The sequence below is a fragment of the Gordionus sp. m RMFG-2023 genome, chromosome 2 (genome assembly GCF_954871325.1).
Source record: "Gordionus sp. m RMFG-2023 chromosome 2, tfGorSpeb1-WG-v2, whole genome shotgun sequence".
NCBI lineage: Eukaryota > Metazoa > Nematomorpha > Gordioida > Chordodea > Parachordodidae > Gordionus > Gordionus sp. m RMFG-2023.
This window is the reverse complement of record NC_088776.1, coordinates 27789513-27910402: the sequence shown is the minus strand read 5'-3', so window position 1 is coordinate 27910402 and position 120890 is coordinate 27789513. Positions and strand designations below refer to the sequence as shown.

The window sequence follows — 120890 nt, the reverse complement described above, 5'->3', positions numbered from 1 at the left end:
GTAACGAATAAATATTGATTCTAATATTGGATATGTATGCTGCATATTATTTTCAAATTATGGAGCGTGAAGATTTATGCTTATTTCAATTTCTCTTTACAGACCCTAACTGTAGAATTTATATCTCAATATGTAATAATTTCATATATGCAATTAATAGGATTTTATTTATGGAATATATATTATGTGTGTAATAGTGCGCACAAATTGAACATTGTAACGCAGCTTTTCAAAACGCAAACAATGCATTTTAAATGCATTCGTTTAAATTGAGAACTTCCATTTTTCATTTTAAATTATTTTTTAAAAGACAAAGTTGCTTGCGCTTTTCAAAACTTTTTAAATTTTGAAGTGATAAAATTCTTGTAAATTGTAAGAATAATTATTTTTAAATGATAATAATATTTTTCTGACATGGAACGATGAAATTACCAAAAGGTTTGTAGAATGCTGGACTATCATATTGTTATGGAACATTTATCAGTTATTGGTTCCTGGTAAAAATATAAAGAATATTAAATATAATTAGCTTGGCATTGGAATTCCCTGGTTTTGATAACAGTCCTCTTTATCTCAAGAAGAGATTGAGAAACTTTAAGGATCAGCTGAATAAGGAGAAAATAGGATTCATGTTATTTATTTTATTAGTAAGTTAATAATAACTACTTGGAAAATAAAATATAGGGCTGTGCCAATCCTCAAATTCTGTTCTAAAAATACTACAAAGCCTATCCAATACCCAAAATTTATATTGATTTTATTTACCATCTATATTTGAATAAATCCCACAAAATATTTAACTATTCATAAAAAATTATAAGTGTTTTGTTTTCTTTATTCTCAAAAAGTTAATTTCCTCATTAAAAATATTTGAAATGTTAATTTTCATGTGGAACTCTCAACAACAAAAAAACCTAAAGTACTGAATAAATTTAATAGGTTATTAAATTTTGGAAGAAAAGCCATCTGGCATGCAGTAAAGCGAATTTTTATCTATAATTTATTTATATTTTATTTATACTTTTTATTGATAGCCTTGTATAGGATTAAATCTTAGGTTTAGACAACCAAGTGCTGTTTAAAACTGAGATTTTAAAATTTCTACACGATCTGAAGACAAATGGTACCTTACCAACACCTACAAATGAATCTGGATTGACATATTTAATAGCATTATATAAATTATTTATTTATTATAAAAATATAATATGTATTTTATATTAATTTTTATATTGACATTATATTCTTTTAATAAAATTTTTATATTTATATTTGTCTCTATTTTCATATTTAATATAAGTTAAATGATTTATCAATTTATTTTTTTTAACATTCAAATTATATTAGTGTCCAAATTAACATTTAAATTAAGGGATATATAAATTAAATTTTTCTTAATATTCAATTAATTTAGTTATATCATTTAATTACTATGGTTGATATTTAAAATTTATTTATAGAAGCAACAGATAAATCTTATTTAGGTATAGTTGTTTATAAAATAATTAAATTATATGTATTAAATTTTATGAAAATTTCAATTGTATCATGTTGTAAGAGAAAAGAATTAATATTATTTTAAGTTTGAGGCTCATTCCCAAGCTTTAAAATAGCTCAATGGGCTACATCTAGAAATGTATCCAAATCATATGCAATAGAAATTAAGGGATTTATCAATTATTGTCTAAAAATTAAATATGTAACATAATTTAAAATAAAATATTTTCCTAAATAAATTTAATACAATATAAATATAAAAATTTTTAAATTTGTTTCTTTGATTCCATTGTGGTAGAATTATTTTCCATGCTATACAAGAAAGGTTTTGTAGTAATTTTTTGTTTTAATGTTTTAAATTTAAATGCATCTATTGAAAAAATAAAACATAACGCATCAATTTAAACATGGCTGCGTTTACGCTTTTTTGTTTGAAACGCTGCGTTGCGACGTTCAATTTGTACTCACTATAATGAGTATTATTTTAAGTGCGCATCTTAAAATTAAGTATGTGGTTATAGTACCATAATAATTTTTATTCTTATTAAAAATATAATAGGTGCAATATAATGTTTGACCCATTGTTTTAAATCCAAATATAAGGAATAACAGAAACCAAGTAAAATAAAAATTAAGCCATTAAAAAGGAACCGCACGAACAGGTAAAAGTGGGCTGAAGACCACCAACGGGGTATGGGGCTAAACCCTTCAGACCTTTGGGAAAAATTGTTAACTATGGCCCACACCACTCCTCTCCCATGTTAGTAATTAACTGGTGGTAATCATAATTAATTAGATTTTAGTATAATTAGGTTATAATTGTATTTATAATTTTTTATAAAAAACAATAATGCAATCACTAATTCATATATTTTTTTAAATTTATAATGATTTATTTATTTTCCTGTTTATATCATTTTTAACATTTCATTTTCCTTTTTTGATCCTATATAACAATTTTTTTCTCCTTATATTTTTATTAATTTTTATTTCTCTTTGGCAATTGAATTTTTTTTATTAATATTTTTTGCATAGTAAATATTTTTGAATTAAATGAATCGTTTGGATAATGGCTAATGGTTAGAATTAATAAATTTGAACTATAATATCAAACGATATGTAAATAAATAAAATATATATTTTTTTGTTTTTGAAATCTAATATTTATACAAGCATTCAATACTTCTGAGGAAGTAAATAATTTTTTTTATTTATTCTTTGCTATGAAAATTAAACTTAAAAAATAGGTAAATGTTATAATCTATAGAATTTTAGTCTTTTTTAACATTTATTCCATTTGATGTGAATAGCTTTTAAAAAGAAATTTTTGTTTTAAAAAATAAAATAATGAAGATATAGTAAGGAAGATAACATGAATAGTGCAATAAAACCTCTAATAATTGACGTAAAAGGGGATAGTATTAAAAATATAGCATATTTTAAAGTAAACTATAAAAATGTTTTTTTAGCGATGAACAAATTTTTCTTGATACAGGCTAAATTTTTAATGAACTGTGTTTTCCAAACATCCAATAAACCTTCCTTATTATCAAAAACATCTTCGATCAAATTAACACTAGAAGAGGTGTCCGAAGCATTAATTCATTTTTATTAGACTCAGCAAGGGGATTGGATGGTATCAGGTCAGTCTATCTCCGTGATCTTATAAATATAAACAATCTCTGATCCTATAATTCTCTATTCTATAGAGCCAGACTAATCGTTTTACAAAAGCTAGATCAAGACATCCGCCCAATTGCAATAGGGGGAGTCATAAGAAGGATTATCACAAAAATTATATGCAAACTATAAAAAACACCTTTATCATAATTGCTGTCTCCTAATCAATTATGGATTGTCATTAAAGAGGGATGCGAAACAGCTAGCGACGCGGCAGTATTACTTTGGATATCCATGCTTCAGAACATGCATTCGTCAAACTTGACATAAAAAATGCCTTTAATACTTTTAATCGTAATTTTTTAATTATTTGAACTATATTCAGTCAAGTTATTGTACCCCTACCATGTTACGATATGGCAATGAAATTATTCTTTCACCACAAGGAATACAGCAAATGGATCTACTCGGCACGCCTTTATTGCTTAGCTATAAACAACATCCAAAATATAAAAACCAATTGTAATCTCGATTTCTGTAGATATTAGAGATCTGCAAATTACGGCTCTGGACGGGTCTATTTTTTTAAAAAATTCCGGGTTGGGATGAGCCTAATATTTTTTTTAAAAAATCGACCCGGGCCTGGTCGGCTTTTAATTTTTAAATATGATATAATATTTTGTCAAATACAATCGATATATTTTAAAAACTCTTGCAAGAAAGAAGGCGCTAATATTTTTTATTTGTAGAATATACTTTTTCAGTCAAAAATATTAAATTTTTATATTTAAATAAATTAATGCTCGGGTCGACAAATAATTTATATTTCGGGTCGGGCTTTTCGGGATAAATAAAATAAATTCTTTCAGGATCAAGATAAATATTTTGAAAAATTAGACCCGATGCTGATCACTAGTAGATATCATCTTTTTAATTTTTCAACAATTAAATTTGTGCTTATAAATTATGAAAAATGTGAAATATACTCAACTACAAATTTTTTATCCTAATTATTAATTTTTACTCGTGTTATTAAAGAAAAAATCTTTATTCTCGGGTCACCAATAGGAAGATCTTCAGGTATCTGAATATTTTAACACAATCTGATTAATCTTTATTCAAAAGAAAATATTCTTAGGTATATTTACCTTCACATCAGGCATTTTATTTAATTTATAAAATTCTTAATATTCCCAAAATACAATTCTGCTTCAGATCATCTGGCGCTTATTTATTTCCATCTATAAATGAACAAAAATTTAAATCGATATTGAAGAATATAGTTAATCTTAAATTTCACCAAAATAGTTATGTGCAAACCATTCTACTAACAAAATCTTGCGGACTTGGCTTACGATCACAATTACCCCTTGCCTTAGTTTCTTTTATTTCATCATTATTAAAAAATAAAAACCTAATACTAAAATTAATTAAATCTTTTGAGGACATCATGTTAAACAATGTTTTGTTATGCTAGTCTATCCTTTAGCGCAATTTATCCACTTTCTAATTTACAAAAGGATTGGGATGCTGCAGGTCGATTATTTTATTCCGAGAAATTGTAAACAGCAGAGTAATAACCTTCGTTCATTGGAAATGGATAAATCAGGCACGAATGGCTAGAAGCTTATCCAAGCATGTTAAATCTTTTGACAAACAAGAAGTTTAGATATATTTTGGCTATCAGGCTTGGATTAGACCTTACAACTATAAAAGATGTTGGGTGTGGCTCCTACACTTTCTGAGAGATGGAAACAGAATACCTCCCTAAAAAATATACCGTCCCTCTCTGAAAAAACAGTGAATTATTTTTTGACACCCTTTTGGCAGTACATGAGGTTGTGGGAATGGTTAATAAATATATATATAAAATTGATAAATTAGGGTAAGCAGAAAATTTTTCAAGTAAACGATTAAAATAAACAAATGATTTTTCCAGTCTGCATAAGTCTCAGAATCATCAGAAGAAGAAGCTAAATAATGTATTAATTTTAGGAGCTGGCTATCATCATATAAAGCTATTGTAAAATTTTTTTTATATAATACCTTGAGGGCATCTGAAGATTCTGCCACTTTTACCATGGCCAGTGTTATTGCTTTTAGAATAGAAAAATTGATTTTATTTTATCATTTTGTTTTTTGATAAAATATAGTTGATAACAAGCTAGGCTTGTACAAAATTGTAAACCATTTCGAAGGATATAGGGTTTGCAATTAATTTGAATAGTACAAATTTCTTTTATCAATTGGCATAATTGAACATTATCAATGACAATAGCATCAAATAAAAGCAGCCTTTGAGATCTCAGCTCTAATCAAAGATCCTTTCACTCATGTTTAAAGCATCATCATAGCTTTACCCAACTAAGAATTTAAGGGGTAGATTCAATTCATGGAACTAAGTTTGTATATTTTATTTTAATATCAAACCAGTTGTGTTACCATTTTCAATACATCTTTACTATTTCGAAACATCATATGCACCATCACCTATAATTAAAAACATATTAAATGCAATCTTTTTTTAAATTTTTTTATAACCACATTTTTCATGGTTTCAATGAGAATATTTATATTATACGACAATAGATTAAAATATACTCCCTTATTTTTTCTTTATATGTTGAATATACAATAGGACAGGTTTCGAATCTGGAATTAGTTTATTTGAAATTGAAATTAGAATTGAGCATTAATGAATAATTTATTTCAAATAACTTTCAAAAAATAATAATGATAATAATTTTAATCTCTATATATATAGTATTTTTAAAGTAAAGTAATTAAAATAAGGAAAATAAGTTTTATAGCCTATAACAAAAATAAAATTGAGTCATTTATATAATATTATTCGTAACAGTTTAATAATGTCTCTAAAAGCTACTATTTCAAAGATTTTCATTATATCAGTAAAGTTTTGTCCACTATATCTTTTTCTATTATGGTCTGTCCATTTATTATCTCTAAGCATGTTTTGGTTAATATTGCGCATATTTTGAAATTCGAAAAATAATTTTATAAGACAATCTTTTGATTATGGATAGGTGAGGTAAAACAAAAATGAAATAAAATTAAAAAAATAAAAAATAGTTTTAACAATAAGTGCATTCAAATTTTAAGAAACAGTTGCTTCTAACGACCCTCCCCCACCCCCCGCTGTAGTGGCCACTTGTGGGATAATGGTCTATTCTAAAGCTAGATCCACCAATGTCTCATGAACAGATGCAAATATATAAGGCACGAAAGAATTAATAAAATACTCCAAGATCATTGTTCAAAGCCGATGTTCCTTCACATCTCGAACCACGGGATACTTCTGTTATTAATAACTCGCGGCCTGAAGGACATATCCTTGGGATAAGGAAACACATGCTTCACATTTATTGACATTTTCGCCATTAAATAATAATAGATATAACGGAAAAAAGGAAATCCCATAAATATTCATATCTAGCCGGCAACAATATTTTTATACCCATTGTGTTTTCAACAAACTGCTCATTTGGGAAAGAGGCGAAATTCCTAATAAAGCTAATTAGCCAAAAGAGCCATAAAACAACAATCTCAAGAGCCCTTTTGATTAAACAAAACTCAGCTTTGAAGTATTGAGCTACAATTTTAAATTATTTAAAGATCATGGCCATTATCAGAGGAGGATGACTATTTTTAACTAAAAATTGTTTTTCTTTTCTAAATATCTTATCCTATATGCGGTTTACATGTTATTCTATTTACTTTATATCAGGGTTTCGAACCGTTTAGTATAATGGTTCGGTTCGTTCCGGTTTTTAGTTTAAAATTTATAAAGGTTTTGTTGCATTTCGGTTTTTTAAAAAAAAATCATATCGGTTCGGTTTATAATTTATAACGGTTCTTTTCGGTTTGTTCCGGTTCTTATAAATTTAATTTTAAAAAAAATTAATCATTAACCATGTATATATTAATTTTAGAGAAATTTTTTTTTAGTTTATAATTTCTTATTTAATTTATCCATGATAATCTAATAGATATTTTTATTAAATTTAGGAAATATAAATTAGACAAATTAGTTTTTTTTTATTTCATAAATAAATAAGATAAAAACAAACATGCGTAAATACAATAATGAATAAAATAATATGTATACTATACTATTTAGGTTTAAAAAGAGAATTCGAACGGATAACTAAAATATTTTCTAATATTTCAGGATTTAATTTAGTTCTCTGCGCAGAGAGTATAAAATTAAGGCTTGAAAATGCTCTTTCTACGGAGACCTGCGTAGATGGAACTGCTAGCACAGTTATAGCTAACTTATAAAGTTCTGGCATACTATTCTTTACATTTTCCCAATAATTCAAAAGAATCTTTTTCTAATCTCTCTATATTATCAAATGACCGAATTATATATTCTATTTCTATACATTTATTATAATTTTCGATGCCCTGAGAATTATTCTTATTAAGACTTTCATGCGACTTAATCTTCAAAATCATCATCTAATATCCTTCGAATACGAACACGTAGGCATAGTATTTAGAATTTCAATATTCTGATTATTTAGATTTTGTATCAAGTTCCAAGTTTTACAAAGATGTTTTCTGGCGATCTCTCTTTCTTCAAAAGTTAAAAATACAATATCTAGGGTCGAAATAAATAGCAGAGCAAAAAACTTCATTTTTGAAATTTATTTCTCGTGCTTTCATCGTAGAAACTAAAAGTCTGGCAAATGAAGTGTCTACTTTACTCGTTTGCATGAGACATTTGATCCACGCAGCATAAAAATCGCCCATTGTCAATTGTTCACTTTGTAAATATTTTGTCAAAACATAAGCGGGATATAAAGCTTTTAATATGTCACTAATTATTTTCCATTCATTCTCTGATAAACATTTTTCGCGATCGCTTTGGAGCGATATTTCTTGTCAAAAGCTTTTTAACTCTAGTAATCTCTCCAACATTAAATAGATAGAGTTCCATCTTGTGCAACAATCTATTAGTGGTATTTTCAAATTTAATTTTTGAGAGAATAGCCATTGTTGTCTGATTTCTTATTTTTTTGCAGATGTTTCTTGCTTTATTTATAATGACAATTTCATTTGAATTTTTAATGCAATCATTAATTGCTAATTGAAATGTATGTGAAGCACATCTAATACCTATTAATATGGATCTGGCATTTGATGCAAGATTAATATTTTCAATATTAAAAGGTTCTTTATTTTCATCATGAATTATATCATTATTATTTAAATCATCATTATCTATATCATTATTATTTAAATCATCATTAATTAAATAATCGTTAAGGTCATCATCTTCTTCATCGTGTAGTATTTATAGCTTAATTAACTTAATCATATTTGCTGCATTATCGGTGGTTATTGTGTAAATCTGCTCAATTTTTATTTCATATTCTTTTAGAACATCTAGAATAATTTTTTTAAGATATTCTGATGTGTGTCGTTCTTTAATCACTTTCATGCATAGAGTCCTTAATTTTATTTTTCCGTTATTTATAAATTGAATTATGATCCCCAATATGGGCCTATCATATCTAGCTGCTATATCTAATTTTAACGAAATAAGTTTTTGATATACTTCCCTTTTTATATTTTCCGAAAAATCTAACGCCATTTTTTTAATATTATTGAGTATATTTTCCGAATTGATAGTTAAATTTCCACCCAATCCTATAATTATTGGATCTATAATATTTCGAAATGCTTTGTCGTCAATTGATTTTATTGGCCTACCGAACTGTTATTAGCTCGGTGCAGGAGCGGATTAAAGTTTCTCTATTTATATTGATTTGTATTGTAGTAGTGTTGGACTTAAAAGCATCTTGGATTTTATTATACTGGTTTGCAGTTTTCGTTATTTGAATTTTTTTAATAGTCAAATTTTCTTTATTTTTTCTTAATAATTTGAATTCCCTATTGTGGAATCTTTCTATATGTCGTTCAAGATTTGCAGCATGGTCCCCAGTTAAGACCTTACCACAATCTTCTATTTTAAAAATAGATTGATTTTTTATCATATCTAATTTAAAATAGGAACGCACATGATTTGACTTTTCCCGAACCATTTAATAGATAACTAAAAAGCTATATGATGATAGATGAAAATCTTTTATTATATAAATAGAATAAATAAAAAAGCTTAATAGAAACAATTTTACCTTCATTTTTATTTTTTTAAATAACTTGGATTATAGAATTTAAATGACAAAAAATAAAATGGTCAGCAATAAATATTTTAATGATATAATAATTTTTTATTTATAAAAATCATATTTTTTTTAAAATTCAGAATTCTAATATTTATTATTAAAATAGTATGTCAGTTAGCATTTACCATTATCATATATGCAAAATAAAAAAAAATATGATTAAAGAATAGCATTTGTAATGAATATTTTTCTAAATCTGTATTTTTAAATAATAAAAATCTTACTTATAAAAATAAATGTAAAAGGTACTTGATTTCTATTAGATGTTATTTATTAATAATAGAATTATATAATTTTTTCCTAATTATTAGCAGGTATTGTTCTAAAAGCTTATTAATATCTTATATATAAATTTGTTAATTTAGCCAAGAATAATTATGTCTGATTTTAAGATATCTTATCTAATTAACAGATAAATTGTCTAATTTCTTATAAATTAAGTATTTAAAGAAAAAACAACAAACCTGGTATTATTTGATATATAATGTTGATAATATAAAAATATTTAATTTGATATATAATGTTGATAATATAGAAATATTTAATTTGAAAAGAAATCACCATTTTAAAAAATGCCCCCAAGGAAAATTAAAATTTTAAATTTAGGTTAATAATTTAAAATTAATTATTTTTAAAAGCGTTTTGAACCGGTTAAATATTTATAACGGTTCGGTTCGCTCTTTTAATATTTTCTTCATAACGGTTCGGTTAAGGTTACGGTTCAGAAAATCATAACGGTTCATTCTGGTTTTGCGGTTCGGTTCGAACCCCTGATGGGGAGCGATGAAAGAGATCACGCGCGAAATATATTAGTGTGAAAAACATAAATAGTGTTAATAAATAATTAAGGGAGCGGTGAATTTAAAGTAATCACGCGCGATTTAGTTATCTAGTGCGGGAAATTAGATTGTACGATAAATATCAATATGTGAAATAGTGTAGGAAGAAAATATACATGTTGAATGTATATGTGTTTAATTGAGCTATTTTAACTATTAATGTTAATTACATTCATTATATTTTTAAAAATTAGCATCTAAAAAAAGGAGCGCGCTACAAGGTTAGCAATACCATACTTTTTACATATCTTCTAGATCCAAAAGAAATTGGAAATCAGATTGCCAGTATTCAAATAACAGTTATAAAGATATTTTCCTAAAGATAAAATTAGAGCAGATAATTTTGAGCAATGATATTACAATATAGATCAAAAACTGGATAGGTTTTAGCTTAAGCTTATGGGAGGTAGCGCAACACGTTGACGGTGTAACTTGGTGTAAATGTAATGGGAATAGTGTGCTCCTCCTTCAAAATTTGACAGTTTGTTTATTAAATGTTCCAACATCAGCGAATAGTGTGTGATGGGGAATATCCACGGTAAATACCGCAATCGCCTAACCGATGACCAAGTTAACAAACTGGTTTATATATATTTCACTGAAATGTTCACGATAGCTTGATTTCCTATTATTTGTATTGTTAAATTTTATTTAAATAATTGTGAAAATAAAAAAATTTGAAATAAAATATTGTTATAGATATAAAACTTTCTAAAAAACATAAAAAAGGAAAAATATTTGTTTTTTCTCTTTGTCTTATTATCCTTTAAATAAAAATCCTTAAGAAAATTAAATCAAGCTGATTTTTTAAATTTTTACTAAGTTTTATATATTATAATAACCATAGACTTATATTAACATAGACTGCTCAACACTCAAATGGATAATGTATTTAAAACAAATGATTTTAGAGCCATTCTAAAAATAGCAGGTCAGCATTATCATATGCTTATAAATTTCATCAAAATACGATAAAAAATGGTACATAAATAGAAATATTTAATACAATCATTGCCACATATACTTACATATTATATGAGATCAATATTCTTAAATTTCATCAAAATACGATTAAAAAAATGGCACATAAATAGAAATATTTAATACAATAATTGTCATATATACTTACATATTATATGAGATCAATTCTTCATCATTAATATTGTAAATGGTTTATAATAATTCTAGGAATACTCTTAATTTATCTTAATAAATTAATTATTATTTTAAGTCAATGTCTTTTTGTTCATCAAATTTTATAGCAAGAGGTCCAAGGAATAAATTATAAGTAAATTTATTCAATTTTTAAAAAAAAATTGGAATAAACAAAGTTATATTAATAGTTTTTGTTAATATTTCTGATTTTTTCAATATTTATAAATCTAATTATACACATTATCATCATAATTATATATAATAATTTAAACACAAAAATATGAGAAAATTTAAATTTAAGATTATATAATAAAATATTTTTAGCACATTGAGCTTGAGACCATTTTTAGGAGGAATACATGCAATAATATTTAGCCACTTATATATTTTTTTATTATACAAACATAATGTTAATATTACTTCTTTTTTTCTAATTTTACATTTATTCTTGATAACTGTTGTATAAAATAGGATGTGGCTTAATGAATCAAAATGATTATTTGAATTAATAGATAGTAGAGGAAGGCGAACGTCCATAAAATTAAATCTACTTTATAATATTGTATAAATAATCATTTATTCCACTTAGTTACTTTTATACTATACATAAGGTTGGCAAGTCGTTTAATTGACCGGAAGAATATTTGACTGAAAGAAATGGTCAATACTCTAAAAAATCAAAACAAAATAAATTAAAAATATGTTTAAAAAAAGAAAAAGAGATATAAATACATGTGATCACAATGCTGCTTATTGCCCACAATATCAAGGTGAGCATCTTAGAATTTAATAAAGTGTATGATAGAGGAATCTGGCATTTTACAAGGTGGTGATGATCAAAATATTTCAAGTGATTTCATAAATTTCAGAAGTAAAAATGGCATGTTTAATAACATAACATCAGATTCCTGCCTCTAGTGTAATAAACATTACCATGCATATTAAGATAAATAGCATGATTCTGAATGTGTTCTCAAATATATACAAAAAAATGATGGGATAAAAATAACAAAAGGGATTAGTCAAAAGTGGTTACATGTCAATACCGCAAAATTTTTAGCGCGAACTGCATTATTGCGAATGGATCATAGCAAAATCATTATCGCGAATGCATTACAGCGAATGTATGACCGCGAATGGATTATCGCGAATGTATTTGATGACAGCGCGAATAAATTTTCGCTAATACATTATAGCGAGTGTATTAGCGCGATTATTGTCGCGAATGCATCATAGCGAAAACAGTATAGCGAATGCATTATAGCGAATGCATTAGCGCTAATGAGTGTTAGCGAATGTATTATAGCGAAAGCATTATCGCGAATGCATTGCAGAAAAAGCTTTACCGCGAATGCATTATAGCGAATGTATTATCGCGAATGTATTACCGCGAAAGCATTATCGCGAATGCATTATAGCGAATGAATTAATGCAAATGCATTATCTTAAATGAATTACATCAGTTGCAATATCGAGAATGGAGTTTGATGAAAATAGACAGACTTGGTTGAACCTGGAAATTAATTTTTTTGAAAATAGGGCTAAGGCTTTTAATTTTTTTAACTCAAAATATATTAAAAAAATTCTAAGCAATAAATAGATTTTTTAGGATTAGGGTAAGGAAATTATTTTTATATTAATTTATTGTTTAAATATGCGTTTAGTTATATTTTCCAATTAAATTTGGGACAGGAAGACCTAAAATTTAAAATAAATAAAGATTTTTGATGGAACTTCTGCTGAAATAAATTAAATTTGCAAGGTGCTAAGGAAAGTCTTATTTAAAACATTGAGCCAAACATATAATTAGCCCTCGAAAATCATTTATATTTTAATTAGTGAGGGATTAGTATTGTGAGCATTTTTTGATAATAAATATGTAGAAAGTGTTTTCTTATTGCTTAATCAAAAAGACAAAGCCAAAGTTTATCACAAGACATGAAACAATATTCAGCATCATAGGTAGATTGTAGAATTGAATGGCTACACATCTTAGAACTTAATTCATTTAATCTCTGATGATGAAATTACGATTATTGTAACTCAGGAATTGAGAAAACAATAAAATAATGATTTCCTATTGATTCTTGTTAAGTTCTTGATTCCTGATGGGTCTTTTTTCTAGTTATGCGATTAAAAACAAAAATTTTATAAATGGATATAGAAACATATTAAAAAGTTTTAAAAGCAAGCATAGACGGATATTATATTAGAACTTATTATCTATGATTCCACTTTCTACAGTCGAAAGCAAGGCCCTTTAAAAAAAATATATTAGCAAAGTAAGATATCTTTCTTAAGAAGCGTAGGTCATGAAAACCCTTATGTTATGCTGGGAATTAGAAATATTGCTTTAATCGGGAATTTTTTTTATTAAGAAGATACCCACTCCCCAAGGTATAATTATTTTCAAACCTATGATGATTTCTACAGAAACTGATCCAGCCAGCCCTGGTGCCTACCCTATGAATATTATATAGTATTCTAGTGATCTTTTAACTAAACTTAATTTTGGTTTGATGGGTATTATTTTATTTTTTGTTATTATATACATTTAAAATCATTGATTGTTAATTTAAAAATCTGATTTTGACAGAAAAACACCAATAAGTGTAGAATTTTGAGTAATTTGTTAATTTTAGAAAATTCAAAAACGGTTTTATAAAAAAAAACTAAGATTAAAAGGTTAGTTAATTAATCGTAAGTAAAAATTTAAACTGAACTCTTTTAAACTAAATATTTTTTATTCAATTCGATCGTAAAAAAATTAATTGCGAAAATAATTAATCCAATAAAAAAAATTAATTATCAAATAATGATCCAATTCACAAAAATGTATATTTTTTAATATAAAAAAAACAAATACCCATGTATGTCATTGCGATATATTATCAGATATATATTTTAAAAAAATCGCATATGCTTTAAATATAAAAAAATAACGGCGAACTTTTCTTAATAAAAACAAAACTCAAAACGAAAAATATATCTTGTTTTGTTAATCGAAGAAAAATATATTCCCATAATTTATATCATAAAGCACATAAGGGATTTTTAACAAAATAAAATAAAAATGATTTTTTTTGATTGACATTTTAATTATTAAAATTAATATCAATAATAACTATTACAAAGGACAGGTTTAGCATAAAAATAGGCGAAAAATAATTAGACAAAAATTAGGCACCTGCTAAGAAGCTCGGCTAATTGTCCTTTATTAATATATCGTTACATAATAATTATATAATAATAATTTTAATAAATATGAATATATAATAATTAAGGCTAGGCTTATTTTTGCATAACCTTGACGTGCTATTAGCCGAGTTCCCAGTGCCTACTTTTTGTCTAATTAGTGCCAGGCGATCTTTTGGCTAAGTCTAATTAGGTTTAACCAATTTTTAGGCTAATAACGCTACTTATAAATTTCTGGCAATCTTATGACAATTTTGACATTTTTATATGAATTATTTAGATGCAAATGATGTATTATATCAATAAAACATAGTCCATAAAAAATAGAAGAATAATAATTATAATCATCTATGTAAGAGACTTAATAAACCAATGGAATCTACAAGCCCCGGATTTGGGGCTTGTTGGGGAAAAATTTAACTTTTATTAGAATCAATAAAATATTAAAAATATTTATTAATGTATAACTTTAAGTAAATGTTTGTTGGGCTATCTCATAGTATTTTATAAATTCAAATACAACAATTATTTTCAGGCTTATGATGATTTTGACAAAAACGCCGAATAGCCCTAGTCCCTACTATTGGAAGAAAGTTGATCATGAGATCAAAAATTTAGATCATTTACCGGTTACTAAAAAACGTTGTTTTTAAATCTTTATAACTCTGAAACGCGTAATCTTCTTTTTATGAAATCTATTTTATTGTGTATCTTAATAATCTCAAAATATTTTAAATTTTAATATAGTCAGGACACTTATCTTTTTAAAAATTTCTCCTAAATCATAAACTATAACATAAAAATATTTCGGTATTATCAAAGAAATCTCATTATTAAACGCCAATAACAATATTAGCATATACGGTAATTTTGTAAATTAATTATTTTATCCAGAGAAGATCTAATAATGATAAAATTATGCGTAGAGAAGAAAAATTGGAAAGAAGTTTAATTCCTGAATTTTCTAGAAGAAAGTGAAATATTAGTCCAGTTCAACAGCTTTAAAGAGACCTCAAGATACGGGTTCCATATATCAAACTATCAAGTAATAGGCTACAACCTTTAACCTTTTGAATCTTACAAACTTGAAAAAAAAATTGGTAAAATATGGCCCTTGATATCAAATTGGTGTTTATTGTCAGGTTCATGCAAGAAAAAAAAGAATAGATTAAATACATAAATTTTTATTATTTTAATAATTTTATGGATCTCAAAATATGCTTTGTGTTTTTCCATTATAATTTATAATTACGAAAAAAAATTTAAAAAAAGACGAGCGTCCGGCTATAGATCAATATAATAGGAACACGTCTAGCCTATTTTAAAATAAATAAAAATAAATGAGGGTCTTAAATTATTTTTTGTCTAATATTAGTATTTCAAATTATTTAAAAAATGATTTAATCTAATTATTAAAAATAATTGAGGATACGAAACTTCATAAATAGCAAGTGACGTGTTTTAGAGTTATAAAAATTTAAAAAACGCTAGAATAAATATAGAAACATCAATTAGGCTGGTTTCCTCATTTTTTGAAAAAGGTCTCAACTTGCTAAATGAGTTACAATATAATTAGTTAGTTTAAAGAATTTCTTTAGAAAAATAGAGATCGGGAAAAATATTATCAGCTATGAATTTCCAAAAGGTGATTTATGGTTCCCAATATATTTAAAAATAAAAACATAATAAAGATGAATTATTTATTAAGGAGTAAGTGGATAAGTAGTAAAGAATTTTAATACTCTATAAAAATTATATCGATCATTTGTCAAATATAAATCAGTATTGCATACGTGATAATTAATTCATGATAATGAATTCGCTGTAATGCATTCGCGATAATGCATTTGCTATAATGCATTCGAGATATTGCATTCGCGATATGTAATGCATTTGCGATAGTAATTTCGGGGTATTGCATTCGCTATAATGCATTTGTGATAATATCTTCGCTCTAATACATTCGCTAGGATGCAATCGCGACACTGTTTTCGCTATGATGCAATCGCGATACTGTTTTCGCGATGATGCATTCGAGATAATGCATTCGCGCTAATACATTCACTATAATGCATTAGCAAAAATACATTCGCGATAATGTCTTCGCTCTAATGCATTCGCGATAATGCATTTCGCGGAAAATGTTTCGCGGTATTGACGTGATACGATAGTATATTCCTATATATTTCTTGAAAATATTAAAAATATGGTTATATAAAAAATTAAAAAGAAATTATATCTAAATATTTTAAAATTTAATCGGTATTGCTATAAGATTAGATACCATAACTATTTTGATTTTATTGATAAATGATAATACATAACAAATAAGTATATGAAAAATAATTTGGTAAATATTGGAAATTTATTATATTTTTCTAAAAAAATAATTATTATTTTAAACATAAACATAATGAAAAATAAGTATTTATTGCAAAAAAAATTATCTTTGTCACAACTTTCTTCATGCGCCAAATTTATTATTATTGCATAATAAAATTACTAATCACATAGAAAATAAATCGAATACATTAATAATAATAATAAAATATTTTAAGACATATTAATAAATGTAAAATTATAAAAACTAGTGCAACAGAGTTTAATATTTAATAATTTATTTGGGATTAGTTATCATTAAAATAAATTTACTTTATTATATAAATAATTGAAATCTAATTGATTTTATCCATATATAAAAATTTTAAATTGCTTAAGTGATACAGTTTAAGAACTGATAATTCATATAAGAGTAAATCAAGGTATGGGGGGGGGAATTCACCCCCCCCCCTTCCCTGAAATTTTTATTGATAATAAATGCTTGAAATTTAAAAAACAACTATTTTTATGTCTTTAATTTATTATAAATAATAATTGATCTACATTATTTTATTATTTTTATATTTTTTTAAATAAAATATATGATGTTTTTTCTGCAGCACTGGAATTTTATATATCAATCAAGGAAAAAGGTTCAGCAGATGCTGAGAATCTTTTGCAGGCTATTATTAAGCCACAATTTTTAATATCAATTCAATGTGTTTATTTTTTATTTAATTATAATATGATTTAAGCATGATGCTACATAAAATTGATTTAAATATATGGGAGGTTATGAATAGAGCAAAGGATATTATTGAAATATTAAAAAATATCAAAGAATGTGGATGAAAAATTTCTATAAATATTTGCGAAAGTAAAGGAGGTTGCTAATATGTTCGGGATTGAAATGTTAAAACCTAGAGCAGTTTCTAGACAATGCAACTTTACGATTGAGGATTTTTATAAAATAAACATTTTTATTCCTCTTATTGATATATTTTTATTTCATTTAAAGGAAAGATTTATTAGTCATAATTTTATTTTAAAACCTTTTATTTTCTTTTTCCGGTTGTGTCTAAACTGTTGATTAAACTTGAAACACTAGAGGATATTAAGAAAATTTCAGGTTTTACGCTAATGATTTAGTATTTTCATATGATAAGTTACTTTGTGATGTCAGATTTTGGTAAATCTTGACAAAATATATTCTTTGAGACTAAAAATTCTCTGCAGGCCCTTTTCATGTGTTATTGCACTCTAGATTCCCTGCCTAATATTAAAACATTATTAATTATTTTATCTACCTTACCAATTAGTACCTGCACTAATGAAAGGTCTTTTTCAACTTAAAAAGGTTAAAAACTTATTTAAGAAATACTACCAGTGAAAAAAGTTCAAATGAATTAGCCCTATTAAATATTTATAAGGAGATTATTTTAGATAAAAACTTGATTCTAATTAGCAAAATCTCAGAGAAAAGTAGACCTCTATTTATAAATTCAAATCAAAAAATTGCAATATGATTATAGTAGTTTTAATCAGAGACCTTCTTGGGTCGGGCCAGGCCCACAATGGGTCGGGTATGGGCCTAATATTATATTTTCTAGCGGGCCTGGATTTGAAATTTTTTTTTAATGGGCTGGGCTTGGGCCTAAAACTTTTAAATTTCAATTATTTAAAATAGTTGCTAAATTAGAGAAATATTGCCTTTTTTTCTTCTAATAATAATAAATTTCAGTATTGTAAACAAAATAATTGCTTAAATATATTTAAATATTGTTTATTTTCATTAAATAAAAATAAAAATTTTTGGATATGGGCTTGGGCCGGGTTTGGGAAATTTTTCTGACTTATCATGGGTTTGGGAATTGTTTCAGAAAATTATTTTTAAAAATAGATTATATATATAAATTTTGATTGATTATGATTAATTGCTTTTTAGCAAAGCAGTATTTGCTCATACCGCCTTAAAAATTGAATATTATTTTTATTATGATAAATAAAATTAATGTTATTTTTACTAAGTTAAAAAAAAATTAATATTATCTTTAATTGGAAATACATACAGGAAGTAAATTTAGAATTGTTTTTTTTAAAAAAATAAAAGAAAAAAAATCATGCCCATACCATATATTGTTGATGCAATTTTTTTATTTAATTTGGAATTTTTATAAATTTTAAAATGATAAAAACAATCATTTTAAAAATAAAGAAGTGTTTCTGTTGACATCTTCAAACAATGATAATTTTAAGTTGGAAATAGAAAAATGAAATGAAATAAAATTACCATCCCCATATAACAGTGAAATCAGCCTCATTAAACAATAAAGGGGGATAGACAAAGTAAAATTTTATTTTAATTTAACACATATTAAAATTAGTTTTCGGGGCAAATGAAAAAAATTTATTCGGGATTGGGCCGAGATTTATTAAGTTCCAATTTTGAGCAATAAGTTCAAGGCTGAGCCAATTTTTTTGACTTGAGCTCCAAGGTCGAACCAATTTTTTAGCTCACGCTCCAGGTTGAGCCGATTTTTTTGGCTTACGCTCAAAAACTGAGGCAATTATTTCGGCTCGCGAGGCTGAGCTATCTATAAACTCGTCTAAGTCTTAAGGAGTCGGCTTGAGTGGAGCGATTTTGCATCACTAGAAGCTGTGATACAAAATTTTGAAAAAAACTCATTATCCGTTATTTGCGAAATTGTGCTCTTTTTAAAAAGAATTGATGCGAATATAAAATTAGTCAGACTTTAACAAATTATTAGGGCTAACGATTTACCTAGCTAAGTTCTTCATTAGAATATGAATTTGATAATATTTATGCAATATAATAGAGTACAAAATACAAATAGTTTGTAATAAATGACTGAATTAAGTAATATTAATATAGTTAGTAGCATTGTTAAAAGCTTTTATTTTGCTGATTTTTAAATTGGCGAAATCGAGCTTTTTAATTTTTAACAAAATTATGCATACAATATAAAATAAGATGGTTCCTAAAATAATCCAATATTAACGGCCCGAGGCCACTGCCCCGCCCAGTCAATTTACCACAAAAATGATTCTAAAACCTGTTGGGTCTGATCTATAACTCAATGGCCTTTACTCAGATTTGAGGTAGTATTTGGGGCTAAACCTTTCTGGGTTATTGGCCAAGCCAAACCCAGCAATTTAACAACACTACTTAGAAGAATATGGATAAAAACTTTTGGAAACATCTGAAATAAATGTGTGAATTTGATAAATATGGATCATAGCGATATCATAAAAAAACTAACAAAAAATTGTGAATCAAACATAGATCAATTATAAAACCACACTTAAAAGATAATAATCCAGATATAATAGCAATAGAGCTACAGAAACAGAAATGGATAAATAACAAGATTATAGAGCCGTTACAAAAAATACGATGGGCCAGTTCAATCACTCGTTTGCAAATGTGATGGCACACTAAGGCTATGTGCCGAATTTAAAGACACGATAAATCCTGCTTTAGAAGATTTTAAATATCTAATACCATAGAGATAAGATTCTTGGTGATATGAAAGATGTTATATCTTATATTGATGAATTGCTTATACTTGAAGATGACGATTCTAAATAATATAAAAAAAGTAGATGGCTCGTAGATTATCTGCCACCATATAAAAAGGTGGAGATCGTCAAAATTCGTGAATCATTTTTATGTGTTTTTTTATTGATAAATTTACTCTATACATTACAAAAAATATAATTTATTTTATTATATTTTTTTTAATGAAAAAGATTAAATGACAATTAAAGAGAGATAAAGCTGCTAGTAATTTAGAGCGCTTTGTCCTCTATTGTAGAAGGTTCAAAGGAACTACGCTAGGTAGAGTCAAACCCGTTTAATTGCTAAAACTTGGGACCAAAATATTTAAAAATTTCGCGATTATCCAACTTTTCGCAATTATACGATTAAAAATCAATTTATGTTTTTTATAAAAATAATTATCATCTATATTTTAAGCAAATAAACTATTAAACTTGGTAATAAATACAATTTTGATTAATGTTACAATAATATATTAAACATAAATTTTAAAATTTGTCTAGTGTGTATTTGATTTTTCCCACGTAAATATCAAGAATTTTTAAATACTAGGATTATTCGATATTCAAACAATAATTTTTATAAATACTATATTTCAATAAATTATTTTATACATTTATGTAGACCTATAATACATGTAAAGCCAACTTATTTATATATTTTTGTTTATCATTGATTAAATTTAATATATTAAGATACAATAAATATATTCAATTCATCTTCTTTAATCTTTGTTGATTTTTTTAAAATATCTTGTGGTAATTAAGAAAACATAAATATTAAAAAACAGGCCCTTGAAAATTTAAATTTATTAAAAGTGTTTTGTTTTAATTTTCATAATATTTGATTTGAAATTATTTACTGTATACATAACATGATTATAAAATAAGAATAATTTTTTGCTACTTACAAAATTTTTTTGTGATAAAAATTCTCATGGTTAATTATTTTTAATATATTCTCTAGCTATCTTGGTGAACCCTGTTCCCAGTGGTGTACCCAAAATTTATCCATAGGAATGGAGTGGGTTTTAAAAAAAATTTTAAGAGAGGGGAGGGGGCTTCGCCTCCAAAATTTTCTTCCTTCGGCCTTTGACCAGGTCCCTAAAAAATATTATATAATATAAATTTTTCAGTACTTATCTTTATATCATCTTTGTTAAGGTTGGCTGAACAAGTGGAAATACTTATTCAAAATTTACCAATATTTTTTGCTTTATTAGTGTTTTACCACTTGAGTAACCAGCATAAATGAAAAAATATTAATAACAAAATTTTGGCCAAATTTAGTGCATTACATTATTCTGAAAATTTTATCAAATAGTGTTCAATTGTAAATTAATCCAATCCATTCGGTGTAGAAAGAAACTAAATTCGCCCCCCCCCCTCTCCCAATAAAAATAATTTCCCATTTTTTATGATCACTCAATATATCTTATTCTATATAATTATTTTAATTAAATTTTTGCATATAACAAAATATTACGGAGAATTTCATTATAGATTTTATTTATTATTAAAATAATTTAGTATAAATATCATTCCTTTATTTAACTATGTATTAATTTTAATGATAACATACAATAAAATAAATTTTAAAATGTATAAATATACAGATTATTATATTATAAAATTTTGTAAATAACTGTATTTTTAAAAAGAATATAATTACAATAAAATATAAGTAATTCTTGTTTCACATAACGATATTTAAAAATATATAATTTAACAATTATAAATAATACAAATAATTATATTATCAAAATATAATTTAACAATTGTAAATAATACAAATAATTGTATTATCAAAATATATGCTTAGCTATCTATAATATGATGAAAGATCTTAAATCTGATTTTGATCTCGACCTAAACCTATGGTACCTTGATGATGGCACCCTTTGCGGTAATCCACATTAAATTAGCAAAGCCCTTAATTACATCGAAAGAGAAGGCTATAAAATAGGTTTAGAATTAAATAAAACTAAAACTGAAATTTGTTTTCTCAACCCCGAGATTCCCTAAGACTTATTTAAAGAATACACTATTATCGAAAAAGATGATATCAAACTATTGGGCTCCCCATTACTTAATAATAATATATCCGAAAAAATTATCGATAAAACTTTTTCTGAGATGCAAAACCAGGAAAAGTTTATCAACCACATTCCATCGCACCAGCTTTTTTACTTATTAAAAAAGTGTTTATATCTTCCCAAAATCTCACATCTCCAGCGTCTACATGACAGGATTTTCACTGGATGCAAACCCCCTTCAAAAACCTTTACTTACCCCCTAAAAGATTCAGGCCGCCTTCGGTGGCGGTGTCTCTTTATCACTATTTTCACCTATTTATTTATTGATACTCTTTCAAAGAATTTATAAAGTATAACATCTATCTCTACTGCCAACTATCGATATTTTGTGAATATAAAGAATTTATTTTTTAGATAATAAATTCAATTAAAACCTCCATTATTTACAATGAATTAATTATTATGGCATTATGAGCTTGCTGAAATATCTAAACCTTTTAAATTACATTTAAAAAGATAGTTTATTTGGAAAATAATGTGTATGATTGTTTGCAATATATAGATTTGGTCGATGAATTGTATTATAATAATACTATAATAAAAGTATTAATTTTTACAGCAATAAATTTTGTCCTATTTCATCTCAAAATTTAATAGATAACCCCCAAAAAAATTTATCCTACCCCCATCAAAGCAGCTTACCCCCAACCCCTTCAAAAAATAGCATGCAAAATGTTCCTACCACTCCCGCTCATGTAGACGCTGCACATCTTTTCCACTCATCCTCCTAATTCACCTCTTCAAAATTTTTCATTCAACACAATATTCGCTTAAAGTTCTTTATAGAAAGGATCCTCAACCTTTTATTATCAAACTTTAATTGGCACCTAGCCCAATTACCCGTTAAACTAGGTGGTATCGACTTGATCCCCTTAGAACTACTTTCCCTTTCTCTATTTATATCAAATCGCCTATCCCTCAATTCTGCAATCTCTTCATTAATAACTCCCCATGATGATCTTCTTGCAGCTTAGGGGAAAAGAAAGCGAAAGAATTTATAACTTCATCAATATTTAAATGTTTAAAAAAAAATTTTCCCATTGATAATATGGTTAAATTATTGAGAAATGGATCTTTCATGGTACTACGAAGTCTTTTTTTAATTAATTTAATTTTACTCATGACTCTTTCGGCAGTACATGAGGTTGTAGGAATGGTTAATAAATATTTATATAAAATTGTTAAATTAGAGAAAGCAGAAAATTTAAAAGTAGACGATAAGGTAAAATAAATGAATAGTTTTTCCAATCTGAATCGTAAGTCCCTGAATTATCATCATCATCAGAAGAAGTTAAATAATGTATTGGTAAAAATATTTAATTAAATAAATTTACAATTCTCAGAATCTGACAAATCTTTAGATTCTTGAACCTCTAGGTCATGAGTAATAATTACATTCCCCATTTTGGCCATCTTATAAATATTTCTAAACTTCAACATTTCTTCGAAAATTTAACCTGAATTTAAATAGTAAAATTCACAGTTATCCTCGATATCTTCTGTAATAATTGATTTTTCCGCCATTCCCTTTGGCGTAAAAAAATGATGTTTGATTAAAAATTTCATCGAATCATCATTAAATCTTTCATTAAACTGCATAATAACCAAATCAAATAAGAATTTATTGATCTACTTTATCAAATCTCTGCTCTGTGTTTGCCTATAAAAAAATATAGCAGAATAAGAATTTCTTGTTCTACTTTATCAAATCTCTGCTCTATGTCTGCCTATAAAAAAATATAGCAGAGATAAAAAATAAGAGTAATTAAATGACTTCATGTTCACCAATTTCATGATCATTATCAGAATCATCAGATATTATATTTTCTTCTAACACATTGCCCACCATGTCTTTTTCTAATGTGATCTATCCATTTATCATCTCTTATATTATGCGATTTGCAATTTTTAATTAGGCATTTGTATTTTTTTTGGTTAATATTTTTAGGCATATTTTAAAATTGGGAAAATAATTCTTGACAAGAAATCTCGGATAAAAACCTAATTTACTAAACATCGACCAAAATTTCCATCAATATATATTAAATTAAATATTAAGTGGGGGGGGGGGGGTCTTATTATTACATTTATAAACCAGAAATCACTTGATCATGTAAGGATGTAACAAAGTAAAAGAATTAAATAAAAAAGACAATTTTTAAAATTTTTTAAAAAAGTACCCCCACTCAAAATTTTTGAAGCAGCTGCTTCGGATCCCCCCCCCGTTGTAGGGACCACTGGTCTACATATATTTATTTATAAACTTTATCACGAAAAATTTTTAACATGGCAAACGAAAATCGCGAATCTTTATTTCTTTAACAAAAACTACAATTGGAAATTTTTAAACACAATTATACTTGCTTTTTTTAGGTACATTTTCATTATTAAATTAAGCTCTTTTTAGAGCCTTCGATACTATTAATATATATTTTTATTTAGTCATTTTATAAATTTTTATATAGTTGTTTAAATATTTTAGTGTTTTATCATTTCTTTTTAAAATTATATCAATATTAATATTATCAAAATTTACATGTTATTTATTTATAATATTCAAAATTTCTAAAAATTATAAATTAAATTACAAAATTATAAATAAAACGGAACAAAAAATACCAAATGCTCTATTAATTTATATATAAATAAATTATTCATTAACGATTAAAATAATATAAAATATATTCTAATCATCATGTGAGATGAGGCTGCCAATGAAGCTGATATAATTGGCCCTGTGAATTGCTATTGCGAGTCTTTGTCTTAAGAAGAAGCCTTCACGAGGTTCATCTGTTAGTTTGCGGATTAGCGATCCAAGTTCCTTGAAGAAAGAAAGAGCACGATTCCCAAAGGTAGTCAAGGTAGTGGAAATGATGGGAATGAATAAGTGATCTTGGGATATCTCTGAATATTTTGCAATTTTTAGAAGCTACTTGTTTTCCAGAATGTTAAGGGATTGATTGGAAGGAGGCAATGCATCAATACAAGAGTAATCCCAGACCAAGAATTGACCTCGCTTCTAGGGAATTTGAGAGATAAAATAAAATTTTTAAAATAACTCTTATTGCAAATGCAATACTTTTATTAAAAATAGTATAATGTAAATAATTAAGTTTTGCATATAAAAAAGTTATGACTAAGAACATATTATAATCATATTGAAATTTTATGATTTGAATTTATAAAGAGAGATCTATTTTTCTCTGAGATTTGGCTAATTATCTAGAATCAATTTTTTATCTGGAATAATCTCCTTAAAAACATTTAATATGGGTAATCCATTTACACGGTTTTTTACCGGTGTTATTTCTTAAATAAGTTTTTAAACTTTTCAAAGTTGAAAAAGACTTTTCATTAGTGCAGATACTAGTCGATAATAAAGCTAAAATAAAAATAACAATGTTTTGATATTAGGCAGGTAATCTAAAGTGCAATTACACACGGAAAAGGCATGCAAAGCATTTTTGGTTTCAATGCTCTTTTCTGACCAGATTTTTATAAATTCGATCACAAAGTAACTTATAAATAAATATCGGTTAATGATAGATAAACATATAGCATATTTCTAAATACCAACCTAATTTGCTAAATACCGACCAAAATTTATTAATATATAATAAGACCCTTTTATTAAATATTAAAACGGAATCACGTGGTGGTGTTTGGTATCCTATATATAACCCCCCCCCCAGGGCGGAACCACCAAGTTGGATTAAGAAAAACAACATGAACTTCGCAGGGATTCAAATCCAGAACCATCGGATTGGTAGGAGACGCTTTTGCCTACTAGACCACCTTTCCCAAAATCATGATTTTTCAAATATATTATATAAATAAATTTGGTAGTACCTATCCAAACAAAAATAAAAAAATAAAAATATGATAGGTACTGCCTTAAGGCAGTATCTTTCATTAATCATAAATCATCAGAGTAAAACGCTAAGATTTTCTTAATATCCTCTCGCGTTTCAAGTGTAATCAACAATTCAGACACATCCGACAAAAGAAAATAAAAGCTTGCTGTTTACCTATCTCAAATTAAACGATTTTTCTTTTAATTTAAAATTTTTAAAACTATCTTTGTTTAGCAATATAAATTATATTATTACATTTATAATTATTTATCAAAAAAATCTTTCGAAATATGCAGATCATATTTTTTCTCCATCCTCTGTTTACCTATGCCAGAAAATATTTACAATATATCTTTATAGCCCTCCCCCCTTTCCTGTTATTTATTATTTTAGTTCATATAATTTTTAATTTAAACCATGTGATCATTTAAAATCGAAAATTCTTATTTGTTTTTTTAAATATATTTCTTGATATCGTATATATTATTTTATTTCCGTTTTATAAATAAAATTATAATCCAAACTCCTCCCCTCCTTGTCAACGCCACTGCCTGTTCTCTTGGTATATCCTGTGCCTATTCAATAAAGGTATATCCATAAATAGCTTTATTTTTTTAGATTAAATTATCAGATATCTCTTGATTCCCTTCACCATTTCAGAGATTTCATTACCTTCTACAAGATAAATTAATCTTTTTAAAATATATTAACAGGTCATTCATGCCTGAATGAAAGTTTATTAATGTTTTGTTTTAACAGAATATTTTATTTGAACTTATTTTTATTATACATTGACCCGGTAATTTTATTCACCCCAGAACAGCCGCCCATGCCGATGATCTCATTTTTTATATGGCGGGGGTGCGGCGTGTATAATTTTTAGAATGCTGTTTAATTATATTTATATATTAAATTATAATATTTAATTTTAAATATTAACATTAATAAAATTAACATATGAATTGTATTCTATTGTTATATATGATAGAGTATATCATTTACGTTCATTCATACACAGGGTTGCCAGGTCAAAATTTTCAAATTGCAAGAGTAATTTGGTATTATGCGGGAGAAATATGAAAATTGCGGTGGAAATATAAAAATTGCTAATAAAAATTTTTTTTTGAATTGACTTAATTATCCGCCTATTATTTTTTATAATTAGTTTATATAAATACAAAGTCGGTAACTATTTTTCAAAAAAAATAACATCTTGATATATTAAAATATATTAATTTATAAAAAAAAACCAACGATCTTTTTTAAATATAAAAGGTAAACAAAAATTTTATAAAAAAAACGATTCTAATTTTACAATTAAAAATATATTTTATGCAAATATCCCCCAAAACGACCGCAATTGGAAATCTACCATGTGTGTGTAACATTATAGGGATAGGCGCTTAATTATCACCTATCATGTTTAAATAATAATAATGTTCTCCAAAAATAAGAAATAATTCAGATGCAACTACAGTTGCGGCAATTGTAATCACTTATCTTGTAGTACAACATTCACAGAGATACTTATCATCACAATGTTGGTAATATAAATTAAAACTATACTTGTAGAACAAAAATGAGCAAGGCTATCACCAATGTTTTAGGACCTAAATCCAGGAGGTCAATTCTTGACGATTTGAAAAATGGGTATACATATGCATCTAATAAGGGAAATATTTTTCCTCCGCTATTTCTACAAAATTAAGGTCGTTTCAATAAAACTATTAAATCTTTTCCCCTCAAATAGTGAAAAATCCAAAGACATAGCTAACCATATAATGGTAAATATAGCAGATTCGAGATTATCAATAAATTGCATGTCAGCTTTCTGATCTGATAATGCCTCAGTAAATTTGGTAAAAACATAGTGTATTTACAGATTTGAGTCAGCATAATGTTGGTTGCGATATGTTCTTAATACCCGCCATCGATAGAATTTTATAAACTTATAAAAAATATTTCTTAAATAAAGATTATAAAAGCTGTCCTAATATTTTGAAAATTTTTTTCAATAATGAATGGCAGATGTATATTTAGGAATGATTTCACATGTAGGAAATCTACAACATGCGTTAAAGTGTAGTTGCAATCAGAAGAATCTTAACAAAGATTCACAAAATTATGCTGCAGATATGTTCATCTTTACAGTTAAAAAATGACAATAAATTTAATGGCGCCATTGCTAAGACTTAATTATATTTTATTTGAGATTAAATAATAGAACTAAATGTTTACCGTCGTTATTGAGATATTTATAAAATTCCTGGCATGACATATTATATATTGTTTAACCATTAGCTCGGCCTCTAATGTTGTTAAAGCAATCCGATTTCTCTCCTTTTTCCAGGCAGTCCTCATCAGGCTAAAAATGCGCTTGGATGAAGCATTAGAATGAGATAAGGAGAAGACATACTCGCATATTTTTTCCAAGCATGGGGATTTATCGTTATTACGAAAAAATTCTACCCATTTCTCCTCTGCTTTTAGACCATTTAACTTTAAGTACTTTTGCGAATCATAAAAAATAGAGAGAATTACAATCTCCTCAAACAAGAAATCAATGTCTTTCGGTATTTTTAATTTATTTATTAAATTATAAAAACAATCAATTGATGGTTTCTGTTCCAAGGTCATAATATTTATACATTTGTAAATAGAGTTATTAAAATCAAATTTTGATTGTTAATACTAAAATTGTCTTAATAAAAATATCTGCTTCATTTAAAAATGTGTTAATTAGAGTATTATTTGAACATTTTAATATAATATTTTTAGCACTAGCGCCTAAAATTTATTATCTATTTTCAACTGTAGAGATGAACAGAGCTTTAGTATGATTTTGTGAATCTTTTTTAATAAAGAATATTCTGATTGCAACTGAATATTAATTTCATGAAGTAGATTTCCTACATGTGAAACGAATCCCAAATATGCTTCTGCCATTTCATACTCGAAAAAATTTTTCAAAATTTTAGGACACCTTTTAAATATTTATTTAAGAAGTATTTTTTTAAGGGTTTGTAAAATTTTAAAATTCTATCGATGGCAGGTATTAATGACAACCACCTGATAGGTATATATCGCCACAACTCACATTATTCCAAGTCAGACCACTTCACCAACTCTTTTAATTCAATAACTCTTTTAGTTGATGAACTAAATTCGTTAAAACATTTCATCACAATTATTTCGACATCCATAGATACTACATTTATTGCCTTCTTGCAAGAATTATGTAGTATATGTCATATACAGCCAATTGGTATTAATTCATTATTGTGCTGCCTCAATTAGGTAACTTTGGTTTTTGCCAAAATTTACAGAGGCAATATCAGCGCAGAAAGCTGACATGCAAATCATTGATAACCCTAAATCAGTTCTATTTACCATTATGTGGCTAGCTACATCGTTGTATTTTTCACTATCCGAGGAAAAAATTTTAACAGTTTTATTGAAATTTTCTTAATCTTGTTGAAATAGCGAAGGATCGAGGGAAATGTTTTAATATTTCCCTTATTAGGTGCATCTGTTAGAATTGCATATGGATGCCCATCTTTCAAATCGTCTAGAATTGACCTCTAGGATTCAGGTACTAAAACACTTGTGATACCCTTGCTCATTTTTGTTCTGCCACAAGTAAGGTTTGCACATATTGGAGTGGTTAAATAACATAAGAAAAAGATTCGACCCACATTGTGATGATATAGCTCTGTGAATGTTGAACTACATGATAGATGTATACGATTTCCTCAAATGTAGTTGCATCTGTATTATTTATTATTTTTGAAAATATTATTGTATTGCAATCGATGTTGATATACTCCCCTGTACTGACTTATATGAATGAAATGATGTTGATTAATTATTGGATAAAAATAAAACAGGATAGAAAGCAATTTAAAAACTAGACATGTTTTTCGAATAAATATTTAAAATTATTTTAAAAATAATCAATTAATGTCTCTCAAAATTATTATTTATATATTAAAAATGTTAAAATACTAAAAAAAAAATTGCGGGAAAAATTAAAAAATTGCGGGAGATTTCCAATTGCTGTAGTTTTGCGAAAGATAAATGTCTGCGTGTAAACTAAAAAATTGCGGGAGTCTCCCGCTGATAGGGGGAGACATGGCAACCCTGTTCATACATCGTATTTCATTCCAACAAACAATACATATTAACTATTTTTATGACTTGCACGTTTGAAACCATCCTAGATACAATTATATAATAACAACTCTCTCTATACTAATCATAAATCAAGTTTTGTTTGAAGGTACTTTTGGAAATCTTATTTTGAAGAATGAAAATATGAAAAGCATAATGCCTTTTTACATTTATTGTGAACCTTGCTTATAATTAGGAAAAAAAAGATGAGGAAGATTCGGATAAACATAATCCATTTTCACAAGTAATTTATTTTAATTTTAGATTTATATTTACATATAATTTATATTTTAGTTATGAAATAAATGTTTTAGTAAAAAGTATAAGTAACCTTTCTGGGCACTTAGTTAATGTTCATAAAATATCAGAAAAAATTAATAATAATAAATCCATTCAAAGTCTAAAAATGTTTTTAAAGCCAACACCAAGATGTAGCAACAATGTAAAAGATAAAAAAAAATGGCTAATAGTTTAGTATTGTTATTATTATTCATTTTAAATTTTTAACTGGTTTGTTAAATTAATTTTATTTAGCTTTATTTTGAAATTTGTTTATTGTCAGCTTTATTTTGAGATCTTTTTAATGCATAAATTTTATATATAATTTATTAAATTAATTATGTAAAACTTTATTTTGAAAGCTCAAAACTTAATCAAATTTCTTATTTATTTCATTCCAGCTCTAATTATTTTGGTGTTTTTAAATATCTTTTTAATGTATAAAATAATATGAACCCTAATCGGACGAAATTATGTCTTAATGTGCTGCTTAGACTTAATGCCATTTAATTGAACAATAAAGGGATGACAAATTTTCCAAAGGTTTAAAATAAATAAAATGATTATTAAAAAATAAATTGTCTAAAATAATATAAATATAAGATAATTGATTCCTCATCAGAATTGCCTAATAGGACAACCATTAGTCGTGGTGCGCAAGATGATGTTCAATTATCTATGAAGGCACATGTTTTAAATATGATTGATTCTAGAACAAAATTCTGTTCTATCACTTTTGATTTATGGACCGAACATCTCAAGAGTTGATTTAAAATATTATACCCTGGTAACTAGAAATGTAACTCAAAAGGATACTGGGGAAACCATATTATCTGAGATGGATAATATTGAAGAGGAGTTCCATGTAAAAGTCAAAATAATACAAATGGTAACTGAAGCTGGGCTCAATGTCAAAGAGGTGTCAGATTGGGGGATTATGAGCATAATTTATGCTTAGGGCATAGACTTCGTAATTTAGTTACATTTATTGGCATAAAGTTACCAGAATTAATATTCTCATCAAAAAAATTAGAGAAATTATTTCAGCTTTCAGATATTGAATAGCTGATTTGGAATATGAAATTGAGGATGAGCATCGTAAATGTCTGCAGTTGATTTATGAGACAGGTCATATCTTGGATATTGATGATTCTGATCCATACCTTGATGACCAATTTGATATTTCTGATGAATCCGGATAATAAAAATGGCATTGCATCAAACAATCTAATTAGTACAAATTACAATTAAATTGTCCTACCCGCTGGCACAGCATATATATTATGCTAGAAAGTGTTCGCAGTGTAAACAAAATTTCTATAAATAATGTTCTAAATAAAATAGGAAAACAATCTTTAAAACTCTTTATTAATGTTAAATTCATTCCGAAAGTAGGTGGAATTTCTTTCTTCTTAAAGGGGATCGACAATAAACTTAGGGTTATTATTTCGCAATGAAATAGAAACCCATTTACAAAGCAATAGATCTGATTGCTCAGATATTATTTGCTTAAAGGAAAATATGAAAATAAAGCTTGACCATAGGTTTCCCATTACTGAACTTCAAGTTATTTTATATTTTTATTATTAATACTAAATTTTAAACATTAGATAAACGATTATACTTGATCCCAGATATTCAAAATCTTAAAATTGTTTCAGAATATTTAAATTCGAATTCTACATCATTGCAATTTTTAATAAGACATTTAAAACTTTTAGAGCATGATAGAAATGCACAGAATGAGATTCAAGTTGAAAAAATAATGGGCGAACATTCATTTCTTATATAGCTAAAATAGCTCGTAAACATTCCCTTCCAAACAACCATCATCAACATTAGCAATAGAGACCAAGAATGACATATTTTGCTCAGCCAGCACTACCAAAAGGGAATGCACTAACATTTTTGGAAAAAAACGACTGGAACTTCCTATGCTTGTTAATTTAGCTAGGGTTCGTTGTATACCTGCAACCAGTAAACCTAGCGAAAGAATTTTATCCATTGCTGGATTAATACTCAATGCAAAAAGGACTTCTTAATAGTTAAAAATTAATAGAATAGCTATGATGAATTTTATTTTACAATATTTGGTCTTTATTTTCAAATCAGTTTGCGATAAAATCACCACGAATCTTGGTAAAATATTATTTATTCATAAAAATTATGCTAAATCTGAATTCTGATTTATTATATTTCATACTTTATATTTTACTTGCATTCCAAATTTATATTTTAATTTGTTTTAATAAAAATTAATAGAATATTACTAATATGTGGACTCTGAACTGAGTAATGCCCTTGGTCTATTTCTGATAATGAGAAAATACATAAATTTAAATCGGAGTGAGACAGGAAATAATTTAAGAAATGAATTAAACTATGTTAACAATGTGTTAGAAAAGAGCGCCCAAATAAATTATAAAAAAATTGTAATACTTTGATTTATAAAAAATTTTTTTTGATAAATGTCGCACCACCTCTGCCGACAATTTAGTAGGCATCGGCAAAATCGGCGCGCCGCCGAACGTCGATGAAAAAATTAAAAAATAACGCCGCCATCGATTGAGACATCGGCGCACAGGTCTAATTGTAATACATGCATCACAATTATTATAAAATAATATAAATATTTTGTGATAAGAGTTTGGGTAGATTCTGGTAGTGTTGTTAAACGGCTCGTTTTGAGCCGATTTTTAAAAACGGCTAACTCAATATTTCGTTCAGAATAGTAATACGTAAGCCTGAAGATTTTGTTTGTAGAAGGAACAATGGTTTGGACATCTATTAGCGAAATCTCGAGGCTTAGACAATATTTTTCTGGCTAAAATATTGAATTAGCCGTTTTTAAAAATCGGCTCAAAACGAGCCGTTTAACAACACTAGATTCTGGAGTAAATAATTCTTTTTCTACTATTATCTCAAGTTTTCCTAGTGAACCTTGGCGCCTTAGATGATCATGAGCATATTCAAGAAAGTATAATAACCATTATTAGCCTGATTATTTGTAATTAAATTATCAGATATCTCTAGATTCCCTTCATCATTCTCAGAGCTTTCATTATCTTCCATAAAAATATGTTTAATTACAATTTATGAAGTAATTGGACCTTCCAATTCTAATATTATTTTATTACAAATGTCCTGATCATCAAATATACCATGAACATCATCATTGTGCAAAGCATATTCTACTAATTTGGGATCAAGATCTTATTTGTCAGTTAGTACCATATCATCCTCCGATTTCCAATCAAATGCCATAGACTTTAAAAATAATTAACTTCAATAAATATGATTATGTTACCTGTCACCTTACCCCATACAAATAATAGAAACTTAAATTTACCATCATGGAATGTTTGGCTAAAAAGCATAGCCTTTTCTAACATCATTGACCTATTTAAATTGCAATTTTTAACCAATAAAGCTGCTACTGTCTTTGAGTAACAACTCATCTTAACTTTTTTAGTTGCAAGGGGTTCTTAGAAATTGTGAACATAATCTTGCTTTATTAACTTCCAATCCGTAAACTGCTGAAACATGACATTGGCAACTTAACGCTAATTGTGTTTTTGAAGTAGTGCTCAATTTTTCAATGATTTTCCCATTTTGCTTGAAGGTTAGCCTTTAGAATAATGTTTTATTCTAAAAATAATTAAAAATAATTATATATAATATTTAATAAAATTACCATTTTTGTATTAAAAAAGTTAAAGATGCAGTTAATGATAAAAAAAAATCATAAATAATTTTTTTCGATAAAATTTTTTCACTTACCCGATTAAATTAACGTTATTGACATATAAATGGGACCTGAAAATTTTCGCAATTATCTAACGCAATAAACCGATTCACAATTATAAATGTAATTTAATATTAAAACAAGTAATTTTTATCAAAATTGCAGGGGTTCGCTTTAAAAATGTTTGCACTTAAGCGATATGCATTTAAACGGTTTTGATTATATTTCGCATTTACATCTAACTGAAATGGAATAAGTTAAGTTGGGTGGAAAAATTAAAAATGAGGACGTTTATCCATAAATATATACATATTACAAATACGTAATAATAATTTATCATCTTAGGTCTAATTTTCTTTTAGAATTTGATAATTTATTAATTATTTCAGAATTAACTGGTGTTAATTTTCGGTGAATATTTAAAATCGCTAATCCATTTTGCGAATTAGTATTTCGCAAATATGTTTTTGACCTTCGTAAATTCTAGATCTTTCATTAGTACATGTCATAACATAACATATAGGGAGATATGCTTAAATTTGAAATAATTTTGTTATATTTGGATAGTTTATTGATGTGTATTTACAAAATTTGATTACATTTAGTAATGCCCATTTATAAGCTTGCATGCCAATATTTAAATTCACTAATTACTTCCAATTCGGTCATTTTTCCTTTCAAATTATTGCTTAATATATATGCATACATTTTTTGGGGACAGAGAGTGGGGAAGGTGCTAATGAGGATATTTTTTATTAGCTCAAAATGATATTTACAAAAAGTGGCATATTTCTGAAGGGAGGTGAGGATCCCATCTCATAACGTCTATAGATTGAGATAAAAATAAAGTTGGGCAAAGAGAAAGCCTAGAGAATTGCTCATATATTTAATTACTATAAAAGGTAGGACAAGGGTGGATATTAAAAGTCTATTAAATAAGTAGATTCGGTTGGTATTATAGGTATAAATAATTTGAAAGTATAGTTGTCTTGTTGACAATCCAAAACATATATATGATTAATATAATTTATAACTTTTGTCCCTCGCATCACTTCTGGTTTTCATAAAGTTAATCTTATTTTTCCAATACATTGGGAAAACCAAGCTCAATATCGAGAGTATTTAAAGTTCGAAGTAATCAAATCAATATAGAAATATATCCAAATAAAGTTTTTAAAAAATAAAATACTGAATAATCCTTTATGATAAAAACGTATAAATTTTACAGTTTAGTTAAACTAACAAAATAAAATTGATTTTCGCTAAATGTAATAATAAAACTAGATTATTAATTTTAAAACGAATTCATGTTATAAATTATAATATAATATTTAATACAGATAATTACCAAATTTTATATACAATAATTAGCATAAATCATTAGTAAAATATTTAATCAAAATATCAAATGTGTTAAATAATTATAAAATATTTTAATAATAGATTTAAAAAAATTTTTTATATTCTAAGTAGTCGCATTAAGTTCTAAATAAAGTCTAAGTGATAATTTGATGTTGACCATTCATATAAAATTGAATAATGATTTTTATTAATTATTATCATTTTGTTATCATTGAATCCAAAATATTCTATGTATGACCACAATGATCAAGTAATTACGAAACCTTAATATTTTTTTTTAGTTTGATAAGCTAGTTAAATAAGAAAACAATTTGTTTATTGAATATTATAGATTTTTTTATAAAAAGATATGTTGATATCAATAATAATGAATGTTTAATAACAGATTCAAATAAATAATCAGAAATGATTGTACATCATATTTAATATTATTGATTTGTACTGACCAAATCTAAATTATTCTAGCAGTACCCATCTGGGCCTGATACTTCCATTTAAGTTTTTATAAACTTATATTTAGAATAAAGTCAACCACAGATAAAAATATTAAAAAAATCATTACTTAATATACAATACCTAAAACTCAACTGTCAGAACATAGATTTTAAAGGAATATAATAAGTGAATCCTGATATGTTTAGGGTTAGGAATATTTAGTTATTTTTAGATTTTAAGCAAAATATTTAAATCAAATCTTACAATATAAATAAAAATAATTTTGGAAAATAACCACTGAGGCATAGTTATTAATTGTACAGAACTTACAATTTAATTATATTAAACATTGTTTTCTTTTGGTATAAACCATTGTTAAATTAGCAATATTGAATTGGCTAAATAAATTATGCCAGGAATTTATGTTAATATTTGCTCATTTATAATAATTTTATTATAATATTATTCTAAATAAAAGCTAGAGATCTGAACAACCTTGCCCAACAAATGGGGCTGAGAAAATTTTTAAAAAATATAACATGCTGTGCCAAGAAATTTGTACATAAAATTTTTTTGTACAAGGCTAGGCTGGATAATTTCTACATAAAAATCAGACAGGGCCTCACAAATATTTCATTTTTCTTGGATTTTTAAAACCAGCCTAGATATTAAAAATTTTATATTATTTTGTGAATTTTATTTTGATTAATACTATTTTAAAATAAATTACAATAAACTTGTTTTTGCTTTTTAAGAGCTGTCTAAATATCAAATTTATAAATAATATAGTAAATTCACAAAAAATTAAACAAGTTATTATGATATGATCCAATTACAATACACAATACAGATATCAAGCCCAATTATTTTATAATAGAAAGAAATAGATAGTCATAGAAGAGAGATATAAAAGCCTTAATTGACAAAGTTAGATATAGATATTAAAATGTATTGCCTGCAAAATTTTTATAAAAAATTGAAGGGTGGGGTCAGATTTATTGTAAAATGTTAATGAGCTAGGCCAGACTTAAATTAATGAAAATCTAAATGGGATAAGATCTGCAGATCTCTAATCCGAGTATATGTTTTTATTTAAAAATTTAATTTAAAATTAACAATATTTAATTTGTAATAATGCCCATTACTAAAATGTGATTAATTTGCTTACAAATTGACATTTTAAATGCTGTGTTGCATGCAAATAATGCATTTCAAATTGTATTGTGCAAATTGATCAAATTACTGCTTGTTGTTATAAACCATTTAAAAAAACACAAGGTGGTTTGCTTTTTTCTATATATTTTTTATTCATTCATTTTACACCTTAGTCTACTCAGTTTATTTCCCAAGAAAGATGACAGAACCTTGATACCCAAATATTAATAATAAGGGTGAGGGCACTAAAAATCAATTTCTAGTTGAATTATATGTATGATACAAAATGCAAAAATAATTCATGACTTTTTTTCATAAAATATGATATTTTAAAATTGAGATAGTTAAAAAATAATGATGCTACAAATAAAATTTATGTCATTTTGTAAATTGATTAAAAGCCTTTTATTAAATAGGATTAAAATAATTATTTTCCAGCTATTTACGTTATAAATTTTAAACCTGAAAGCTACAGGTGTTTAGTTTTCTAAATTTCTTTTATTTTAATATTTTATTATTTACTTATATCTATTTGCAAAAAGAATTTAAACTTGAGACATCCAAGGGTTTATTAGATTTAAAAATGATTTTTTTCCCCTATAAATCATTTTTTGTTAAAATGATTTTTTCTATTTTTAAACATAAATAATAAGATTTTCCAGCATTAATATTATGATAAAATTATTTAGCTGCGATTATTATAATTTTTTTCTTGTAAAAAATTTTAATTTTCGAAAAATTATGTTAATTTTGCTAATATGATAGGAAACTTAAAATTCGATAACGATATATTCTTATTTTCTGATTTTCATCAAATTTAGTTTTTATGACGCCTTGATAATTTCGTTTTCAATAAATAATAAGTACGCCCAGTCGTCTTTGATGGGCTCACTGTTAGAATATTATATTTTTGATATGAAAAGGAGATATGGTGTCGCTGCATAAACAATAGAATTTACTTGTCCTTTAGAATGGAAAAGATTATTTTCATTTTATTTCTATTTACATCCACTTTTGCACAAATTCTCAATTGTTTTCTGGTCACATATCTTCTAATATCATCGATTAACAGATCCTCACATCGATTTACTATTTTTCACTATAAACGTCAGCGAATTCTAATATATTTTAGTATTGTAGTTAAATAGATTGGAAACACTGCGTGAATTTTACATGTCCCAAGCAGTGTTGTTTTAAACGGCTCATTTTGAGTCGATTTTTAAAAACGGCTAATTCAGTATTAGCCTTAAAATTTTTCTCATAGGTGGTGGTACAAAGGTTTGAACATCTATTAACGAAATCTCGAGGCTTAGACAATATATCTTGGCTAAAATATTGAGTTAGCCATTTTTAAAAATCGGCTCATATCGAGCCGTTTAACAACACTAGTCCCAGGTATTAAGATAAATTTACTAAATTAGCCTTGTCTCTTCTGCCTGATACTCTGGTATGGTGGCACAAGATAAATTTATACTCTTTATAAGCTCTTCAGCCTATTTATAAAATTGTACAGATATATTATTTGATCTAAATAAGATCTTTGTAAGCCTTCCTTGGCAACTAACCTATTCTGGATAGTTAATTATTATTTTTGAAATAACTTTTGATATTTTCGTTATTTTTTTTAGTTCATCAGTAAGTTTTTTTCTTAAATAAGATGTTTCAATTTTATTTAAAATAATATTACTTGTATCTATTGATGTGGATGCTATGGTGATATTAATTATTTTATATCCGTTGTCAGAATTTATATTTTTTAAATTTTTTTGTGATAGACACTTCTGGCATTGATCAGAAATATAGTATTTTCCGCCTCAATATTTGGAATTAAGTTATTCATGTCAGAACTTTTAGCATTATAATTAAAGTGTTTAGATTTTTTAAAAGGATTTGAGCATTAAAAAATATAAATAATATCGAAATATTTGTAAAATATAAATTAAAATAACAGGCGGGTGCATGCAAATTGGCTTTTATCTTTTAACAATTAATTATTTTCCCGCAGGAGCTTTTTAGGAAATTTAATCATTATAAAAATAATTAATCTTTACAAATTATAAATAGTAATAATAATAACTAAGCAAAGGCGACTTAAATAATATTTTTCAAGATATTAATGCTGGAAAATCTTATTATTTATGTTTAATAATGAAATTTTTTAAAAAATTATAATTTTAACGGAGCGCCATCTATTTTTGGAAAAATATTTATTTATTTTAAAATAGTAATATAAAACCATGGTGTCCTAAGTTTAAAATTTTTAGATATAATGTACCTGAATAATAAAATATTAAATTCAAATAAATTCGGAAAGCGAAACACCTGGGGTTTTGGTTCTAAATTTATAACTTAAATAAAAACCACAAGATTATTATTTTATAAAATTCCTTAATATTTAATGAAAGGCCTTTAATAGAGTTATAAGTGACATCAATTTTTATTTTTAGCATCATTATTTTTTAAATTATCTCAATTTCAAAAAAATGGTATTTTTGAAAAAGGTCATTTTTGTCACTTTTGACCATTAATATCGCAATTAGAATTTGGTTGCTAAAATTTTGGATTCGATGCTCAAATGATGTTCCCACATTATGCAAAATTTTATCAAAATAAAAAAGGTCGGGCCGAAATCGATTTGGTATGTACTCATCGATATTTGATTCACATCTTTGATAATAATAATTAGAAGGAATTAAAAGTAATATATAGGTCATTACATGTTAAATCAATCACGATTTTTCGGACCCCTTGGGATTGTCTAATTATAAAAACTAAAACATATTTAAAACAGTGATCCAATCTTAGAATCCTTCGCTTTTTAGATATCAAGGGCCTATATATGAAAAATGATATATTGTTATGCTTGTCGATTGTCTTTTTAATTAAAGATTTATTAAAAACTAGGAAATTATTAATATAGTAATTATAATTTTGATCTGCATCGGGCCTTATTCAAACCCGGACCGATCATAAACCAATTTTTTTTATCCTGAAAAGCCCAATTTGAAATAAAATTATTTGTCCCAACAACTCCGCTCGAATTTATTTAAACTTATGAATTACGGACAGAAATTTTCTGGACAAAAAGATCCGGACAATAGTACTCTGGTCAAAAAGAGACTGGAAAAAATACCCACGGACAAAAAGACACAGAAAAAACCTAATCGCATAAAGAGATAAACATTTTTAAAATAAATTTTTTTTAAAGTATTTAAACAAATTTCTAAAATTGTAATATTTTTCTCCGTTGTCTATTTGTCCATACATATATTTCCCCAGAACATTTCTTTTCGTGATTCTAAATATATAAGTTAGTTATTCTTACTTCTAGCTAGGAATAAAATAGACCTTTTTTAATTTTTTTAAATTATTATATTATTAATATTTGATTGCGAATTTTTTATCTTCGCGATCATTTTTAACAGTAAAAATAAAGTCAATCAAGCATTTGTGAATATTCTTTCATTGAAATATATATAAAGCAGTTATGCGATTCAGAATGTATTCCCCATCACAGAAAACAGCATCGCTCACTGGTCGCTGGAAATGTTGGAATATTTAAACGAGTTGTCAAATTTTGAGGCGAATATTAGTTTTATAAACCGATATGTAAATCTCAATAAAATATAGATTTAATATTATTATGATGATTTAAAGTTAATCAAATATCGTTCATAAATTGAAATTTAATCTCCTTCGCGATTGCGACAATTTATCGATATTGTTCGATATAGTGATTAAATCTATGTATATCGAGTAGAACTAGTTCATTCAATCGACTTTCTGATATCGTACTTCTGGTGTATGTTTTTATTCTCCGATCTATGCCTGTACAAATCGGTATGGTTGCAAATATACAATAATTTTAATGTATTTAAAAAAAAAACTATTATATATTTTAAAGTATGTAATGCTTTCTTGGCGTTTCCTGGAAGAGTCTACTAAAATAAATCTTTCATACCAAAATTCAAATTCATTAATACCCTCTGAATAAATATTTTGAATATTAAAATTCAATATATCTTCAGAAGGATTTATAGGTAATAAAATGTGTAAATTGGAAAAAGCCATTTGATGAATTACAAATCGCTCATTGTTTGACTCAAAAATATATTCAAAGGTGGAATAAAAACGGATATTTTATAACAATCTTCAATTGCTTCAAAAAATATCTATTTTGAAATTTCTAATGAATTTTGTAAATGCTGATAATCAATCTATAGATGTATTTTTGAAGATGAAACATTTTTAAAATAAAGTATCTTATATATAGTGTTTCTAAAATCCAGATAATAAAAAATAATTTTCTTTTTGTATTCAAGCTTTTTAAAAAATAATGACAACACTGTTTTAAAATGAAAATAAGTTATATTTACTGAAACTTTTAAGAAGCAAGATTTTATCCGAGAGATTATTTTCTAAAAATTTACAATATCACACTATTGCGCACATCGCATTTAAATACATATACTTAATAAATTTGTCGATAAAATATTTTAAGCGATATTCCGAAAAAGAAATTATAGAGGAAACACTATAAATTAATACAAATGTGAATTAAATTTTAACATAGGCGTATCCAGGATTTTGCTAAGGGGGTGGGAGCATTACTTGATGGAGTTTTCCCCATAAATTTTATTGGAGATCTTTAGGTCCATTTGTAAATTTTGTTATAAAACGTTTAAGGCATTCTTGTGTTAGAACACAAGTTTTTAATATGAACATGAATTGAAGAAGCCAATAATTTTTAACATGTATAGTTAATCCAAATCATTCTACAATTACATAAATAAACTAAAACGTAAAAATATAAAATCAAACTAAAAATTTTTATAAAAATTCCTTTTTTTTCTCTCTTTATTATTATATTTTACTATTGATTAGTTCTATAAACATTAGTTTAAAAAAGGAACGCGTTACCGTTACTCGTTACATCTGAAAAAAGAAACTCATTACCGTTACTCGTTACCTTTTTATGAACGCGCATTACTGACTATTTAAAAAAGTAAAGGGTTACTCGTTACTTAAAAAATTATATATTATATACCAAAAAATATTAATTTTTTTCCTACAATATATAATATAAATAAAACTGTAATTATATATCATATATAAGATAACATCATTTTGTAAAATTTTTTTATTTATTTTTATCAACAATTGATTTTCAAAATTTTGATCATAGAAGCAAGAGCTCTTAGTACTCAACGTTTGACGCAGAGGATGTGAGAGTTGTATTATATTTAATAAATAGAAATTTTAATTCGGGGAATTTATTAAAAATATTTAAAGAATTATATTTATTTTGAAAAAAGCTTAATAGATCATCTTCACAAGGATCTTCATTCATTTCCTCATCAATTTTTTTAATCTTTATCAGCAAATATTCTGGTATGTGTGTTGGATAAAGGAATTATGTATGCTCTTTCTTTATCAGGATCTTTTCTCAAACTTGAAATAAGTTCTAGCATTCTTCCTTTGTTGACTTCTAATTTTATCCAGGGCCAATCCAATTTAAATAGCGTATACTTCTAATTTTATCCAGGGCAAATCCAATTTAAATAGCGTATATTCATCTTTATAAATCTTTTGAAAATAAAAGATAATTAAAATATAAATTGTAAGCAATATTTGAACTTATACCTTTTATCTATTCCTCCCAGGATTGAATTAATAAGCGGCTTAAAAAACTTAAAATTATTTAAAGCCATTTTTTAAAGTTTCAATATTATAATAGTTATGGTGGGAATCCCAAATGCATTTTTCCTCGCTCTCTAAAATTGAAAGAACCATAGCAATTAGTTCCATAACCTATAAAATCATATATATATATTATCTAGTTAATATCCATCCATGAACGACTTGTCGTTATCTGAAAATCTCTCTAATTCAGATTTATAACAAGATTTGTCTAATTTTTGGCAATTCTCTCTAATAAGACTATGTATTAATTTCACGGAGTATAAAATTAGTTCCATCTTACCCGTTTAATCAGATATCTTCCCATGTTTTCCTTAAAAATGTCTGCATAGTTTGAAGATTGCCCATGTTTATCCCACAATAGCTTATACTTAGAAAATTTAATTTTTGAGGTTTTAAAATGGACATCGTTACCTGCCTTTTCAATGTCAAAACTTGCAATAAGATTTAAACTATGTGCTGAACAGGAATTATGCTTAGGTAAGTATACTATACTATCATTAGTATTTTGATTTTTTTGTAATCAAATAATGGCAGAGAAACTGTTTTAACATTCGATTCCTCTCCTTGTTCATATACTCTAATAAATTTTTAATGAATTATTTACTTGAAAGCTTTTATATAATTTCTAGCATTGTCGGTAATACATTTGGTCACTTTATTTTGTATCTTATATGTGGTAAAAATTTCAAAGATTTTTGCTAGATAGACAAATGTGTGTTTTTGGGTTAGCTATTACAAGCTAAGCTGGCTTAAACCCTCTCAAGAGTGTCCGGGTTTAGCAGTGTATCGTCATCCCTTAATAATGACTTTTTTAAAAGATAATATCAATCTATAAAATATATATTTTATATACCGATGATTAGCTGACCAAGAATCCACAGTTATACAGACAATTTTTAGGATACACTTTATATTTACTAATTTCTTTGCCATGGTGTCATATTGTTGTTAATTTTTAATACGAGGGTAGGCCTATAGACATCACATTTTTAGTTGGCTGCAATTTTTTGATAATATTAAAAAATGCAGTGCTTTCTACAATTGAAAATGGGTTTTAATTCTTCAATTTCAGAATTAAAAACTAATTCACCAACAGCTGATTGTGTTATTTTTATCTTTGATGTAGATGGATTCTGCAACTCAATGAGTGAGTTGATTGGCTTCAATATTTTTATTTTATTACGATTCATATGTTCATTAATTTCTTTCATTTTTAAGGAATGTATATTTTTAATTAAAATATTATTAATTCCTGAATTTCTTGTTAAAAATAACTTTTTTAATAATTGAAGATAGATCTTTTAAAAATTTAATTGCACTTTTTAATTCCTCGCTAAGCATATTGTCAAGGAAAACATTGAAAATTGAAATTATGATTGCCAAAGATAATTTTTTAACTTTTTCAGAATTATCATTTAATAAGGAATCATGAAAAATATCTAGGTTCATTTCTCTAAAACAATGTTGCTTCGTTTTATTTTATTTAAACCAATAGCAATACTAAAACAAGAAATAGAAGATATTGTTTAAACCCAATATAATATTTTAAAACCAATACCAATATTTTGTTAATCTTGGGTTTTTAATGTTGGTTTCCACATCTGAAGAAGTAAATTTTATGGAAATAATATTCTTAAAATAAATTATAAAATAGAATAATAATATTATTATTAACATTTATTTTGAATGTTGATTGAATATTAATTAGATTAACATTTGACTGAAAATTTAACGAGAATTTAAAATAAAAGATATGAATTAAAAACTCGGCTTAAATTATTTATGTTAAAAAATAAATTAAAGTAATTTTATAGTACAATAAAATATGATTTTCTTTTTTTTAAATTTTTTTTAAGAAAAAATTTTTTGACGTTACTACTATCTATACTACTAAAATTTACATGCCATCAAAAATTATTTTATATAATTGTCCTTTAATTTGCTTACAATTTAAACATTTCTTTTTCCATTAACCTTACAAATTTTATATTCAAATTAACTGTTTCTTTAAGATTATAATTCATTCAATACATATATTCGACACTTGTCTTCATCAGTACTTGTAGGAAGTCTATAGAGTTTTGCAACTTTGTTAAATAAGTTTTGATCACGTTTAGATAACGATCGGTTTGAAAAATATTTATATTATAATGCTATTTTAATAAAGATTCTCGTTATTTTTTTTAATGATTTTTAATCAAATCTTCCAAATTTTTTATTTTATTATAAAAAGAATTGTAATTATAATTACTCTAGAAAATCACGATTACATGTAATTATATTAATTACCATTTTTAGAAATGGAATTAGTATTTATAAATATTTATAAGTAATTTTAATTAGGAATTATTTACAATTTTTGACTATTTATGCCCATCTACATATAAGTCATAATTTTTAAATGAATCGTATAGATGTGATGGTTTATTTCCAAATTTTAAACATCCAATATTGTTCTAACGACCACCTGATCGACCAAAAAAACGAGATTTTCGGACGACCATCTTTAAAATGAACGAAACTTGGCATATTAGTTATTTATGTTGTAAATGTTAATAAAATCAAATTTTTAGAGTGCTAGCTCAATCATATCCAAAGATATACGCCTTCAAAGTCGAAAATCGCTGCGTGATTTTATTAAATCATGTTTTTTTAAAAAATACTTAGTTACAAATTTTATATCATTTTATAGCCCTTAATATTTTACATTGGAAAATATCAAAAAAATTAAAAGATTTCAAGTGTTTTCTTATTTCCGGTAAAAATAAAAAATTAAAATTTTAAGGAAGGGATTTTTTGGGGTGATGATATTCTCTAAAAAATTTTGTAGACATATCATTTCACTTGTTTTTTATATACTATTGTTATTTTTTTTGATGAATCAATTCAGAAAAAAGCCAAGTAAAATATATTACTACTCTGACGTAACAGCTGCGCAATGTAAAAATTTTTTTTTTCTAAATCTGTGTTATTGAATCAAATTTTGGTGTAGCAGCTGAATGACATTTTTTAACTACATCCCATGGAAAAGATCCATATGACGGCCTTGGCAGAACATTAAGAGATTATCAGCACGTTCAAGCCTTCAGCGCACCAGTTTTGGACATTTTTTTACACCAGTTGATTTATATCAGTTTGCAAAATAAAACATGCCGTTAGTAAATTTTACATATATAACCAAACAATATAATTTAGAATAGATTAAACTACTTGAAAGATTCAATTTAGCCTGCCCCATTCTAGGAACTTGGGTAAGGAAACTTAAATAAAAGTATTTATATGAAGAGGACTTTCAAATTAGCAATATCTCAAATCCGATAATTTCTCTTTTGCTGATATTAAAGAATTCTTAACATGTGTTTATGACGATTTTAGGTGATTAGCCACAGTACAATGAAATTACTGAGGAAATATATATTTCCTTTTTTCACCCATGAACCCATTACCTTCCTTCTTTTACCCCATAATTGAGGAAAAGATATAATTTCCCATTAATCAATTAATAACGATTATAGATCCCATAACACTGACAGGACGTACCTACAAATTATCGCTTTAGCATAAAATGGGATAAAAAACCTGTGGTTTTTTATAATTGTTTGTATATAAGATTTTAAAATTGTTTATTTAAAAAATATATCATCCTAATAACCATATCCACATGGGCTGCTTCCTTACTTATTGTACCAGGATATGACATTGGTTATATTTAATCGATTTATTTAATTTAATACCAATATAATACATATTTTTATTAAATATATTTTAATAAAAATCATTTTAATAAACGCCATCTATATTATCTTTTTTTATTTATATAAATAATAAAAAATTTAATAAAATTAAAAAAACAAAGATGTAATAAACAATTTTAGAGAATATCAACACTCAAAAAAATCCTTTCCTAATAATGTTAATTTTTTATTTTTACCGGAAAACACTGGAATTTTAAAATTTTTTTTCGATATTCTCCAACTTAAAATTTTAAGGGCTATAAAATGATATATAATTTGTAACTCTATCTTAAGTATTTTTTAAAATAACAAGATTTAATGAAATCACGCACTTCGCGATTTTTGACTTTGAAGGCATATATCTTTGGATCTGCTTGAGCTAGCAATCTAAAATTTTGATTTTATTAACATTTACAACATAAATAACTAACATGCCAAGTTTCATTCATTTTTGAGATGGTTGGCCGAATCACTGGTCAATTTATCATGGAATTACCAACCTGCTTAATCTAACAAAAGAAAAGGTTAATATTAAACACAACATGGTTTGATTTTATATTTTAAATTAGTTAGTAAATATAGGAATAAATATAAGGGATATGGTTAAAAGTTTTAATCAATTAAATAAATAATAATCCATACTAAATAAAAATACGTACTTTTGGTTATAAATGGGCAAGAAATCTACTCAATTGTTAATAAGGAAAAAATTGAAGATAGTAGGAAAAAACTGATCTTCTTTCCACCAAATTTTGCTTTTATTTAGCTGTTTTACAAATTTAGACAAATCTGGAAGTGGAGATCATGAGGGAAGAGTTATTGAAGATTGCGGAACTAGCTATTAATCCACTATTTGATGAATAATTCACTCTTTTTTCTACGAGTGAGACGGGGAACACGTTAATTTTAGGCAATTCATAAGAGTTGCGGCCTGTTTCAGACCAATATCAAAGAACATACCTACCCTTATAATAAAGGAAAAATTCAGTTTAACTATTACGACTACTTAGACAAAGTTACAAAATATGGAAGAAAAACTCAGCCACCATTCAAATGATGGTAGGCGAAAATATTATCTTCTAGCAAATCAGTAGAATAGCTTTAGCGGAAGTTAGAATTTTCAAGAATATAGTGAAACACTCGAGAGATGAACAAAGGGTAAGTATTCGTTTTTGGGATAAACCCAGACAATTATATGCGTTAGATGCTATGTAATAATTGAAAAATCTACATATTCATTATTCTTGTAATATGAACGAATATTATGTATCTAATTAAATCTCTTTTAGTTCATGTTTATACCTGCATTATCTAAAAAGGATTCTGTATTAATATAAAAAAATTAGGATTTTATATATTTCTGAAAATTGTTTATAAAAAATATATTTATCCAATTATAATTATTATTTTTTATAATCATAATCAATGGAAAATATAAAAGTTAATTTTTAATGAGTTTAAATTTTATAAAAAATTGAAATTTTGAATGCTTAATGTTGATAAGTTCCCCTTTGAGCTATATTTAAATTTATTTGTTTATATTTGACTTTGATAAGGGTTATTAGAGCGTGACGAAATTATAATATTAATTGCAATAATTTGCATTTTTCGTCATTCCCTTTTTAGTGGTTTTGTTATGTGTTGTATTTCCTATCCTCTTTTATTTAACTTTTTTTTCAACCCATTCGGGACTTTCTAATTTATTTTAATTCACATACTAGTTAATTATTTTTAAATATACAATTTTTAACCTACATTCCTGTATATGAATATGGATAATGTAAAAAAAATTATCATGTTAATATTTTAAATTAAAATGATTTGCAAACTAATCAATTCTATTTTCTATTTAATACATTACATTATAAAATTCTGATTATGACAACCCTAAGAATGGGAAAAACGCCAGTGTCTATACCCCTCATAACTTTTATCTCATGTGGTCACATTAAAAATGAAGGAAATATCTATATGATAACGTAACAGTTCTACCCCCCCCCCCCCTCCCCTTTAGATTTTTGGTGAGGGATCTGCGGCATTGTATAAAATAGAACCTTGCCGATCCACAAATATCGATCCGATATTTTCCGGTTTTACTAAAAAACCGATCCGATATTTATATTGATTTTTATTTGCTATATATTTTTGTATCAATGTCATAAATATCAATATTTAAAAAAAATTCAACTAATTTTTACAAATGATTAAATTTAATTTTTTATTCTCCAAGAGTTAATAATCTCATTTAAAATATTTGCAATATTTATGGATGAATGTAGTGTTGTTAAATTTAATCAGCTCCACTATTCTAAATTATATTAAAATTTTAACCAAAATATTATTACCTAAGCCTCTAACTTTAGTCAATTGAAGTTCAAACCTTTCTGATATCTATGAGCAAAATGAATAAGCTTGAGTAATTTACTTTTGGTCAAAATCTTGAATTAACAGTTTTTAAAATTGGTCAGATCGAGCCGTATAGCAACACTATCTGAATGACTCGTTAGATATTTTAAAATCTTTTTCTTGTTGCAGATGTTATAACACAAATGGTAAATAAATATCGGAATTAGATCGGTTTATTAGTAAAATCAGATAAGATCGGTAAAAAATATGTGGATCAGCAAAGCCCGAATAAAAATTATTGATTTAATTGCACTGAAAGCATATAAAAATGTTAATATATATAGAATAGAAGTGGTATCACTGACTATGATTTTGTTTTTTCCAAAAAAGGGATTAAGGGGTATAATCAAACAAATTTAATATCAATGTGTAACTCAATCCTTAATTTTTAAAATAAAATTTGAATCAAACTATCTATAATAGTTTTTTAGATACAAGGTTATCTGAAAGTTGTTTATCTGGTTAGTTAAGGTCAAGATTGTATATCGTAAGACCGGAACCGGGTGATTTTTTTGAGAACCATAGTCCAAACCTGTCTTTTTATTTTTACCGCCCGGACCGGTATTTTATGAATATTCAAGTTTGCTTCACTATTCAATTAACATAATTTTTTACCTCATTTTGTTTATTTTATGTTATTTTTCTTGAGGAGTTATTTTAGTTTTTGAGAATTTTAGTTCATTTTTATTTTACAATATGATTAAAATTTTTAGTTGATTAGCTAAGTCTGTCAAAGAAGTATTTTACTTATGGTCACAATAAACAAGAATTAAATTAGAAAAAAACAAAAATATTTTTTGGACCTGTCTATTATTTAGGACATAGGTCTGGATCGATCTTTTAAATACTGTGGTCCGGTTCGAGTGCATTAGTTTTTACCGTGATCACTATATCTGGCCGCCATATTATTATAAAAGTGAAATATTACAATATAAAATACTTGTAAAAGGATTTATGCTAATATTTCTTAACATTTAAACACTAATTGAATTAAAAGAAACAACTCAATTTATTATCAGACTCATCTATTTATAAATAATATTTTATAAATTAACCACACATCTATAGGTCCGTGAAGTTGGCCCCACACTTTTTGATTTTCAATTTTATCAGTTGGACTGATTTGTACCGTTTTCAGTTCGATTTGTACCATCACCGTTTTTGAGATATTCAAAGAACAAAATGGGGGGCCAACTTCACGACAGCCCCCCAACTTTTGAACTTAAAAATAAAAAGTGCATAGGTCGATAGAGAATGATTTGTACCGTTTTCAGTTCGATTTGTACAATCACCGTTTTCCAGCTATTGACCTTTAAAAATATGGCGCCAAAAATAAAAAACACTCCAAATTAATTTTTTTAACGTACAACGATAGAGAATTTTTTTTCTCTTTATAATCTTGCCTCAAATTAAGCTTTATCTTCATTATTTATTTCGGAAATCAAATTTCAAACCTTATATTATAGCGTGAGGTTAGCCCCCCCTCCCCCGATATTCAAAATTTGAGATTTTCCAAATTTTTAAAACGGGATTGATTTGCACCGTTTCAAACTCGATTTGTACTATTACCGTTTTCCAGCTATTGACCGTTAAAGATATGGCGCCAAAAATAAAAAACACTCAAAATTTATTTTTTAAAAAAATTTTTTGACGTACAACGGTAGAGAATTTTTTCTCTTCCTAATGATGCCTCTATTTAAGCTTTATCTTCATTATTTATTTCGGAAATCAAATTTTAAACCTTATATTATAGCGTGAAGTTAGCCCCCCCCCCACGATATTCAAAATTTGAGATTTTTCAAATTTTTAAAACGGGATTGATTTGTACCTTTTCAAACTCGATTTGTACTATTACCGTTTTCCAGCTATTGACCGTTAAAAATATGGCGCCAAAAATAAAAAACACTCAAATTTTATTTTTTTTTAAAATTTCTTAACGTACAACGATAGATAATTTTTTATAAAAACTGAACCGGCTTAACCTTTTTTAATAATTTTACTCCTTCAATCGGTTCGGTTACGGTTCAGATATATATAACGGTTTATAATGGTTAACGGTTCGTTATGGTTTACAATTTTATCGTATTAATCCCCACGTTAAAAATATATCAACATGTATACTAATTGAAAAATATTACAACATGTTAATGACTTTGTTATTAGATTTGTTTGTAAAAATATTGGCGCCATATCTTTAACGGTCAATAGCTGGAAAACGGTAATAGTACAAATCGAGTTTGAAACGGTACAAATCAATCCCGTTTTAGAAATTTGAAAAATCTCAAATTTTGAATATCGGGGGGGGGGGCTAACCTCACGCTATAATATAAGGTTTAAAATTTGATTTCCGAAATAAATAATGAAGATAAAGCTTAAATAGAGGCATCATTAGGAAGAGAAAAAAATTCTCTACCGTTGTACGTCAAAAAATTTTTTTAAAAAAATAAATTTTGAGTGTTTTTTATTTTTGGCCCCATATCTTTAATGGTCAATAGCTGGAAAACGGTAATAGTACAAATCGAGTTTGAAACGGTACAAATCAATCCCGTTTTAAAAATTTAAAAAATCTCAAATTTTGAATATCGGGGGGGGGCTAACTTCACGCTATAATATAAGGTTTAAAATTTGATTTCCGAAATAAATAATGAAGATAAAGCTTAATTTGAGGCATCATTAGGAAGAGAAAAAAATTCTCTATCGTTGTACGTTAAAAAAAAATTTAGAGTGTTTTTTATTTTTGGCGCCATATTTTTAACGATCAATCGCTGGATACGGTGATGGTACAAATCGAACTGAAAACAGTGCAAATCATTCTTTATCGACCTATGCACTTTTTATTTTTAAATTCAAAAGTTGGGGGGCTGTCGTGAAGTTGGCCCCCCATTTTGTTCTTTGAATATCTCAAAAACGGTGATGGTACAAATCGAACTGAAAACGGTACAAATCATACCAACTGATAAACCATTGAAAATCAAAAATTGTGGGGCCAACTTCAGGGACCTCACATCTTTTTAATATTTTATAAATTATTACAATTTGATCATTAATCAATTTAAAAATTTATGATGTTTATTAACTTAATTAAACATAATTGTTAGATATTATAAATGCACAATAACAAATGAGAAAATGATTATATATTTATAATCAGGGACTGGGAGTGAACCAGAATGAACCGCTAAACCTTTATAAATATCGGAACCTCAACAAAACCGATGTAAATTTTTTGAAGGAATAAAAACAACCTTTATAAAAAGTTAAACCAGTTTGAACCGGTTTCAGAAAAAATAAAATAAATAATTTTACATTTTATTACATTCTTTTCCTTGTAGTGTATTACATATTTTACCATATCTGCCTCGTTATTTATAATTATTAAATGATCAAAATATTTGTTTAATATCAATATGAAGTATGTATTAATTTTTTCACTATAACTTAAATTGATTCACTATCTTTTAACTGCTTCATATAGTATTAGAACATTCCTATTTTCTCTATTTTAGTATGAATATCTAAATAAACAATTTGTAGATTTTTGATTTACTTGCATTTATTTTATAATACAGGTGTAATATCACCACCTACCATGAGTAGTTTGATAGAATAAATTTAAAAATGACCAAATATATAATGTTAATTTTATACATTATTTATAGAATTTTGGCATTTGATGTTTTAAAGCATTAGTAATGATAGCCTTTATTATGAAAAATAGATTTTGTGTTGCCTTTAAATACAAGTTTGCAAATTGTTCAAATCTGTTTTTTATATTATTTTTTAGGTGGAGAGATTGTAAATTCCTAAACCAATAATGGCTTTACAAATTGATGATGAATTCTAAAGTTTATCAATATCATAATTTTACAATACTTGTCTGCTTTGACTTCATATTTTTTTTGTATTTATTTCTTATAGTATTATAGCCATATTCCTATTTTCTATATTTTAGTATGGAAAATATCTAAATAACCAATTTTTGATTTAGTTGTATTTAATTAATCTAAAAAATCATCAGTTTTTATACATTATTATAAAATTCCATTTTATTTATATTAAATAAAACTTGTAAGCTCTCATTTTTTGTGTGAATAATACTAAATGCCGAAAGATAATAATATAATATCAGTAATTTAAATAATTGATTTTTTCACCAAGCAAAAAAATGTAAAATGTAATTTTTGAAAGAGGTACTAAAAACAATTTTTTTTAATGGATTGCTCTATTCAATAAATGAACTTAGGTAAGGTACGTATCATAAACAGGATTGTAGATTTCCCGGGAAACTATAATTGAGGGAGATTTGGGGGAAAACGGGAAATTTCCTTTAGAAAATTATTCTACAGGTCAATATTGATTTTTTCATGTTTTATTGAAAATATATTTCAATTATTTAATTTGTTATCTTCGTTTGAAGATGAAAACGATTCCAGATCTTAAAATCGAGAAATTTGTTTCGCAACATCTATATACAAAAATGTTCCCTTTGGTATTAAATGAAAAATAATCTTCATTTTATAATTAGGATAATTTTAAAAGTTATTAGATATTAAATTATTTCATGCTGAAAAAGGAACCGTAAAGGGTATATTTTTTCCTGGCCACATTTTTTTAAAAACACTTGCCGTAAAAAAGAATTTTATTAGGGGTGTACCGATACCACTTATTGGAGGTCCGATCCGATATTCCCGATATTAATTTGATATAGGCCGATTACCGATCCGATATCTCATCTAATTTTGTATTCTGTAAAGATACCAGTGGTCTTAATTTTTAATATAATATACTTTTTATTAGTATAAAATCTATAATTTAACTATACCATAACATGTCATTATATATATTATAATGATCAGTTATAGTTATTCAATTCAATTGCAATTCTAAAAGTATATAAAATATTTTTATTGAAAAATCACTTATTTATATAATAAGTAATAACATTAATCTATTTACATAATAAGTAATAAACAAATATATTATGAAATTTGAAATAAATATTTAAATTAATATATCCAAGATTTCTTTTTGAAATACAAAAATTTCCAATTTATCAGAGGTCAGTCTGCGGTGATGGTGACTATATCACTAGCTTCACTAAAAACAGATTATGAAGAGATTATTGCTCACTTTTATAAACAGAATGCAAAAAAATAACCATATGGCAGAATGTTTATTAACTATTTATTACTATTAAAAAAATATACATAAAAATGGATTTCGATTTTATTTATAAAAATAAATTTTTAGATATAACTTTTTTTTAAAATTTTATAATATTTTATTTTTGTTAAAAACGCCATTTTGTATCGGATCGGAGCGAAATATCAGCCCGATCCGATATAAAATATCGGTGCATCCCTAATTTTTATACACCCGGGTTCTGCCGAAAATTTTTAGAAACACGGGCCATACAATTAACCCTCTGCAGGTCTGATATAAATATTTAAACAATAAATTGACATTTAAAATTTATATAATGGTATAAACATATTCAAATAATATATAAATATTACTAAATAAATTTAGAGAAAGTATTCCTAAAACATATGAATATTGGATATTTCCAATTCAATTTTTCGTTTAAAATATAAGGTATGAATTGGTTCGTTTGATAGGATTTTAATTTATGTCCTATAGATTTTAAAAACAATCAAATTTGGCAAAATCTCCGAATATACTTGAAATAAGTTGTGTAAATATGAATTATGAAGGAAATTTTGAGTATTTATTTATTTTCAGGCTCATTTGAGTCAATAATGAATATTTAATTTGGAAGTACGGTTACGCACGAATGGTTTCCCTCTTTGCCAAGGAGTCTTAGTGATACCATATGAACTTAAGTTATTAAGTAAAGGATCAGCAGGTTCGATATTAATTTGAAAGTCAGCCCTACCCAGAGATTTAGCTATTGATGTATTGATTGTTATATGCCACAAAACACAACCTATATAATTAGAACAAGAAATATAATGTCCTACCTTTACTATACTAGTATGGAACATCTAGCACACTGGTGTGGTATTATAATATAACATCCTAGGCTAATATTCAATAAGGAATTCATTTTAGTTATATAATTAATCTCATCAATTGCATTGCCCTTATCATGTCATCTACTAATATTGTTCTATTATTATTTTTTTAATCCTTCAATCTTTATTTTTTTCTCTAAATTTAATGGTGGAAATTTAGCTTTTACTATATTATTATATATTATCAAATTTCCGAAGCTAAGTTGGATATAAATTTAATGTAGATTCAGATATTTTTTTGGGAATATATAACACGATTAAAATAATTAATCCTTTTAATAAAGATTCAAGTCCCTTATCTATAGTTTCAAACGTGAGATTAATATCTATATAGATGTTGGTATTGGTATCTTGTCTTTTTAAATTATTATAAATCAATTTTCTCACTTATTATATTTAATTAAAAACTCAAGTAATGTTACTGCCATCGCTGCGGAGACTTTTAGCAGCCCATGGCGAAAGTGAATTTGGCATTCCTTTAAAAAACCCCAATTTACCTAGACTTTGGAAAATCATAAAAAATGAACATTGTTATTTTAAAAATGGTTTAATAATAGTAAGCAGCTGCGAATATGAAATATAAATAGGTAATATTTATTTTAAACATGTTTGAAAAAAACAAATTCGTTCACGTTTGTCGTTCATTAACAAAAATTGAATATGGTATCGTTCAACGTTCATTTAAACGCATTATTTTGTAAACGCTTATATTCACATCTAAAAATTATATTTAATTTTTAGATTAAAAATAATTTCAATATGCATAATGTTAGGAGAAATGTTCCATGAATGGCCATGTTTTTGTTTTTTAAAAAAAGGTATTAAGATTTGGGTTTAATCAAACAAATTTTATATCAATGTGTAGCCTATATTAATCTTTAAAATAAAATTTGAATCAAAGCTCTATCTATAATAGTTTATGAGCTAGATGAGGTTATGTGAAAGTTATTTTTCTGGCCAGTCAATACATTATTTATAAATAAATGATTTTATTTTAGATATAACTTTTTAAAAAAAATTTATAACATTTTATTTTTGTTAAAGACGCCATTTTATACCAGATCGGATCGGAAAATTTTATAATATGCCGATAACCGATATTTTTAAATGTGCAAAATATCGGCCCAATCCGTTAAAAAATATCGGTACATCCCTATATGAAATAATACAATATGAAATACTTGTAAAATACCTATGTTAATATTTCTACATTTTTTAGTTATATAAAAAATTAATTATACTCTAATTTAATTAGTTTTAATATCTCAAATTATCATAATTTATTTAATGATAATATTATAAATTAATATCTTAATTATTATTTTGCTAAACATACTTAAGTTTGTTTATCATTTGAAATTTTATCAAATGTTGTTTTGTACTAGCTTTTCATTTCAAATATGAATTTGCGAATTGTGGCCAATCAATACATGACCAGACAATAAAAGGTGTTTAATTTATCATGGAAGGATTTACCCTTATACAACACACTATTTATGCAGTAAAGTAAAGTATTTCTAATTTATTTAAATTATAAATACTTTCAAATGATAAGAAACAATGGCAGCCCTTAAGACTAATTCTGGTGGCTATGCGGGTATCCCCCCCTGTGTGCATGGGCCTGATCATGATTTTTCAAAAAAATAGTCGCTATCTAACAACTTTGTTACTACTAATGAAATAATAATCAATGGATTCGATTTGGGATTGATACTAGTACATGAATGCCTTTTTTAAATAAATAGGTTTTTCAAACATCTCAAATTTTTTGGGTTCTAACACCTTTACTACATCTCCATTATTTAATGCCTTTGCTAATTTCTTACTTTTAACATATGTTTATAATTTTGATAACTCTTTTTTTAAACTTGATAATTAATTTTTATTCTTTTTCAAAAAATTAACCTTTTTCAGATTGTGATATAACACTAATACGTTTTTAGTTTTTATAATTAGTTCGTTCATCCAAGCATAAACGAATTTCGGATTTAAATTTGACGAATTAATTTTGTTTTTAATTAATTTTTTTAACTCAGCTTATTATTGCCCATTTGAGTTTTTAATATCGGTTCTAACGGAGCGATTTTGCTTCCTAATTAGAAGAAAATAAATTAATGAAAAGAAAGAAGACTAAGAAAATTTATTTACAAAGATACATTCATAAATTTTTTCCCAGATAAGAAAATAGTTTTTCTTTGTAAAACCCATTGTTAAAGCATTCAAAAAAGCAACATTACACATTCGAAGGCAAGGAAATGGCTTAATCAATAAAGGGGTTTAAATCAGTTAAAAATCAAGCATAGCTTTAGAAGTTTGTCTGATAATTTGGAAACCTGCATAGATTTGCTTGAATATACAGAAAATGATCTCATTAAAGAAAATAATTATACATAATTTATTAAAGATGTTATTGTAATGTTTAAAAGTATATTTTACCATAATACAAATTCCACTTTTATATAAATTGTTACGTGCATAAATATTATTATCATCCTCAAGTCTAGATCGGCGATAAGTATAAATTCTCAACACTAGCACTTGAGGGTAATGGGATATTTAATTTTATAAATAAATTTTTTAATGATCAAACATAATCATTTACATATTTAATGAATTAAAAATGAATTTAATGGGTTTTCAATATCTGTCTCACGTTATTATTACCTCGATATCCATTTGATTCTAATTTTAATATTTTATACTAGTTGATTTGGGTATACAAATTTCGAAAATATAAATTTAAAAATTAAATGATAAGATTTAAAATTATAATTCATAAAGAAATTATATATTAATTTTCGTGTTTAAATATTTATAAAACTTAAAGCCTATTAAAAATAATAGAGCGCTATTAACTATAGCCACCAAAAAAGTAGCACGGTGCTTGTAGTGCGCTACTTTAAAAACTGCTGACTGGTACTTTTAATTCCTCGATCAAATATAGAACCACAAAAAGAAGTGAAGTTAGCCAAGTTTTTGGAAAAATCTAAAACTATACCAAACCATTAAGTAGGGTTTATTAGAACATTTTATTGTAATATTCTGTTTGTTAGATGATTTAAAGGGGATAAGAATTATTGGTAAAAAATAAAATATTGTCAAAATTAGGATCATACCAGAACGGATAATATAGAAGTTATAACTATCTGGTTTGCGAAAATATTTAGTGTCTTACTTATTACTTCTTTAAACAATTTGTAAACCACAAATAAAACCAAATACAAACTATAATATCACACCTTAAGCGAAAAGTCATCCAAAGATATGAAAACTTTATCTCTGATATTATGTCAATTATTAGTGCTTCAACCCGTTGGTAGATAGTTTAAAGAGAAACATTATTGGCAGAATAAAAATAAATTTCCAAGATTGGTATCATGTTAGACAGAAAATTATAGAAGAAATAAACAATATACCTATTAATTCATCAATAAATAAATCTAGTTACAAGTGAAATTAAATATGGAATTTTAAAATTACGATTCATATACCCATTATGTCTAAATGCATTAAAATTTTTCCCCTATTCAGAAATCAATTACGCCTAAGTACATTAAAGTTTTTACCCGATTCAAAATATTTTTGAATCTTGTGATTCTATGTTATGACCTTTATAGATGTTGCTTGTTCTTTTCTTTTTTTTAATAGATATTTAACAATATAAATTACATTATTAAATTTATAATTAATTGTTTTTTTTGGGAAAAAAATTCGGGAGTTGGGGTCCCGTCCGTCTACCACACTAATTTTAGTACATATTATTATACAAAGTAAAGTTTTAATTTGAAAAATTTTAGCTGAGAATCATGTAAAATTACTAATCATAAATATATCGAAAATAAATTGCTGTTAAATTTAATCTTTATATAGATAGATTAAGGTTTTAAACTTAATCCTGTGATTTTTTTTCTCTTATCTATAAGGTTTAATTTTCTTTTTTAATACCCTTGTTTGTTTTTAATGTTAGAATTGGCTTGATGGTAATGTGGGTTCATTCCCATTTGTAGTATTAAAAATATTGATCAGACTAATACATTTTCTTGAGAATCACGAATTTTAAAATTTGCTGCTTATAGCTAATATTGTTTTATATAGATAAATTTGCCTTTGTATTTATCAGAGACCTATTTGCACAGCCCCGGCCGGATCTTTTTTAAAAAAAAATTCGGCTTTGCCCTCCTCGTTTTACATTCTCTGCCCAGCCCTGATTTTTTCTATAATTTTTTAAAATATATTTTATTTATTGTTAAATTTAAAGATAATAATGACGATTTAAATATTAGGCCCGACCCCGGTATTTAAAAGAAAATTTTTAGACCCGGCCCAGGTATATTTAAAAAAAATTAAAATACGACCCCGCACATATACCCGGGCTTAAAGCCGGTGCAGGTTTATTTATCCTTAAAATATAATAATATTTGTGGAAAATTTTAACTTGTATTTTGAGCATATCATATTACTGTAACGTGCATTTTTTGGGCTTGAATTTTCATATTTTTCTGTCTTAACATCAATGCTAAACTCGTATGTTTTCATATAAAATATTATACGAATAACATATGAATCCGAAAATTAGTTATTAATTTTAGTTTATCGATAACTTTTCACCTTTTTAATTTTGATAAAATTTTGCAACTGAATTAGAAATCATCGAATCCAAAAATTAGCCTCCTAGTACTAATAGTTCCTGGAATATCAATCGTCAAAGATGCCCAAAATGACCCTTTTTCCAAAAATTGGATTTTTTAAAATTAATATAAGTTAACAAAATAATGATAATAAAAATTATATGGTCATTTTGTAACTATTAAAGGCCTTTTTAGTGAATATTAAGGATTTTTTAAAATAACAACATTGCGGTATTTATTTACGTTATAAGTTTTGAACATGAAAACTCCAGGTGTTTCACTTTCCGAATTACTTTGAATTTTATTTATCTATTTAAAAAAAAATTAAACTTGGGACAACCATAGGTTTATATTGCGATTTTGAAATAAATAAATATTCTTCAAATATAGATGGCGTTCCTTAATAAAATAAAGCACTTTTGTTTAAATTATTATTTTTTAAAAAAATTTTTCATTATTAAATAAATATTAAGATTTTCCAGCATTCATATAATAATTTTAAGTATTCGTTGACAGGTTTACTTATTATTACTATTGATAATTTGTAAAAATTATTTGTTTTTTTAATAAATTATTAAATTTCCTAAAACGATAGTTACTAATCTGATATCTCCTTCAGGGATATATAATAATTGTTGAAAGATAAAAGCCAGTTTTCATGTACCTTCTCTGCTATTAATTAATTTTTGATTTGTAAATATTTTTTTTTTATTGAATCATTTTTTATTTGATAAATAAAAATATATATTAAAATTTACATATAAATTTATGTTAAAAAGTATTTAAAAAGAACAAATATATAAAATTTAAAAAAAAAGTATAAAAAAAATTTAAAAGGAGGCTTAGTGAATATTTCTGGCCAAGAATTTTTAAACATAAATAATTGGACCGAATTATTGTGATTGTGATAGCAATGTTTTGTTGGAGTTTATAAAAAGGAAGAGATATATGTGAATTTTCTTTAAGAATTTAGCATTATGGAAAAAACCCATTAGATAAGAATATTTTTGACATTTTAATGACTCAGCCCTGAGGTACATTATTATAAGGAGCGAAAGTGTCTATGCAAGTGAAATCCCAGACCAAAGGTTCTGATACAAATAGGGCTATATTGCCGTCATGGCTTTTTTGTATATGCTGAATGTGGGTTCAAGAATGCACGGGAGATTTGCCTTATTGAGAAATGTAGCAATAAGTGTTTATTTTGTTATGTCGAAATTTTCATATGAATTTACAATGGAGCGCATGGCGTCCAAAATAGTCTGCGACCTTATTATATTTGTTGCAAGTGTATAGGTTTAAAAATGGTATGCCCAGGCCCAAATTGATGCCTATCATTATTAATTGAAATTATGTTTTTTACGGATTTTGTATATAATATGAAAGAAACAAGGACAATAATTATCGCAGATCTAAGTCCTAGAGTCCCGATTTGCAAGGAAGAGTTGCCTAAAGCTATGAGTTAGAATCGAATTTAATATTTAGTAACTTTTGCATCATTCTTAAAACGTTTTGTTCGTATTCTTTAAAAGAATTTCAAACACGAAAACATCTGAGACTTTTAAACAATATTGAATTTGCCGAATTGAAAGGGCATTTTTGAAGATAAAATAGCAGTTTTTTTAAAAGTGGTAGTTTGAAGAATAATGATTGCTGGTGCTTATTTAAAAATTTGAAACTACTTCTGGCCCCTAATTTAATGAAATCTCGCAGGGGTGTTTGTCGAAAATAATATAATAAGGAGTTAGTAGTGGGTGGATGAATTTCCCATTTTTTGATATTTAAGGATAAATTGAGTAGATCAAAATGTTTTTATATAAAGACATTACTAAATTGATGAACTGGTCCTCGGAATCGTACAATCGTATAGGTACCAAACGTGCAGATTGAGTTTGTACGAAAGAGCGATGTCACTAATAATCTCCCTGCTGAAAGCCCTCCGCCGATTTAACAATGAAATCGTGAACTTAAGTAAGAAGGCGATGTCATAGCTGAAATGGATATAATTATGATATAAGTAGGTATCAATCACATTATTCTTCCTATTAACTGAATTAAGAGCATTAGATATTTCAAGTTTTACAATAAATTCCTCTGGTTTGAGGTTCAAAATTAATCGATTGCATGGAGTTGCGGCTTCACAGCCTAATTTTACTCCGAACTCAACTTGGTACGGCGCCAAACATGAAGCTATGGCTGATTTAAAACTATTACAAATAATTTTTGAAATAGCTGGACGGTCGAAAATTCCAATGGCTATTGGACGTACTTGGTTTTCAGATTTTTCAAGTACAATCCAAATATTACTTAAGATTATGTGGCTTCCATTGATAATTAGATTTAAAAAAATTGCTAATAAATTGAGTAAGTATTTAAAATGTCTAAATCCAAGAGGTCGATAATAAATGATGGACCGAGGTAATCAAGGCCTGGAACTGAATCTCTTAGGAAAGATTTAATATAGTTGAACTTGTAATTATTATGGGCAGTATTGGGTGGGGATATTTTGGGTTTGGATGTTTTCCTGAAAGTTAATTTCTCGTTCTTACGTTGTCATTTGCCAAAGAGTTTTCATTTGCAAGAGCTTGGAGGGCTTCTTTGAGATTGATATTATTGATTTTATTAATATTAGTTTGTGTGAGAGGTTATTTGAAAATTTATTTACAGGATCGATAATGATTGTTGATAAGTTTTCAAAATTTTCAATTCTTTCCTTAATGGTCTGGCAAAGTTGCATTGAATTACCCTTTGGGAGGTTAGATAATACTAATATTTTTCCCAATTTCGATCTTCGGTATTTTGTATTTGTTGAGGGATTTGATGTAGACAGGGTAAATTAGTTTAAAAGCAGCTTTTGGGATTTATTTTTTTCATAAAAATATAATAAAAATCAGAAGTATTTTAGAATATTTTCTAAAGATTAATATAAATTGAATAAAGTGCCCTTTTTTTATTTCAAATTTATGTTGGGAGGACGGCTGCATTGAAGGAAAAAGTTGAGTTTAAAATATCCCCTTTGAACTAATGACCACTAATGAGGGGACCTGGAGAAAATTGTTAAGTTATTTTTCATCATATCAGAAGGTCGCGTTTAAGCCAACTCTTACCATAAAATATTTTGCGCTTATAATTTAATAATTTAGGATACAAATACATTCGAGGAAAAAATTTACTATTAAGGGTTCGCGTTTTCGCTAAAATATATTCGCGGTTGATTTGGCGGAAATAAAGCGATAATAAGTTTGCGTTGTTCTTGCTGTAAATATTTTGCGGAAATAAATTCGCTAAATTGATTTCACGATAATATCTGCTCTCTTAATTCCTTATGATAAACGAAATTCGCTATTAAAATTACCCCAAAAAGTCTGGTTAATGTATTAAAATTTGTAACAATTTTTTATTGCTATACTATTAAAAATCTAGAAAATACATAGGCAATAACAAAAAATATAAGTTATCTACTAAGATAATATATTATAGAAAGAAATAAGTTGAATTGGGAAGCAAATGTCAATGGATATTCTTTGCCATAAGTAAAATTCCTCTTTTAGCTTTTGTCCTATTTTTTTGAATAATTTTATGGCTTGAGGTCGAAATGAACCACAGGTGTCTGGAACCTTAGATTGGAATAAATAATAGATTTGTTTGGGTGGCTATATTTATTGGCTTTTAGTTTTCTGCTCTCATAAAGTTAGTGATAGGATTTGGACTATCTAACAAGTATAATGCCAAGAAAGGGTTTATGTATTTCTTGTTTCTAAGGGATTAGGGCCATCCGGGCTTATTTGTTTGTTGGGACAGAGACTAGAGGGTTACATTGGGAAATGAATGTTAGATGGTGAAATTTTTAGACCCGCTTCGGTTGAAATTTAGTTTTTGCTCCGCCCGGTTTCAATTTTTTTATTAAGGTTGCCCGGCTCGATTAATATTTTTTTAATATAAAACCTAAACTAAAATAGTTGTTGAAACTCCAAAATAAAAACTATTTATAATATTGAAAAGTGATAAATTAAAAACACTATACTTTATGGATTATCACTTCTATAAAATATCAGAATTCATTAAATATATACAAAAAAAAATTTTGCTTAGCACGGCCCGTTACTTTATTGCCCTGTCAATTAAAATATTTTAAGCGTTTCTCGCCCGTGTTTTGCCTCTAGTCTCTAATTGTCATAAAATAAAATTATAAATTTTAGGCAAATAAATAATAATTAGATTTTACTAAGTTATTGAAAATTTTAATCTGATATGATGGATATATTTATTTATGGCTAAGAATACCTTGCAAAACCAAAAAGTATTAATGAATTTACCGTCTCTGCAGTTTCCATGATATTTTTTTTAAACATATTCGATAACTTTATTTTTATTCTATTCGCTTTTCTGATTTAATAAATCTTCGAAACTCGCTTTTTGACATTTTCCGCAAAAATCTCGAATTTTATATTGGCTATTTGATTTAATTAGGATATAATAATATAAATCCATCATTTATTTTTTTTAATAACTTGTAATTAACTGTAAATTAACTTTTCTATTAGTTATTTTATGAACCGCTACTTTATAAATATGTAATTAATTTGATTTGAGTTTTACCGGAATTAGTCATTTTCTTATTCCTTGTAACCATATATAGTTTTTAAAAGATATTAACGTGTAATAATCTATATATGCGCTTTGTTATTAATTGGTATCACCTTGTCAAAGTTTATTTAACTTAATTTTCAAACGATCATGTAAAATTTATTTCATTCGCTATTAAAGGACATTTCATGGTTTGTTTTATAATTTTCATTAGATAATATATTTATAATAAATGACAAATTTTAAATGGGTCAAGAATTTATAATTTTGGATTCCAAATTATATTTATTATTTAGCAAAAATAAAAATTTATATGATCAAAACACATAATTTGTAAATATATATTTTTGAGGGAAGGATATTTTAAGCTAGTGTAATATATTACCTTGCCTAATCCTTATAGAATCGTTACTAGGTAATTATAGCAGAGTTTCTTATTTTTCAATACCCAAAACTGAATCTGGACTTAAATTTTTAATATTTTTGTTTTGGAAAGTTTCAAAGGTAACTTCCTATGATAAACCATAAACCGTTTCTGTTCTTTTAACGTTCCATTATTTTTCCCAAGTTTCCCTCACGGAACATTTGATTCCAAGTTCTGATTAAAAATATTTTTAAATAATTTGAAAGGTTCCTTACATTGCGCCCTACTTGTAAGAGTATTTCTACTCTATTGTTTTTAATATTTTATACCTAATACAAGATTACACATTAAGGATGAATATGTTTATTTTTTTTAAATAATTGCTAGAACTCTTATAAGCATAACAAACGATCTCATGAGTTTTAACATTGAACCTGTTGTGCAGCGTCCTTCATTTAATTAAGAATTGTGCCCTTGAAATTAAACCCTTATAATAAATAAACTAAAAAAATTTATAACATTTGTCGTTGTCGGAAATAGGAAATAGAAAAATATTTTTTACTAATAACTGAAATTTATTTATCCGTCAAGTAAAAATTAAAATATTAGCTAGTTTATGGATCAATATAATATATTTTACAGCCTATAGGTAAAATTTTTAGTTAGCTTTTATCCCATCCTTAAAGAAAAAGCACGCACATTCTTTCTTTCTTTCTTTAATCAGTTCATTTTGTCTACATCCAGCAATTGGATAGTCATAAGATAAAATTACATACTATATTATTCAAAAAGACTCATTTTTTATCTTTACCCTTTTGAGGCCCCGAAAAGGGTGCCGATAATTTTATGAACCGAACCGTTATGACAACCTTCTAATCAGTTCATACCGGTTTTTAAAACTATAATTATTTATTTTATATAATTGGCATGATCAAATTTTTTTTAAAATATGGTAAAAATTTATGCCAGGGTTGTCAGATTCATTCAAACAAAAACGGAAGAATTAACCATAATTCAAAAAATAAATTTTTTATAATACACAAAAAGTAATTTTTATAAATTATTTTCAAGGGACGGTATTAATCTTGTCCATCTTGTTGGAACGCTTGGTAGAAGTTATGACCATGCAATTAGATAATCCATAATTTCCCTTACCTGTTTATGGACATGCTGAATTCGGCATAGCATTTCTTAACTATTTCTATGTCTATAGATAATGAATCGTGTCCGTTTCTTGCATTGTGAATGTATGACACAGGCAATTAATGGAGATAATGTATATATTATAATTTAATCATTATTCACACTAGTGATCTGCATCGGGCCTAATTTTTCAAGCCCGGCCCGGCCCGAAATTTTTATTAAAAAAGTTTTGCCGGCCCGGCCCGAATTTATTTTAATATAGAAATTAATTTTTATAATTACTCAAAATAAATGGCGTTTAGTTTCAATAAATAAAATCAAAATTTTTTATTTTACATAAATAATTCAATATAAAATTGATAAATTTAGATATACCTAACTTTGCAGATCTCTAATTCACACTCTGCATTTTTCCAAAATCACACTCGCGGTATCAATTATAAAAACTATTGCATTTGATAGTAAAAGGTTAGCATTTTCAAGGCTCTGCACATGCACAGATGGAATATCTTTCGATTTCCCGATTCCTATGAAATTTTTTTTAGAGACTTACTTGAACCTAGTGTTTTTACAGGGCTGAGCCTATTTTTAAAAACCGCTAACTCAATATTTTATTCAGAAAAATATTGCACAAGCTCAAAGATTTTTTTCATAGATGAAACAAAGGTTTGGACATTTATTAGCGAAATCTCGAGGCTCAGGCAATGTTTTTCTGGCTAAAATATTGAGTTGTCTTTAAAAATCGATTGAGCTGTTTAACACTACTTGAACCTAATTCTTTAAAAAATAGCAGTCTTATTTGGATTTATTTATTATTTCCATTATTTGTTGCATCCGCTAGTAAAGAAAATTGATTATTCTTCAAATCCAAGTATTTCTTTGTGTCAGGACTTAGGATATTTAACATTATTTTTTGAGTTTTATTCTTCCAAATTTTATGTTTATGATTGTTATTTTTTAATAGTTTGTAGTAGTGATCTGCATCGGGCCTAATTTCTCAAACCCAGCCCTGCCCGAATTTTTTTTAAAAATATTAGGCCCGAACTTTTGCAGATCTCTTTGTAGTGCCATCTATATATAAATAACTAAGCAAATGTTTTATCATGTAATAGATGAATGTCTTTTTCGGATATTGCAATATATCATCACGTAAATTATTGTTTTTAAAGTATGGTTGGATATTATTTGATTTGTCGTTATTTTAAATTGGACATGTTTGCATTGTTGAATGTTTTTTTTACATCATGGACGAAATTAAATTTTTACTTCATATTATACAGATTTCATTTGATTTAAACTATTTTCTTTAATCCACGAACAAAGGTATTTAGACATTGCAATTTAATTTTTGTAAAGATTCTTATTAATTTTTTCTTAAGGTTAGTTTAATCCTAGTTTTTTAAATAATATTTTGATTTATTATTATGAAGATAAAAAATTAAAAAAGTACAAATATCATTATGAAATGAAATTAATATAGTAATGTTGAAATTTTACAAATATCATGCAAACATTTTTACGGTTCTATGTCAATTCAGCTAAACATTTATCGCAAATAGATTTCATAGTGAAACATTTATCGCAAATACTATTTCGCGAACACTATATCACGAATTTTTATAGCGAGACTTATTACCGCTAACTCTTTTTAGCGAATACATAACAGCGAAATTTTTATCGCGAATCAATATTCTCGAAAATTCCATATCGAACTCATTATCTCGAAACCCAAATTGCCAGTTAATATAGTGAAAACTATTTTTTACGAAACATTTATCGCGATAATTACTAATAGTGTCTATTTTATTTTGAAACACCTTATTAATTAAATAATATTTTAAAAAATAGGTACAAGATTGATTCAATGATAGAGATGTTAAACCTTAATAAATTTATATAATGATTATTGAACTTTTATAATTGGTTTATAAAATTTATTATTGCAATATAATTTTTTTATCACTCCTATGCTTTTCTTCGGTCTTTCCTGATGAATAGGGCCAGGGATGGTTGGTTCAAACCTGAATAAATTCAATAAGATTTCATTCTGAATACTGAGAAGTTTGCTAAACCTTGGCATGCTTGTTACATTACATTTAGTTTGATACTTAAATATATTTGGTAGACATAAATAAATGGTTATATCAAAATAAGAACATTTTTATTGACATCCAAATTTAAGATAGAACGAAAAATATAGACGCATTTATAATATTGTTTTTTTATTATCAAAAATAGAGCGTTGCATTATAAAACATTAAATTCCGTAATAATTAAACAATCCTATCATTCACTTTTTATCGTATTATAAAACAAATATATTATTTCGCTCAAAATAAAATTGGAAGGCTCACAATTTTTTCCTTAATTACTCAGAAATAAAACAACTTATGGCAATTTTTACTGAATTCCTATAAGATGACATTGCTAAGTAATAATTATAATTTTCTCAGTATCTCAGAAAATATGATAAATCGCTCATAAATTTAGCTATATCGTAAGCAGGATTTTTTAGTTTTATTAAATCTTGACATAGGGGTGTTTATTTAGACATTGTTTGTAGGGGATTAAAGTTGAGAAGTTACTGAAAATATTATTTCCATCAATTCATTATCTTTTTCCCTTTATAATCAATTTTTGATTACATTTGGAGCTCTTTTTATACCCCTTAAATTTCTCTCTTGTTTTAATAATTTGTAATCTCTATTTTCACCCCTTGCAGTTGAACTTACATATCCTTATCTGCCAGTGTTTTGACCCTAGCCACTCTCTTGTTTTTGTATTCTATGCTTTTGGATTTATACCATATTTAAATAGAGTACTTGTCCTTTATGACAGCCTGTACATCCTCATCCTACTATTAGATTTCTTTGTTTCATTTGGTTTCCTTCTTTTGTCAAATAGGGTGAGTATAAAGTATCCATTAATCTTTTAGTTCACATTTTTTCCAGTAGTCAGTGAATCGATTGCTTCACTATTTGCATTTATTGTGAAGGCATCTGTCATTGATTTCTCCCATTTGATACGGGACTCCAGTCAGCTTATTTGGGAGGATTTATTGTGAAAGCATCTGCCATTGATTTTTTTCTCCCATTTGATACGGGACTCCAGTCTTAGCTTATTTGAGAGGACTTATTTGTAAGATTCATAGTAACTTGGGCTGTTACAATATCTTGTCTATTTCACCTTTAAGCTTTTTACCTGAGATCAGGATGTATCATGGTTTAAGTTATCCTCTTATTTAAAATTTATATTTTTAACTAAATAATTTGAATTTAAAAATCAATATCAATACAATGGTCGCCACACCATTTGTACTAAATTTATTTTATTTAAGATTTTTATATTTTACCAAATTTTTGAATATAATAAAAAGACAAGACATTTGTCACTATTTATACGATATAATTATGCTATTTATATTTTTCTCACCAAATTATTTTAATTAAAATACCTTTTACACAAAAATTATCCTATTCATATTCAAAAATATATTTATTAAAATATTTGAACATGCTTTTTATTAGTCCTTTTATTTTTTAGTAAAAAATAGTCATATTATGAAAAACAATGCCAAAATACTTATTTATAAATGGATTCATAGATAATGAAGAAGTTTTATAAAAATCATAATAACAATTCTTATTATTTCCCATCTAATTGGACCTGTGTTATCAGAGACCATTCACAATTACAGCTAAATTGTATGACATAAAAAGAGACTATCAAAGATAGAAAAAAAACCCTTGCTCAATTAAATAAAAGTTTGGAGTAGGAAGGGGTTTGGCTAGGCTAATTTCAAGTTTACAGACTATCACTTATCAATTCAAGAAAACTTGCACATTTTGAAGATTCATGAATTTTCCACCATAACGAAAAGACCCAACTCCTAATATATTATTCGCATGCGATACAGGTTAAAAACTAATATAACTTTTTGGAGGCCGATCCGATATTAAATTGATATAAGCCGATTACCGATCTGATATCATATCTAATTTTGTATTCTGTAAAGATACCAATGGTTTTAATTTGTAATATACTTTTTATTAGTAAGTATAACATCTATAATTTAATTATATCATAACTTATGTCATTTAAATATATTATAAGATCAGTTATAGTTTATATTCAATTCTATTGCAATTCTAAAAGTATATAAAATATTTTTATTGTTAAATCACTTTTATATAATAAGTAACAACATTAATCTATATACATAATAAGTAATAAACAAATATATTATAAAATTTGAATTTAACATTAATATATCGAAGATTTCTTTTTAGAAATACCAATCTCCAATTTATCAGAAATCAGCCTGCTGCGATGGTAACTTTTTATATCACCAGCTTTACTAAAAACAGATTTTGAAGAGATTATCGTACAATTTTATAAACACAATGCGCAAAAAATAACAATATGGCAGAATGTTTATTAATTAATTATTATTATTAAAAAAATATGGATTTGGATTTTATTAATAAAAATAAATGATTTTAGATATAATTTTTTTAAAAAAATTTATAACATTTTATTTTTAGACGCTATTTTATATCGGATCGGCAAATTTTATAATATTGGCCGATCACCGATATTTTAAAATAAGGGAAATATCTGCCCGATCCGATCCTATAAAAAATATCGGTACATCCTTATTAAAACATTAGATATTGTCACCATAAACCACTCGTTGATTTATTCGCTTTTACATATTATTGGGTTGGGAGATATGTACATCAGAGATCCAGACATGTATTCGAAATTACTCCTATTTTTTAAGAAAAAGGAATAATTTGTAATTATATGTTGTTTCCTTTATCACATCATAATTTTTTGGGAGATATGTACATCAGAGATCCAGACATGTATTCGGAATTACTCCTATTTTTTAAGAAAAAGGAATAATTTGTAATTATCTGTTATTTCCTTTATCACATCACAATTTTTTTTATTATTTATATTTTATAGATTAAGCATAAGCATGGATGTTTTTATTTCATCATCTGATTCTGAAAATTCAAAATGAGGTGAATTTACATTACCATGGTCATATATAATAAATATTTACCTAGGAACTAATTTTATCCTTACCAGTAAAGTGCTTCCAAAAAGTATAATATAAGTTTCAAAGTTCTAATTTAAAGAAGCACTTGATTGTAATGTTTATTATTTTGTATAATGTAACTATAAGTAGCCCGTTAATATTTAATTAGGTTGTACTTCATAGGCTTATTGAATTATAATAATCGATATAGCAGAGTTTAAAAGATATTTTAAAATGGATCTATTTACAGATACATCGTCTAAAATGAATCTATATACAGATACATCGTCTAAAATGGATCTAAATTCAGATTAATCGTCTAAAACCTATCTATATGCAACAATTTTTTATTATACTTATAGTGTGCATTATACTTAATTTAGAATAAAACATTAAATTTTTATCATTAAACAACCTCGTTTAACTAAAGACATTTTTAGCCTCGCTAACTTTTTTTATCAGGGCACTTGACGGCAGAGGGGTTGTTATATTTAATGATAATAGTTTTACATTTGTATATATTAAATATATTAAAATTTTTACTTATTTTAAAAAAAATTATTCAAAATTTGATGACTGGTGCAATTTATATTATCTAAGGGTGCCCAAAATATCGAATATTAATTTATTTTCAAAGTTATCTAAAAATTGTGATATATATTTTTTTAAATTAATAAACAAATTATAATATAAAATTTATCCATTGCATAAAATAAAATTTAGGAATTTAATTCAAATCGTTTTAACTTTTAATATAAAAAACATAAAATATAATTATATCAAAATTTAACGTATCTACAGATACCTCTAATATAATATCCATACCACCTTTTTCTATTTAACAACTCTGATAAATAAATATAAAATAGTTAATATATTTTAGAATTTATTTATTTTTTGAAATTATAATCGAATCACTATTATTATTAAGTTTTTATCAAGAGTTTTATATCTTAAATATGTTGAACACAATTTAAAGTATTATACATTGATATATTTTATAAATAATTTAATTTTATTTGATATAATAATAGTTTTTATATTAAAAATTAATTTATTAATAAATAATTTTTTTTTCACTATCCCATATTGTATTTATATGTATCAAAATAAAACTATTAATTTTAAACATGGCTAATATATTGTTTTAAAAAAAATAAGGCTTAGAAATTTATTCATAAAGTTTTAAACGAACGTTCACATTTTTTGAAGGAGAACGTTGAACGCGAATGCGTTCCATTTTTTGTCATTGAACTTTGATCGTGCATTTTATTTTTTTAAAAATGTTTACAAACCGTATATAATAGATTATTTAACATTCATTTGTTGATCATATTTTCAATTTCCCCCTAAATCAATTTTTGCAGAAACCTATATTTCCAATTTTAGTTTTTTGCAGGAATTAAAATATCGAATCAAAACACTGAAAGCATAAAGATTCATTTTTTTTATCATTAAAAAGTTTCCCGCATTGCTATTTTACAAAATTTAGGTTTGAATCCCTTTTCAATAATTTAGTTACAAATTAAACAAAATTGTTCAAAAACTAAATACATGGCATCTAATAAAATTATTTTCTTGACGTATGAAGTATCTTCTTAATTTTTAATAAAGGAACTAAGATTTTTTTATGGGTTTCCGTTATTCGGTTTGGCCATGCTTTACTGTTCAATATAGTTGGGTAATCGAGCCTAGCCGATTAAGGCTGAGACAAGGCCGATTTTTTTTAGTTAAGCCTGAGCCGATTAATTTTGACGAAGACTCTGTGCCAATTTATTGGAGGTCATTCATTCCATGTCAAATCGAACAAAAAACGAGATTTTTAGACGGTCTCTAAAATGAACTAAACTTGGCATTATGGATGTACCGATATTTTTTATCGAGGGCCGATATTTCACCCATTTTAAAATATCGGTTATCGGCCACTATTATAAAATTTTCCTATCCGATCTGATATAAAATGGCATCTTTAACAAAAATAAAATGTTATAAAATTTAAAAAAGTTATATCGAAAATCATTTATTTTTATAAATAAAATCGAAATCTATTTTTATGTATATTTTTATAATAATAATTAATCAACAAACATTCTGCCATATTGTTATTTTTTTGGACATTCTGTTTATAAAAGTGTGCGATAATTTCTTCAGAATCTGTTTTTAGTTAGCTGGTGATATTGATAGTTACCATCGCCGGAGTCTGACCTCTGATAAATCGAAAATTTTGGTATTTCTAAAAAGAAATCTTCGATATATTAATGATAAATATTATTTTAAATATTTATTTTCATAATATATTTGTTTATATATATAGATTAATGGTATTACTTATTATATAAAAGTGATTTAACAATAAAAATATTTTATATACTTATAGAATTGAATTGAATATAAACTATAACTGATCATTATAATATATTTAAATGACCTAAGTTATGATATAGTTAAATTATAGTTGTTATACTAATAAAAAGTATATTAAAAATTAAAACCATTGGTATCTATACAGAATACTAAATTATATATGATATCGGATCGGTAATCAGCCGATATCAATTTATTATCGGGAATATCGGATTGGCTTCCAAAAAGTGGTATCGGTACACCCTACTTGACATAATAGTTATCTTTGCTGTATATTTTAGTAAAATCAAAATTTTAGAATGCTAGCTCAATCAGATTCAAAGGTATGTGTCTTCAAAGCCGAAATTCGCTTAATGCGTGATTTCATTAAATTTTATTTTTTTTTAAAAAAAATACTTCAGATATTTTACAGTTTATATTTATATATCATTTTATAGTCCTTTAAATTCTACATTGGAAAATATCAAAATAATTTTCAAGTTTTTTTTATTTCCAGTAAAAATAAAATACTAACATTCTTGAGAATTTTTTGGGCGTTGATATATTCTAAGAATGTTTATTACCTAACTGTTTAATCAAAAAAATCTATAGCCATTTTTGTTTTATAAATAAATAATATAATTAAGATGGCGTTATATTTAAAGATTATTTTAATATAATATATTTATTTAATATGCATTATATTGATATCAAAATAAAATAATCCATTGAGTATAACCAATATGATGTCCTGGGGCGATATGTAATCAAGCAGCCCATACAGATAGATTCGTCTATTGTAAAATAAACAAATTTTAAAAATTGATATTAAACTATTATAAAAAACAATCTTATCTTTATCATATTTTTTACGCTTATTATAGAATTTTCTGAGGCCATCATTTATAGGTTATCCTGTCATTGTTGTGGATCTACTATCGTTATTATTTGATGCCACTTGTGGGATAAAAGAAGGATGTGATGGTCCATGGGGATGTAGAAAAGAAATATCTATCTCCTAAGTAATTTTATTCTTTTTTAGTATTTTGGCTAATTACCAAAAATCGTCATAAACATATGTATAAAAAAGCCGGTCAGACTGTGGTCCTAAATGAAAGACCGATCGCATGTATTTATGCCAATTTTGGCGGTTAGCAGACTACATTAATAAAAAAGAATGAAATTACCGAGGGATATATATAATAATGTACAGATGTATCACTTTTTGGAGGCCGATCCGATATTCTCGATATTAAATTGATATAGGCCGATTACTGATCTGATATCATAGCTAATTTTGAATTCTGTAAGGATATAAATGGTTTTAATTTGTAATATACTTTTTATTAGTATAACATCTATAATTTAATTATACCATTATGTCATTTAAATATATTATGATCAATTATAGTTTATATTCAATTCAATTGCAATTCTAAAAGTATATAAAATATTTTTATTGTTAAATCACTTAGTAATAACATTAATCTATATACACAATAAGTAATAAATATATTATGGAATTTGAAATAAATATTTATAATAATTTTTAACATTAATATATCGAAGATTTCTTTTTAGAAATGCCAAATTTCCAATTTATCAGAAATCAGCCTTCAGCGATCGTAACTGTCAATATCACCATCTTCACAGATTCTGAAGAGATTATCGCACACTTTTATAAACAGAATGCGCAAAAAAATAACAATATGGCAAAATGTTTATTAATTAATTATTATTATTAAAAAAATATGGATTTCCATTTTATTTATAAAAATAAATGATTTTTAGATATAACTTTTAAAAAAAATTTTATAACTTTATTTTTGTTAGACGCCATTTTATATCGGATCCGCAAATTTTATAATATTGGCCGATAACCTGAAATATCGGCCCGATCTGATCCGATAGAAAATATCTGTACATCCCTAGATGTATATTTCGTTTTTAGATTCCCATGGGCTATCACCATCCTTCTTTTACCCCGCAATTGAGGAAAAGAAATAGATGCCCATTAATCAATTACAGTGTTTTGCAGATTTAATGAAAACTTTCGTTTATAAATAAAATTATTTAACTTGTAAAAAGTAAAAATTGATAAGAAAATATAAATATGTTATTGCAGCAATTTTTTGCAACTCAAATAATTTTATTTGCATATAAATTTAAAATTATGCTCTGCGCAACACTGTAAAAACGATTGTAGAGTCCATAACAGCGGCAGGACGTACTTAGAAATTATAGTCTCTGGAAATTTTTAAGCATAAAATGGAATATGATAAAAACAAAAAGTATTCTTTTAATTATAATTTGTATATAAAATTTTAAAATATGTTTATTTTACCATATAGCGTTCTAATAACAATCATATCTGTATAGTAGTGATCTGCATCGGGCCTAATTTTTCAAGCCCGTCCCGGCCCAAAGTTTTTTAAAATAAAAGACATATGTTATATGTCGTTTAGTTTCAATAAATAAAATAAAATATTTTTATTTTACATAAAAAATTTAATATAAATTTGATAAATTTAGATATATTTAAAAAAAAATTCAAGGTCCGACCTGACGCGACCCGAAAAATATTAGGCTAGGCCCGAACCCAATTATTTAAAATAGAATTAGGCGGGCCGGGCCTAACTTTGCAGATCTCTACTGTATAGGGCGCTTGCTTACTTATCGCTAGTGAAGGTCAACGGTCCGGTCCTATCAGTCTTAGACCGGGATCGGACCAGACCGATTGTCAAACCGATCTTTTTTGAGGACCGTGGTCCGGGCCGGTCTTTTTATTTTTTACGGTCCAGACCGTGGTCCGGACCGGTCTTTTATTATTGTAAAGTTTGCTTTACTATTCAATTAATTTAATTTTTTTGTATATTTTATTTTATGATATTTTTCTAGAGGAATTATTTTAGATTTTGTTAATTTTTATTTTACAATATGAAAACTATAAGTTTGTCCAAGAAACATTTTGCTTATAGTCCCATTAAAAAACATAGAGTATGTGTTCACTTGCAGTACCAAATTTAATGTATCGTCAGCAACTAGTAACAAAATAATTGTTTATAATTTTTTAAGCAATAAATTAATCAAAATATGCAGTAATATTATTAAAATATTATGGTTATTTTATAGTTCTATTTTTTCTTAAGAAACTATCTGTATAATTTATTGTAAAAATTACTTAACCTTATTCTTAATAAAATAATTAGGTACCTTAAGCAGACATCTGATAAAACATAAAATATAGACTTCTAGTAATGAAAATGAAAATATCTCAAAAAATAAAATCTACTCTTAATTTTAATATGCCTACCACAAGCATAAAATCATTTTCTTCAATACCATTGGATAAATTTTTGTTTATATAATACTCTTATATTTAATAAAATAATAAAACAAATCAAATTAGGTTAAAAAATATGTTTTTTATTTAGGACCACGGTCTGGATCGATCTTTTTCTTAAGAACTGTGGTCCTGTCAGGTCCGAAGGTATCGGTCCAGTCCGGACCAAAGATCAGACCGTGACCTTCACTACTTATCGCCCGACATCATATTTGTTTTACTCAGTGGAATTTTTTATTTTAATACCAATACAATACATATTTTTATTAAATATATTATAATAATTTTTAAATATAGCAATCTATATTATAAAAATTTTAATAAAATTTAAAAAAGCAAAAGTAACTAATTTAAACAGTGAAATATGAAGGTAATAAACTTTCCTAGCTAATATCAACCCTAAATTCCTTCTCAATAATGCTAATTTTTTATTCTTACCGGAAGTAAGAAAATTTAGAAATTTTAAAATTATTTTCTGATAATTTTCCAATGTAGAATTTTAAAGGCTATAAAATAATTAAAATAATTTATAACTATATCTTAAGTATTTTATAAAAACAAGATTCAATTGAATCACGTGCGATTATTGACTCTGAAGACGTATATCTTTGGGGCTGAGCTTATAAAATTTTGATTTTTTTAAAATTGACAACATAAATAACTAATATGACAAGTTTCATTGATTTTTATGGTGGTAGTCCCTGGTTGTTTTGTTATGGAATAACCCTATAGCAAAGCCTATGCCGATTTATTTTGGCAAAAACTAAGCATAAAGTGATTTTGATTGGCTAAGGTTATGCTTAAGAGATAACCTTAGCTAACACTCTGCTTTATTGTAAATTTTTAATAATTTAAATCAGAAAGGTAACCATTGTCATATTCGTCATTCTAAAACTTTTCCAATGTTTATTAATCGGATTAGGTAAAAATAAATATTTAAATCTTTTAGTGGAAATTCGAATATAGAAATAATTGCACTTTATAAAAATATTTCGTATTCGTCATTATAAAACTTTTCCAATGTTTTTTAATGAAATAATAATTAATATTTTAAATATGTTTAAAATTCAATAATATAATTCAGAAGGGTAACAATTGTCATAATTCTTGGCCAAAATCGGCATAGGCCTAACCTTAAATTCGGTTAGTGCCCAGCTATTGTTCAGGAATATTTTTTTAGAGTTCTACTTTATCGCATTTGTATGGTTTTTTCCGTCAATTTATTTCGATTTTTAACTTGTATTAAAATAATCTTATATCGATTCGAACAAAGAGCCAATAATTTAATAAATTAAATAATATTTCGACATAATATCTTTATAATTAACTAATTATAAGGTCATTAGTAGTTGGTTTTATTTATGTACGATTATTTTCCCAATTACTATAAATAAAACCATATCCTCGTCCTACTTTAAAAAAAATTTAACACAGAGATGATAATGTTACAAATATTTAATTTATTTTTATTATAATAATATTGTTTCTTTCTTTTTTAAACATGAAACTAAAAAATAAGTAACCTTTATAATATATTATTACTAGTTAACCTTGGTGTCATTCTTCTTAATTTTTATAAAATTGAAGAGTTTAAGTATAAAACTACAAACAATTTTAAATTAATTATTTTTATAATTTTTCATATTTAGAAAAAACATCTTTTATATTGATAAATGATTAACTACATTTTATGGTATCCTACCTCAAGCAGGTGAAATACTCCATATCCCATTTAAATCAATGCGTATACAATAATATTTATATGACTAAATGCAAATATCGAAATTAATTGAGAAATATTCAAAATGCAATATCATCATCATACATTGAGTACGAAAATAATTATGCCAACTAAATACACCTTATATAGTGTGAACTTAATGAAATTCGTGGCTCAGTCTTCACCCCTATCCCTCACTTATTTAATCAAATAACTTTAAGTCATCAACACGATTTCACCATGTACCAAATAAAATTATCCCAAGCATCAACAACAAATGCATATTATAATATAAATATCGAAAATGATTTAAGACGATGTGATAAAAGAATATTAAAACATGACTTATATTCCCAAAATAATATTCTTGAAGACTTCATATGGATTTCTGAGTTATATGACCTCATTTTGAAATGTTTCTTAGTATTCATTCGTATGAAAGTCCCTTATTCCCTGGTATTATTTTGTATGCTTAGTTTAGCCAGTTTCAAAAAATTTCTGGGACTATGGTTATACATACTTCACATTAAGTCGCAGATATCAAGTCTTATATTTACAATATTATTTGCCTTTATAATAGACCCTAATTCATTATTATCCAAATATTTCAATGCAAAAATTATTACCTATATAAAATTTACGTTTGTTTTTAAAATAATCATAATAAGCAATATGATTTTAATTTATTTTAGCTTAATACAAAACATAAGTTATTGCGCTATAATTTTTCGGAAATCTTATTATGAGGTTTCTTTATCTATATACCATCGATATCGTAAATATATTAAAGGCAAATTAAAGAATTATTTTTATTACACGTATGTCGCACACCAAATCTATTCGGATTTTATTCTAACATACCAAAGACGTAAACTATTTAGCAAATTAGGCTCAAACTCATTAATTTCCGGTGATAATTGTATTCCGTTCTACCAATTCCCGATTAATTATTTTCCTTTATTTACACGATTAAAATTAATGAATCGTCTGAAAACTTTGCTGATTTTGTATTTAACGATTATAACAACTTCACACGTGACTTGCCAGGTCGATAGAATTAATAGTGAGAGCTACGACCAAAAACACACCCATTACACCGATACATTTGTAGTAGAATTGCGCGATTTATCAGCAAATCAACATCATATAGCTAAAAGATATGCCGAACGACACAATTTGACTCATATTCATTCGGTATATTTTCACAAAACAGTTGATAGATATTCATATATTTTTATATTCATAGTTTGATAATGGACTTCACGTATTTAGGAATCCATCTATCAAATCAAAATCTTTACAATCTTGGGATATTCCTGCCGAAGACTATAATTTTCACAAGGTAACAATCATATATTTGATAATCTCTACTTTAAAAAATATTTAAATTATATATATAATTTATTTTTCTTTTATAATTTTGTCGGCAATTAAGGATTCGTCAGTTGTTTTTATAGAACAACAAAAGGCAAAAAAGCGTGGCAAGAGAAGCATTACTCGCGATAATCATTTACCATATTTTAACGATCCTTTCTATCGGCAACAATGGTACCTGGTAAATCTTTTCTATAAACCTGAGATATAAATAATGACATCTTATTAATATTTTTATTATTGCCTTGGGTCGTTTTATTTTGTTTAAATCATATTTTGGTGTGTTTTCTATAAATGTATTATATTTTTATCAGAACAGAGCGAAAGGACTAGATTTAAATACGCAAGAGGCATGGCAGTTAGGTTACAGCGGATATGGCGTTGTTATAACCATTCTAGATGATGGTATAGAAACTGATAATCCCGATATCTCCAGCAACTACGTAAATTATATATTTGTCCGATTTCACCATTTTTTTATATTATAGGGTCAAAATACATATGTCTTATATGTTTTATTTCTATTATTGAAAAAAATTGTTTTAAGGATCCAAAAGCAAGTTATGACATTAATGATCAAGATCCAGATCCACAACCTCGTTATGATATTAGTAATGAAAATAGGTAAGATTTGAATATTCATTCGTAGATTTGAACTTTTCAATTATAAGACAAACATGGATCACAGAATTTCGTGTTTTTTAAGGTAGGAATAAAAGATTATAACCAAATATTGACAATTGCCGTCTTATCATTTTCCTTAATTTATTTGCTACAAGTTTTAAATATTATATGGCATACTTAAACTTGTGCGCCAACAACCTTATCGACGGCAGTGTTTTGATCCGATCAGCTGGTTGTGGCGTATCGAATTTGGAGCACATAATTTTTTTAGTTAAAATCAAATCTTTTGGATAATTTTATTCCAAAAAAGGACATCTCTTATATTTATATGAAAAACATTCTTTTTCTAGCCTATTCAAGTTGCCTTGTTACTTCAAATTCTGATGATAAATGTTTAATAGTGATATCTTAAAATAATCAGATCATGATTATGAAGCATCCAGGATTTTGTTAATGGCGGTGGGAGGTACTATTAGATAGGGTCTTCCAAATTAATTTTTACATTCAAAAAAAAATTGGTTTTACACTTTTTTAAAATTAAAATGTTTTTTCTGATTGATTTATAGACATTATTTTAAAAAATAATTAAATTTTACTTATTTTTCTTTTAAATTATATATAGTGACATATTGTATTCATTTGTTTAGAAGAGGGTGGTGACAGTATAGGAGGAAAATTTTTATTGGCTTAAAATGATATATACGAAAACTGACATATTCCCAAACGGGTGAAAATGCCTCCCCCCCCCTTCCCTTTGTTATGAAGCCACCTCCCCATTTAATGTTTTAAGGGTTTCGTGAGGTAGCTTTTTTTCATATAAATTGTTCGTAATATTTTTTTCCTTTTAATCATTCACATATTTATCGATTTAAAGCTAGGGTCATAAATTGCTCCTAATACCTAAACTTATAAAATAATTAACAATGAGAAATGTATAAAACCAACTAATTTATTTTTAAATATGATTGAAAAGATTATGGTCCAATTCAAGGAAATTTTTCTTAATCACATGACCTTATTAGATCTTAATTTAATGTGGAATCCACAAATTTAATGTATCTTCAGCTACAATTATTTAAAATAATTTATATTTGTTCTATTATTTATTAGGTTTTTAAATAAACATCTGATAAAACATCAAATATTTATCTTTCCTGATGGAAATCTAGATAAAAATAATCTACTCTTAATTTTAATATATCATCCACGTGCACAAACTCATTTTCTTCAATAACATTAAACAAATATCAAACATATAAACCAAATAATATTAAAAGTTTATAATAGACAAAATGGAAAGGTCTACCACTATTAAGTCCTCCTTTCTAGTTCCTTTCAGTTCAGTTCTACAAACAAAGACATTAGCATTTATTTAAATTAAATGTTATTATTAACAGAAAATATTTTTATGATAAAACAAATAAAATTTTAATTAGGTAAAGCCTAAATATTTTTAAAATGATGATCACCGCCTGGACCGGTCTTTTTCTGAGAACCTTGGCTCGGTCCGGCTCGTGTGTATCGTCTGGACCAAAGACCTGACTTTAACCTTCACTAGATCTTCCTCGTGGATTAATTCCATACTAAATCGATAACTTTTCGGCTCGACCTTTTTAATTTTGCATAATTGCAGCGACACCATATCTCCTTTTCATATCAAAAAATAATAATCTAAATCAAAGACGACTGGGCGTATTTATTGCAAAACAAGGCGTCCAAAAAACTTAATTTGATGAAAATTCGAAAATAAGTAATATCTTTAGTGATTCCTATCATATTTGCAAAATTAATTTAATTTTTCGAAAATTAAAATTATTTGATGTTATTAATGCCGGAATATCTTATTATTTATTTATGTTTAAAAATGCGTTATTTTTTATAGGAGCGCCATATATTTTTGGAAAAAAATCATTTATTTTTTAAAATCATAATAACTAAAATTCACATGTGTCCCAAGTTAAATTTTTTTTATTAAATTGAAAGAAATTCGGAAAGCGAAACACCTAGAGTTTCAGGTTCAAAATTTAAAACTTACATAAAAACCGCAAGATTATTATATTACAAAAATCCTTAATATTCAATAAAAGACCTTTATAGAGTTACTCAATGACATATAATTTTTATTTTTAGCTTCATTATTTTACCTATTTCAATTTTTTACGTATTTTGAAAAAATTGATATCTCTCAGAAGCTATTTAATACTTGGGCTAAAAATTTGGATTCGATGCTTTTTAATGATGTTTCTGCAGTATGCAAAATTTTATCAAAATTTAAAAGGTCAGGCCGAAAAGTTATCGATTTGGTATGACAGACGGCGGATTACCATAGTGGTCGACAGGTCTAAGAATGGATTAAAAATAAGATTTTTAGCCGATCCCTTCTATTCGAATAAAAATTTATATGATAGTTACATACATGTTATAAATTACCCCAAAAGTATAAATTTTTATTTCTTGAAATAATAGGGATCAAAAGTGTATAAATTAATCATTACTTTTCTATTTCTTACTTATTACATTATTTGTTATAAATTAAAAACTTAATAAATTTATCACCTTAAACTTATTATTTAACTTATAAATGACGACTAATTAAGATTGGGTGGGGGGGGGGGGTGGTATTTAAATTTTTTGTGATGCTCATCCAATATGCAATTGAAAATTTTGATTTGTTTTTGAAGGACTTATTGTTTTCGATTCTTTTGAATTTTCTTTAAATTTTATAAATATATTATATAATAAAATTTAATTAGTCTCAGCTTGGATTAAAAAAACATAGCCAATAATGCAAATCAAAATAATTATAGATGGAATTAAATTTATATATAAAAATGTGATATATTTCTAAACTACTAATATAAAAGAAAGAAATATATACCAATATCAAAAGATCATTATCTAAATTTTCACAATTTGTTTTTCTGGGAGGGAACAATTCTTCTTTTTGTAGAAACTTTTTTTTAATTTAGAAAACTATATTTTTTAATTAAGATCATACCTGCCATTTAAACACATAATATTATCAGATAAGCCAACAATTATTGTAAAATAAATGAATATCCCAAATATCTCTTAGCACAGTTAGTTTGCAATCCTTCTCAACCAAAATATTATTTTAGTATATGTTATAAATGTATAGATACATAGGGCTTGAAAAGACAATTATGTGAATTATTAGAAATAAATAGAATTGAATGTGTAATGTTTAAACAATGTGTCACGATTGATCTTACCAATCTTGAATTAATTACTAAACATACAGATTAACATTTGTGGCCCATTATAAAAATGGGAACAACGTTAATTATGTCATTGTTTCTAAATCTTTACACTATAATACGATCTCCGTTGATTTATTTCAAAAACACTAAATTTTAACGAGTAAATTTGGGTCTATACCAAAAACGATGTACTGTTACGGGGTTGCGTAACAATTTTAATAATTTGACAAACATATGTCAATGGCACCTGCGATGGCATTTGAGGCACAATGAAAATATTACAGTAGCCTTTAAAGGCCAGATTAAAATTATATGTTCACCATGTTCTAAAAGAAATCAAATTTTATACTTCACAAATAAAGATGATTGAGAAATTACTCTTTAGGAACTATTTATTTTTGCTTAGGCAATAAATTGGCTTTAAAAAATCCATACTTGTTATCCAGTCAAAATAGTACAAAACGAAATAATCAAGTGCTAATAAATATGACATATTTTAAATTTAATTGAGAGTTTACCTTATGAGGCTATTCTTAGATATAATATATGTGTATTTGATAATAAATGAAGGTTTGGATTCGTAAAAGTATAAATGTAGGGTGAGCAGTCAGTTATTGTCGGTAGTGTATATAATTAAGAAGGAAATATATTAGAATTAGGGATGTACCGATATTTTTTTGGATCGGGCCGATATCACCCATTTTAAAATATCGGTTATCGGCCAATATTATATCATTTCCGATCCGATATAAAATAGCGTCATTAACAAAAATAAAATGTTATAAAATTTTTTAAAAAAGTTAAATCTAAAATCATTTATTTCTATAAATAAAATCGAAATCCATTTTTATATATATTTTTTTAATAATTAATTAATAAATATTCTATTGTTATTTTTTTTGCGCATTCTATTTATAAAAGTGTGCGATAATCTCTTCCGAATCAGTTTTTAGTGAAGCTGGTAATATTGACAGTTACTATCGCCGCAGGCTGACCATTGATAAATTTAAAATTTTGGTATTTCTAAAAAGAAATCTTCGATATATTAATGTTAAATATTATTTTAAATATTTATTTCAAATGTATATAATTAATATATTACTTATTATTAAAAGTGATTTAACAATAAAAGTATTTTATTGAATGAATATAAACTATAACTGATCATTATAATATATTTAAATGACATAAGTTATTATGGTATAGTTAAATTATAGATGTTATACTAATAAAAAGTATATTAAAATTAAAACCATTGGTATCTTTACAGAATACAAAATTATATATGATATCGAATCGGTAATCGGCCGATATCAATTTAATATTGGGAATATCGGATCGGCCTCCAAAAAGTGGCATCGATACACCTTGAATTAGAATGGCAGATGAACTCCTCTTGAGAATTTCAGTTTGGTTTGTTTTAAGAAATAGAACTCCAAGGGATTTCCTGTAAAAAGTTTAATTTTTACGCCTATTAACGAGGAAGAGTCAAACTCTTTTGACCAAAATAATCAAGGTTGTTAGCTGTAACCGGGGTAAGAAGATTATTATGAGTTGAAGAGCATGCTCATTATGGGTATTTGTGGTAAAAATATTTACACAAAGAAATAGTTAAAATTTCTCGCCCATTAAAGTATCATCATTGCTTTTTATGATTGATTGGAAAGATTGGAGGTTCGAAGATTTGGGATGAGACGGTGGGTTTTGAAAGAATCTCGGTCACTCTATCATGAAGAATATGGCGCTCAGAGACTTTTAAGCATACCAGACCGTGGCACTATCGAGATTCGGTTGATTGAAAAGATTGAAGGTTCGAATCGGTTTAGGAACCCAGCTGAGACGATGGAATTAAAAAGTATCTCGGTCACTATCATGACGAATATTACGCTCAGAGACTTTTAAGCATACCAGACCGTGGCACTATCGAGATTCGGTTGATTGAAAAGATTGAAGGTTCGAATCGGTTTAGGAACCCAGCTGAGACGATGGAATTAAAAAGTATCTCGGTCACTATCATGACGAATATTACGCTCAGAGACTTTTAAGCATACCAGACCGTGGCACCATCTGGACTTTTACGGTTGATTGGAAAGATTGGGGGTTCGAATCTGTTTGGGAACCCAGCTGAGACGTTGGAGTTAAAAAGAATATCGGTCACTATCATGACAAGTATAACTCTTAGAGGCTTTTAAGCATGCCAGTCCGCGGAAGTTCAGAATATCGACTACCGTACTACAATTGTTTGCAGAAACCTGCAAAAGATTAAGCGAATTGTGGGAAGGGTATTGCAGTTTGAGAAGCCCTTAGTAGTTGAAGATCAGTTACATTTGTTGACGAAGTTAAATGTACACATTTTATTATAAGACAAAACCGAATTATGGGAAGAAAAAGAGGGCGACATATTAAGGCTGGGGAAGAGGAATAAACTCGAGACCTCCCACAATTTTAAGGATAAATTGGTAACTTTTTCAAAATGAGGCGAGTAGTATAAGAATAATTACCAAGACCGGAGGTCCTAAAAATGAAATAAATTTTTTAAGATGTAAACTATTTGATGATGGGGAGTGCCCTCTGTGGCCACAAAATTATTAAATTATAGCTTGGCGAGGAAAGAATTCATAATCGAAGAGCCTAAGATTATTAGATCATGGGGCGCGGTGTTTAAACCTATGATTGTATGAAGAGGGTTGAAGGAAGGAAAGCAGATCTCGGATTTGATACAATTCAGATAAAGGTCCACACTAATGGATGACTCCTTTATGAGGGTAAATGTTTATAAAATATTGTGCCGTCATCTGTATCAAAAAGTAATATCGTTGTTGAATTAATCCTTTATTGATGCCCAGATTAAATAAAAGCTGACCGAAGGGGTTTTTATTGGGGCTTTCTTGAGTTTTAGGATATAGTTGCCAAATTGCAGAAGGATTCTTTACCTTAATAATTAAGAATAGAAGGATAATAAGTTTAAAAAAGCAGGAAGGAAAACGTCGTGCCTCATATTGTTGAAAGCGTTTTAAAAAATTTAACGATTAATTTTTATTACAAGAATTGAGATAAATTCTAAAGGAATCGTATATAATGTTACAACATCGTTTCATAGTAAAGCCCAACTGATGAAGGCAGAAGGTGGCTAGAGTAACGGGTTTAATTATACCGTTACTATTTTACCTATTAGTCTTCTAAAAGAACAAACATCGTTATATGAATTCCATTCCATCATCTGGTTTAGTAAAGGCAGCCAGGCGAGCACCAAAATATAGAGCTTGATAATATGGCAAGTGTTTAAGTTAAAATTTTATTGTAATAAACAATTAATAACTATTGGGTTGATTAAGTTAGGGAAAGGGCTGAAGCCATCCAAACCCCTCTGTTTTGCTTTTATGGAAGATTTTAAGAGCAAAGACATACTCTAAGAAAAAGAAATAGGTCTATCAAGGTTATATTAAGTAATATTATAATTAGCAGGAGGCTATTGAAGAAAGATTGACACGCAAAATTATCTGAGGCAAATTTGCTATTCACGGACGGCCTCAATAGAATTACCAAGAATTATTTTTTTCATTGATGTTTGGGTTGAAATTTTTAAATTGTAAATATTATTTGTAATTTTTAAATTATAAAAATCCTTTAATCTTTGTTTAATTTAAGATTGTAAAACTTAGTGAGGTAGAAATTTTGATGAATAAAGGCCCTCCTATCCATATGAGAGGTCTGGTATTTTGAACAATGTTCTGCTAAATTACCTATAATCTTCCCAATATTGCAATTAGTTGGCCTGAAGTAGTCTTTATTAAGAATAAGGCTACCGATAATTAACGATCTCATCATTTCAACCCGTAACATCGATGATCCAGAAGATTTGCTGTATAATGTTCAGAAATATTTTTTTTAATATATAAAAATCTTTAATAAAAAAATTGAAATCAAATATCTATAATTCTAGATTATTACAACTCAAATTTTTTTTTCATTTTTAAAGTTTAACAAATATATATCCATAAGAGGGCGTTAAATGCATAAATATGAAAATATCATCTTAGGCAACCAGAATTTTTATTGGCTTTTTTTTATATTTGGGTGTAAATACATGTGAAAAACCTAAAATAAATTTAAAAATTAATTAATGAGAGGGGTTATAATAGAAAACTTGTTAGGCGCATATTCCTCTTCATTTTTGGTTTATACATGTATTTTTAGGTGTTAAGCATTATCCTAAAAAGTATTTTGAAAATATTATGATATGACCGAATGCCGCGCTCAAAACCGACCACTTACTAAATATTCGATCGACCAAATTTACTAGTTATATTAAAACAAAAATGTTCATTTTTGTTTTATATATCTGTAAATACGTGTAAAACATCATCCCAAAAAATATTTTAAAAATATCGTGATATGACTAAACCCAGGGATTCCAACCCGAACCGTGAGAAGTAAACCCGGGTTTTTAGAAAAAAACTCTGAACCCGAACCGAACCTGAACCCCATTTATAAAATTTTCAAAACCCCGAACCGAACCCAAGAATTTTATTTGAACCCGGGTTCAACCGGGTTCAGTGTATTATTTAAAATCATATATTAATATATGTAAATACAAATATTATATTTTCAAATTTCCAATTAAATGAAGTGTTAATAAATTTTAAACAACTTAATTCAATTATGCCATTTTTAAATTTATTATCGATTCCTATTGGAGTGTTAAAAAATTTTAAACAATTGAATTAATTTACGCCATTTATTTTTAAATTTTTATCTTATTATTCTTAAAGATTATTAATTAGAAGAAAATGGTTAACAAATCAAAGTAAAAATTATTATATTGTTAATTTAAAAAATTCTAAACATCTAACTTAAAAATTGTTAAATGTAGGGCAGTTTTTGTGAACTTATTAAAATGATTTGAAAATTTATATATTCTAATCATTTATTTTTGGTTCAGATTAATTTTTACAAGATATTAATGAAGTGCATATTATAAATGAAATTAAATTTATAAATATCTCTTTTTTAATTCTGAAATCATTGCTATTTAAAAAAATTGTTCTATTTTTATAGATTTAAGATTAAAGATAAAGTCATATTTGATAAGCATTTTACCCTTAATACAATAGAAAAAAATCAATATGTTCATATTGCAAAATGTCTGGTAATCACTTGTCAAATTTAGAAAGACACCTGGAAAGAAATCACAACAATGAATATTTAAATTATTTAAATGAAAAAACCAAATATCAGGAATTGTTATTGGCAAAAAAACCTAAAATTAATATAGAAACCTTTTTTCCAAAAAAGCATATAAGTATAAATATATCATCTAATGATTTGATGAGTTCTATACTAGAACTTGTTACTGTAAATGGCCGGCCTTTATCAATTATTGAAGATTCGGGATTTCAAAGAATTATAAATCCACTCCTATCTGGGCTCAATTTAGTTATAAACAAAGAAAATTTATCCAGAACTATTAATAAAACAGCCCAATCAATTAGAGACAAAATATCGAGAGAGGTAGAAGGAAAATTAATAAGTTTAAAAGTTGATGCAGTTCAACGACTAGATAGGTCAATTCTTGGTGTAAATATTCAATTTATATCAAAGTCCATTATAAATTTGAGGACTCTTGGAATTGTAGAGCTGAAAGAGAGATGTACAGGAGAATATATAAAAGAGAATATATTAAAAACTTTACTAAAATTTAAAATTAATATTGAACAAATATACACAATTACTTCTGATAATGGTTGTAATTTTTTAAGAGCTATAAAGCTCCTGAAACTGATTATGATATGAGGAGTGAATCAGCAGATGAGGAAAATATGGATGTAAATGTATATAAATATGATATTGATGATATACAAAATACTTTTTTATCAACTATTATATCCTATCCGATTTATAGTGTACAGTGTGCAGCTCACACACTTCAGCTGGCACTTCAAGATGCTATAAAATTATCACCTATTGTGGAAACCATTGCAAAAGCTAGGAGCCTAAATTTAAAATTAAGACATCCCACTTACCAAAAGTTATTAAAAAATATGAAACTCCCTATGCTTGTGTTAGATTGCCACAGATGGCATTCAACCCATGATATGTTAGAAAGGCTGATTTTACTAAAACCCAATATCGAAGATTTTTTTCAGAGCAATCTGATTATTTATTGACTGAAGATTGGAAAGAGATAATAACGATTGTTGAAATTTTAAAACAGCTAAAAATCGCAACCAAACAATTCCAATCTGAACAGTTAACACTGACAGATTTTTATGCAGCATGGTTAAGATGCTGCATCGAACTGGAAAAAAATCCAAACCATTTTGCTCAATTACTATATTCTTGTCTTAAGAACAGAGAAGAAAGGTTTATAAAGAACGAAATTCTCTTAGCTGCCATATACCTGGACCCAAGATTCAAGGTTAATTAAAAGCTTAGTAAATTAATTATTTTAGATTTATATTAAAATTGTTCTTTTATGGAATATTTAAATATAAACAATATAAATCCTTAAATATTACAGGTATTACTTAGTGATGATGATAAGATTTGTGCGAAAAGGCATCTTGTCAATTTATGGAGACGAATTAAAAGCTTAACAACGCCGATTTTATCTGATGATATTAGTTCCGATGAAGTTATTGAACAAGAAGATGATCTAGAGAAATTGATACAACTTAAAGAAAGGCAGGAGAAAATACTTAAAAGAGGGCCAACGATTGCTGAGAAAAGTATTAGAACAATAATTACTGGATTTAGCGATTATAAAAGATTAGATAAGAAGGAAAATATTTTGCATTTTTGGGAGTCTGCTAAGCTGGAACACCCTGAATTATATATTTTATCTAAAATCTTATTTGCTGTTCCTGCAACCCAAGTTAATTTATCATATTTTCACATATAAATACATTTAACATAGGTTAGCGTTGAAAGATCTTTTTCACATTTGAAATTCATTCTTTCACCACATAGATCGAGGATGAGTGAACAACTCTTGGAAGATATTATGCTAATACGTCTAAATAAAATTTTTAAAATTGATACATGACTATATGCTTTGTATTTTTAACTATTTGCCTATAAATAAAATAAAAAATTTATTTTTTATATCAAATTTATATCTAGTTTTTTATTATGATTTAAATATATAATTTTTTTTATCAACTCAAAAATTCTTGAACCCGAACCAAACCCGGGTTCAAAAATATTTCCCTGAACCGAACCCACCTTTTTTTTTATACCCCGAACCGAACCCGGCCAAAAATTTTGTCGGGTTCGCATCCCTGACTAAACCTATTTGAAATCGGCCCAATGACTAAATACTGCATTACTGCCGTTATCCATGGAAAATTCTTTATTTTTGGTCTATACATGTACATTAACGTTTAAGCATTTTCCTAAAAGATATTTTGAAAATATGATTTGACCGAATGCTAAGCTCAAAACCGACCTCTTACGAAATATTCAATTGACCAAATTTGCTAGTAATATCAATTGAAAAAATGTTCAGTTTTGTTTTATATATCTATAAAACGTGTAAAACATTATTCCAAATAATATTTTAAAAATATCGTGATTTGACCGATAACCGATTTGAAATGAAATAATGCATTGCTGGCGTTATCCACGGAAAATTCTTTATTTTTGGTTTATGCGTGTACAAATACGTGGTAAGCAAAAAAATTTTGATTTTACCGAATGTCGAGCACAAAACCCACCACTTACTAAATATTCGATCAAGTAATATTAATTGAAAAATGTTCATTTATTTTTATTTATCTATAAATACTTGTAAACCAATCAGATATTTTTAAAACAAAAATATGATTAATAATTTTAAATTTTTACAGCTAATATTTAAACTTTTTTATTTTTTTACGTACACATTCACTTTTCTTTTTAGGAAAATGCCAAGATATTTTTAATTTTAATAAAATTGATAAATGCCAGGCAGCCAGGAATTTTCGACTGAGGTGAGGGGAGGGATAACTTTATTAATATTGAAATCATTTTATTCTAAGCATTATAAATTTATTAGAACCAAGAATGTTTAGTAAGTGTTCGGTTTTGAGCTCGGCATTCGGTCAAATTATAATATTTTCAAAATATTTTTTTAGGATAATGCTTACCACGTATTTGTACAAGCAAGCATAAACCAAAAATAAAGAATTTTCAAGGATAAAGCCAGCAATGCAATATTTCGGTTTCAAATCGGTTATCGGTCTAATCATAAAAATATATTTTGGAATAATGTTTTACACATATTTATAGATAAATAAAACAAAAATGAACATTTTATAATTGATATTACTAGCAAATTTGTTCAATCGAATATTTAGTAAAAGGTCATTTTTGAGCTCGGCATGGTCAAATCATAAAATTTTCAAAATATTTTTCGAACAATGTTTTACACGTAATTTATAGATATATAAAAGAAAACTGAACATTTTTTTCAATTTACTAGCAAATTTGGTCAATCGAATATTTAGTAAGTGGTTGGTTTTGAGCTCAGCATTCGGTCAAATCATATGATTTTCAAAATATTTTTTAGGAGAATGCTTAACATATTTACCATATAGAAAAAAGAATTTTTCATGGATAACGCCAGCAATGCAATATTTATTCATTGGGCCGGTTTCAAATCGGTTATTAGCAGGGCCGTAGCTACGGAGGGTGGCGGGGTAAATAGGCTCTCCCAAAAAATTTTCTGACTACCAGTAAAAATCTTTGGCCCCCATAAATTTTTCCTGCCACTCAAATTTAAAAAAAATTTTTGTAATATATTATTTTTATATTTTTAAAATAAATTTTAAATATTTATTCAAAAAATATGTCTAGTTTGTAAATTTCTTTTTATACTGTTTTTTTATCCAATAATAAATCATCATTAATTCTTATTTCATCATTTTCATGTATGCTTGTGTATGACATTATATAGGCCCTTAATCACGTTTAAATTGTACTTATTTCAATGATAATTATTTTATTTATTATGGTGCAATCATAATATTATGATTATAATATAACCAGTTATTTAAAACAGCGGTGAATATTTTAGAATTATAAAAAAAAATACTGAGAAAACAACAATTTTGGTAAGCCAACAAATTAACCGTAATCTTTACTATTTTAAATCAAAATTTATTTGATGCTATTTCTTAGCATACAGTAGCTACCTTTTCGTGGGATTGGTTCAACAAAAATTAGGGATGCTACAATTGATGAAAACATAATTTATTCTTCTAGACTATTTATAGTAATGTTTTCATGCACCATTCAAAAAGATCCTGAATTAAATAAAATTATGAAATTTATACCCAAAAATGCCCAATATACATCACCCCAGATTCAAAATGAAGTGATATCTATTATGGCAGATATGGTGCTTGAATATATATCAGATAAATATAACGAGAGATGCCTTTTATAAGTCTTAAGGCTGATGAGACAAAAGATGTACAAGGTTGTGAAATCTGAACATAATTATTCGTTACATTTTTTCTGGAAAATAAAATTTAATAGGAATTATTAATTTTACAGTGTCTTTCTGCTGAAAGCATTACTAATTGCATTTTATAGCAAATTAATGAATTAAATATTAATTCAGCGAATATAATAAGCCAGGCATATGATGGGGTAAACGTTATGTCTGGCCGAAATGAAAGAATGAAAACCCTACTTTAAAAAAAATTAATAAAAAGGTTTCTTTTATACATTATTACAACCACATGTTGCATCTTGTGGTTCATGGTATAATAATATTGTTATCATTTCTAATTTTTTATTTATTTATACAATACGTTGTATAATTCTTTAGGCGTTTTAACATATCCTGTAAATATGCAGGCCATTCTTTTAAGAGACTCCAGAGGTTAACTGATCATTTGAAAGCATCTCACATTTATGAGTATTTTAAGGCTATTGGTGAAGTATTATTTTACTTTTCCAATAGAACTCTTAATTCGGAGGTTTCCTCTCAGATTCAGTCGAAGCCTCTGGTCTTTATAAACCAAAAATGAAGAGCAATATGTGCCTAACAAGTTTTCTATTATTTTATATTCTAAACTCTCTCATTATTTAAAGTAAAAGAAACCTATCTTTTAAAAAAAAATTAGGTTTTTCACATGTATTTACACCCAAAGATAAAAAAAGCACTAACTAATAATAATTCTGGTTTCCTAAAATGATATTTCCATATTTATGCATTTAACGCCCTCTTATGGATATATATTTGTTAAATTTTAAAAATAGAATTATAAATTGATATTTAATCTCAATGTTTTATTTAATATTATGTATATTTAAAAAAATTTTCCTGAAAATTATTTTTAATAAAAGATTATATAATTAAATTTTGATTAATTATGATTAATTGCTTTTTAGAAATGCATTTTAGCAATGCAGTATCAATTTTTATTTTATATCCCAATATATTTCCGGTACGTCAGATAATATTTTTTGTTTTTTCCGGTATTTCGTTATTTTTTAACTTTAAATCATTTTGTGAAGGCTTTTTTTTAAATTTAATAATCTCATTTTACTAGAAATGTATTCCATCATATTTGGAATACCTACTCTATGAATTTCAGATAATTATATAATGAACATTTGAACTTGGCTTGCATTATTAGCGATATTTTTTGAATCCAAGTTGCTTCCATGAACATTATTTTATTATTAAACGAATAAAAAAATGCAAAATTTTTTTTTAAATATTAAACTGGACATAAGATGACCAACGTTTAATATGTTAATCAAGAAAAGTAAAAATGGTTAATTTTAATTTTTGCTCTTAAAACCCTATAATTATTAAAAAATATAAGAACTAAAATTTATTTTTAGCCTATCTATATTATGCAACCATCATACATATTTTTATTGAAATCAAAATGTGCGGGTTGTGAGATGTATTATTTATCATATAATGACATTTAATATTATGGACCATTCTATATCAAATCGATCACGATTAGGCCAAATCCTTTTATAATTGTTAAAATTTTCTGGAATTATTTTGTTAGGTTAAAAAAATGACAAAGCAATTTAATTTACACTTGGTTCCCGAGATACAAAGTCTTAAAGATGTAAAAAATTGGGACATTCGAATCTTTAAAATTTTTAAAATGCTATATTTTAAACATATTTGTAGTAAAAAATAAATACATATATTGTAGTTTAAATTAATCTCTAAAGGTCGAAAATTGAGGCCAATTTGAGTGTATATTTTCCTAGTTTTTAAGAAAAAAAATTTCCCTTTTATTTCTTCACCTTTTATAAATATATATACGATGTTAACCCCTTGTCGGCGCTATCGGTTCTTCCGAAATATGCATTTTTAAAATTTATTAGCATAAAATAGATGATGCTATATGAAACTACGGATTATTATTAAACTCTGTTGCTAACTTACCAATAACAGGATATTTTCATTCTCTTTATTAAAATATATGTAATTTCTATTAAATATACCAATTAAACTCAGGGACTTGGGCAAACCGCTAGACATCTTAATAATGTATCAAATTTCCAATAATAAATATCTTTCGTATAATTTTTTATTAATCATTTTTACTAATGATATATTAATTAGATAGCTCATCAAATTCATTCCATAATTTAAAATATATTTGAAACAATAGTTTGAGATATAAAATGGTTAAATAAATTTTTAATTTATCTCATCTTTATGTATAATATATTTTCGTTCGGTAGCAGTTAAAGGATTGACCACATCTAAAATTTGTGATTTATACATCCACAATTTGTCAATCGAGTAGAGATATGTATAAAGAATTTGAAAGTCCTTGAGAATACAAAAAACAAATTAACAGCTCATCCACAATTAAGATATATATACTATATCCATATATTTTTTCATATATTAAATTCGCATTATTATTCGAATGAAATCTTATATTTAATATTCGCGATTTGCCTGAACGATATTTTCCTTCATTTAAATTCATTAAAAAATTTATGCCTTGAATATAAGCAATTTAAAAAATTTACAGGTGTTAACCTTTGAATGTATCTCGGGAACCAGCTAGCTAAAATAAACCGCTTTCTCATTTTTTTGCCTATCTAAATGATTCCAAAATTTTTTAACAATCTTATAAGTCGCCGGCTGAAAATATACCTTTTTTGATCGATTTAGCATGGAATGGCTCTTATAATAATTTTTGTCATACCTTTTAAACATTATAATATCGATATTATTTTAAAAAAGGCATGGGACAAGGTGTGCTGGAGAAGTTGCTGCTGTCGCAAACAATTCAATATGTATAGTAGGAGTCGCTTTTAGATCGAAAATTGGAGGTTAATTTATAAAAAAAATAACAAATTGAATGCTTAATAAATGTTTATATTGCTAAATAATTGACTACTCTTTTTGTGGATTTTATATGTCGAACATCAAATATAAAATAGAATTTTAAACAAATAAAGAATTGATTCATTTATTATCATATTTAAAATTAATTCAAAAAAAGATTAAATTTCACTTATTGTAATAAAATCAGGGGTTCGTATGCTAGATGGGGATGTTACCGACGAGGTTGAAGCTCGAGCCTTGAGCCTTAATCCCGATTACATAGATATCTATAGTGCATCATGGGGACCTGACGATGATGGGAAAACTTTAGATGGGCCCGCCCGCATGGCCCAACAAGCTTTCGAAAATGGTGTAACTAAGGTATTATTTCAAATCCATTTTTAAATATAATCCTTTAAAATGTAAGCCCATGTTGCAAAGTTTCGATAATTTATTATCTGATTCTCTGCCAACAATTGTCTATAAATTACATTTTTTAGGCTCTATATTTGTATCATTCCATAAACAAAGGTTTTACATAATTTAATTTTTAATCTGAAGGCTGTGTAATTTTTAAATATTAGAATTAAATATAATTATTTTTACGTAAAATACGATGAAAAACCTTGATGGCTATCTATAAATTATATAAAAATTTGCTGAAACTTAATGTATTTTGAACGTTTATTTTTCATGCTTGTAATTAAAAAAAAAATTTTTATTTTTTTTATGCTAAAATAATGATAATCATTTATTTCCATATGCCTATCTATTTCAAGCATAAATCAGTTCTGTATTCATTATATTTGTTTGAAGGCTCTTGACAGTAAGTTTGCAAAGAAATAGGGATTTGATTTGATGATTCATTATGTTAATCACAAAATGGGAAACGCGTCCTATCCTTCCATATGGCTCGCCTTTGAGCCATATCAACATAAATTTTCTTATCCAACATGTCCTTGCTGATTTGAGAAATCAAAGTTAATCGTGGCCTGTCTCTATTTCATTGGCCCATTACTTCGATGGAGTTAAACTTATTTAATAGAAGTGATAATTTTCAACTCTTGGTATAAATAATTCAAGATAACACATTAATTTCTGGTTACGCTTAAATCAAAGATTTTAAGAAAGTATTAGACATGGATATGACAGAATAAATTTTTTTAATTGATTGGAAACAGTGATGAAGCATCCATAAAATCAATATTACTACATTTCAGATTTACTTTATCCCAATAGTTATTTCTCCCAATATGTCCCTAGGCTATTACTTTTTTAAAATTTTAGTAAAAAAAAATTCTCAATTAATGGTGATTTACAATCAACACAAATCGCCATATTCCCAAGCAATTACCTTAGTTTCATCGGGTCGAGCCTTTTTTGCTCACCTCCCATTCTTATGTGTTTTTTTATAGTTTTATATATTATGCTATTTTTAATATATTTTTAAAAATATTATTTGTAGTTAAACATTAATACTATTTTTATTACCTTAAAAATATACAATGTATGATTTTTTTATTATCCTAAAAAAAATTAACATTGAGGAACCAAATATAAAATTGCTTATTTTTTTAATAAATAAAGAGGAATACAAATGTGTTGTGTAATTTTACCTTTAAATAATAAGATGATAATAATTAATTAAATGCAGAAACCTTCATGGGTCTTAATTTGTTGACCAAGCCTGGCCCAGGTCTATGGCATAATAAATTTGGCCCAGCCTGGCTTGCATTTAACCCTTTACCACATGATGTTTGCAATAAGTTAGAAAAAATTCTCAGGTATCCCCTTTGACATATTAATCGATAATTGATCAAAAAATTTTTTATTTATCTATTTTTTTTTGACCATAATAATGTATGTTACATATAAGTCACAAATTGTATTTAACAAACAAATTATTGCATTTTATATATTGGTATGAAATAGAATAAAGCATTTTTTATTTGCATGGAAACATAGTGCGCATTTCGAGCATTTTACATGTGTAGCTCCTTTACATAGTGGATTTTTGCACTTTTAACGATTATTCATCCACTCTGGGAAATGTTCAATTTGATCCGTGCGAATATCTGTGGACGGTACGAAAGACGTAGGCCCCCTTCTTTTTTTATCTAAATAAATAGAATAATTACTTCTATTAGATTTTTGACCATAGAAGAAGGACATCCGCGTTTCAATTTTATTGTAGCTTCAACTTGACACATTATTGTGGCTACTTCTTCCGATAGAGAAAAAACAGAATTGTCATCTGATTTGTCTTTTTCACCTTGAATACGCCGATATAAAAACCAGTAATTTGCAACTGCTATATCAATAAGGTGTTGGAAGACTTTTATATACCACTTTTTGTATCTGGTTGTATTATGGTATCTTTCATTATTGCTGCCTAACAAATCAACCTCTTATGTTTGTTTGTTGTTTGACAAGCATGGGACAAGCTTTATTTAGTCTTTTCTTGGTTTTGCGGTCAGATCGTTCAATATGACTCTGGGGTAATTTCCCGTACAATGTTGACAAAAAGGTTACCGTTTTATTATCTTTCCATACTAAGGAAGTTATATCTATCCTTTCAATATTTGCCATGTATTCAAAGGATGGCCCTCTGATCTCTTTTTTCATTTCGATCTCTGTAGGAGCTTACAATTTGGGATCCTATTCCTCCTTACAGTACCAAGACTGTATAACCTATAAAAATACTTGAAAAATTAAATATATAATAGATTTATTATTTTTTTGCCAAATATATCAAAAGGTTTATTGAGGTATTATCAAAATTAGCTTAAAACTTTGATTTATAAGTATTGTTTGGGCTTAGACACACAATAATATTGCTGGACGCTCCTAAATCTGGTTCTGTTGTTGGTCTTTTTTCAGAATCATTTTCTTGCCCAGAATATAATTCTAGGATTCTTCTTTAGGAATTGTACGAAACCTACCTTGAAAGTGTTTCACAATTGAGACTACTTTTATAAGCCTATTATGGCCTGGTTGACCTTTTGCTATAGAATTATTATTGTCATTAAAATGGAGAATGGATCGAATGCTTTCAAATTTAGTGATAGTCATAGTCTTTTTTATAAGATTATTGTCAATTACATCTTTCCAATAGTCTCATATGGATGGTAATTAGACAATCGACATGAGAATATTAATCCCAATGAATTTCCTTAACTCCATTATAGAATATTTTATAGGTTTGTTAATATTTTTTATTCCTACATATTTGGTTGATTCGAGAACTACTAAATCTAGGAAATTATCATTCAAATATATGATGAACATTGATAGGGAGTATGTAAAGCCAGTATCTCGCTGGATAAAGTCGACTTTCCATTGAATTTTGATAATTTTTAAGGATATTTAAAAAAATTTCCTTCGATATTATATCTCCGTCTATTTATGTTGTATTTCGACAATCGAGTCCAACCATCGGGGAGGGGGAGAGAACGACGGAGTTCGTGGGGCCGGGATTGTCAGAGAAGGGGACTGGGGGACCGGACTTAGCGGGCATGTTGTGGTTTTACCAAAGTCCCGGCAAGGGTCGCTCAGAATGAAGTAAATTACCACATATAAACGAACCGACAATTAGTATTATAAAATTTTATTTCGTTAAGAATAGACGCCAATAATAGTACAATTTCAATAAGTCCATTAAAAATAATCGAAATAATATCGTGACATAGAAGTAAAAACAAGTAGATAATAAATTATTTCATAAAACAATCACAATTCATTTTTCGAGGTCTTTATATAGCCCCCTTTTACGATCAAACAATAATAAATAAATATCAATTTCATGTCCTCGTCCATCTCGAAAACTAACAAGCTCGGTATAAGTGAATATCATATAAACAAAGAAAAATATGTTGTAGGGTATAAGAAAAACATATCATTTATAAACGAATATTGTACAAACAAAGAAAAATATAAATGGTAAATAAGAAAACCCCATCACTTATAAACGAATACCGTACAAACAAAGGATAAGATAAATTATAAACTAATTAAAAACACAACAATTTATATTATTAAAATTATCTGAAAATGTTGAATTCTCATTATCATGGCCATCTTTTAAAAAGCTGTCATCAGAAGAATAATCAGTTGATGAAATCATAGTCTTATTAGTAATATACATATATATTCGATTAAAAAAATTTTAATTAAACTTTTTTTAAATATAAAAATGGAAAAGAATATAGGAATATTTTAGTTATCTGGTTCATATTTTTATTAAAAATTACGAAAAATGTCAATTTTGAAATATAGGGAACAGCTGACATTAAATACTCGCACTTTAAATAAATATAAGAATTTCTATTTAAAAAAATGATTTTTATACAAAAGGAATGTTACTTATAAGACACTATTGCGCCAAAATAATTTACACGGTCAAATTGGTCAGAAAATTCACTATGTAACTGATTAGTAGTCATATGTAATAAAGGGTCACAAACCTATAAAAATTTCTATAATGGAGTTAAGGAAATTCATTGGGATTAATATTCTCATATGGATTATCCAATTATCGTCGATAAGAGACTATTGGAAAGATGTAATTGGCAATGATCTTATAAAAAAGACTGACTATCACTAAATTTGAAAGCATTCGATCCATTCTTCATTTTAATGACAATAATAATTCTATAGCAAAAGGTCAACCAGGCCATAATAGGCTTATAAAAGTAGTCTCAATTGTGTAACACTTTCAAGATTGATTTCGTACAATCGATGAGCAAACTTGCTCAACTAAGGCTCGTATACATTTAAAACACTATATGCCAATGAAGCCTCACAAATGGGGCTTTAAATTCTTCATTCTATACGGTGTATCAAGATTTGCTTATGATTTTGAACTATATTCTATTCTGTGCAGGAAAATGATTCTGAAAAAAGACCAACAACAGAACCAGATTTAGGAGCGTCCAGCATTATTGTTGTGCGTCTAAGCCCAAACAATACCTATAATAAGTTATATTTTGACAATTACTACACCTCTATAAACCTTTTGATATATTTGGCAAAAGAGGCATAATAAATCTATTATATATTTAATTTTTCAATTATATTTATAGGTATATACAGTCTTGGTATAGGTTCCCAAATTGTATGCTCCTACAGAGATCTAAATAAAAAAAGAGATCAGAGAGTCATCCTTTGAATACATGGCAAATATTGAAAGGATAGATTCTAAAGTATGGAAAGATAATAAAACGGTAACCTTTTTGTCAACATTGTACGGGAAATTACCCCAGAGTCATATTGAACGATATGACCGCAAAACCAAGAAAAGATTAAATAAAGATTGTCCCATGCTTGTCAAACAACATTACAAACATATGGAAGTGGTTGATTTGTTAAGCAGCAATAATGGAAGATACCATAATACAACCAGATCCAAAAAGTGGTATATAAGAGTCTTCCAACACCTTATTGATATAGCAGTTGTAAATTACTGGTTATTATATCGGCGTATTCAAGGTGAAAAAGCCAAATCAGATGACAATTCTGTTTTTTCTCTATCGAAATTTCGCCATGAAGTAGCCACAACGCTACAATAGAAATGAAAAGCGAATGTTATTCTTTTTAGAGATATTTAAATTTTTTCCTTTCATATATTTCTTTGTCTACTTATAATAGTAAAATTATCTGAAAATGTTGTATTATCATGCTTATTATCTTGGCCATCTTCTAAAAAGCTCTTATCAGAAAATAAATCAGATGATGAAATTATATTACAGTCTTATTAGTAACATACATATATATTCGATTAAATTTTTAATTAAACTTTTTAAAATATAAAAACGGAAAAGAATATAGGAATATGTTATCTGGTTCATATTTTTTTGAAAAATAATATCAGAGTTTAATATTAAAAAAGGTGGAATTAAAAATTACGAAAAGAAACAGATGACATTAGATACTCGCACTTTAAATAAATATAAGAATTTCTATTTAAAAAAATGATTTTTATAAGACACAATTTAAATTTTCGCGCCAAACGCTGTCCTATGGGTAATAAAATTCACTTGTGACTGATTAGTAGTCATATGTAATAAAGGGATTATCAAAATAATCATAAATTTTGCCAACCCTAATTCTTATTAAAAGTATAGAATTACTAAATAAAATATATCATACTCCATTAGTATTATTTCAGCATAATTATATATAAAATGATTTCATGGGCTTGGGAAAATTTTTTGAAACTTATTGCGAGCTTAGGAATTTTTTTTAATATTAAACCAAATAATATTTCAATCAGGTTTAGGTTGAAAAATATCATACATCATAAAAAATTTTAACCTTAGTATAATATTTCTTTGTAAGTAAAAAGTTAATATTTTAGTGGATCCATTCAGGAAATTATAAGTCATGAGCTAATTTGATATTTTTGTCAAAATTCGATGATATGTGCAACTGTTTGAATACATTTAACTGGTGGGTAATTCCATGACATATCGACCAGTAATTCGGACGACCTTTTTAAAAATGGATGAAACTTAATAAAGGTTAAATATATTGTATATTTTATACAAATTCAAATTTTTATGCCCTAGCTCAAATATGTCAGTTATGGGCCTTCAAAGTTTGATGAGAGTTCTCCTCTTTTAACAAATCTCAAAATACTCAATGGTCTAAAGTAACAAATTATATATCATTTTGTCTGATGCTTCTTCCAAAGTAAGCATTAGCAATTGGCGGAATTTTGGAGTTAAAAATGCTGTGATTTTATGAAGAATATCTAATTGGAATTTAGATATTTAGGCTCTTGATTTTAATTTTATAATTTCATCATTTTTTTGATATGCATCATAATATTAGACACTGATAAATTTACCAATGTTTTATAGTTAATTTTTTTTTATAATAACCATCATTTTTATTTATTTTTCTAGTTTATATATTATAAATTAATAATTTATATAATTTTTTTTTAACTAATATAGATTATTTTTATAAAAAAATAAGAAAATTATAACGAATATTTATATATATATCATTCATATATTAAAACATATGATGAAGAATTAGAAAGGAAGAAAAATTACTAAAGGTAAGAACAAAAAAATATTTATTAAATTATTAAAAATGTACAACAAAAAAGTGAACATTAATTTTCAGAATGAAAGTAAATAATAGATCATATTAAAATAAATTTTTATTGTTATCGTTTTAACATGGACTGTTTTATATAAAATAATTTAAAATACAATAGGTTTTTGATTAACTTAGAAATCAACTGAGAAGTTTTAGATCAACTTAATCAAATATCAGATATTTATAGATAAAAAATGAAATATTTTATCAAATCTCATGAATACTAATATTTGATAAATTAGGTCTTATATATCCCTCCAGCTCTTTGGTTGCCTGATCAAGGAATCATTATGTTTATCAGAGATTTCAATCCCTTTTTATCAATAATTCAGCTTGTCCTCCATATTTTTTCTCCCTTATTATTTAATATAACGGAATCATAGTCGAGTCCGGCTTTCTATATATCATCCCCCCAAGGATGGAACAAGAATGAGGTTTTATAATCAGGGTGTAATATTTACATAAATTTTGTAGAAAAGGTATTTCATAGAATAGTGTTAATAAGATGAGAAGAAGAGTTTATCTAATTCCTTCATCAAGTTTCTACCTTGATTGGTAATGAATGTGATTTTGTAAAATACATCAGAAGCATATCCGAGTTTAGTAAAATTAGAAACAAGTTTCCTCTGAATGTTTTAGAGTGGTGTAAAAAGCACGTTTTATTAATTTTCATTAATTATGTAGTGAAGAGTCTTTTTTATATATGTGTACTATTTAAAGTCATCTGTGTTTAAATCAGTTGTTGCACTACAAAAAGATTTATTAAAATATTTTGTATTTCTGGGAATATATTTTTGTGCAAATTTTGAGAAATATCATGTATACCTTGACACTGTTATGGGACTTGCCATAATTTTTCCAACATCAATTAAGCCCCTCTTTGAACCAACTTCAATAAAATATTGTGCCAAACGTTTGAAGCCTTTACCAGCTATACATTGAAAACGAATATCTATGGTACAAAATTTTACACATCTATTGATAACTTCCCTTTTTCACTTGTATATGATACTTTAACATTTTTAATTGAATAAAAAGAAGATAATTATAATCTTGATTTGCATTTATCTAGATTAATGTGAAGACCAGACTTTCCTGAATATGTAAGTGTGTTCTGACATTTTTTTCATTGAACAAATCCAACTTTTTTGATTTTGATGGTCTATTATTATACTGAAACTATCCTAGACTTTGCTATTTAATTAATTACTTTCAAATAATTTATATTCCTGATAATGTAATTTTTATGTATTTCTTGATTTTTATTTATTATATATAGTGCTGTTCGAAGAAAAGGAACGCCATTTGTTACCTTCTTCTAGGGGTAACGAGCAACGGTAACGCTTTCTTTTTTTGAGTAGCGGTAACGCAAAACGATACTCAAATTTTTTCTTAGAAAATATGGAACCATATTTTCTTGTATTATAAAATTATTTTTTAAATTTTATAAATAATTTAAGCCAAGTTTTTAAGTCAGATTAACCACCAAATTCTTTCATTTTAATTTTCGTTGTTTAATTTTCAGTCAAGATTGTTAATCTAATTGAATCAATCAAGAATTTTATAATTTATTTTAGAATATTATGATAATTCTAAATATTTCTTCAGATGATCTAACCTGCCCTGGTTTTAATTTACACCAATAAAAAAATTTAGGGTACAAAGTCTATCTTCATAAAATTGCGTTTCAAATATTTCCTCAAATGTGGATTAAATATGGTCAGTCTCGAAATTATGCATCAATTTTTAAGGAAAAAATGGGAAGATATCTGATTAAACCAGTTATAATAAGATTCAACTCTTTTTATAACTCCGTGAAATTAATAGTCTTATTGAGGAAAATAACCAATTTGACGATCTTGTGATAAATCCTAATTTCAGAGATTTTCAGATAATGACAAGTCGTTCATATATATTTTGTTTGGTTAGTGTTAATTAAAAATATGATATATATATTTATTTTAGTTTTTTATTAGAAAAATATTAAAAATTAAAATTTAAAAAAGATTTTAATTTAATTAAAACCAAATTTGAAAATAGTAAATTGATTATAATTAATCGTTTTTTGGAAAATTAAAATTTTATTAAGTATAAATAGGATACCAAGTGATTTTAAATAGAACAAGCAATAAAAACAAAATTAACACTCAGTGTGATAAATAACACATATGTTGCCCTATTAAATATCCTTAAAATAAGCTAAATTTAAATGAAAAATTTTAGGATCAAGCCCATTAAAAAAATTTTTTTTACACAAACCCGCTCGGCTCAGGCCCACTAGAAAATATATAATTAGGCTCCTAAAAAGTATGCACTTTATTAGATTTATTTCTAAAATGACGTAGTTTATGATAATCATTAATTGAATATCGCTGACACTCCTAAAAAAGAGAATTTTTTTTATCCTTTCGTCTCTGATATAACCCAAAGTATAAAAGATTAAGGGGAAATATTACCCAGATTAAGTTATCTAAACTTTAGTTTGAATCTAAAGTTAGATAAAATCGAAAGGGATCGGCCACATCTTGATTTGACATGGAATGATCCTTAAAATTTATTAGTTATGTATATCTAATGCCTCTATTGGTACATGACAAAAAGGGTCGGCGTGGTTTGGGATCAATATTTGCATGGGCCTCGGGTAATGGCGGACGAGACCGAGACAACTGCAACTGCGACGGATACACGAACAGTCGCTACACACTGAGTATCAGTTCAGCCACCGAGTCGGGTCATGTGCCTTGGTATTCAGAGCCTTGTTCTAGTACACTGGCCTCTACCTACTCCTCTGGCTCCGTTATGGAACACAAGATCGTCAGCACAGATCTCCGACATGGATGCACCGAATCTCACACAGGCACTTCAGCCTCAGCCCCTCTTGCTGCTGGTATTCTTGCCCTAGCCCTTGAAGCCAACCCCAACCTCGGGTGGAGGGACATGCAGCACCTGGTAGTCGTCACATCTAAGTACATTCACATTGCTATCTACACATTTATTTTATTAAACATAGATGAAATATTAATGAGAGTTATATCGTCGGCTTTGTAAGTGGTATCTGACATTTTTATCAAAATCGATTTATAAATAAGTATAACATGTGTATATCATATTCCATATCTTAAAAACTATATAGAAATGATTTTTTATTGGCTGAAAAGAACTATTAAAATATTAAATCGAGTGGTTGCCGTGCAGCAGCTTAATATGATAGTTTAAAAAAGTTTATATTTTGTTTAAGTTATAAAAAATATACAATCATACAATTATAATTTGCTATAATTACATGTTTTTACTTAAAGCCCCGATAATTTGTACGTTAGTGATTGGACTGTCAATGGAATAGGACGTAAAGTGAGTCATTCCTTCGGTTACGGAATGATGGATGCGGGCGCCATGGTCAAAGCAGCCCGAGTTTGGCGCAATGTTCCACCCGCCAACAACTGCACGATCATTAACACACGACATAGTGGGCCGATCCCTCCTAATGGATCCATCAGGTTCAGCCTTGAAACCGATGGCTGTTTGGGAAAACTAGCTTCTAACATGAGGTTTCTTTATAATTTCTATACATAATCATATATTTTCATCAAAATATAGGCTTGTACCTAAGATATTTTTATAAAATTTTAATTAGGAATAACAACAACTATTACAGTTACAACGGATACAATTCAAATGGTAATTTTAAGCCTGGTGAAGATTCGGATTTAAGGAGCAGTGGGGAAGGTGATATATATAGTTATGGTGGGCACGTCAAATATCTTGAACATGTACAGGCGCGCATATCCTTAAAAGCGCCTGAACGAGGACAAATCGAAATATTCTTGACTTCGCCCGCTGGTTAGGATTTTTTTAATCCTTTTAATATAATTTTTTTTTTAAATATACAAAATTGTGAAAAAATTTATTGATTGATTTTTAATTCTTTACTTGAAAGTTTGTTTATTGCAATTTAATATTAATTTATTTTATTAGTACAAGGGAATTCAATTATGATATGATTAATAAATAAAGGGACGACATCCAAACTCTTATTTAAAAGACCTAAGGATTATTCTGGGGCTGGTATCAATGGGTGGCCATTTATGACAACTCACAGTTGGGGAGAGCTCTCATACGGTACTTGGATACTTGAAATAACAAATGGAGCTAATCTGCCTGGTTAATTTTTATTGTTATTCACTACTCGAATATTAGATTTTGAACCTTTATTGCATTCTTCTTGAAACCGATTATATATTTTAATTTTATGATTTAAGGTTACTTGGTCGAGTGGTCCTTAATTTTTCATGGAACAGAATCTCAACCTGAAACGTTATCGTCACTTAGCTCATCGAGCTCTCCTTCATATATCAGGGGGCTGAAACATAATTCCATATCGGACAATCAGGCCGCTGCTGAGTCCTCATCTTCTAGAAATTACCTTAAAAATAATTTGATTCTAAACTGTTTCAAGATGCTATATCCGGGACATTGTTTGGGTGAGTTTAACTTGTTCCCTAGTTTATTTATATTAATCTGCATCGCGTTTAATTGCGTGCACCATTGTATAGTTTAAAATTCTATATTCTCTTCTAGCTGTAAGAAAATAGAAGTTACGCAGGATATAATGAATTTCAAACTTAAGTTTAGGAAAAAATAATCATATTATTTTAAATCACATTGACTCAAACAAAGTTAATTCTCATGTGTTATAATGCCGGAGTATAATTCTAATTTTTGATAATGACATAAATTTAAAGGGTGCCCTTCGTTTGTTAAATATTATTTTATATATATGAATCGCATACCTTTATTATAAAAAATTCAAATTACCTGCGTTATTTATTAAATGACGTTAACATCAATGAATCTGTATATGATTGCACTTCTTTATATAGTCATTATATGTATATATTTTACACATTATATGTTTTTTTGATGATGATAGGTTTGATATATTTTTTATCTTTAATTTAAATCCAAATAATGTTTTAATATATATTTAGTGATAAAGATTATTTACTTAAAGCAACATAATGTTTATTGTATTAATAATGATATGGATATTTTTTTACAATACTTTATGTGTTAAATCGTGAGAAGAACAAACTTAACAAATATATATTACTCTATACATCTCTAAAACTGATAGTGTGAATGATAATTTTTGTAGATTTAAACATTCCATTTCTCAACGTTTCGTCCTTTCGAAATTATTAAAAAGCTAATAACTCGAATAATGGCATTTAATTGTAAAGGCATGGTAACATGTGATAGATGTAAATGTTTAATTTAACCTATTTTAATTTCCATGTATTTACTGTATTTTAAAATTAATAACAAGACTAATATTTTGATAAATTTTGAATCTCCTTTAAATGTAATCTACATATCTTCTATTATTTTATTTTATGATATTCATTTGAAAAGTGTTTCTTATTTTGATATAATGAATAATTTAAAAAATCCCATTTTATATAATTTATATTTTAGGTTTTATTGTAGATATAGTAGATAGATATTATATTTAATTTAAACAGTATTTCGTTTAAGTTAAATTATCTATAAAAATAAATATTATTTTTTATTTACATAATTACGTTTTACATGAGTTTAGTTTGGAGGTTCTAAATGTCAACTTTTTTATTTTTTTTCTATCATTTTTTGTTTTGCATGTAGTTTTATCAAGAATGTTTGTATACTAAATATCGCACCATAAAATTTATAAGATTTTACTTATAAAATATTTTTAGTTTGCGATGATTCATACGCCCTGTACGAAGGTATGTGTTTAAAAGAATGCCCACCTAATTTGTATAAATCTCTCATAATGACTCCTCCTATAATATTTCCATCATCAATTAAAAGAGCCTCTCGCAGCCATCATAAAAAATCTGATTTATTTCTAAATAGTAAAGACGAAAGTATGATAAACTATGCTTCGGGGTGGGCCACCTTCCCTATAACATATTATACTAAAAGAGCGACTAAAATTTATAAAAAGGAGATTAAAAAAGTGGTAAAGAAGTTGTTTTCTTTGATTTGCAAGACCTGTGATTCTTCTTGTAAACGCTGCAGAGACGGGGGCAGGGCCCATTGCACGGAATGTCACGACGGATATTACCTGGCCAAGTTTTCGAGAAAGGACGAAGAAGAGAGCAGGACGGCGAACAGTGCAGAGTGTAAGGCTTGTGACGTGAGTTGTCGGACATGCGATGGGATCAGCGCGACCCGTTGCACATCCTGCCCTCTCACGAATCCCACGCCCCCATTCCCCGTTCTCGTGGATGGACATTGCCGCACGCCACGCTCTCACGGTTATGTCCGCTCAGAACACTCGCTTCCTTCCGGTAACCATCCTTTTACTTCCATCCCAGTTGTCCGTCATACCATCCTCGTGTCCGTTTTCGTCATTGCTTTCGTCGCCATTTTTGCCGCCTTTTTGCTCTTCACAAAAAATATCGGGACTCGATTAACTAACAATCTCGGACAGAACACATCTCTAAATCGTAAATCTATTACTTTCCTTATGAAAAATTTTAAAATTTGCAATATATATTTTGAACGTAAGGTTGAAATTTATTCCCATATAAATGCATTAATATTAATTTTTTGTATATTTATAATAGAAAATTTCAACCTCGAGGTTTATGGTAAAAAAAACATCAGCGAAAACATTTATTTAACTAAAATAAATAAACTAGAGGATCTCGATGAAAATTCTATGAGCGACAAAAATTTTCCAATTAACTCTCATAAAACGCTGATATCCAATGGAGTTATTTCCAATCTTCCCGCTTATTTGAAAAATTTAATAACGTTAAAACGAGCACGGCATTCAATAAATATTCATGATAAAATTAGCGGTCAGCTCCTTTGTAAAAACTTAAGGGATGATAAATACAATTTTTATAATCATTATAAATTGGTACCATTCTTTCAAAAAAATCCTATATTAGCTAATAATGCTTTTGAAAACGAATTATCAGATGAAAGTGATGACGGTACAAATTGCTCAGGTTTCAAAAATGATATATGTGGAAACAATCTCAAAACAAATCCCAACGAGAGCAGTCATCTTTTGGCTTTATAAAGTTTATTCAATATTTAATATCGATCTCCGAATTTATTATATATTTAATCGATCGTCAACTTATAATATACCATCAGACATAAAAAGTCACACTTGTCATTTTTATATAGTTACTCTCCAGTTGAATCTCCAAGGATTTTTTAATAGCAGAATGAATCACTTTGTTGCAAAATATTTTCTGAATCTATTTTTATGCATACCATTAATAGTTACACAAATGGTACCTTCATGGCAATTATATATTCTTTTTACAATAGTAAAGTTAGTAAATGAATGCAATTTATAGTAAAAACTATTTTCAGCTCAAATATTTATTATTTTTGTATTTTGATTTTTTACTTATATTTTATTTTATTTAATAAGCTATAAAAGAAAAATTTATAAATTATTTATATATATATTTGATTTAATTAAAGTATGAGAGATATGCTTATGCATTATATTTATATTTGAAATCTTATATTAATGATCTTATAAACATATCTATAATTTTATTTATAAAATAATAATTTAAATTCTTAGAACGACGACTATATAGTTTATATATCCGAGTTAAAACACTTTAGTCTGATTGAGACCGTGTATTGTAAAGGTCTATTTTGTCATAAAGTTTTAATTCTCAGTGTTTTGTTTCTATTTATAAAGTTTAACCACTATTTTCAACCAACTATCCTGATTGATCCTGATTGTATTCGCATATTTTTATATACTTTAAATTATATAAATTACAATATAGCTTTGATTCACATAACTGTAATTATTCGTCCAATTATTGTTTTATAGGACATTCAAAATTGACAAATTTAAATAATTTTCAAACGCTGAATTTTTTCAACATCAAAATTTAATATATTTGGGGAACTTTTGGATTGTTGAAAATAATTGTACTAATAATAATTATAAAATAATAAATTAAATTTATTTAGTTAAGACTCATGCTAAAATATATAATATACAATTTATTTCAATATTGTCATTTGATTGTGCTAAAAACAAATTTAAAATGCCTAATAGTAATAATACTACACGGTATAATTAACAAATTCCTTGTCATTTAATATATTTTCATTTAAAAATATATTGAAAATTGCAGTTTGATGGTACTGTGAATACTTGTTTTCAAGATACAAAATTCTTTTGTATCTTTTACTTTGCATTCCTTTGACATTCTTAATTATACTTCATTTTTAAAAGTATACTGTACCTATTCTACTTTTATAATATTTTTGTTTAATAAATTTAATACTATTTTTTTGCGTGGATTTTTCAGGGACTCGGAGTGAACCGTAATAAACCGCGAGACCTTTATAAATATCATAATTATTTTTTGAAAGAGTTTACATATTTTACTATATCCGCATAGTTTTAAGGTATCAATCCATTTTATAATTATTAAATTATCAAAATATTTTCTTAATATTTATAAAGAAGTATGTATTAATTTTTTCACTATAACTTAAATTGATCTAGAACCTTTTAACTGCTTCTTATAGTATTCGAGCCATATTCTTATTTTCTCTATTTTAGTATGCAACATATCTAAATAACCAATTTGTTTGATTTATTTACATTTATTTAATTAATTTAATTTTAATATCACCACCATAAACTAATATTATCCATGATGTGGCTTTACATGATGGTGATTAGTTTATCAATATCATAATTTTACAATATTTATTTTCTCTCATCTCATATTTTTTATTGTACTTGGCATATTCAAAAGGCATCATTCTAAAGAACATGAATCCTTAACTGTTAAAATTAAACTTTCCAAATCCATTTTGCCATCAATATCAAAATCTAGCCATAATATTTCTATTGAGCAGTCATTAAATCTATGATCAAGGTTAAAATGGATAAAAACACATTAATAAATTTTTATGCAGATATATGATTACTATATATTTATGTATTATTCATAAATACTTAACAAAAATAAATTAATTCATCTATTTTGTAAATAAACTTATTAACGTGATGGCAGTATTTTAATAAATAATAATTATGCTTCAATAAAAATAATTTAAAATTTGTTTTGTAAACTTAAAATAAAAATAAATTAATTCATCTATTTTGTAATTCAATAAAAATAATTAAAAATTTGTTTCGTAACCGCAATGAACCTTTACAATTAGCTGAACCGAATCGTACCTTTTTCATAAGAACCATAACCATTACGAATATGTATATACTGAACCATAGCCAAACTTAACCGTTATAAATAATGGTTAGGGTCCCTGGGTATTAATATTCATTTTAAGATTAATATTCATTATTATTTGATATATAAATTTTATATTTGGAAAATATATAATCCTTATTTATGATCTTATCCGTATTTATATTAGTCATTGTATTAGAATTATCACCATCTTATTAATAGGGAATGAAATATATTTATTACTGTCCAACATTTTGGATTGCCCTTTGTACCCTTATAGAAATAAAAATATTTGAGTTATTCGGATTCGCTTAAAAAATTCTTTATTGAAGCGTTTGCATTTTTTGCTTAATATTTAGATATTTGAAGCCATGAATGTACAAGATAAATTTTTACATATCATATTATACTAAAGGTTAGTACTCTTTAGTTTAATCAGCATGTTAAAACTTATCCCATATATGATTGTGCGTGCGCCATTTATTTTAATCATTAATACATATTTAACATTTTGCCCTATCTGAAAATGAATTTACTATAAGTTGATAATTTTACTAAAAGAAAGGATATGATATAAATCGTATTTCCGTTTACACTACATATGATATTTTCTTGTAATAGAAATAAGACTTTATTACATAGATTTTTTAAAATATTTTTACTAAATAATATTGTCCGCTTGTATATTTATGATACTAACGAACTAAATATGGCTAACCATTGTGAATATTGACTATCAGGTCAATTTAGCGAAATTTTATCGCAAATGAAACTTTAGAGCGAAGATGCGAAACCAATTTTTAGCTAGGACAATATATCGAATTTATTTCCGCAAAATTTTTATCGCACATTATAGTGAAACTTTTATAACCCCTTTTTCCTATACTTATTGTATATTAAGTATGCATGTTGTTTTAAATGTGATGATTTCGCAATCTTCCTGATTACTTTCACTCATGGTCATGAGTACACGAGCATTTTGGGTCCAGTTTTTTACCCCAATAACAACCCCCTTCTAACATAAAAATGAAAAAAAATGCGTTTTGCACATTTAAAGTAAATTTTAGCAAATAAACTGAATTTTTACTTATTCATGACTAAAAATACTGAAAGCCAGGAATTTTTATAGGATTTTCTCAGTTTTTTAAAAATCATAGAAGATTTTGCTAAATTAAAATTTTAATTTTTCAGAATTTTTTTTTAATGCTTATTTCTATAGAAAATTGTTGTTCTTATATCTGAATCCTGGGAACTTAAACATTTTACAAAGGTTTATTTTATATTTAATAAATTTCGAATAATATAATCATAAATTGTAAATTATACATAACCTCATATGAGATAATTTATAACATGTTTCATAAAGATTCTTACTATATTTTTTGCATCTTCCATGTATTCATTTTTTTTACATTATACACATCCTTATAACTCCCTGATATAATGGTCCTTTAATTTGAGAATTTTGTTTACCCATCTTATTTCTTTCGGTATTTCAAATTGTTTCTAGATAAAGAGATTGTGGTATTAAATTTGTATTTCAGTTTAATGTTTATTATTGTTTACAATGATTTCATCGATTTAAACTCTTTCTCCATATCTCTATGGTTACCTGTGATTATAACTACCTGCCACTATCATGCAACCTTCATTTTCATCTCTTAATATCCTCCTTTCTTTAATATTCATCACTAGATAACTCAAATTATATTGATGCTGTTTTTAATCGTTATTCTTAAATAGTGTCTAAATGTATTATATAAATAATTATAAGATTTTATGAATTAATTAGACAATAATGTAAAAATTTTGAAATATAATGGATTTTATAATTTGTTGAGTTCCCTCTACTCCAATATCTGAACATGAGTTGTTAAATTTTCAAAAGATTTATTCTCAGTTTTAAATCCTATGAAGACGCATTAGATGAATTAATAAGTATCACAGGCATAGCTGGGGGAAGGGGGGGGGGGTGGATTTCCCTTTGAAAATTTGCAGTTAAAAAATTTCCCTTGCCCCCTCCCTAAATAGGCCTACAATAAATGGACGTAAGACCTCCAATAAATTTCGGAGAAAAATCCTCTCTAAAAGTGCTTCTCTCCCCCGAGAATAATCCTGGATATGCTTATGCTCGCATCTTCGTTTGTTTAAATAAGTAGACATAGAATTAGTTATAAAATACTAGGTAAAATTCCACTTTTACAGACATATTTGACAGTTAGATATATTACAGTTAATAATTTAACAAATTTTACTAATCAATTCTCTTGATATTAAATATAGCAACAATTTGCATTCAATTATTTAACGCCATCTATTTATTTTAAGTAAAAATGATATTTAAATTTAATCTTCATATTATTCATCCCACAATGTCTTTAAAAGATATTTTCTGATGTCCTCAATATTTTATAGTTTTCTATAAAATATATAATTCGCTATATTGGTAAAAATTACTTGATTGTCATTTGATAATTAGATATTATATCTACGACATATAATATTCCACTGTTTGTATTGTGCTTTAATATTTTTTTTAATTTATGATTTAATTTTATCAATAGTTTTATAATTATATTTTACTTTTATTTAGATAAATAAATTAAAATTACTCACTTTATAAAAAATTATATTTGATATATTATATTATTTAGTAATTTTATGGATCTATTAATAATTATAACACATTTCACTTCTGTCTTAAGACTTATCTTTGGCTTATATTCTATTTATTAAAAAACATTTTTGGTTCATTTTACATATTTATAAATTTATTTTCCGAAAAATCTATAAATTATGATGAATAGTTTTATAAAAAAATATCAACTTTTACATTCTTTCTTTTAAATTATTATTTAAGATATATGCATACATATTTGAGGGTCAGGGAGTGGGGGATAGACTAAGGGGGATATTTTTTATTACCTAAAAATGATATTTACAAATGGTGATAAATTTCTGAATGGAGGGGGGGGGGGATTTTCCCTTGCCCCCCCCCCGGCTACACCTATGGCTAATAGCATTTTTTGATCTTGCAAATTGATTGTTAAAATTGTTTTTAGGCGTTGGTAAGAATAATGAATATTTGATAAGATGTCAATATGAGAGGAGTAAAAAGGTATATGTATGTTGGCTTGTGTTAAAGAAGATATCTTCGATTTCGTTGTCATGATTGGAACCTATTTACAATAGCTTATTATTGTAACTCTAGCATAGGCTTAGAAAAATTTAATCGGAGATCTTAAGGTTCACTTATAGCAAGCCTTTATCTTTGTTAGATTCTTTTTTAAATAATTTTGTTTTTTCACATTTTTTATAAAAATTATTGTATCGATTATGTTTAAAAACAATAATGAATTTTATTTGTAATATTATCAAATTTAACTTCTAATAGTATGTAATTTGATTAACCTCGATAATATAATATTAAATGTAGGAAAGTTATAATAATTACAAATATAGTATTCAAATTATAACCTTTTAAAATATATAAGATATTAAGATATAACAAAAATATATTCTAAAAATTTTGAATTATAATCGTTTATTTAAAAAAAAATTAACCTTTACTAATTCTTTCATATTCTTGTTATTTAATATCATTTTATTCGAGAGAAAGCCTATACCCGTGAATCGCACATATATTTAATAACTTTATGAGCAGGGCAAGGGCTGATTTTAATTTCAAATGTCTATGTTATATAAACAAATTTTGTTGGTGTTGATGTTAGTATTATGAATAAGTTTAAAGCCTGCATGAATAATTAAATCAATAATTAATAACTTTTGTCAATTGTATATAATTACAGGGTTTCCCATATTAAAAAGCAAAAGTGTCAATCATAAAAGAAATACATCCGATAAAGGAAAAGCGTCAATCGAAAAAAGGAAAAGTACTAATCCTTAGGAAAACTGATCAAAAAAGGTAAGGTCCAATCAAAAATGGAAAGATCTAATCAAAAAAGGAAAAATACCAAAGGCTTAGGATTAGGTCTGATCAAAAAAGGAAAAGTGTCAAACAAAAATGGAAAAGATCCGATCAAAAAGGAAAAGGTTCTGAAGGCTTAGAAAAAGAATAAATTAAAAAAGGAAAATCGTTATTTTTTAAATATTTTAATTGTAAGAAATGATTGTTTGCGAAATCCATTGGAGAAGATGAAAGGATTGAAGAATGAAAGGTCCAAAGATGTAAAAATATTGATTTGGATTCTAAAATGAATATTATTATCAAAACAAGTTCAATAATATTTATTCATCTAGTAAATCATAATCTAAAACCATAAAAGTAAACGTATAAAAAAATTAAAGTTATAAAAACAATCCCAGAATAAAAAAGTGAATAATGATTGCAAAGAAACGTACAAGAAAAATTAATAATTTTTTTATATTAACATCTTTGATCCTTTTTTCTTTGTAAATATTCTCATTTACTTAGTCTATAATATGAATTCTAAACAAACATCATATTTAATATCGTAATAATTCTACAAATTAATATCTCGTATCTATATAATTTGCATAATAAAATATCTATATAAAGAATATTAATTTGAATATCACAACATTAATAAATAATTATAAATTTACTTAACAAATTTTTTATTTTTCCTTTTTATTTTATATCTAACTTTTTACGATCTCTTTATAAGTCATTTTAATCTTTATTTTTTAAAAAAAATTTCTTATCATTCCCGATCATTCTTTTTTATCTTTTTAAAAATAATTTATTTATCTTCCTTGTCATTTTTCTTAACTTCTCTTTTTATATTATTATAACAATTCTTTTTATCCTTTTTTTTTATCCTACATAACAAAAGTATCATTTTATCTCTCTTTTTCTCCGTCCCAAATTCAGGCTATTACATATGCCAGGAAGAAAACACAAAATGACTGATACTTGTATTATATGACTATTAAATTTCAAGAGGAACAGTAAATATAGGAATTACCATCGATTAGTCAAATAGAAAATGTGGTGATTGTAATTCACTCCTTTTACATCAAATAGGGAAATTATAATTTGAAAAGTTATTATATGGATTTTATATTCCGTGAAAAACGATCTGTAAAATGTCCAATAGGTATATATTTTTTTAAATCAGGCCTTAGAAAAAATTGAGCCGAAATTTTTTTTTTAAATCAGGGCTGAGCCTAAAATTATAAAACCTGGACGGGACCAAAAAATAAATTTTCTTATAAATCCAGGTTGGACCTGCAATGTTACCTCTGCGTTCTCTTATTATAAAAAGAATAACTCAGGTTCTTGAGTGAAAAAAATCTGACAACCCTGAGTTCAGCATAGAAATGCAAATGATCTTATATAAAGCCAACTTTAGGCAATTTATTTATTAACATGAATAAAATTTTCTATATAAGAATTTTTCTATTATGAAAGATAATATAGGAATTGTAATTTGAGAAATATTTGTCAAGTTTATTTAAACGAATTATTTAGCATAAAAACATAAATCACTTATTAATAATATACTTCATATTATGAAAAGATAATGTAGGAATTGCAGGTGGAGATAAGTTTACTGTTTATTTAAACAATTCAAATGACTTAAATTTGATTCTTAATGAAATTAATATTTCATATTATGAAAAGCTAATGTAAGAATTGCATGTTGAGAAATATTTTCTAAGTTTATTTAAATGTTTTAAATTGAATTCTTAACATGTAATATTATAACAGAGGTTGCCAATTTAAAATCTAAGGGATGTTAACTTTATTAGTTTAATATATTATACAAAAAAATGGCAATTACAAAATTAAAAACTTTAATATAAACGTGAAAATTTAATATTAAGATTGCATTTTTGATTTCTCATTTTAAACATATCGAAAGATTTGTTTAAAAAATAATACTTTTCAGTGGTGGATTCATAGTCAAAATGGGTAAAATATGCAGAGGTATATGGATATACCACAAAAATTGTTAATAGGCAATTATAGACCCGATTCGGTTTACCTGATACAATAGTGTCTGATGAAGGTCCAGCATTGATGATTTCAAACAGTTTTGAGCTGAGTCATAGACCCAACACATTCTAGCTCCACTGTATCATTTCAGCTATAATTTTAACAAATTTGCATATTAAAAAATCCTTCAATTATAATTTACAAGTAATGATAATTAGGACTAGGGGTGGGACCAATATATATTGGTTTACAATACCAATCCAATATATAATTTAATATTATTGTACCTAAATATATTGGTTTGATATATTGTTTAAATACAATATTAACCAATACCAATTTATAAATAGAGAAATACATATAATTATTTGGTTTTATTGTGGAGTTATATCGTGGTATATTTTTTTACTTTCTCCCTGTTTTAATGGCATAGGCGTAGCCAGGATTTTCCTAAGGGGGGGGGGAATTAAAAAATTACTGGGGCTTCGTCCCCAGACCCCATTTGGGGCGGGCCTTCGGCCCGCTTTTGCCTGGCCTTCAGCCGGTTTACCTTTGTCTATATATAGTCATCAAATATTTTTACAAGATAGGAAGTTTTTTTTAATAAAAAAAAATAACAAATATGAAATATATTTTTATTAGTTTATATAAAATATAATAAATTACTTGTATATACATTAATATAAAAGCATGGTAATAATTTATTCCAAACAAATATAAGAAATTTATTTATAAAAAAAAAGACATATAGTTGATAATATATAGAATTAATTACAAAATATTATGTAAAATTCCACTTTTACAGACATATTTGACAGTTAGAGAATATATTACAACAGTTAATATTTTAACAAATTTTACTAATCAATGCTCTTGATAATAAATATAGCAATAATTTGCATTCAAAATGTTTTTAAAAGATATTTCCTGATGTCCTTTCCTTATCAATATTTTATAGTTTTCTGTAAAATATATAATTCGCTAATTTGGTAAAAATTACTTGATTGTCATATGATAATAAATAAAATTAGATATACTGTAAATCTACGACATATAATATTCCACTGTTTGTATTCTACTTTAATTTTTTTATTTAATTTATGATTTAATTTTATCAATAGTTTTATAATTATATTTTACTTTTATTAAGATAAATAAATTAAAAAATTATCGTAAGTAGACTTGTTTTCTATATATTAATATTTCTTGCTGACAAATAATGGATACTACAAAATGGCGCTACAGCTGATTACAATGTGTGGACACTTTTATAATGCTTTGAATGAATGAATCGCCAATCTATTATATATATCATTGATTATATTATTTTATAATTAAAATACATTTCACTTTTGTCTTAAGACTTATCTTTGGCTTATATTCCATTTTTTAAAAAACATTTGGCTCACTTTTTCTATATATAAATGATTTTTTTCAAAAATGTATGAATTATGATGAATAGTTTTATAAAAAAAATATATACTTTTACATTCTTTCTTTCAAATTATTGTTTAAGATATATGCATACATTTTTAAGGGTCAGGGAGTGGTGGGGGGACTAAGGGGGATATTTTTTATTAGATTAAAGTGATATTCACAAAAAGGATAAATTACTGAAGTGTGGGGGTGGGGGGTATTTCCCCTTGCCCCCCCCTGTCTACGACTACGTTTTATGGTAATGCTCATGATTTTTTTCTTCCATGTTCATTTAAAACTGAAATTACGGGTTTTTTAAATCACGATTTCTAATCTATTAATTAGTAATTAATAATTTGAATTTAAACCAATACCAATATAAACCAATAGCAATACCAATACAAGAAATAGAAAATATTGTTTAAACCAATGCCAATATTTTAGACCCAATAGCAATACAATATATAGTTTATCTTTGGTTTTTAATAATGGTTCCCAGCCCTAATTACGACTAATATACTTAATTTTTCATATTTTGAAAAGATAATGTAGGAATTGCAAGTTGAGAAAATTTATATTTATTTAAACATTCAAATGACATAAATTTAATTCTAAATGACATAAATTTTTAACCTGAAATTTTACCAAGATATGTATAATAGGCACATTTCATTGCCAGTTTAGTCTCATTGTCTGTTAAATTTGAAACATATTCCGGATTTAGAAGATAGGATAAGAAATGGGTTGGTGAAAGTATCTTGTTGTCATACTTTTGTGATACAAAACCATAATTAAATAATAAACAAATTAAAATACAATTTAATATTTCTTTTAATTTGGTCAAATCACAACATAAACATTTTTAAAACCATGTTGCTTATTTGATTTGTGTAATATTTTATTAGAAAGAGAGAGGAAAGGGGTGATTCTAAAAAAGTTTGATTTTGAGAACACAACAATTGGTAAAAAAAACTTTTCAATCAAAAAATGTTAAAATTAAGAGTTTTATGTTAGGAAATAACAGTAGCCAAAATTAAAGGAAATAACAGTAGCCAAAATTAAAAATAATACTACAATTATTTTATTGGCCAAAAAAATCGGCATGACTAAAATA

General features: G+C 26.4%; 1 protein-coding gene and 1 long non-coding RNA gene across 2 annotated transcripts; one reads left to right on the top strand and one right to left on the bottom strand.

Annotated features, from left to right (window-relative positions):
* Nucleotides 1–9895: 9895 nt before the first annotated feature.
* Nucleotides 9896–11436, bottom strand: LOC135924881 (uncharacterized). Its single transcript, XR_010571433.1, has 3 exons — nt 11298–11436; nt 10529–10793; nt 9896–10484 (listed from the first exon to the last, which is right to left on the bottom strand). It is a non-coding gene; the product is annotated as an uncharacterized LOC135924881 (long non-coding RNA).
* Nucleotides 11437–36047: 24611 nt separating this feature from the next.
* LOC135924988 (proprotein convertase subtilisin/kexin type 6-like) lies at nt 36048–110569 on the top strand. Its single transcript, XM_065460118.1, has 15 exons — nt 36048–36172; nt 78495–79759; nt 79812–79907; nt 80001–80120; nt 80254–80382; nt 80487–80563; nt 96008–96096; nt 96300–96472; nt 105800–106164; nt 106498–106746; nt 106833–107038; nt 107213–107359; nt 107458–107679; nt 108934–109689; nt 109810–110569. The coding sequence occupies exons 2-15, from the start codon at nt 78806–78808 to the stop codon at nt 110271–110273; spliced, it is 4047 nt and encodes a 1348-aa protein (XP_065316190.1). The 5' UTR covers nt 36048–36172; nt 78495–78805; the 3' UTR covers nt 110274–110569.
* The last annotated feature ends 10321 nt before the right edge of the window (nt 110570–120890 follow it).

Excerpts from the sequence above, each read along its gene's own strand:
- LOC135924988 (XM_065460118.1), top strand. The coding sequence starts at position 78,806 with ATGTACCAAATAAAATTATCCCAAGCATCAACAACAAATGCATATTAT. Across the intron at positions 80,564-96,007 it reads GATATTAGTAATGAAAATAG|GCATGGGACAAGGTGTGCTG; the intron begins GTAAGATTTGAA and ends ATTTTAAAAAAG. Across the intron at positions 107,680-108,933 it reads ATATCCGGGACATTGTTTGG|TTTGCGATGATTCATACGCC; the intron begins GTGAGTTTAACT and ends AAATATTTTTAG.